The sequence below is a fragment of the Nyctereutes procyonoides genome, unplaced genomic scaffold (assembly GCF_905146905.1).
Source record: "Nyctereutes procyonoides isolate TBG_1078 unplaced genomic scaffold, NYPRO_anot_genome, whole genome shotgun sequence".
Lineage (NCBI taxonomy): Eukaryota > Metazoa > Chordata > Mammalia > Carnivora > Canidae > Nyctereutes > Nyctereutes procyonoides.
The window spans coordinates 44,700,148-44,809,929 of record NW_026575133.1 but is presented as its reverse complement, the minus strand read 5'-3'; the positions used below and the strand labels follow the sequence as shown (position 1 = coordinate 44,809,929).

General features: G+C 41.0%; 3 protein-coding genes across 14 annotated transcripts; all 3 read right to left on the bottom strand.

Annotated features, from left to right (window-relative positions):
- Positions 1-27,718: 27,718 nt before the first annotated feature.
- LOC129523379 (small cysteine and glycine repeat-containing protein 7-like) lies at positions 27,719-28,507 on the bottom strand. The gene has a single exon (XM_055346240.1). The coding sequence runs from the start codon at positions 28,428-28,430 to the stop codon at positions 28,098-28,100; it is 333 nt and encodes a 110-aa protein (XP_055202215.1). The 5' UTR covers positions 28,431-28,507; the 3' UTR covers positions 27,719-28,097.
- A 3,590-nt stretch (positions 28,508-32,097) lies between these two features.
- Positions 32,098-79,722, bottom strand: LOC129523378 (thiamine transporter 2-like). 8 transcript variants are annotated; one of them, XM_055346232.1, is made up of 9 exons: positions 79,360-79,722; positions 77,169-78,937; positions 62,340-62,551; positions 61,962-62,009; positions 61,354-61,517; positions 58,151-58,964; positions 53,831-54,023; positions 47,717-47,858; positions 32,098-37,917 (listed from the first exon to the last, which is right to left on the bottom strand). In XM_055346232.1, the coding sequence occupies exons 5-9, from the start codon at positions 61,501-61,503 to the stop codon at positions 37,741-37,743; spliced, it is 1,476 nt and encodes a 491-aa protein (XP_055202207.1). In that variant the 5' UTR covers positions 61,504-61,517; positions 61,962-62,009; positions 62,340-62,551; positions 77,169-78,937; positions 79,360-79,722; the 3' UTR covers positions 32,098-37,740. The 8 variants fall into 8 exon arrangements, with proteins under 8 accessions (XP_055202207.1, XP_055202206.1, XP_055202209.1 ...); XM_055346231.1 differs by lacking the exons at positions 61,962-62,009; positions 62,340-62,551 and having other exon boundaries at positions 77,169-78,280; positions 78,800-78,937; XM_055346234.1 differs by lacking the exons at positions 61,962-62,009; positions 62,340-62,551 and having other exon boundaries at positions 77,169-77,330; positions 78,800-78,937.
- A 6,116-nt stretch (positions 79,723-85,838) lies between these two features.
- Positions 85,839-106,842, bottom strand: SLC19A3 (solute carrier family 19 member 3). Of its 5 annotated transcripts, XM_055346227.1 has the most exons (8): positions 106,411-106,842; positions 106,017-106,146; positions 104,984-105,050; positions 94,418-94,569; positions 91,415-92,240; positions 89,422-89,614; positions 87,837-87,978; positions 85,839-87,055 (listed from the first exon to the last, which is right to left on the bottom strand). In XM_055346227.1, the coding sequence occupies exons 4-8, from the start codon at positions 94,565-94,567 to the stop codon at positions 86,879-86,881; spliced, it is 1,488 nt and encodes a 495-aa protein (XP_055202202.1). In that variant the 5' UTR covers positions 94,568-94,569; positions 104,984-105,050; positions 106,017-106,146; positions 106,411-106,842; the 3' UTR covers positions 85,839-86,878. The 5 variants fall into 5 exon arrangements, with proteins under 5 accessions (XP_055202202.1, XP_055202203.1, XP_055202200.1 ...); XM_055346228.1 differs by lacking the exon at positions 106,017-106,146; XM_055346225.1 differs by lacking the exon at positions 106,411-106,842 and having other exon boundaries at positions 106,017-106,250.
- Positions 106,843-109,782: the final 2,940 nt, after the last annotated feature.

Here is a 109,782-nt window from a genome sequence, read left to right as displayed (position 1 = left end):
CCCCACCCCATACATCTGCCCACGAGTGCAATTCTTTTGATTGATATTAGATGATCGAAACTGTGGAGATCGAGCTTTCCCTCTTCTCCTGCAGACCTTCGCCTCCCAGAGGAGAGAGCCTGACTGGCATTTTATCTTATCTTTCATCTGACTCTAATTCTATGCACTTTATGGACATTATCTCATCTAATTGTTCTTAAAAAGGCAATGAATTCGATATATAGTCTCCATTCAAATGGAATTTATAATTGAATAAGCCCAGGAAGTGCTGTATAGTATGTCTCCATTTGGGAAGTTGGCACTAACATAGCAGAGGAAATAAAAAAACCTGGAGGGGAAAATAAAAAAGGGAAAAAAAGATCAATTTTCAGCAATAAAGAAATTTCTTACACATCAAATTGAAAAATGCCATTAGAAAACATTCAAAACAGCAACAAAATTATAATAGTGCATACATTTAATAATATGCAAGATCTTTAGAAAGAAAATTATTGAATTTTGTTGAAAGACCTAAAAGAGGAAATACATGGAAAAATGTACTGGGTTTATAGATGGGAATTCTCAATACTGAAACGATGTTGTGATGGTCAGTTTCATGCATCCCCTTGCCTGGGCTGAGGCACACCCAGATATCTGGTAAGACAGTTTTTTCCATGTGTGTCTGTCTGGGAGAGATTAGCAATTGAATCGGAAGACTGGGTAAAGAAGACGGCCCTCATGAGTGTGTGTAGGCATCATCTAGTGTCTATGGGTCTGAATAGAACAAAAAGGTGGAGGAAGTGCCAATTTGCTCTCTTTGCTTGAGCTGGAACATCCAACTTCTCTTGCCTGCAGATATCAGAGCTCCTGGTTCTCAGGTCTTCAGATTTGGACTAAAGTACATCACTGGCTCTCCTGATTCTCCAGCTTGCAGATGGTAGGTCATAACACTTCTCCGCCTCCCTATCAGGTGGGCCAATTCCTGTAGTAAATCTATATGTCTGTATCTATATCTATATATCCTCTTGATTCTGTTTCTCTGGAGAACACTGATTAATGAAAATGTCCATCTTTCCCAAAGTAATGAATAAATTCAGTGCAGTTCTATTAAAAACCCTTAGAGATTTTTAATATTGGTCTCTTTTCATTGTTGCATTGTTCACTTTTGAAAGAAACTGGACAGCTTCCCCTAAAATATGTTTGACAAAACAAAAGGCCAAGAATGTCAATGACATTTTGCTTTATTTATTTATTTTTAAAGATTTTATTTATTCATTCATGAGAGACACAGAGCGAGAGAGAGAGAGAGAGGCAGAGACGCAGGCAGAGGGAGAAGCAGGCCCCATGCAGGGAGCCTGACGCGGGACCCGATCCGGGCCCCCAGGATCACAACTCAGCACTAAACCACTGAGCTACACGGGCTGTCCGTCAATGACATTAAAAAAAAAGATTTATTTATTTATTTATTTATGAGTTTGAGAGAGAGCACTCACAAGCACATGTGAACCAGGAGAGGGGCAGAGGGAGAGGGAAAGAGAATCCTTGAGCAGACTCCCTGATGAGCACAAAGCTTGAGGCAGCTCCATCCCAGGATCCTGAGATCATGACCTGAGCCAAAATCAAAAACCATCCACTTAACCGACTGAGCCACCCAAGCACCCAAAGACATTTTAAGAGAAGAATGAGGAGAAAAGTTCACCTGTCATATGTTGGAACTTATTCTAAAGCTATGATCATTTAAATAGTGTGCTATTCTGTTGCTGAGAGAGACAAGAACTAGTGGATGGGAATTGAGAGCACGGAGAGGAAGTCATACAAACTTTGGAATTTGGTATCGGATAGGGCAGGAACATTACAAATCAGGAGAAGATCCTGGCCCTTCAGTATTGGTACTGAAATAACAGGCTATCTATATCGATACAAACAATATGAGGGTCTTTCTTCATACTGTGCATTAAAATAAGTTCCAGATAATTTCTAAGATCAAAAAGTGAAAAGCAAAATATGACATTTTAGGGAGATGTGGAAAATGAGCTCTATGACTTCAAATTAGTAAAGTATTTCCTAAAATATAAAAGGAATACATTAACTAAAGACAAAACACGTGAAAGAGAAGAAAACATCTTTACTCATATGGTTAAAAGTATATTTTCTACGAAATGTGGCACCCTACCTTGAAAAATATGTGAAGTGTGTTTATGGAAGTGGGTCTGAGAAGGATTACAGCCTGATTAAAGTATAAATGACAAATCAAAATTACATATATATTTAAGGTATACAACGTGATGATTTGATATATGTACACATTGTAAAATGATTATCATAAAACAAGTTAATTAACACATCCATTGCCTCACTTAGGTACTATTTTTATTTTCTTTTTGTGATGAGAACATTTAAGACTAACTCCTTTAGGGTTCCTGGGTGGTTCAGTGGGTTAAGCGTCTGCCTTTGGCTCAGGTCACGATCTCAGAGTCCTGGGATCCAGCTCCTCATTGAGCTCCCTGCTCAGTGGGGAGTCTGCTTCTCCTTACTTTCTCTACCGCTCCCTCCTGCTTTCAAATAAATAAAATATTTTAAAAATTGAAAAAAAGGACTAACTCTTTTAAGCAAATTTTAGGATAAAATACAGTATATGAACTATAGTCACCATGTTGACATTAGATTCCCCAAACTTACTCATCTAACTGAAAATTTATACCTTTGACCAACATCTTCCCAAAGCCCCCCTGCCCCGTGCCCACCAGCCCCTTCCACCTTTATATTCCCTGCTTCTATGAGTTTGACTTTTTTAGTTTCTGTACATAAGTAAGAACATGCAGTATTTGTCTTTCTATGTCTGGCTTGTTTCACTTAGCATAATGTCCTCCTTGGAACAAATTTGCATTTTCGAAACAAGTGTTATAGCAGAGCTGGCTGTATTATATATCAGGAATTATGCTAGGTGTTGGGAATTTAATTAACTGATCTTCTGCATGTTTTTCACTTGGCCTTCTGTTATAGAACTTTCCATATTACATTATTATGGTTTACTTCTGTCTCTTTTTGACGGACTATATATGTTCTTTTAGGGCCGGTTTCATCTCTCACTCACCTTACTCCTCTAATTGTTACACAGTGTCTGGAATCTAGGAGACAATTACTGAGCTTCTGGTGAACTGATTCAAAGGAGGATGAGGTCCTTTCTTTTGAGGTGTCATCAGTCTAGAGCTGTGTTCTCCAATATAGTAGCTGCTCACCATGTATAGCTGTTGAAATTTAGATTAATCAAAATTAAATGAGTAAAGAATTTTTTGTTCTTTAGCCTCATTAGTCCTTTTTTAAATACTCAGTAGCCCCATGTGGTAAGTGGCTACCATATTGGTCAGCTCAGAGTAGAATATTTCCTTCATTGCCAAAAGTTCTATTGGTCAGTATTGGTCTAGACTTCAGTGGATGAAGAGTTATGGCTCTCTAATTATCCAGATCATTCTCAGAAGACCTGGTGATATGCCCCCTGCCTTCCCATGAAAATGAGAAAAAGATGATCCCATATTTGTGCAAATATTATTGAAAATATTGCAGATTGAAAGTCATCTTCAGAAAAATCAGATTTTGAAAGAAGGTTGATCTACATAATAAAATCTAGAGTATTCAACAAAGGAGTCAATAAGCTATAAAGGAAGTGAACTTTTCTTAAAGAGGCCACACAAAGCAAGAATATACGCCAAATCTTGAGCCTCCCAAATGGTCTTTTTTTTTTTTTTGCAAAGTAGACTGAGGAAGAATGGCAAAATCAGTAGGAAAGAAACAGGATCTTGTCTCATCAAAGCCAAGAGATAAGAGTGTGTCAAGAGATAGAGATTTGCTAGTGCTGAGAAATGATTTTGTAAATTGCCTGAAGAGCATACTTTGGATTTAACCACATGGAGGCCATCTAAGACTTGAACTAGAGCAGATCCAGTGAAGTGTTTGTTTAGGGAGGAGTGGCAAAGTTCTGGAGCTCTTGAAGATTTTTTATTTATTATAGTAAACAAAAAAATAATACCAGGATACACACTATCATCCCCAATTATGTTTTTGAATAATGTATATATATATATACACAGAATTCTGGGAGAAAATTATAGTGAACAGTAATTATTTCAGTAATGTGTGATTGTAGGTAATATTTATTTTCTTTGTATTTCTGTGCATCTTTCAAATTTTCTACGATGAACATATATATAGCTTTCTTGATCAAGAAAAGCAAAAATTGTATTAAATATACATTTGTGTGCTATTAGGTTATCAGTAATTATGTTTAAATAGTGAAATTATGTGTAATATTTTGTTTCTACATATTTAACGATATGTTAAAAGATTGCCAATGCATTTTATTATATATAATTATGCATATTTTGCTGGCTATCCTTTCTCACATTCTTGATCCTGGCTGAATCCTTATTTTATTTTTTCCCATGTTTACGGAGGAAAAATTGACAAATAAAAGTGTAAGATACCTAAGTTTACCACATGACGATTTCATTTAGGTATATGATGTGAAAGGTCAATACCTGTTTTCATTTTTTAAAAAATATTTTGTTTTTATTTATTCATGAGAGACTCAGAGAGGGAGAGAGGCAGAGACACAGGCAGAGGGAGAAGCGGGCTCCATGCAGGGATCCTGATGCGGGACTCGATCCCGGGACTCCAGGATCATGCCCTGGGCAGAAGGCAGACGCTCAACCACTGAGCCACCCAGGCATCCCCAATACCTGTTTTCAAATGTCACTCCTGCCTGTCATCTAGAGGGAGCTAGTTTGGGGACATTGCTTTCTGCAAGCATGGCTGTCAAGGGCAGGAGAAACAAGAGACAGTAGCAGGAGGCAGACTGGGTCTAATAGATGTGCTTTCTTGTTTGAAGGTTGGAGAAATGCTATCCTGAGGTCTTGATGCTGCTGAGAAGGGTCCAGAAAGCAGAGGGAGGTCATTGCTGTGTGTGGTGCCTCTCATAGGGTGGGCACTTAGTAAGTGCTCAATGAATGCCTGTGGAGGTGGAAAGTGCATGAGAAAGGAGACTTAAAAGGCCAGAGAGGTGGTCTTCAGAGCACAGATGGAAGGGGCTGGCCTGTGATTGGAGGAGTGGGGGTGCACCTCCTTGGTTGTAACTCAAGGCAAGAAAGTGAGAGAGAGCACACAGATTAGGATGGGTATGGATTCTGCGGTAGGAAGTATCTTCTCAGAGTGAAGGGACTCGTGGAGCACCTGAAGAAAAGGGGTGAGATTGGAAGTGGTCATTCCCGGAGGAAGGGGAGCCAAGCTGATGAGAGAAGAGAGGTGAGTGTGGAGGAGGACAGGGCAGAGGTCCAGCTAGTTTCCTGGGCACTAGTGAGGATGGGGCTACTCACCATTGTCCTCCTACTCAACACTATTTCTGCCTGTTTTCCTTGCCCTGTGTCATCACCTTCATCCCACAGGACCTTTTGCTCTGTGGACACCGGTGCCTTCTGTGCTGGGCATTCTCTGCTCAATCTTGCCTGTTTCACTGTTAATGTCTCTTATTTCTAAGTGCTTCATACACTGTGCAGCACAGAGTACCTGTACCATGAAGATTAACTATGAGTAGTACTGGTGTGAATTACCAAGCTCTCCCTTCTCATGCAGCCTTGGGTTACCCTAGAGCCCCAGACAGAAGATTCGACTGCAAGGCAAATTGAAGCCAGATTGTTACTGGTGAGTCTGGACTCTCAGTTTAGAGACAAAGGCAACCAGCTGAGGATTGTTGAGTAGGAACAAAAGGTGCAGTACTGGAAAAAATAGCAGCGTAAAGTAGGGTTTTTGTTTTTGTTTTTGTTTAACATAGAAGCACTAAAATTTCATTAAATAGCATTGAGCCATCATTATACCATACACCAACCCTGTGGAGAGATTTATTATACCTGATAGGCTGAAGTCAATAGTTGGGTACCTTTTTAAATAGTTTCTCTCCTTTGGGACTCAAATTTTCCAAATCTCTCTTCTGATAGTCCTCAGTGTGTGGTTCAAAGACCCACGGGGGCCCTGAGAGTGGTAGGACCATCTTTTTTCCAACTGTGTGTCAGTGTGAGACTGGGTTTTCTTTGTGCACGTCAACCAAAACAACACAAAACAACAGTTAAAACATGGAAGATGGATAATGAGAATCCAGTCGTCTTTGATTAAGTCAGACATCAAAGAGATTTGCAAGGGTATAAAACAGTGTCACCGTGTTCACTAAGTTTTTTGGGGAAATGTAGCTCTTCCCCCCCCAAAATGCTATTTATATGAGCAAATAATGGGTTTATAGTGTTATTTATAAATTAATGCTAAGGCTGGGCAGGCAGCCAGCAGATGAGGGAGGGTCTGGGGACAGTGTAGCTTCCCAGAGCCTCTGAAAACTCACCTCTGGCCACCTTGTTGCTTCCTCTGTGACTAAGACTGAAGCTACGCGTGTGACTCACGCGAGGAGAACTAATGACAAGGCCAACATTCGAGAGTGTGAAGGTCCTGGAGGTGGATCTGGAGACAGTGGGCTTCTCCAGTGAGGATGATTTTTATAATTTGCTGAGTGAGTTCACCATTTGCAAGGAGGGCATGGAGCCCCGGAAGGAGAAATACACGTGTCTGCTGGTCCAGAGGTGGTGGCCTCCTTGATCTGTGATGTGCCCACCAGTGGTAGAAACCCTGGTACCTGTTACAACGCATCTCCTATAGTTAAGGTTCTATGTTATCCTTCCCCTACTGGAAGGATCTCTAAAAAATTTTCCTAAAAGAGGTTGCAAGGAAATAATAATTCCCCTGGGAAAATGCTGGTGAGCAGGGGAAGTATCAGTGGGCAGATGAGTCTCCCCGGCTCAGGATTCCAAGACCCGCTGTATTTGAAAGCGGGGGGGGGGGGGGGGGGGGGGGGGTTCTTTTGCTAAATAGTCCCACTGGGTGAAACAGAGATCAATTTGGCTAAGCTGGAAATAGGCCGCTTAGTGAGGCTGAGGGTGCCAGGAAATAAACAAGAAGAGCCTGAAGTTTTCCTGTAGGAGCTGAAATCCACAACAGGGAAGTGGTCATGTGTCTTCCCGCTGCAACCCCCGGAGCTGGTATATAAGGGGGTCCCCCAGCAGAAGGCGGCATCAGACCCCCCTCAACCTCTCCTGATCGCCCTCCTCACCTGTCCTGAGTCCTCTCTACTGACACCATGGGGTGCTGTGGCTGTGGAGGCTGCGGAGGCTGCAGCAGTGGCTGCGGAGGCTGCAGTAGCTGCGGAGGCTGCGGTGGCTGCGGAGGCTGCGGAGGCTGCGGGGGCTGCGGGGGCTGCGGGGGCAGCTGTACCACCTGCAGGTGCTACCGGGTGGGCTGCTGCTCGTCCTGCTGCCCCTGCTGCTGCGGCTGCTGTGGGGGCTGCTGCAGTGTCCCCGTGGTCTGCTGCTGCCGCCGCTCCTGCGGGTGCAGCTCGTGCGGGTGCAGCTCGTGCGGGTGCAGCTCGTGCGGGTGCGGCTGCGGGAAGGGCTGCTGCCAGCAGAAGTGCTGCCAGCAGAAGTGCTGCTGCAAGAAGCAGTGCTGCTGCTAGGCGGCCGGCCGGCTTCGCCCCTCCCCAGGATCCAGCCCGGGGAGGTCACTCTGTCCTGCCGGTAAGACTGCTTCACCGCACCCACCTACTCCTTTCCCGTGGCCTCTCTGTCACCAGCTCCCCCCTCCACCCCCCCACGTTTCCTGGGCCTCAGGCTGTGTCCTCTTTGATCTCCCTCTGCCCACACTTGGCACACATTTGCCCCAGTCGACAGCGTGAAACAAAGCTGCCACCAAAGAGCAACTGGGCAGACAGCTGGGCAAAGCCAAGGTTTACGGGGAAGCCTAGGAGTTTATTTGTTTGGGATGTTCTATCTTTTCTAAATATTCAGGCCTGCTTTTAGGCCATTTGGGAATTTTCTGTCTGTGTGCAGTCTTTTGTTTCTCTGTCTACACCTGCTGTTTTAAATTTCCGAATAAACTGACCTAAGGGGCATCTGGGTGGCTCAGCAGCTGAGTGTCTACCTCTGCTCAGGCTGTGATCCCAGGGTCCTGGGATCAAGTCCCACATCGGGCTCCCTGCATGGAGCCTGCTTCTCCCTCTACTTGTCTCTCCCTCTCTCTCTCTCTCTCTCTCTCTCTCTCTCTCTCTCTCTGTCTCTCTCCCTCTCTCTGTCTCTCATGAATAAATAAATAAAATCTTAAAAAAAACAACCTGACTTGATGGGATTTCATTTCTTGAAACTTATTTAAGAAATCAAAAATGGGGCCCCAATGGGAGGAAGAAGGCAGGTGGCCCCTGCGGTGCTGGGCAGTCTCTGGGGAGACTGAGAAGCATGGGCCCCAGCTCGGAGCGTGAGCTCCATGGAAGGTTCTCTGAGGCTCTGGTTCCTGCTGGCATCCTGGGCCGTGCCTCTGACAACGATGTATTTTCTCTCCGCTTCTGCCGATTTTGTGCAGCAAACTCACAGGGCAGGTCCCTGGGGGAGGGAAGACCTCTTGCTGCCCAGCTGCCGAGTGCATGGGATGACTCCGCTCAGCAGCAGGAGGGGAGCCGCTCTAGGACGTCAGGGCCAACCCTGGCTGCCAGCCCATCCAGCGGCAGGCAGAGGAGGGGTCCTCTTCTTCCACCTGCTTGCTGCTCCCATGTCCATTCAGAAACGAAAGGATGGGTGGTCCCCCCTCTACACACTTGGCTACTTCTATATCTCATGATGACCTTTCTAGGTGAGCTGTATTAGACCCATTTCATTGATCGAATGACTGAGGTTGAGGCAGTTAAGAAATTCACTGAAAGAAATGCAGCTAACAAAGCCTGATTTAATCCCAGGTTTTTCGGACACCAAACCCAACAATCCTTTTCCTGTACTAAGTTGATTCTCAGACTTTAGACCGGTTTCCTTGTTCATTTACTTCCCCCTTTTTGGTCTTCCCAAGCTCATGCACAAGTGTGCTGTCGTCTGTATGCTCCTCACACTGCCAGGCGGTCCTCAAACCCTGCTTCTTGGGTGAGAACTACATTCCAGCAAGTTCCTTCTCAGCACCCAGAGGACTTTCTGGGCCGTACAAGGGCATATTCTCTGCTTATCCAGGTGACAGCTACTTAATTCATTCCTGGTGGGAGGTAACTGTCTGCCAACACTAAACACTGGAAGGAAAGAGGGGTCTTCTAGTCTCTAGAAGCAGTCTTGAAGTTGCTGTGTTTGTTCTGCTGCTGTCGGAGGTATACGTTTAGCATCCATACCTAGGAGATAAGGGTCTGGGCCTGGAGGACTTTAGCTATTTTTTTAGGTCCTATTTCCTTTGCCTCTTGAACCCACCTAAGATCATTTGGAGGTGGCATGGGTTCAGCTTCAATCCCATCTTCCCCACTAAACCTCCCTCACCTCTAGGCTAGGAACTTATTTCTCTCTGAGAAACAATGCTTCTTCTATAATGCTTCTTTGTTTCTTTAGTATCAGATAATATAATATAATATTCTGTATCTTGCTATTGTTACTTATAAACAAGAGATGATGCTAGATAGATAGGGGCTCTTTTCTTCATAAAATTATATATAATTTTTATAATTATATATGTAATTTTTAATGAATCCGTCTCTAGGTATTTTTTTCCTGTTCTGTCTCACTGGTACATCTATCCGTCTATTCAGGCTCCAGGATGACACTCACTCACTGTGCCTCGCACAGTGCTGGATGCCGGCGCTGAAAGCTGCTCAGCAATGGCTCCTGGCCCTGGAGTCTGATGAGGGAGAAAAGTAAATGAGAAATACTATGTAACGTGCTAAGTGCTGTGGCTGAGAGCAACCTGAGGTATTATGGAAATGCAGGAAGACCCAACCCCAGGTTTTGCTTAGGGGGGGCTGGTGTCTGTGCCAGGGTCATAGAAAGCTCATGGAGGAAGTAACACTTAGACCAAGTCAAGAAGAGGCAACCGCTAGGAAGAGGGTGTGTCAGGGGACATGGCAGCGAAGGGATCGATTTCAGGCAGACGCAATTATGTGTGCAAAGGTCAGAGGTGAGAGGCAGCCATGAGGAGTGGGGACAGCCTGACTTGGGTGAGTTGGGTGTGGCTGCAGAGTTTCGGGTGAGGGTGTCATGCGAGCAGATGGAGTCAGAAAGGTGAGCAGAGTCCAGACCAGGAAAGACCTCACGCAAGCCTGTGGACATCGTGTTCTACCTTGTGAAAGATTCTTTGAAGGATTTTAGTCAGGAGGGACATACTTTGGGGAAAGTACCAGTCTGGCAGCATAGGGAGAATGGGTGGAGGGAGATGAGTGCAGAGGCAGAAAAGTAGACTGGTGTACTGGTCTGGGCACTGATGATGGGGCCTCGAACTGCTGTGCAATCGGGACGTTTGAGAAACATTTAAATATCAAGGGAAGAAGGAAATGGTCTCCAGGAGAATTTAAGACTGAGGGGTCCAGCTTGGACAAGCACGTGGATGATAGATGGTGGGTAAACTAACTGGGTCAGGTGGGAGAGCCGGGGGAATGGATCGTGAGGTCACCCACTGAGTCAAGATATTGGTGGTGGCAGCCGATGGTACAAGTCACCCCCTGTTTAGACCTCACAATAGTCAAAGAGGAAGGTATGAAAATCAACCCTGCTGTTTACTTTAGGAAATTGAGGTTGTGAGGGGAAGTCTCTCAGTCTCTGCATGGTGGAGCCCAGATCAAATCCATCCTGCTGGACACCAAGCTAGCTTTCTCAGCTCCCAGATGGTGCTATAGAGAAGTGGAAGTGGGAGTGAGCTTTGCTCATCTTTGTGGCCTTTCAGAAACTGTCACATGATTCATGGTGGAGGCCTCCCTCTTGCCATGACTATAATTGCAAATCTGCTCCCTGGGAAAGGGGATCTTAGGTACTCTGCATTCATGCTAACTACATGTGTCCTCCCTCCTGCCACAGTCTTTAACAGGCGAAGGGCAGAGCCATGTTTGTGTTTGTAGACTTGTGGACCATTTAAATACCTAGGCAATACTAAACTGTGTCAAATGCTTATAAAGTAAGAAACAGGGTTGGGACTAGGGGAGGCTGAGTCGGGCAAGTATAACATCCGGCTCTGTCTTTTGGTAAAATTTTGATGTTGTTTTCATTGTGGACTTTTTTTTTTTTTACATTTTAAAAATTTATTTATTTATTTATTTATTTATTATTATTTATTGCATTTTTAAGATTTATTATTTATTTATTTTTTAATAAATTTATTTTTTATTGGTGTTCAATTTGCCAACATACAGAATAACACCCAGTGCTCATCCCATCAAGTGCCCCCCTCAGTGTCCACCACCCAGTCACCCCCACACCCTGCCCACCTCCCCTTCCACCACCCCTAGTTTGTTTCCCAGAGTTAAGAGTCTTTCATGTTCTGTCTCCCTTTCTGATATTTCCCATTCATTATTTCTCCTTTCCCCTTTATTCCCTTCACTATTTTTTATATTCCCCAAATGAATGAGACCATATAATGTTTGTCCTTCTCCGATTGACTTATTTCACTCAGCATAATACCCTCCAGTTCCATCCACGTTGAAGCAAATGGTGGGTATTTGGCGTTTCTAATGGCTGAGTAATATCAATTTGCCATTGTGGACTTTTTGCACCAATTTGGTTTTTAAAAATATTGGATTAAAATTCTGTTGATGACTTGAGGTTTTTGGAGCCGCTTTAAATTTTCACCCCAGGTGAGTGCTCCATTTACCCTATATTAGGTCCAACCCTGAGAAGAAGCATTGTGTGGATCCAAATATTCCCCACCCATCCCACCCCTGTTACCTCTATGCAGATATAAACGTAGTTTTCTACCTGGAATAATAATATTCAAATACAAATTGTTACTCTCAGACTGTGACTAGGCATCAGTGATCCTGAGGACTTGTAAATAGGAAAGCCATCCTAATACTGGTTATGGGAACAGAACAGATTCCACTTATGAGGAAAGTCAACTGCAAAAGCTCAGAGAAGCATATGGCTTATTTGAAGTGGAGAGAGCAAGAAGCCACGTTCGCATCCCATTGCAGCTCATCACAGAATATCAGGTCAGAGACAGTTTGCCGGCACTCAAGATTCCTTTTTGACTAAACGCTCTGCATTATTCAGGCCAATGTTCGGCAAATTTTTCTGTAAAGGACCAGATAAATGTCACATGATTGCTCTTGCAATTACTCAATTCAACCATTGTAACTTGACACAACCACAGACAACACTTAACTGTGTGAGTGGCCTTGTTCCAATAAAACCTTATTTACAAAAATAGGTAGCAGGCCAAACATAGGCCTTCCCCTGATCTAGCCGTTGGACTTTGAAGACAGGATGCACAACGTTGCCTAGTGGTTAAGAGGGCTGACTCTGAGATCAGCCTGCCTATGCCTGTTTTCAGACTCCGATTTTTTTGTGACCTTAGACAATTAATGCTCCGGTATCTTACTTTTTTCTTCATCTGTAAAATGAGAGCACGAACGTATATCCTTGGAAGGCTATTGCAAGAATTAAGTCAAATAATGCATGTGAAATACTCTGAATTATTCCTGGAACATTAGAGAGAAAAAATATTGATGCAGAGAACCAGAAAGGACTTAAGCGTTATGGAGGAAGTACTTGTAACACAGATTTGACTTTCCCAATCAGGAAAGACACATTCTTGTGCTTGAATGTGATGGTAGACTCTGATCTTGGTGGGACTCAGGGACGCCGAACCTCTTCAGGGAGTGGACTCTCTCCTCATTCCTCAGGGTTTGAGTCAGATCTCCCCTCCCTCCAGAGAGGGCATCCTGTGACTGCTCTTTCCTGGAACCCACGACCCCTTCTCAGATCTTTAATAGCCTCCCCTTAGATTCTGAGATGATCAAAGCACAGGACAGGAATGCTGTCTCACTCACCTTGGAGGATGACCCTGTCACTCCCACCCGAGCCCAGTGTCCAGCACAATGTATGGCAAAGAGGATGCAACCCAGTTTGGTTGTCTGTCAGCTGGGAATAACAGGATACATTCTGCTTTTATTTCTGCTGAACTCTAGTGGCTTCTAAGAAATACCTCCATTGTATTCATTAGTGAATGTGTTATGGTGAACACGAATTTTAATAAGAGGTTTGCATTTGAAAACCTCAAATTTTTAACAGGGATGGAGTTTCCTACCTCTAGTTATCTAACAGGGAATGAATTTCCTACCTGTTGTCCTCTCACTGGTCTCTCTCTAGGTTTTCATCTTTAACTCACCCTACAAGCTGCTGCCAGGTATGTGCTCCTAAAATATTTCCATTTCTATGTGCTGTTTAATTCACTTGCAAAAGAAACGTCAAAGTCTCCATGACCTAAGGTTCAGAATTAATCCCAACTTTTATTTCTGGTCTCAATACCTACTAATTCCCTTGAAAAAACTTTCTACTATATGCACATGTGCTTTCTTTCCTGTCTTAAGTCCTGTATTTTCCCTCACAACATGTAGCCTCCCTTGAAATACTAACAATAGCTTTTACTGAGTAGGTCCCAAACTCTATTTTAGGTGTCTATAGGTGTCATCACACTTACATTCCACAATAACCCTCTGCTATAGGTATTATTATTTTCATCACAAAATGGAGGTGAAGACGGATCAGATCACACCCCTGGGGGAGGAGGAAGGAAGCAGCTCATGCAGGATGATCCCAGACTGCACCCACCCCTGCTCCTTCCTCCTCTTTACCTGTTTCCATCTGGTTTCCCATTCAAGACCCAGCTTGAGCTCTGCCTGCTTCATAAAACATTCCTATCACTATGTAATCGGAATTAATTATCCCCTCCTTGGAACTCTTGCAAATCTTAATATTCACTTGGAACTTAAGCAGCCCATACTTGGAGTCAACTCTTATTTAATTTGACTAAATCTAAATCTTTTTTTCTCCTCAATTTACCCAATTATTTCTTCTCATATCTCTGTTCAGTTGGAGTTACTTAGAAGTACATTTCTTTGCATCATCCACGTAGTCTGGCACGTGAAATGGGTTCAACAAATATTGATTAATTTGGTTTGCCTTTGCTCAAGTGTTTATCATTCCAAGTAGAACGATAAGCAGGAAGTTAATTGGTAGGTGCCCTGAATAGTATCCTCTATTTAGAACAGCCACACCCGGTTATTTTTAACTGGCATGCTTATGCATTTGACCCGTGCTTTAGGTAGGAATTTGTGCTACTGACTAATGGGCCACATATTTGAATGCTCTATGACCTCCGATGACCTAGTTGTACAGGTTGGGAGTTGGGATTGTTGTCTATCCCAACAGGATGGAACAGAGCTGACAGTCCCATATGTGGCATAATCTGAATGGAGTCACTCTTTGAATGAGATCTGATCATTGTCCAATGTTACTTTTTCAGGTTTTGGTAAAATTTCAAGAGAAGTGAAGAACTCATTAGATGGTATGTGTGTAGGAGTCTAGTTTCATCTTTGGGCAATTGTAGGGATTTCTGCATTGTTTTCAATGGAAGGTGTTACTGTTAAGATTAAATATTATGGTTTAGGATCTATAGATGATCTTGGTGTGCTCTGAGTCCTTATTTCTTCAGTCCCTGACTCTCTTTTCTCAGTTTAACCCATTGATTCCATCATCTCTTTGGCTCTGTGAAGTATTTCTAAAAGACATCCTTTTGCTACATCCATTGACATCTATTCTTCCCTCTATGGTAGTGTGCAGAACCTTTCTGTCCTTTAAGAAGGAAAGAGGTTCAGACTATTTTTTAAAAAACGTAAGTGTTCTTGGGGTGCCTGGGTGGCTCAGTCAGGTAAATGTTTGACTCTTGATTTTGGCTCAGATCATGACCTCAGGGTGGTAAGATCAAGCCCCGAGTCAGACTCCACCCTGGGCGTGGAGCCTGCTTGGGATTCTCTCTCTCCCTCTCTCTCTCTCTGTCCCTCCTCCCAAATCCCCTCTAAAAAAAACAAAAAGAAAGAAAAATATGTAATGGTCCTCCCATCCTTTCACTAACAAAAAATAAGGGAAACACAGTTAAATATTCAAGATCAAAACAAATAATTCCATTTCCTTTATAGACAATAAGTACTTTATCTGTTGCTAATCCATTCCATATCAGTTCAATTCAGCAGAACCTCTGAATGACGATTTCAACTCTACCATGATCCTGTTACTCTCTTACACATTGTTTGAAGATCTGGTTTGGAGGATAGCTTGAAGAACAGGAGGCACCAATGAAGAATTTCTCTATACTTTTTCACCTTGACATTCCACAAATACACTTTGAACACATGTACTATATGCAGGAATTTACATTTTAACCTAAATGTAAGGAAGATTGGTTCAAAAACAGGGGGCAATAGCAAGTAGGTAAAGAGAAGGGATAAAGTTGACTGGCGTATGCAGCTGGAAAAAAGTAGTTGGGAAGCCATATGGATAACCACAGATATTTATCAGTTCTGCTTCTGAGATGTCACATACACTTAGGCTGTGACTGGCCCATCTGAATCTCAACTCTACTGGTCTTGGGATTCTGATGTGTCTGGTTAGGGCTCCAGAAATGGTGACATGGGCTTGCCAGGGGTCTCTTGGGCTGAAGGCTGAGGGGCCTCTTAACAAATCCGAAAGCAAGTGGAGTCATTGTAAGGGAAAAGAGTCATGCAATGGTGTTCAGTTCTACGACAGATGAGTGACTAGAGTCTTTTGAGTGGTCCATGTCGCGGACCTAGAGCAACTGAATCTCACTATGGACTTGGGCCTGAGGCATGTGGAAAGAAGGCAATGAGAAACATTCCCTGGGAGACATGGAGAGTCCAGGGCGTGGTACCAGGTAGGGGAGGACGTTCTTTCCATTGCAACAGAGCAGCATCCGGGCAGGGGGATGTTTGTAGGCCGGGGAGTTGAGGCCAGGAAGGTTAGGAGGATGAGGCCAGGAAGGTTAGCACTGATAGCAGCTACAGCACAGGGTGGTGGCTGGTGACAGTGTAGGTTCCATTACGGTATGGCTTTGGCTTAGGACATTCACCCTTAGGCAGTACCTGTAGTGGTGGGGCATCCACTATGTGCCTTCCTGGTTCTTCATGCTTATAAGTCCTCAGAGTTGTGCCACTCCTGGCCCTGGGGGGCTGGCCAGGGGAGAAAGGAGCACTCCACAGGGCTACTGAGTGTGCTACAACCCTGAGCACACTGACATGTCATGGTGAACCACAGGATTGTGGTGTTGGGGCAGGAGGACACTGAAGAAGGTGAAAGGACCTACACGGTACACAATGATGAGCGAAATTCAGTCAATCAGTTAATTGATTGAAACATTCAACAATATTTATTGACCACTTGCTAAGGGATCAAGTAGCCGATCTAGTAAAACGCAATTTGTTACTCTTAGTGTGATGCTGTTTTCTCTACTGTGACAGTGGTCCCCTGGGGAATATTCTATGCTGTTCGTACTGGTTGTTCCTTGCCTCTCTGTCCCTCTCTCTAGCCCACCGAGGCTATCTGTCCAAGACTGTTGCAAAAGCCTTTTAACTGGTCTCTACTTGTGGTCTCAGCTTCCCAAGTCTTGGTTCTGTGGTCAGTCACCTTCGAGAAAAGTGAATCCCAGGTCCCGCTGACTGACTCCACACCTCCAGGGCTTCTGTACCAGGTTTCCCTTGCTATCTGGCTGGAAGCAGAGCGTTCCTATGAACGCTTTCAAAAACCAAAGTGGCACAAATCTCAAGGAGCTATTACCATTAATTTACACGGAAAATTTTTTGAGGGTTCCTAGACCCCCAAAGCACCTTTCTTAGGTTTTTCTGCAACCTGAGGACACATCTTGCTAACAGGTGCACAAAGTCAGTGGAGATAAGGCACAGATGCCCACGGACGCAGCTCAAAGCTCTGGCGGCCTGATGCTGGGATGCTGAGGGTGGCTCCCAGGGAAGGAGAGGGCAGGGTGGCTCCCCATGCTCAGGAAGTGAAAACCCTCTTCAGATTTCCTTCCATTAGCAAAACCAGGTACTAACACAGGTCTTTGTAAAAACAAAGCTTAACATGAACATACAAAAAGCTGGGATACCTGTGCCCAAGGATTTCTGCCCTCAACTCTGCTCCCAGGCTGGGCACTCAGTTCTCAGCTGTCCCTGCTTCCCCTGGGTCCCCCAGCTGTGGGCCTAGAGGGGGTGCTGCCTGGATTAGCCCTCACATGTTCCCATCTCCAGTCCTTACCTTTTTTTTTTTTTTATTTACTTATGATAGTCGAGAGAGAGAGAGAGAGAGAGAGGCAGAGACATAGGCAGAGGGAGAAGCAGGCTCCATGCACCGGGAGCCCGACGTGGGATTCGATCCCGGGTCTCCAGGATCGCGCCCCGGGCCAAAGACAGGCGCCAAACCGCTGCGCCACCCAGGGATCCCTACCCAAGCCCTTAGATGGGAGAGAAGCCTTTCCTGTGATAGATGGTCCCTCTCAGTTTTCCTAATTCTCCTTCTCCCACATTAACTCCGAATCACCTTTTTTTATTCTCATACCTCTAAGGAAATCGACTGATAAAAGTTACTCTGGTTCTTACACTGCGTCTTCAAATCTTTGCATGCATTTCTCACCAGACTGACAGCCTGTGGATTGGTCTTGTGATGTCCTCAGAGTTACTGCCTCATAACACAAGGATCATTCAACCACCATTTGTTAAATTGCATATGCTGCTCCCCCCAAGTTTATTGGATGGAAAATATTAATGTGCTTTAAAGCAGGAGTTCATGAACCCTTTTAAACAACAACAGGTGAATTTTGGAGGTTAGAGAATTGGGGAGAAATGTGTATGAGCTGAAGGCACGGAGGAAATGCTTGCTCTTATATATTTCCCAGGATAGTTATTTAAGCACTTTTATTGTTCTATCTTCACTCTGGCACAAGAAAGAAAAGCTACCAAAAATTTACAGGACATGAATATGTTCCAAAATAAAGTATCAACCGGAAATGAATAGGCTATTTTATTTATTTTTTTAAAAAAGATTTTTATTTATTCATGAGAGGCACACAGAGAGAGGCAGAGACATAGGCAGAGAGAAGCAGGCTTCTTGTGGGGAGCCCGAGGCAGGACTCAATCCCAGGATCCCAGGGTCACGCTCTGAGCCAAAGACAGACGCTCAACCGCTGAGCCACCCAGGTGCCCCTGAATAGGCTATTTTATACAGAGTTTTTCCTAGAACTGGAGTGATAGATGCAGGCATGATTGAGAAGTTTGTACAACTGAGGCACGGTACCACACCACTCCATTTTCTCTTTCTTTCTTTCTTCTTCTTTCTTTCTTTCTTTCTTTCTTTCTTTCTTTTGATTTTATTTGAGAGTAAGTGAGCAAGAGAGAAAGAGAGAGAGAGAGAGAATGATCAGGGGAGGAGCAGAAGGAGAAGGAGAAGCAGACACCCCACTAAGCAGGTAGCCCGATGCGGGACTCGATCCTGGGACTCTGGGATCATGACCTGAGCTGAAGGCAGGTACCTAACTGAGCCACACAGATCCCCCTCCATTATCTTTCTGCTCTGAAAAGTAGGACATAGTTGCATTCATAAAGAACTCATCTTTAAGACTTTTTAAAATCCAACTATAATTAATGTACAGTGTTATGTTAATTTCAGGTGTATAATATAGTGATTCATTACTCAGTGCTCATCATAATAAATGTCCTCTTGATCCTCTTCACCTATTTCCCCCACCTCCCTACTCCCTTCCCCCCAGTAACCACCAGTTTGTTCTATAAAGTTGGGAGTAGGTTTTTATGCTTGTCTCTTTTTTGATTTGTTTGTTTGCTTTGTTTCTTAAATTCCACATATGAGTGAAATCATATGGTATTTGTTTTCTTCTGACTTATTTCACTTAGCGCTATACACTCTAGATCCAACCATGTTGTTGCAAATGGCAAGAGTTCATTTTTTATGGCTGAGTAATATTCCATTGCGTGTATATACCACATCTTCCTTATCCATTCTGTCGATGGACACTTGGGTTGCTTTCATATCTTGGCTATTATAAAAAAAATGCTGCAATAAGCATAGGGGTGCACATATCTTTTTAAATTAGTGTTTTTGTAACTACTTGGGTAAATACCCAGTAGTAGAATTACTGTCAGGTACTTCTATTTTTAATTTTTTAAGGAATATTCATACTGTTGTCCCCAGTGGCTGCATCAGTGCATCCCCACCAACAGTGTGCGAGGGTTCCTTTTTCTCCACATCCTTGTCAACACTTATTATTTCTTGTGTTCTTGACTTTAGCCATTCTGACAGGTGGTATCTCACTGTAGTTTTGATTTGCACCATCATCAGGATGGGTGATGTTGAGCATCTTTGCTTGTGTCTGTAAGTCTTCTTTGGAAAATTGTCTATTCATATTATCTGCCCATTTTTTTTAAAACTGGATTATTTGCTTTTTGGGGGATTGAGTTGTATAAGTTCTTAATATATTTTGAATATTAACCTCATATTGGATACATCATTTGCAAATATCTTCTTCCATTCAGCAGGTTGTCCTTTTGTTTTATGGAGAGTTTCTTTCTCTGTGCAGAAGCTTTTTATCTTACTGTAGTCCTGATAGCTTAAATTTGTTTTTGTTTCCTTTGTGAAAAGAGACATACCTGGAAAAATACTCCTATGGCTGACATCAAAGAGATTTCAGCCTATGTTTTTTTTTTTTCTAGGACTTTTATGATTTCATGTCTCACATTTAGGTCTTTAATGCATTTTGGATTTGCTGTTGTATATGGTGTAGGAAGTGGTCCAATTCCATTCTTTTGCATGTAAATGTCCAGTTTTCCCAACACTATTTGTTGAAGAGACTGTTTTTTTCAATTGTATATTCTTGTCTCTTTTGTTATAGACTAATTGGTCATAAAAGTGTTCATTTTTTCCTGGAGTCTATTCTGTTCTATTGATCTATAGGTTTGTTTTGTGCCAGGACCATACTGTTTTGATTACTATAGCTTTGTAGTATATCTTGAAATCTAGGATTGTGATACATCAAGTTTTGCTCCCTTTTTTTTTTTCAAGATTGGTTTGTCCATTTGGTGTCTTTTTTGGTTCTTTAGAAATTTTAAGATTTTTTCTTCTAGTTCTGTAAAAAATACTGTTGGTATTTTGATAGGGATTGCATCGAATCTGTTGACTGCTTTGGGTAGGATGGACATCTTAACAGTGTTGGCCCTTCCAACTCACGAACATGAAATATCTCTTCCATTTGCTTGTATCATCTTTAGTTTCTTTCATCAATTTTATAGTGTTCAGAGTACAGGTCTTTACTTCTTTGGTTAAATTTTAAGACTTCTTTAACAATAACTGAAAAGTAACCAGAAGAGAGCCCTGTGTTAAAGACCTGAGCCATAACATTATTCCAAAATCCTTCAACTCAGGGTCATGCAAGGGTCTGAGAGGACACCCAAGCTTGACTCATTTGTATGCCACTTGAACTGTCCTAGGATGGCTGATAAAAGCACTTTCATATTCCACAACAGCCAACAGAACCTGACCAGCGGCCTGCACCGATTGCCTTTACTATTTACCCTTAACAGGAAAGAGTGATCTGAACAGGAATGGCCAATTAGAAGCAACCATTTCAAATCAGCATTCCATGGCAGACTGATCCATGATCACTAGGGGCCGAGCAACTGTTGAAAATATGCCTTTAGGTTTGTCTTTCTTTGTTTTTTAAAAATATTTTATTTATTTATTTGGGAGAGAGAGCAAGAGCAAGAGCACAAATGCAGGGGAGGAGTGAAGGGAGAGGGAGAAGCAGACTCCCTGCTGAGCAGGGAGCCCGATGGCGGGGCTCCATCTCAGGACTCTGGGATCATGACCTGAGCTGAAGGCAGATGCTTAACTTGCTAAGCCACCCAGGCACCCTAGGTTTGTCTTTCTTTTTAAATGGGCTGATGAGAGCAGAAGCCTCCTTGAGTTTGGCACATGGCTTGGGAATGTTGTGCTCAGGATATGCTTCTATCATCTTGTAATAACCCCTGATAACACTAGATCCCTTCTCCTCTGAATCAGAGTCTCCTCCTAACTGATGTTACAGGATGAAGAAACACCCAAGGAACTCTGCCTTGGGATGATAAAACAGTATGACCTGAGATCACCTTTCCCATTAATTCTCCAAATATTCCCTTCTGTCTAAAAGGATGCTTCACCACTTAGTAAATGGATATAAATGGAGTAGGAATGAAAAAATATTGTCCTGGGATGATATGACCAAGAATGTAAAAGTATCCAAGTGGAATTTTGACCCATTCAGACATCTACTGAAAAAAAGTTATCAAAAAACTCTCCAAAAAAACCCGCCACAGAAAACAAACAAAAAATTGGGATTTCATAGTTACTTCCTGTCCTATTTTTAAAATGGCCTTAAAAAGACAAGTAAAAGATAAATTTAGCAAAGTTTACAAGTCAGAAGGACCCATTAAGGAAGTGCACAAAAGGCCATGTGAGATTCAACTGTGGATATTTGCATCAACAACAACAGGGAAGTGGCCTTGAGTCCTGGGTTAATACTCTTCCCTAGAGTTGGTATATAAGGGGGTCCCCCAGCAGAAGGTGGCATCAGACCCCCCTCGACCTCTCCTGATCACCCTCCTCTCCTGTCCTGAATCCTCTCTACTGACACCATGGGGTGCTGTGGCTGTGGAGGCTGCGGTGGCTGCAGCAGTGGCTGCGGAGGCTGCGGAGGCTGCGGTGGCTGCGGGGGCTGCGGGGGCTGCGGGGGCAGCTGTACCACCTGCAGGTGCTACCGGGTGGGCTGCTGCTCGTCCTGCTGCCCCTGCTGCTGCGGCTGCTGTGGGGGCTGCTGCAGTGTCCCCGTGGTCTGCTGCTGCCGCCGCTCCTGCGGGTGCAGCTCGTGTGGGTGCAGCTCGTGTGGGTGCGGCTGCGGGAAGGGCTGCTGCCAGCAGAAGTGCTGTCAGCAGACGTGCTGCTGCAAGAAGCAGTGCTGCTGCTAGGTGGGCCACCTGTCCTCTGTTCCTGCACAGGAGATACTGGGAATTTCCTCTACTCCACTCACCTGCCCTACCTGTCATCCTCTGGTATTCTGAGACTTAGCCTCTTGGGCCGACTTGGCTCCTGGTTTAGGTTCCTCTTTTTTTCTGTTTTGGGTGTTCTCAATTTTCCTATCTGAAAATTTCCAATCAAATAAGAAACAGCAAAAATAAAGCCATGAAAACCACCTCGTTCTCAAAGAAGACCTGACATCACAAAGCTCTATCAGATAGGATCACAATTATTATTCTTTTGATGTGTGTGATTATATCCTTCCCATGTACGTGCTTTTATGTCTGCTCCTTTTTCATCTTGTATTCCTATTTGTCCATAGCTCTTTTCTAAAATTTCTACTAAAATAAAAACATTTATCATTAAAAGTCTCTCTTTGCCTTTATTTTGATTTTTATCATATCCCACCTCCTGGAACATCTTAATCTCACTTAAACATCCCTTGGAAGATGGGCAGTGAGAGCAGAACAAGGCAAGGACCATGAGAATAGAGCTTTCCTGCCACTGCTGTCCATGTGCTCCAGCTCCCAACACCACTGGGACACTTGAAAGAATGCTTTATCTACAACTTGAATTCTATTTTGAAATGACAGTTTCAGTTACAGAGAAACAAGTGTCCTTAATTCATTAAAAATTCTGTCTTATTCACAAAGAGCCAATTCAAACAAATTTTCAGAAATACATCTGCTACCAAAATATGGATGGCTAACGTTTGCTTTAGATTCCCATCTATCGAGGCCAATTACTCTTTGCATCGGGGGCAGAGTTCCACCCCTGCAGTGCAAGCTCTTTCATTTTTTTCCCCTATAAGCTCAGCCAGAAGTGTACATTTAGACTTTTGGTATTATTAGTTTAGCTTTCTATCTCCCTAACTACAAAAAGCAATGCAATCAGGTTGTGCTAAGTGGGTCGGCATGGGGTCCATCTTCATTCTCTTCTCTCGATATTAATTTGACCTCAGTGGAGGTATTGTTGAAGCTCAAGCTTTCTTTTGATTTCACTTCAGATCTTTTTTTTTTTTAAGGCAGGGAGGGTCAGGGCGAGAGAAAGAGAGAGAGAATCTCAAGCAGAGTCCACATGGGGCTCCATCTCACAACCCTGGGATCATGACCTGAGCCCAATCAACAGTCGGATGCTTAACCAACTGAACCACCCAGATGCCCCTCAAATCTTCCTTAATAACTTGAACTGTGATGTATGTTTTTCAATTTTATTTCCAGTGTTTTATACTCGTGAGCTTAGAGGGGGCCCTGAGTGGTCATCTAATCTGTGTCCCTTTGCCAGACAGCGGTAGTCTGTTCTTGATAGGAAAACAGTTTTGTGAGCAAGATCTGTTTCTTTGGCATCTAGAGGAAACTAGAATTCAGTTAATCCTTGATAGCCATCATTCACTTGGAAGATACAAATGGAAATACAAATGATATTTTATGATTCAGATCATGCATAGTATTTAGAAAGATTTTAATATTCCAGAAGAGTCCATTTTCTGTTGACAAATGTTCCCTGAGAAACCTCTAGATATAAAGACAGGTCTAAAGTGCTGAAGCCAGTTCAAAGATGGAATAGATTTTGCCTTGGAGAGTCTTTGGGTGGGGCGGGTCATGGACAAAGAATTATAATCCAAGGCCAAGTGTGACACTTGCTGCAGGGGTCTCCATCAGAGGTGGGGAGGTAGTTCTTGAAAACATCCATAATAGCCACTGAATCTTATGGCTTCTTGTTCCCTGTGGACTCCTCAGTGTACATTGTCACGTTTAGTCTATTCTGAACCAGAGCCAGAGGGTGGCAGAGGTTATTGTCACTGCAATGGGAAGGTCGGCAATTATTGTCTTTGTATTAACTTCCCTCATCTTTTGCCACAAGGCACATGTTTCTCAGATGGACGAAGTACTGAAAACAACAAGATGGGTCACACTTTAAGGAAAAGATTTCCGTAGTTCAGTTGAGCTCAGGAAATATTTTCATTTCTCAATCTGATATTTTTCTGTTTTCAAATCCTGATAGGCCCCGCCTATATATTTCCCAATTATCCAGATAACCTAGATGAAGACCCATATTGACACTCAGATTACAGAGGGGAACATTCAAGAACTGAGATAAGATGCAGAATGTGTGCATGCAGAGTGCTCTTCCCATGCTTTCCAGTCCCTGGTACCAAGGCCTCATGCGTGGATCCTGTCCTCTTTCCTTGTGAACTTTGTGATAGCTTCATGCAGTGGATATTAGTGTGGGCCATGCTCAGGAGGAAGAGAGAGCTGAGTGTGTCAAGGAAAACAAGGAACCACATTGCATGCATGTGCCACATCGTGGATACAACAGCAGCACGTTTCTTTCATTTAAGCATCAGGGATGACTTGTCACACAGATTCACCTAAGACACAACATCCCTTTAGGCTTGTGGCTCAGGATCCTCATAAACACGTGTATTGTTGATGCTCATCGGGTATGCCCCAAAGAGTGTATTCATTTGCCAGGGCTGCCATAACGAAGTACCATAGACTGGGTGGATTAACCAACGGGAACTTATTTTCTCACAATTCTGGAGGCTGCCAAGTCCAAGATTAGGTCCAAGTTCCTTGGCTTAAAGTCCAAGATGAAAGTGGCAACAGGTTTGGTTTGCAGCCTTTCTCTTTGGCTTGCAGATGACTGACCGCCGTCTTGCTCTGTCTTCACCTGGTCTTCCCTCTCTATACGTCTGTGTCCTAATTTTCTCTTTTTATACGAAGACCAGTCCTATTTGTTTAGGACCCAACTTAAGGACCTTTAACTTAATTACCTCTTTAAAGATCCTATCTCCAAATACAGTCACATTCTGAGGTACTGGGAGTTAAGACTTGAACATCTGAATTTTGGGGAGATGCAATTCAGTCCATAATAAAAGGGTAACAAAACATAGAGAAGTCTTATGCTTTATCTTTCATTTATGTGGTTTGCTAGTGACCTATGTTTAATATAATATAGTCTTTGCTTTTTTTTTGACAGTAGCCATAACTGATTTATACTTACCTTCTTTTCTTTTTTTTTCAAGTATTTAATCAGTTTATTTTAAAAAAATTTTTATTGAAGTTCAATTTGCCAACATATAGCATAACATCCAGTGCTCATCCCACCAATTGCCCTCCTCATTGCCCATTACCCAGTCACCCCAACCCCCCGCCCACTTCCCCTTCCACTACCCCTTGTTCATTTCCCAGAGTTAGGTGTCTCTCATGTTTTGTCACTTTCACTGATATTTTCACTCATTTTCTCTCCTTTCCCTTTATTCCCTTTCACTAATTTTTATATTCCCCAAATGAATGAGACCATATAATGTCTGTCCTTCTCCGATTGACTTACTTCACTCAGCATAATACCCTCCAGTTCCATCCACGTTGAAGCAAATGGTGGGTATTTGTCGTTTCTAATGGCTGAGTAATATTCCATTGTATACATAGACCACAGCTTCTTTATCCATTCATCTGTCGATGGACACCGAGGCTCCTTCCACAGTTTGGCTACTGTGGACATTGCTGCTAGAAACATCGGGGTGCAGGTGTCCCGGCGTTTCATTGCATCTGAATCTTTGGGGTAAATCCCCAGCAGTGCAATTGCTGGGTCGTAGGGCAGGTCTATTTTTAACTCTTTGAGGAACCTCCACACAGTTTTCCAGAGTGGCTGCACCAGTTCACATTCCCACCAACAGTGCAGGAGGGTTCCCCTTTCTCCACATCCTCTCCAACATTTGTCTTACCGTCTTTTCTATATCAAATTGTCACCTAACAAAGGAATCGTGTCTCACTGTCCCTCATAGGACCCAGCACAATGTTTAGCAAATAAACATTCAGTAACTGTCACTGTTTCACCCTGTTGCCTGGGTCCTTCTTTCACAAATTGATGTCAATACTGAGTAACAACAACTAAGCCAATACTGACAGCCTCCATCTTCCACCTACACTGCCTGAAAACACACTCACATTTCTACTGAGTGGGATGGAGAGATCAGGAGCCTAGGAAGTGTTACATTTTTGATGTTAGGAAGGCCAGGCATCCCAGAATTCTACCTGTCAACCTTGTCTTGTGGAAAACCTGCCTCAGGGAGTCCTCAGTGAGGAAAAGTTGGGTAAGATAGATGGATGGGACTCTCCCCTGCTGAGAATAGCTATGTAATAGGAAGTGGTTCTAAATGTGAAGCCTGGCAGGAGAAGTGTGAGTCAGAGATTGGAGACCATCCTAGAAGCTGAGAATAATTAAGGGGTTCTGGGTAGCCAGAGGACACTAGAGACTCAGCACTTTTGGATGTGGAAAAGGAAACAGAAAGAGAGATGTGTGTGTATCAACTTAGAGTTTGAGGATGCTCATCTCAGACCCCCTCCGCAAACTCTATTTTCTGAGTCCCAAGGGGGAAAGAAGATTATCCTTGCAGGGGCTCCCTTTGGGGGTCTTAATTGACATGGCTACTCAACTCATGTTTCCTTTGGTGATTTTATTGCATTTGGTCACTTAAATCTATGGAAGCATCTATGTTTGTCAGAGTGACAAGGAAGTACCCTATGTGGACTTGTGTTGGAGCAAGAATATCCTTCTCCTGGGAGACAGATCCCAGGGGTTTCACTTCCATCAGGCTCAGCTTCCACCAGACTTATCTGGGAGCCCCTGTTTCCCTTCTCTCTCAGCTCACTGCTAAACCAACTATGATGGATCAAGAATCTGGAAGTTACACAGAAAAAGACCAGGGAGCACTAGGGAAATTAACAGAAGAGGTGTTCAGGGACACATTTTATCCTGTGTGTGGAGTGAACTCCTTTGGACAATGCTGAGGGAGTGGTATGAAAGTTGCCCAGGAAAAAAAAAAGGTTGCCCAGTTTGATTATTTTAAATCTAATGCTCATTTTCTGACATCTGAAAGCCTATTATGTAGTTTGTAGTGGCTGACAGACAGACTTCCATGGTGTCTACCATGACTCCAGTAACACTTCTGGAAGAGCTGCAGAGGAGAGTATGGATGCTTCGTGAAGTGAGGGTTGAATGGAAAACACTCACGGACTACAGAGCTAATGGGAAAAGAGATGTGAGAGACCAGGGCTTCCATTGCCTTTTGGAGTAATTCTCAGAATGAGGCCATGACAGTCAAGCTCAACATGCAGTAGAAAAAGACCCTAGGAGTAGACAAAAAAGTGACCATCATAAATGATAAGCCTCAAAAGTGACCATGACCTTAAGTGGTCAAGTGCCTATGCAGGATCTGTATGAATATTTGCACACTCAGATTTCTGTTGCTAAGAGTCCATCAGGGAGAGATTTGGGAAGAGTTTAGTTTATGACATTTAGCTGCTAGGATTGAGGATGTGCCCCTGAATTCTTTGCTTCTTGATAGACCCACAGTGGATTAACCACTTGCTAATCCATCTATATCTATCGTAAACAATGTATCTAGCTTTCAATTCATTGCTGTCATCACATATATACTATCTGCTTCATCTGTTGAGATTGAAATGTATTGTTCCCCAGGGATAGACAGTTTAGAGACTGGCAAGAAAAAAAGAAATGGGTCTTAAAACTTCTGCTTTATGAAAGGGAAATCCGTTTCTCAAGCTGCTTTGAAGTGTGGCAGAACGCATACAGGACACTGTGTAATTTATGATAATGCTAAGTGAAATGTCTTACCAACTTCTGTAGAAAGTGACTGCAATGGAAAAATCTCCATTTAGTTCTAAACTAGGTAAAATGGTTTCAACAGTACCACCAGGGGCACTGATGAGGCCTATAAATTAGAAACTAATAAAAGAATTGCACAACTTAAAAAAAAAAAGAAATGGGTCTTTGAGGCTGATTTAGCATAATTTATTATGCTTTGCATTTACAGAGATGACAATACAGTCGTAACAATGGGACATAAATAAACACAAAGTTAAAGGCATTTCAGGAAGGTAAGAAGACATTAGCTGCCTCGATACACTTTTATCAAGGACAAGGTTTGAATGGTAATTGACAGAGGAGACTGAACATTTATTACTTTGGTTGGTATTTATTCAATGCAGGCAGGATGATGGAAACCACAGAAATGTGAGATTGCTATGGGTTGGTGACAAGGCTCAGGTCATGCTTGAGACTTTAAAGTCAGAAAGGAACAGATAGAAAGGAAGGAGGAAGTATTCACCTACAGCATGGTTACCTGCAGCACCTCCCCAGAGGCCAAGCACTTGCTTAGGAGCAGCACTGCTTCTTGCAGCAGCACTTCTGCTGGCAGCAGCCCTTCCCGCAGCCGCACCCACACGAGCTGCACCCACACGAGCTGCACCCACAGGAGCGGTGGCAGCAGCAGACCACGGGGACACTGCAGCAGCCCCCACAGCAGCCGCAGCAGCAGGGGCAGCAGGACGAGCAGCAGCCCACCCGGTAGCACCTGCAGGTGGTACAGCTGCCCCCGCAGCCACCGCAGCCCCCGCAGCCCCCGCAGCCTCCGCAGCCACCGCAGCCTCCGCAGCCACCGCAGCCACTGCTGCAGCCACCGCAGCCTCCACAGCCACAGCACCCCATGGTGTCAGTAGAGAGGACTCAGGAAGGAGTAGAGAGAAGGGAGACTCAGGGAGTGAGAGAGGTCTGATGCCACCTTCTGCTGGGGGCCCCTTATATACCAGCTCTGGGGGTAGCAGCAGGAAGACACATGACCACTTCCTTGTTGCTATTCGGCTCTATTTATGGGGGAGAATCACATCGTCTCTTATTTGCCTCCCTTTTAGATATCTTTGTCTTCATCACATGTTTATTTTTTGAATAAAGCCTATATTCTAGTTTAACTTTGAAAAAACTGAAAATTCTAGGGAATCATTCTGGGAACCGGGAGCATGGTGAGGCTTTGGACAGGAATGGGCAGACAATCCATCTTTCCAGGATGCCTGTGTCTGTGGGGCTTGCAGACTATACCCTGAGCCAGGTGATCTGTGAGCTTTCAGGGAGTTGGCACAGTGAAGGCTGAGGTATAGTCCCTGACCTCAAAGAGATGCAAAAGGAAGTAACACTGGGAGCTGGGGATGTGAAATTGGCAACAGGTTCAAAGGTCACCTTGAAGGCCAGATGCCATCATTGCAATTGTTGACCAAGCTGGAAAGTTCTACTCCCTACCTCTTCATGTGAAGCATACCATTGTTCTTTCCCACCTCCAGGTCGTAATGACTATTTTAAAAACAGAAATAAATCCTCATAAGAGTCTTCGTTTTCATGATGTAATTCTTGCTATATTTTGCTTTGGATGAGGAATTAATTTTGTCTTTGAGTAAATAATACTGGTTGATGTCTGAGAGATACCCTCTTGCTAAGTAGCCTGACCTAGGCAATCTTGAGAGCAGGGTGGGATTCTCGAGGAGTGCAGGTGCTGAGGCCAGAGATGCAAGGAGAGGCCCCACGTCAGGAGAAAACCAGTGTGAAATGTGGTGAGGTGTGCAGCTGTGGTCCTGGTGGGATTTGAGGGCTAGTGACCGACCAACAAGGAGGCTATGTAAACATAAGACAAGCAAAACAAGAGCACAGGTGGGCTCTTCATCACGTGGAGCTGTGGGAGGAGCACTCTGGCCTCTCAGGGAGCTCTGATCTTCCTGGAGATCATTGGTGGCCAACAGATTCCCAGAACTACAACTTGTAACTTGCTTGCTGCCCAGAGCCTATTTTCCCAATCTGGCGAGGTTGTTCTTCAGGAATCTGAGTGAGGGGAAATGCTCTAAGGTCCCTGAAGGCATGTTGGCATTGTTATTCATGATCCCAAACTATTTTTGTGGTGTTTGGACCAAAGCATACGTTTCAACCAGCCGGGGGTGCTTGGACTGGGGTTGGGGGTGCAGTGGAGCGAGAGATAGAGAATAGGTTTGAGAGGTTTCAAAGAGGCACAGTCAACAGAATTCAGTGGACATCAGCTATGCGGCTGAGAGAAACAGGATTCAAAGCTGACATCTTAATGGGTTGTCAACTGGATGGAGAAGGCACAGTGGAGGAATGTGGGGTTGGTGATTGGGCTGGAGAGATTATGCGCTGAGCCTGGAACATGGAGGACATGGCAGGTGCCTTGGGACGGCTGTGGGAAGAGGATGGAGGGTGAGTTGGCTGTCTTGGATTTGGAGTGTAGAGGAGGGTCTAAACTGGAGGAAGGGGGATCCCTGGGTGGCGCAGCGGTTTGGCGCCTGCCTTTGGCCCAGGGCGCCATCCTGGAGACCCGGGATCCAGTCCCACGTTGGGCTCCCGGTGCATGGAGCCTGCTTCTCCCTCTGCCTGTCTCTCTCTCTCTCTCTCTCTCTCTCTATCATAAATAAATTTTAAAAAAATTAAAAAAATAAAATAAATAAACTGGAGGAAGGAATCCAGGAAACGCAGATGAGGACTGAGGCCCTGGGTGCGGATGTGAGCTACGAAGGGAGAGGGAGTGGCGGGCGAGAGCGGAGAATCAGGTCAAGATTTTCAACAGACAACTTTCAGGGTTGAGGAAAAGAGGGTCATTTGGTTTAAAAATAGTCCACATCTCTTTGGAAGTACAGCTGTGAACATGCAACCTCGCAAGAACGAAAATGGCCCATTTAAGAGGTGGAAGCTACGCGACAGTAATAGATGCGAAAACAATTGGAAAGAAATGGTTTGTTCAATTCGATTATTCATATGGACTCTACCTCTCAGAAGTTTCTGTTAGAAGCAAGGTGCTTGGGGATCCCTGGGTGGCGCAGTGGTTTGGCGCCTGCCTTTGGCCCAGGGCGCGATCCTGGAGACCCGGGATCGAATCCCACGTCGGGCTCCCTGCATGGAGCCTGCTTCTCCCTCTGCCTGTGTCTCTGCCTCTCTCTCTCTCTCTCTGTGACTATCATAAATAAATAAAGAAAAAAATATTAAAAAAAAAAGAAGCAAGGTGCTTTCAGCTGAATCTATGGACAGAAACCCATCGAGGAGAAGCAGAAAAGTTGCCGGCGGTCATCGAGTGCTTTCTTAGCTCTGACTCTCAAAGGTCATCTACGCTTCTGGGGGAAATGAAGACCCCTCCAAAATGTTAGCATCTCTTGGTTTGCCTCCAAAATGACTTTAAGAAGGGAAGCTAAAATTAGCAAATGTATTGGGTTAAATATCACCCATGAGACTGTAAACAAGGAATAGCCCTGGCTGAGCTAATTGTGGAAAGTGCACTGTGGCAGCAATGAGGAAGAGCTCAGGTCATGTGTCCTGGGTCCCTCGCTCCATCACCATCCTCCTCATGATGGTATATAAGGGGTCCCCCAGTGGAAGGCGGCATCAGACCCCCCCTCGACCTCTCCTGATCGCCCTCCTCACCTGTCCTGAGTCCTCTCTACTGACACCATGGGGTGCTGTGGCTGTGGAGGCTGCGGTGGCTGCAGCAGCGGCTGCGGAGGCTGCGGAGGCTGCGGTGGCTGCGGAGGCTGTGGTAGCTGCGGAGGCTGCGGAGGCTGCGGTGGCTGTGGCAGCTGTACCACCTGCAGGTGCTACCGTGTCAACTGCTGCCCCTGCTGTTCTGGCTGCTGTGGCTGCTGCTGCAGTGTCCCCGTGGTCTGCTGCTGCCACCGCTCCTGTGGGTGCAGCTCGTGTGGGTGCAGCTCGTGTGGGTGCGGCTGCGGGAAGGGCTGCTGCCAGCAGAAGTGCTGCCAGCAGACGTGCTGCTGCAAGAAGCAGTGCTGCTCCTAGGCGGCCGGTGTGCAGGTGTGCTGATGCCCATTCAGGTGGTAAGACTTCCTCCTTCCCATTGCTCTTCCTCCACCTGATGGTCCGGAAAACACCCTTTTCCTGTCTTTATCTCCTGCCCAAAGTCCTTCCATCAGGAGACTCCCTGAACTAATAGAAACCATCTAATGGAAAAAATACTTATGCAGCCGAGCACCAGGGTAATTGTGCCAATTGCTGATGAAATCATGATTCTGAATACTTTGATGGAAATATCCCCTGCCTTTCTTTCACTTCTGCCTTTTCCCACCTTTCCTTGTCATCATGCATAGTTTTTCCCCCTTTTCCTTCCTCGTCATTACATAATACTGCCTAGATTTCCTAATAAAATAAAAACTACAAGTCTATGAAAAGTGTTCTTTTTGTCTTTGTTGTGTTTGGGTGCGTGGAATCCTGGTTTGTTCTGAAACTTGAGAGTGAATTTTTCTTTGTACGAAGTTTTTAAAAAAATCCTTGCAGCAGCAGCAGGTTCAAGGTGGTATAATAGGCCTGGCCAGGACTCTGGGGATCACCGTCCCCACATACAGTGAAATGTCACTCTCCTCCCAGCCCCCTCCCCCCTTTCAGCCCAGTGTGCCCACCCCCGGGAGGTACAGTCCCTGTGTATTGATGAAAGGACAGGGCTCTTCAGCGGCAGCCCCTCAAGCTCTCCACGGACATTCCCATCGGGACCCAAAATACAAAATTTAATGGTGGGTCTGAGACCCTTTAGGCTTTCCATGGGGTCTCCTTTGCTGACATATTCATTCTCTTTCTTCTCCTCTTTCTGTTTTTTGGTGTATGCAGTTTTCTTCTTACAACTGTTTCAGTACAGCGTGACGTTCAATAACAGGCATTTGAAATGTTTCTACATAAAATGCATTAGGTTGCCATAAATTTTGCCAGTGCCTCTGTCTTCTCAACTACCTTCAGCAGAAGTAATAAATACGAAGAAGCCCAGGGGAAAGGGAGTTTTCAATGCTTATTTAAGGGAGGATGTCGCTTCTTCCACTGCTTCAATTTTGTTCACAAAAGGGATAATCTCTTCTTTTCTTCTTCCTTCCCTATTCCTTCTTTTCCAGTTTCTTTTTTTTCTTTCCCTTCCTCTCCCCTCCTTGTCCTTTCTTTTCCTTTTTTCTTTTTCTAATTATTTTCTACAGCTTTCTCCCACTGTGGAGATTCTGCTGTTTTATTAGCGGTAGAGACCTTAGGCCGAGGAGATTTGGGATCACGATGGTTCAGTATTTTTACACATGGATGCATTTGTGCAAAAAGTGGAGGGAGGAAGGTATGGCACATAACATGTTCCAATAAAATAAATTAACCACATAGCTGGGCTCAAAAACAAGATAAATATCTCTGTGGACCAAAACACAGAACAGAAATGCAGAACGCAAGGCAGTAGCAGTGGCCTTGCTGGGGTCTGGGTCCAGAAGTGGGCTATAGGCATGTGGAGAGTGGGAATATGATCCCGGAGATCAGAGATTCCATGCAGAGAGGGGATGATATAGCCAGGCTTGCTTTTGAGATTTGGTATCAAGGTGAGGCCTCCTTTGTCTTGAAAAATTCTATGACTCTCTCTTGCCTGGAGCTCTGGCCTATAGATTGGAGCCTACCAGAGACATATGCACATAGTCTCAAGATCACAAATTGACTTAAACCATCTATAGGCATGAGAATGATCTATGACATCTAATTACACTATGGGCTGGGGCATGAGTGTGGGGCAGGAATACATAACTGCAAAACTTCTAGACAGGTAGAAGCCAAGGTGAGGGCTGAGGTAAGAAGAGGGAGTGAGAGAAATGAATATGAAAATAAAACACCTCTCACTTAAAGCAAGTTAGCAAAGTTTCAAAAACTCTTTGTAGTAGGAAGCCTCTAACATGGCTCCCCAAATCCCTGCCTTCTGGTGCTCACGCTCTGGTGAAATCACCTTCTCTGGAGTATGCGCTAGATCTAGTGACTAATGAAGAGAATACCACAAAGGTGACAGGATGCCACATTCTTGATTAGGTTACAAAAATCTGTGACTTCCATTTTCAAGCCAGTTTTTGTTTTCTTGGCTTGTGCACTTTGATGAAGCAAGCTGACACGTTGGAGGGGCCCACATGGCCAGGAACTGAGAGCAGTCTCCAATCAACAGCTAGCAAGGACTTGAAGCCTTCTGCTCAGTAGCCATGAGGAACTGAATCCTTCCAACAATTACATGAAATTGGGAATGCATCATGCCCCAGTCAATGCCCTGCCTCCTTGAGATGGTAACAGTCCAGTCAACACCTTGAATGCCTGTAAGAGCTAAGGTGTGTCCAGATTTCTGACTCAGAAACTGTGGGATAATAAATGTGTGGCGTTTTAAGGAACAAGGGTTGGGGTAATTTGTTATACAACACTAAATAACTAACACATATTTGAAAACATCGAATGTTACGAAAGGGCAGCAAAATAAACTTGGAACATAAATTCACTTCAGATGAAATTGACTTTATAGAACTAACTGTATCTTTCAAGTAATATTTTTTGCATCCTTAAAACAACAAATAAGAGAATGACTTCCATTAAAAAAAAGAAGGATTTATAGTGAAACTGCAGGTAAAAACAAAATAAGAATAGGTTGATATAAAAATCCTGGGAATAAAAAAATATATAAATTGAAATAAAAACTCAAGCAACAAAATAAAACACCATCAAAGAGAGAATATGTGAATTGCAAGATAGATATCAGGTGTTCACTTAGCACACAACAGAGAGAGACAGAGTCCCAGAATAGAAGCTGAAGTAGTTTGTCTTAACATGATATCTAATCTGAAAAATTTCTTTTTGAAGATTTCCCAATGGGGCTGCCTCATATGCCCAAGGATTTCTTTCTACTACCATCAAAGTTATTATTCACTTTGGACTTAAATTCCAGATATCTCTAGATGGATTAAACTTCAGGCAACCTTTACTCTACAGAAAACACTGGACTCCAAATTACCATGAAACAATGGTAGCGTGTTCCACTACGACTGTTCCTGAATATCGAGTTGCTTCAATTAATTAGAACGTGTTTGCTCATACAGATCAAGTAAGAGTTTAGTAAACAGTTCATTTATTTCTTTTCTAGGGATACCAAGTAGCCAACACCACATGTCTCTGTGAGTTAGACTATTCTGACGGCTGCTTTAGCTCCATTGTCCATTATGGTAACCATATCCATCTTGTCTTTAGCAACTAAGTGCCTCCTGGTGGCCCATGCCACACTAGGATCCCAAGATCTCCATTGTGTTTAAGTATCTCAGTTCATTGGTAACTATTCGCACTTAAATTATTGACCTACAGAGCAAAGCAACCACAGCGTTCTTCTAGAACGCTGGGCTGCTCTCACAAATGTATTCTCACAGTTATGTTAAAAGATGCATCTTCTGGATCCTCTCAAGCTGAGTGAACAAATCCACATGATGAATCTACTCTAACATTGTAATTTCCCTTTTTTTTTAAAATTTTTTTTCTTTTTTTTTTTTTTTTAATTTCCCTTTTTGAATACTTTCCTCTGTAGCATACCAAGGCAGTTCTGGCATTTCAAGTTATTTAGTGTAGACCAACTGTGGCCTGGTGTTTCAGCTAACCAACCAAACTGGCAGCCCATATCAACAAATTTTGCTTGATCCAACTTTATGTTCCTTCTATCATGATCCCAACAATCTTAAGATCCACTCCCACACATATTATCTAGATTTCTGTCTATAAAAACTGGGAGAATCATGTAGCTCATTTGGAGTTTAATGCATCTCCACACATTTTGTAGTTTATCTTTTGGTCTAGTTCTAGGTTTAGAAGCAAAGATGGGTGGTAGGAGTGGGTCTGATGAGACTGAGCAATGCCTTGCTACCTCAGTGGATGCCATTACAGGACTTACATATTAGGCTAGGGTGGAAGGGCTGCTTCTAATGGCAAAGACTTGGCAGATCTAGGGCTTAGATGTTCCCAGCTTTATTGAAATCGGACCATATGTCTCCTCCATTCCAGTTTTCAGGATTCCATTCATTTCCAGTGAATGTCCTTACTTTATCAGAAGACACCTCGCAAGGTTAGGAGTTCATTTTGCTTTGTAAATCAGCCAATCGAAGAGTGAGACATTGGGTTTGGTTATCAGAAATCTCAGCTCTGTGGCTGTAGGAGATAAGGGTTTATTTCAGGGAAGATATTAGAGCTTTCAGGTCATGAATGCAGCGCTTGAGCTGGGAATTTGAAATCCTGAGCTCATTCTCTTTTCTCCCTTATTGTCTTCAGTTCTGTCAGGAGCAACCAGCCAATTCCATTATTCTCTTTAGTTTAACTAAAATAGTCTAAGTTGACAAATACACAGCAATTTTGAACCTTACTTTCTATAGGTATTTGTCCTAGGTTGAATATTATATCTCCCCACTCCCTAAATTAATATTAATCTAGAACTTATAAATATGACTTTATTAGGGTTGACCCTAAATCCAATATGATTGATCTCCTTATGCTAAGAGGGGGACTTTGGACATAGAGACACAGACACATAAGGAGAATATCATGTGACAACAAAGGAACAGATTGGAGTGATGTGTCTACAAGCCAAATGGTAAGAATTGCCAGCAACTGCTAAAAGCTAGGAAGAGGCAAGGAAGGATCTTCTCTAGACCAAGTATTCAGAGAGAAAGTATGGCCCTAACAACACCTTGATCTCTAGCCTCCAGAACTGTGAAAAAAGAAGTTGTTTAAAGTGACTCAGTTTGTGGTAATTTGTTATAAGAACATTAAGAAACTAATATAGTATTTGATTAAGAGTGTCCAATCGTGATACTTGTGTGTCTAAAACCACATCATGCCATGATTACTAGTGCCTTCTTTATGACTGGAAACAGATTCATAGTGGCTTTAAATCTAACTAGATCAGATAACCAGTTCCAGAAACTTCAGAAAAGTTTCATTGCTCTTATAAATCTGTCCTCTACAACCACTAACTTGGTACTGAAATCTGTATCAATCAAGATTCAACCTGAGAAACAGAACCAGTGGAGAGATATATTTAAAAAAACAAAAACACTTCAAGGAGTTGGCTTACTTGATTGTGGGGACTGGGGTGGCCAAATGCAAAATTCATAGGGCAGGCTATCAGAATGGGTAGACTAGAACCATTAGGCATGTCCTCATCCAGATTATCTCGGGTAGTCTCTCTCTCTCTCCCTGTCTTTTTTTTTTTTTTTAAATTCATGAGAGACACACACACACAGAGAGGCAGAGACATAGGCAGAGGGAGAAGCAGGCTCCATGCAGGGAGCCTGATGTGGGACTCGATCCCGGGACTCTGGAATCACGCCCTGAGCCAAAGGCAGATGCTCAACCGCCGAGGCACGCAGGCATCCCAAGGGTAATCTCCCTTAAAGTCAACCGTGAACTTTGATCATATCTGCAAAATACATCACAGCAATACCTCGATTAGTACTTGTTTGAATAAATAAGGGACTTGGCTTAGTCACATTGACACAGAAGACTCACAAATTGCAACAAACTTATAAACTAGTTTGAAAAGAATTGAAATCTTGACATTATCCAGTCTTTTCGTGTAGGATCATGGAAAAGTTTAATAAATTTTTTTTCCTTAATTTTTTGGCCCATTTTGTAGGAATTAAAAGATTTCCCCCATTCTAACTTTTTTTTTTTTGGTAGTATACGAGTTTAATAATAATGGTCATCACATGTTGATCATTTACTATGTATGCATCAGGCCTGCACTAGAAATTTCTTTATCTACTCCCCAAGTCAAAACAAATCACACTTTTATGAGGTTGGGGACAGACAGCCAATATATATATCATTCACTCTATGATATTTCATGTTTTTGTTCTTGGATGGTCCCATTTGTTGATTTCCATGTCGTTTTGCAGTGGACTTGAAAGTGTTAAAACAGTATTTAGGATCCCAGTTGCTCACTGAGGCCATAAAGATGGCTGGTCTCAACTTGTTGACTTCGGTTTTTGGTTGTTCTCAGTTTACCAGCCCGTAGCTGAGGTTTTGATGTGGTGTCGATGATAATCCTTCTCTTTTATGGTATCTTAATCTAGGACAAACAATTAAAATGCTGTGAAGTGTAGCACCATATATTTTTAGAATCATCCATCCTTTGAGTCCATGGTAAGTAGGAGAGATCAGGCTAAAACTGTGTTGTTACTGTGTTTGCATTAGAAATTGAGTCTTCTCGTTCGCTTGGATTCTGACCAGTAGTAGACCTACAGTGTTCCTTTCTGCATTTGGCTGAACAGATTATGTAAATGCTTCTCATTAGGAAAATTCCAGCAATAACAGAAAAATAACTCCCATAAATTAAAAACTGAAAAAGAAAAAGAAAAAGAAAAAGAAATCAATGAATGACATTAAAATGGACATTTAACAATAAAGGTCGGTAGGGACGCTTTACTGCTAGCTGGGAGATCTTAAAGAGGTCACGGATTCTCTTTCAGCCTCATTTTCTCAATTGTAAAATGAGGATAATAACAATATTTACACATTTGTTGTGAGGATTAAATGTGTTATTACACATAAGGTATATAGAACAGTACCTACATAGTAGAATTCAATCAATGTTAACTGTGTTTGTAGTTTTGAAACTCTCCATTAATATAGACTATATATAGACTTCCTTCTTGCTTTCCTTCTTTTTTCATATTCGCATTTAGTATATGAAATTGAGAGTTTTTTTTCTTAGAATCTGACATGCTTGATGGAATTTCTATCCAAAAATAACAGTAATAAAAAGAAAGAATACAGTATTTCTATCCAAAATATTGAAATGATATTAATACTGGAAATTAGAACTCATATATGTTCTTAATGAGTAAGTTGAACATTCAACCATTTTTAATGATTTTCCTTAGACATACATATCAAGAGGTCTTGATAATGCTTTATCTTTAAAAAATTTGTAGTAACTTTTAAATTTTTCATTTGCTTGGTATGAATTTTCCCTCCCCCCTCCAAACTTCACATGTCTTTATAATTTTAAATGTGTCTTCTGTAAATAGACTATGGTTGCAACCCTTTAAGAATCTAGCCTGAAAATACTTTTTTGTTATTTTTATCTTTGTCCTGGTTTATTTAGCTTTGAATTGCTTAATTTTTATTTTTGGAAAATTATAAACATTCACAAAAGTGGATAGGACAGTATCCAAACGCCCACTAATCCCATGACCTGGTTTCATCAATCACCAGCAGCAGCCACTCTTGGTTCCCTAAGGCCCCAATCGCTTTCCCTTCCCCCTCACAGATTAATTTGAATCCAGTATCACAGGATTGTAATAAAAATTTCAGTTTGTATCTTAAAAAAAGAAGGATGTGCAAAAGCGTAACCACAAATCATGAAGACACCTAAAAAATTAACAATTGCTTAGTATCGTCTAGTCAGTACTCAAGTTTCTCTGCTTGTCTCTTAATATTTTTAGCTTCTAGGTATGAATCAGGATTCAAATAAGATCCACACATTGTGATTGATTGCTGAATTTCTCAGGACACTATCGATCTTTTAAAAAATGATCTTTGTTGAAAAACTGTAATTTCCCAGATGCAGGTGTTTTTTGGTGGTAATCCTGGATGTCATGTAATGAGTTCTGCTTCCCCTATTTCCTGTAAATTGGCAGTTCAACCTATGAGCTAATTTGTTATTTTAGTGACAACTCACATATTTGTATTTTTTGCCACCATACTTTCCTTATTTTTTATGTTCCTTAATTTTCTCCTCCTTTCTTGAGCTCCTTCATGTAACTATTTTTCCATATACCATGTTTTATTCCTCTCTTCTGCATAAAAATTGCATAATCTAGTTCTAATTTTTTTCATGGTTCCACTTGAAATATTGACTCTTAAACAAGCAAAGCATTGGTGTATAAAGGTGATGGTGGTGGGAATTGTCTGCCTTGGACACAGGCAGTAAGTAGAGAGACCTATATGTAGAGAGTTTTAAGACTATAATAAAACTGATTAAAAGCCTGTGGCATCTCATTATTGTTATGCTGCAGCAATTTAAACAATGCTGTGATGAAATCCGCCTCCCTGCCAGGTGGACTGCCACCCTCCTTGGTGTGCCACCTTAGGAGTCTAATCAATAATCAGCAGCATGAAGATCCTTAGTTTTGAACATCTTCTATTGATATATACTATTGTTGCCTGGTACTTGAGGCATCTTTTTTTTTAAATTTTTATTTATTTATGATAGTCACAGAGAGAAAGAGAGAGGCAGAGACACAGGCAGAGGGAGAAGCAGGCTCCATGCACCGGGAGCCCGACGTGGGATTCGATCCTGGGTCTCCAGGATGGCGCCCTGAGCCAAAGGCAGGCGCCAAACCGCTGTGCCACCCAGGGATCCCTTGAGGCATCTTTTTAAAGACTCCTCAAGATATAGAATATAAGTGTTATTTTTATTTATTTATTTTTTAAAGATTCTATTCATTTATTCATGAGAGACATGGAGAGAGAGGCAGAGACACAGGTAGAAGGAGAAGCAGGCTCCTCTCAAGGAGCCCAATGTGGGACTCGATCCCTGGTCTCCAGATCATGACCTGAGCCAAAGGCAGACGCTCAACCACTGAGCCACCCAGGTGCCCCTATTTTTTATTTTTAAAGATTTTATTTATTGATTTTAGAGGTGGGGGAGGGGCAGAGGGAAGAAGGAGAGAGAGAATCTCAAGCAGACTCCCCCAACAGGGGACTTGATCCCAGGACCCGGAGGTGAAATCAAGAGTTGGATGCTTAACCGAATGAGCCACCCAGGCGCCCCTATTATTCTTTTATTTATTTATATTTTTTTCTGTTGTAGAAAAACATATAAGACCTTTATTAAATAAGTTTAGCTTTAAACACATGATTATTTGTATTTCAATAAATAGCAGATCTTTATTTTTATTATATCCTGTTTCAGGAGTTAAACAGCGTACCAGACTTCCTTTTAAAGTTTTCCTGAACTGATAAATTCTGCATGCATTGTGGCTGAACTAAGAATGGTTTTTCAATTTTCCACCAATTACCTCAGTGGTATTCTTGACTGGAAAAAACATACTATTACTATTTTAAATGATTAGTGTTTGTTCAGATTTACTCACACATTTACTTCTTTTTTTCACATTCCTTCTTTTGGGAATACCTTCCTTTTGGGATAATTTTCCTTCTTCCTCAAGTGCATCCTTTAGAAATGGCTTTTGTAAAGATTTTTGTTGATAATGCACTCATTCTATTTGTCTGAAAATGTTTTGGTCTCATTTTTAAAACGTAGCTTCTCTTTGTCTATAGCGCTAGGCTGGCCAGTATTCTCGGCAACACTTAAAGCCATTGCTCTGCTGGCTTCCACTGGGAGCTACCAACAAGTCAATTGTCTATTATCATTTCTCTGTAGCTGAAGTTCTGTTTCTCTATTTTTAAGATTTATTTTTCTTTGGTTTTCTGCATTTGCCGCAGTGTGTTTAGATATGAATTTCTTTTTTTTTCTTACAATTAAGAAAATTTTTATTGGAGTTCAATTTGCCAACATATAGCATAACATCCAGTGCTCATCCTGCCAAGTGCCCCCCTCAGTGCCCATCACGCAGTCACCCCAAACCCCCATCCACCTCCCCTTCCACTACCCCTTGTTCATTTCCCAGAGTTAGGTGTCTCCCTCACTGTTTTGTCACCTCACTGTTTTGTCACCCTCACTGATATTTTCACTCATTTTCTCTCCTTTCCCTTTATTCCCTTTCATTTTTTAATAATAAATTTATTTTTTATTGGTGTTCAATTTGCCAAGATACAGAATAACACCCAGTGCTCATCCCATCAAGTGTCCCCCTCAGTGCCCGTCACACATTCACCCCCACCCCCCGCCCTCCTCCCCCTCCACCACCCCTAGTTCGTTTCCCAGAGTTAGGAGTCTTCATGTTCTGTCTCTCTTTCTGATATTTCCCACACATTTCTTCTCCCTTCCCTTATATTCCCTTTCACTATTATTTATATTCCCCAAATGAATGAGAACATATAATGTTACTTACTTTTTTTTTTTGAGATTTTGGGGGCTTCTTTCTTAATTTTGAGAATACATGCTATTGATTACTTTTGGAAAATTCTCAGAGAATATTTATCAGCTTCTCTCTACTACCTTTATTATCTCCTCAAAGAACTCCAAATAGATATTTGTTTAATTTCCTCACTTTCATTTCCACATGTCTTAATTTTTCCACTTCTCTTTCTCTGTGCTGCATTCTTGGTGATTTCTTCACATTCAATAATTTTTCCTACATATTTAAGGTCCTAATTCTCATGAATTCTATTTTTCCCAAATATTCACAATCATTCAAGATATATCTTGTCCCATTCTTATGTTATTATTTTCCTTTGTGTACAAACATCTTACTTTATATTCTAATGCTGATAATTCCTCCATCTCCAATCCTTGCTGTTTGATTCTGTTATTTATTATTTCAGTTGGCTTGCTCATAGTACTTTATATCCATTCATGATTTTGGATGTTTTTAAAAATCGTAATCTTATATTTGGTGGAATTTTATATAAGGCTTTTTTTTTTTTTTGGTTTCTATATTGAGGAACAGTCTTCCAGAGACCATTTGTTTTGATACATACAGGTGCCTGGGGCCATTACCAACCAGAACCTCTTTTAACTACATACTCAGCTTTAGAAAAAAATATTTAGGGCACCTGAGTGGCTCAGTGGTTGAGCATCTGGCTTTGGCTCTGGTTTGATCCTGGGGTCCTGGGATCAAGTTCCGCATTGGGCTCCCAGTAGGGAGCCTGCTTCTCCCTCTGTCTGTGTCTCTGCCTCTCTCTGCATGTCTGTCATGAATAAATAAATCAAATCTTTAAAAAAATAGAAAAAAAATGTTTAGCCTATAGACATTGGAACCCAGAATTATGTAAGTGCTGCTTATGAAAGCAAATTTCCAGGGTAAATTCCCTGATACCATCCAGATTCATCTTCTTTGTTGGAGTTTCCCCCATAACTTCATGTTTTGTTCTGTTTTTCTGCTCACTAAGGATGTAGCCCTTGGGGTTGCCACTAAAACCAAAATTCGAGGTCACTGGGAGAATTAGCAGATGCTCGAGCACATGATAGATTTAGTGCTTCCTTGTCTATCTGGTTTCCTGTTCCTGCTTTGACCTCTGAGGAGTGTTCTTATTTCTTACCAATTCAGCCACTTATTAAAAAAATCTTAAATTTATATCCAGGAGTTTTAAGTGCTTTGTAGTGTTAAGGATTTTTCTCTGATACCTAGTTTATTTATGCTATAATGGAAATAAGCCTTTCTTATTTTAATATTGTTAAAAGTCTATAACGTTTAATGCAAATAAGTCTTCCTTAATTTAATATTTTTAAAAACCCTTGTTGACTTCAAACTTGGAGTTTCTTTTATATATTTTTTTATTAGAGTTCGATTTGCCAACATAGAGTATAACACCCAGTGTTCATCCTGTCAAGTGCTCCCCTCAGTGCAAAACTTGGGTTTGAATGTGGACACCTGCCCTTCTTCTCCTTCTTCAAATGTAATCCCTCAACCACATTCTTCTGAAGGTACTTGCCTCCGGACCATTTCCACTAGAATAGGCAAGTGAGAAAACAAGACAATATCTGAGGGTCAGGACCCAAACTCACTGAAAATCCTAATAAGTAGTTATTTTGTTTGATAATGAAAATCTGGCCCCCCGTTAAGCTATTCTTTAAGATTCCAAAATAGTTGATGAAATCGTAGGACCAAAATCCAACAGATCACACATCTCCCATGTTTGAGTTAATGAATGTGAACTGAAAACACTCATCTAAGCTATCTGGACTGGCAAATAGTCCACGCTTTAAACACACCTGAGAAATTTCAGATTTGATGTATGGGAGGCTGCCTGAAATCTGAACAAATCCCCATTTCATGCACTTAAAATAATAGCATCACTGTTCTACTTTTTGTGAAGTAATCTTTCTGTTTAGAGTGCCCCTTCTCTTATGAAGCCCTTTGGGGTTAAAACTAAAAATCCATTTTCATGATTCTAATTTTTATTTAATTTAAGGCAAACGAAAGTACCAGTTATCCTAGCTAGATAATCTAATGGAGTGTGTAATCAGGGGTCCATCTGGTCCCAAAGTGGCTGAGTGCAGTGGCTTCCTGCCAAGAGAGCTGGGGAGGATCATTTTGCATTTCTCAATGAGGACATGAAAGACAAAGCAGGGCAGCAGCTGTGGTTTTCATGACATCGAGGGGTCACCTTACACCAATGGCCTTTCTTTTTTCTTTTTCATGTGTCCTTGTTTGACTTGCTGGTGATGGCATTCAGGACAATCTACCCCCAAATATGACACTTTGGCATGGTGAATATTTTTTAACTAAAGGAATTTGAGACATGGCAGGTGCAGGAAGGACTTCCAGACCTTCCCTTGGAGCAAGTCATAAGACCCTAGTGTCTCTACCCGGAGGAAAGAACAACCTTATCTCCAAAGATAAAGGGACGCAGAGAGGAATCTGAATGAACAGACCATGTGAAGTTTCCCCAATTTACTATTCTTAGCTCATTTCCTTTTTGTTCTATCATATTTTTTTCCTACAACTTTCCACTCTTTATCAAATCTAGCATAAAAACACTCAGGTTTGACTATTTCTTCAGGTCTTCATTTCCTTATGAAGGTTCCTGTGCTACATAAAACTTGTATCAAATACATTTGTGTGCTATTGTTAATTTGTCTTTGTTACAGAGACTCAGCTCAGAGCCAAATAGGGTGAGAGGAAACAGTATTTTTCCTCCCTGACGGTATCAACAGTTGCTTTTCCTATCTTAAGCTTCAAGACCCTCCAGGGAGGAGGTGGGTGAAAGTAATGAGATTCACGAATGGTAGTTGAATGAATGTCAACTCCCTCAATCAATAAGAAATCTATGGTTACCAAGGTGTTCCTTCTTCCAAGGGGTATCTCTGCAAATTGAGGGGTGGAACCAGGCAGACAGTGAGAGGGGTGGAGGGCTATAACAGGTAACCAACTTGTGAATAGTTGGGCATTTTAGTGTGAAACTTGTTATTACATTTTTATTTATCTAATAAAGGGATTATTTTTAAAGATTTAATTAATTAATTAATTAATTAATTAATGAGAGAGAGAGAGAGAGCCCAAGTGAATGCAGGGAGAAGAGCAGCGGGAGAGGTAGAGAGATATAATTTCCAGCAGACTCCCCAGTGAGCACAGAGTCCAATGTGGGGGTCGACCTCAAGACCCTGAGATTGTGGCCTGAGCTAAAACCAGGAGTCAGACATTTAACCAACTGAGCCACCCAGGCACCCCACAAAAGGATTATTTTTAAAAAAATAACCTTTTTTGAATTGTATGATTATTCACCCACTCCCTCTAAAAGTCCCTCATATTTACAACTATGAATTTCACCTATTTTTTAAAAAACAAAATTCCTCCAGAGAATTATTTTATATCATCAGTATACAACAGTATGTTCATCTGCTTTCACTAAAGATACACTTTCAAGTTATTGCTTCTTATAAGACTAGCTAAATTACTCCTTAGCTTTTTTCTAGATGAGGTAAAAAGATTTTTTTTAGCTTTTCTCATGGGTCTTTTCCCCCTAGACTTTCAGTAATATTCAAAGATGTATATGGAACCTCTTTTTAAAATCTCTATGGTCTTTTAAATTGAAAAATATATAAAAACCTGTGTTGTGACAACAGGTTGAGAAGTAATGAGAAAATGGACAAATTAGTTCAGATTTCTTTCCACTTAATCTCGATGTCCTACGAAAATGCTGACTTAGGTTGTAGTTTATGTTTCTTTGATTCCAATATTTTAAAATGGCCCTTGAAATTATATTGAAAAGCTCATGAACAAGTGCATAATCAATGATAAATGAATATTTATGGTTGAGATTTGGGAATTATTAATCAATATACCTCTATACTCTTGGATCTCTTGAAGTTTAATTCATGTGTATTTAATTAGATTCCTACTCCAAATCAACTTTAAGAAGGCTGCTTTTCTTCTTCTTTTTTTTTAATATTTTATTTATTTATTTATTCATGAGAGACACACAGAGAGAGAGGCAGAGTCACAGGCAGAGGGAGAAGCAGGCTTCCTGCAAGGAGCCGATGAAGGACTTGATTCCGGATCCCGGGATCATGCCCTGAGCTGAAGGCAGATGCTCAACCTCTGAGCCACCCAGGCATCCCAAGAAGCCTGCTTTTCAAAACTAGAAATCTACAGTAATACTTTTTTATCTGGGAAATATTTTATAGAAATAGGATTTGTCTTCTGTTATGCCTTTGGACTGTATATTTTGTGCTTACGCTGCTCTGGACCTTGGGTAAACTAGTCCTTTATTTAGGAGTTGAATTTTACATTAAATAACATACATAGAAGAATCTCAATGAAAATTGTTCTAGCATTAAGGATATTGGCAGAGACAGTAAGAGAAGGTAGGTAGAAAGACAAAGAGAGATTTTAGAGGAATGCCCTGAATCTAGATATGCCTTGGTTGAGAAGATAAAACAATTTGAAAATCTTGAATTATCAGGGGAAACAAAGGTGAAGCTTGACTTTTTCTGCCAAATTCAATTTTCACCTTCTGCTTTGGATGTTTGTGTGAACTGCCCAGAAAGGTCAAAGTGTATTGATTTTCCCACTAAAGAAAAATGCACCATGTATTGAGTACACTACAGGCCAGGAATGGTGCATTTTACAGGCAAGCATCTAATCTGTATAAAACCTCAGGAAATAGGTATTATATTCTCCATGTTACTGAAGAGAAAACTGAGACATTAAAAAAAAAAAAAAACTACATCTCTCGGGGAAGGATGAGCAAGTGGGTGGCAGGTACAAGTGAAATAAGATTGGCCATAAATTTGAGTGATGGATGCCGGGGACATCATGCGACTATTCTTTCTATTTTTAAGATATATTTGAAATGTTCCCAAATAAAAAAAATTCTTAAGAAATCACTAATAAAAAATCAAGATTCAAATACATACTTTGTTGATTTCAAGCTTGTGCTCTCTTGATCACATCACATCATACACCTAGTGATTTCTAAAAAGCTGGAGAGCAAATTTCAAGCTAGATAATAAACCAGGAATTTAAATTTTATTTCAGAAAGTAAAAATTGATTCCTTTATGTTCTCAAAAAGAATTGAGTCTATAGTAATCTTAATTTTAATATTTACTCAATGAAGATCTCTTTCCTTCTACTGAACTACTGTGAGATTTAAATAGATTTCTTAAATATCCTGGTGTTACTCATTCAATTGTGTTTCCTGAAATAATTTCTTTTTTCTCTTTTTGTTTTTAAAGAAGGCATTTCAATATTCTAAACATTTGCATTACATATGTGTAGGGACTTGTAAGATTGAACATTTTGTCCATGAGATTGAGTAGGCTTATGAAATTTGTGAGCTAAGCATTAAGAAGGTTGAATTTAGCTATGGCAAGAAAAACCTGTGGAGCTGTGGGTAACGAGAGCCACTTCAGCGGGAATGACTTTTTGGGTCTATTTTAGGTAGTGCTTTCACTCTTTCACCTGCTTAATGAAAAGGTCACCTGTTTAATGAAAAAGTTTCCTAAGAAATAGAATGTATCTGAACTACATCATATTTATATAAAATTATAAAATTTTATAAAAAATTATAAATTATATAAATATATAAATTATATAAATTTATATATTATTTATAAAAATAAATTTATAAAAATTATAAAATTATTCCATTGAAGACACCATGCTAAATGAAAACAAGGCAGAAACAAAAGGCTATCGGTTCTATAATTTCATTTATATGACTTTTGAAAATGAAAAAGCTTTAGGGATAGAAAACCAATCTGTGGGTTGCTGGGGGATACTGTGGAGAAAGGCAGCTGATGGCAAAGGGGCACTGTCTGGGTGAAGGCGCTGTATTTGATTTTCATGTGGTGGTAGCTACACAGCTTTTTTTCCCCCAGATTAATAGAACTTTATGTAAATTTATTTATATGTCAATTTATTGTATGAAAATTATATCTCAGCAAGTCCAATTACTATGTCTAATAATATGTGTGTGTGTGTGTGTGTGTGTGTGTGTGTGTGTGTGTGTAGTTTTCAAAATATGCCTCTGTGTCAATGAAGGCACAGAGGTATGCACTTACCTGTATGCTGACCGGAAGCCCCAGTCCCTGGTTGTCAACCACAGCTACAGTAATGACAGTCTGGATCACCAGGGCAATGAAGGTGTTGATTCCGAACACCAGGGCATAGCGTTCCATGCTGAGATTAACAGCAATCTGAAATCTAACAGTGTACAAATGGAAAGAGTTTTGAAAGCACACATGTGTGGGTTTTTATTTTATTTTTTTTAAAGATTCTTTACTCATTTGAGAGAGAGAGAGAGAGAGAGAGAGAGAGAGAGAGAGAGAGAGAGAAAGCAGAGAGAGAACATATGAGCAAGGGAGGGGGTGGCAGAGGGAAAGGGAGACACATATCCTTGCTCACCAGGGAACCCTACACAGGACTTGATTCCAGGATCCAGGACCCTGGGATCATGACTCCAGCTGAAGGCAGATGCTTAACCCACTGAACCACCCAGGCACCCTCATAGGTAAGCTTTTAAATACAGAGAAGGGAATTGTGTTGTTCCCAAGATTTGGCTCCCCTCAGGAAGCCCAGGCCTCTGTTGGCAGTCTCCTGCTAAAAAGCTCTTCCAGCAGAGAAAAAGGAACAAGGGTAAGTGGCATAATGAAGTGTTATATTTTAACATTCTATGAGATGTGATATATTATGAGAATTTAAAACTAATTAACCTTTTCTAAAATTAAACCAAATATTCCAAATGTTCTGCTATAAGGGAACACTGAACATTATTGGACATGGATATGGTGTAGGAGTCACTTTTTAACCTAGACATATGAATGAATAAATCAAAAGTCAATCTGATGAGTTTTTACTTATTTGTAGGCTGTTCACCAGATCGTTGACTGTCTACATTAGCAGTTTCAGAGTCTAATAGGTAAATTTTTTTTTCTAGAAAACTCACAAATTATTTTCTTTCACAGTCAAGTCAAACTGGCAATTAGTTTATTTTAAATTGGTTGGTTTTTAAAATTTAGTCAGGCAAGACTGAAATATATACATTTGAATTCTTCCATCTAATTCAGCTAAAATACTTATAACTCGAGTTTATTAAAAAATAAGAAAACAGAGGCACCTGGGTGGCTCAGTCAGTGAAGCATCTGCCTTCGGCCCAGGGTCCTTGGATCCAGTCCTGTGTGGGGTCCCCAGCTCAGTGGGGAGTCTACTTCTCCCTCTCCCCCTGCTTCCCCACACTACTCATGCTCTCTCTCCCTATTCTCTCAAGTAAATAAATAACTAAATAGATAAGTAACTAAATAAATAAATAAAATCTTAAAAAATATGGAAGCAAATGGAAAGTTTTAACTATGGGTTTTAACATCCCTTCCCCAAATCATCATATTAAAAGACAAATATAAGCATTTAAAAATCATGTGATTCAATGAAAATGTTTATTTCAGTGCAAAAAATTATCAACTAAACATAACAAAACCTATAAATAACCCTAGATTCCACAAAGTGAATATAACATGTGGCCCAAATGGGCCTTATAATTTCAGGGGTTCCTTGCTCAGCTAACAATTTTTTCCTCTGGAAAAAAAATATTACACTACATAGATGCTCTTGAAACCTAGATTACATCAAATGGCAGATTCCCTTTCAGTATGCAAATTATTTCAGATTGGAATCTTGATTTAATCAGTACAGATGCTTAAACAATGCATCAGCAATTACTTGGTTTTGGATAAGACTTTTATATGTGGGGGGTTCAGATGGAGTCATAATACTGACATCAGGCTGAGGGTGGCATTGAATCCTAAGATTTTTCAGTTTAAGCCCAAAAAGTATTTCTCCAGGTAACTGAAATGACAAGGAATCACACTGTCTAAAATTTTATTTCAAAGCTCTTACTGAGTCGTAAAACTATGATGCAGAGTACACTGCTCAGGGCTAATACACTTTTGGAAAGAGAACTATATTCATGTTCTTCTGTTAGGCATTTTTTTAGCACTCAATACACATGAGCCTCTGGGATAGTCTGTAATTTAAAGATTGAACCACTTTGAAATTTTATTTGATCATTTACATTTCATATATCATGACATTAAGGGATTGGTGTTTATCAATTTACCCATAACTCAAAGGAAAGTAATAGGAACAATTTATAAAGCATTAAAAAGCACATTATTTTGTGCCAATATAAAAACAGAATGGTTAAATTAAAAAAAATCAATAGCTCAAAGTTACTATTCTTTATGTTGTATTATTGTATTTGTTCATCGCTTTTTTTTTTTTCAAGAAATGCTAACCAAATGTTTATCATGAAGCAAGGATAAGTATTGGGGCATACCAATGAATAAGCATGATTTTTCCCCTCACAGAGCTTACACTTCAACAGGGAATACGTAACTGAACCCAGACAACTGCTTTGACTAATATTTAATTAAATTTATCAGTTTTTATCATGAAAAAGAAGTAGAAAAAATATCTTCTTTTATAGACTAATCATATTTTTTTAATATGAACTTCTTGTATCACATGATGGTTGAAACCATGGATGGTCGATCATAGAATTTCTTCCAAATCTGAACACTAATGCTTTGCATTAGAAATACATTTATCCTACATGTACTAAATTTATTTTAAAATTTTCTTAGAAGTTAGAATAGTAAAAAGATGTGAATGAAGTTATAGAGACCGGATTCACCTACAGATGATATTCTATCAGTATTCTGAAGCTGGACATGAGAGTGATAATTTCATTTAGCGCCAAATTTGAGAGATCTATGAGGTCAAGTTCTTTTCTTTGCCCCACTATGAGTGTATATCCTGACACTAAGATCAATCATGTGACTGAATTGATAAACTAGATGAAAGACGATCACTGAGCTTTATGTAGAATGTTCTGTACATATTGTCTGGGAAAAGCTTGACCATCAGCATATGAATTCCATCTTCACGGCCTCCCAGAATCTCAGCATTCTTATTATTCATGTGGCTTAACCCTCTACTTCCTCATGTCTGTGATAAATCATTCTGGGAATTTCTTAACACACCAAAACATTTTGGTTGATTGAGTTTTCCTGAACTATCTATATTCTGACAGTTAATCTTACTATTTTTTCCCCAGATTTTCCTATTTGGTTCTTTAGAAGAACAATATTGACTTGCTTCATGGTATGCAATAGAAATGCAGATGGCTGTGAGCCAATATGTTCTGAAATATTCAAGAATAGTATACTTTTACTTTTTCACTGTGTGGAAGCTGTGGTCAGTACAAATAACTCTGAAAATTATTTTTACTAATTTTCAAGTTCTCCATCTTCCTAAATGTAGCCATGGAGCAGTAAACCAAACTAATTTAGGTTTGGCTTGAGTTCTTTTTCCTAATCGAGAGTTAGATTGCTAAGAGAAAACAAAACATTTTGAATAATTTTAAACATAAAAGTGGGGGAAGGTAGAGATCTCCTTGTTAGTATGCTGAAGATCAGAAAAGACTGAAATAACAATAAGAAAATAACAGGATAAACCAAAAATCATACTATTCCATAAAGAAAACATAAGTATAGTTAAATTGCCAAAAATCAAATAAACCAGAAAATCTTAGAAGTAGCCAAAAGTAAAATTATCATCACATTTAGTGGAACAACAATGAGAATGACAATGAACTCCTTAATGCAAGCTGGAAGACAATGGAATAATAAATCTTTAAAATGCTGAATGGAAAAAAAAACCCACCACTATTAACTTAGAATTCCAATCAGCAAAAATATACTTAAATGACAATAAAATGTATTTTCAAATAAAATTTGAGAGAAATTATTCACCAGGAGGTTCACACTACAAGAAATGTTAAAGGAAGTTTTCAGGCTGAAGGGAATCAACAGTAAAAGGAAACATGGACGTATAAAAAAAAAAAAAAGAAAGAAAAGTATTGGGAATGGTAAATCTATGAGCAAATTATTTTTTTCTTGTCTTAATTTTTTAAAATATAATTTTCTGTTTAAAGCAAATAGAATAATAATGTACTGTAGCATTTATAACAGAAACTGAAGTGAAATCTATGAAACAGTACAAGGGACAGGGAGTAAATGGAATTATGTAAAGTATTTATACACAAAGTAGTATAATATTAATTTAAGAAAAACTGATGGGTTAAAAACCTAATCCTACTAAAAACATAAAGACTTAGCCAAGGAAAACAAATAGAAGAAATAAAAATGGAATTAAAAAGAAAGCTCAAAAAAAAAAAAAACCCAAACAAACAAAAAGAAAGCTCAATTAGCTTCAAAAGAGGGATAAAGACAAATGAACAGTTGGGACAAATAGTAAAGAAATAACAAACTCGTAGACTTAACCCCAATTGTAAGTTACATGGGGTTCACAGGCGAGTTTCTTTAATGTGTAAATTAATGTTTTAAATGAATGTTTGAGTTTCTTGGATATATAAATTAAATTAATGCTTTTGATCAAATTTGGGAACTTTTTGGCCATTGCTTCTTTACAGGTGTTTTTTCTTCCTCTTTATGTTCTCTTCTTCTGGGACTTCATAATGCATATATTGATATATTTTATGGTGTTCCATAGGCCTCTAAGAAAAGTTTAAGTCCAAAGAGCATGCCAAAATTATGCAGCTGATAATGTTAAGTCGCAGAAAAATATTTTCAGATGTTTGCTTTATCCATGATCCACTTTCTAATTAAAATTAAACATATTACCACACAGGAAATGATAAGTAACACCTACCTAATCCTTTTAGATATTCTCTAGGCAGCATTCATCACTTCTCTTAGCTCATTTTCTTTCTTTTTTAATTAATTGAAATAAAATATTCTCTATGTTTAAACTGCTGTATGATTTAACATTTATTATCTTTATATGTAATTTTATAGAACAGCTTCACTTCTACAACTGCCCTGAAACTATTTGAAGAAACAGATGTGCTGTGATTTTTCAAGCAGGTAGGGAAAATTGGGAGTGAAAACTAAACTGAATCACTATTAGATCCAATCACATCTTATTTTGTTATTAAATAAAATAAAATCAAAGCAGAGAAATTGGAACAATGGTACGCTGTTGGTGGGAATATAAAATGATGCACCACTATGGAAAACAGTATGGATGTTCCTGAAAAAATTAAAAATAGGACGACCAGGGCACCTGGGTAGCTCAGTGGTTGAGCATCTGTCTTTGGCTCAGGTCATGAACCCAGGATCCAGGATCGAGTCCCACATCGGTCTCCCTGCGAGGAGCCTGCTTCTCCCTCTGCCTGTGTCTCTGCCTCTCTCTCTCTCCCTTTGTTGTGTCTCTCATGAATAAATAAATAAAATCTTAAAAAAAATAAAAAAATAAAAATAGGATGACCATACAATCCAGAAATTCACACTTCTGAGTATTTATCCAAAATAGTTGAAACCAGAACTTAGAAGAAATATGAGCACCCCCATGTTTGTTATACTGCTATTCACAATAGCCAAGATGTGACAACAACCTAAATGTCTATAGATGGATTAATTAATAAAGAAAATGTAGTACATACATGCAATTGACTATTAGCCTTTAAAAAGAAGGAAATCTTGCCATATGCAACAACATGGATGAATCTTGGGAACACTAAATAGGAGGACAAATGTTGCATGATTCCATTTATATGATGTATCTAAAATAATCAAATTCATAGAAGCGTAATAGAGTGGTGGTTTCTAGGGGCTGAGTAGAGGGGAAATTAAGTTGCTACTTAATGTATATAAATATGTATCTTTCAGTCATGCAACACAAATAAGTCTGAAGCAGTCTGAAGTACAACATCATGCCTAGAGATAAGAATCTGGTAATACCCACTTAAAAATCTGCTAAGAGGGATACATCTCATGCTAAGTGTTTTAAAAAAGACTACAAAAGAAAAAATTAATAAAATGACTCCATTAAATAAGTACAGTATAAAAACATTAAAAATCAAAACCTCAGAGTATATCATTGTTTATTAGTTGTGAGAACTTTGAATTTTTTTACTGGGTTAATAACCCTAATCGAGTCCCAAGAGAAAGTCAGTTAAAATAAGAATATAGTTCTGTTGTGTCTTATTTTAAACATTAAATGTAACATTGCAAATGCTATTCAGAAGAACTGGAAGAATAAATAAATAAATCTGTCTCGTTGCTTCAGATTTAGATCAAGAAATCATAAATACTTACGCTGCTATTGTTATGAGAAGCATGTAACTTGACTTGAAGATCAAAAAACCAGCATAGCACACCCAAATATTAGTCGTGTAATGCATGAGAAATAGAGAACCTGCATCTGCAGCTGAGAATATCGCCAGGGCCAGCTCTCCCAGGAGATCCCAGTTGACTTTCACACAGCCTGCTGTGAAGGCAGCCAGAGCCCCTGGAAAGAAAGGAACCCACGTATAGTACAACCTGTCATCCACACGTAACAAAATAGGGCACCATTTTGTTAAAATTCACATTGGATAGGCATTGAAGCATTTTCAGGCTATGGTAAAACATGTTGACTTATTGTGAACTTCGATTGAATGAAAATCATTTGATCTAGTTCTGTGAAGTGTACATATCTTTTTCTCCTAAAGTTTGAAATAGACCAGCTGAATTTGGGTTTCCATAAACCACAGACTGGAACGACCCCATAGAGGCCATTTCTTTTTCTTTCTTCTTCCCTTTGAGGAGATAAAACTCGGGTTCAGAAATCTGATGTCAAACAAAAACCAAACCAGACTTTGATAGGAAGAGGCTTTATTCAGAAGAAAGACTTGCAATAGGGAGAACGCTCTGATTGCCAAAATCTGCAAGCATCTTGAAATCAAATAGAAAAAGGTTTTCTTTTGTGAGGGTACTTCTCTGTAGGGCAAGTAGACATAAGCAAGATCTTTGGAGAGGAAGCTGGACAAGCAAGGGGAAATGATCAGTGGAAATGGACAGGAAAGTGTCCTGCTGTGGTCAGTCAATTTTCAGGAGAAGCTGATGGGGGGCTGGGGCACATTCCATACTATGTTGTGTTTACTCAGAGTTGGGGCAAGCAAAATGTGAGGCGTCTGTAATAAGGAGAGGAGCCTGACTCAAGTTCAGTCAAGACAAAGCACAGTGTAAGGAATGGTCATTTGTGAATACTTGGTGACCAAGTGAGGCATCAAGTTCTTCAAATTGAATGCCAGTCCTTGCTACCATGTCCTTCTCTGTGCCATGCAATGAATGCTCTAGCAAGGAGGGATTCTCTCTTTCTGTCCTTACCTCTGTTTTCTCTATCTTCTCTATAACATCAATTTGAAAATGTCCTCAAATCCCTGAAAGATACCAAAACTTTTTTTAAATTTTTTTTGATATCAAACCTTTTTTCAAGAATTCTCTCCTTACAATTTCCCCTCATTTGTTAGTTTAATCATTCCCCTCTTTATTTGCTGACTCATTCCTTCACCTACCCACCCATCAAACATTTTTAAGCTTCTCTGTGGGAAAATATGGTGGTCAACTTTGGATCCTTGCTCTTGAAAATAATATAGCCTACTGGAGAAATTGGATATATCAATTTATAGTTTTAATAGTGTGATAAGGATTGGAAAAGTGCTGACCCCAACTCAAATTTAAACTAACCATAACCTAGTGGTTCTCCCAAGGGAATTTTTGCCCTTCAGGGGACAGATGGCACTATTTGAAGACAACTTTGGCTGCCATGACTTGGCAGGGGTAGTGTTGGTGTTGGTGGTAGTATGCTAAGGGGATCTAGTGGGATGAGACCAATGATGCTGTGGGACATCTTACAATGCATAGGACAGGCCCCAGGACAAAGAGTTTCCCTGCCCAAAATGTCAATAATGCTAAGTATGAGAAAATTGACCCAAGCCCTTTATGTAGTCACAAGACATACCCCAGGACAAATTCATTTAATAATGTTCATTATGTAGACATGCTTTATAATGTATACATTGTGCTGTGAATAAAGCAATCAATTGTCAGGTTTCTTGCTACCCTTAGCTTTCTTTCTTAAAGAAAGAAGGCTTAGGCCAGCAGACCAGTCCTTATTCACCTGGTTCTGCCTAAAAATTTGACACTAATTAGGGTCCTCCCTATCACAAAGAGACTAAAGAAATATTATATTTAGAAGGCTTTTAAAGAATTAATTTTATGAACATTTTACCTTTTCTACAGATGCCCTCAGTAAGGGCACATTATCTGAAGAGAGGATTTTTTTCCTCCCCTCTCCTGAGGAGCAAGTCCTTAGGGAGGAAGTGGATTTAAGGTAAATAAATCCTAGAACAGGTTTCTAGGAGTCAAAATGGAATTTTTAGAAAGGGAAGTCAGAAGAATATTACCTCAACAATGGACCCTGAAATGTTCAACAAATATGTGGGTGTGGAACACCCCAACTTCAAAAATATTATCTTCAAAGTCCTATTTGATGTGAAGGCTTTGTTATGTCAGGAAAATCCATGTGCATTGTTGGGCTCACTTCAAAGCTAGCTCTGGGCTCTACCCTTTGGACTTTAGAGCATTAACTCTGTGTCAGCCCACCGTCCCTCCTTCTCTTCACCTCAATCTCTTTGGAAAAGGATTTCAAACTTCACAAACTATGTTCTGGGGGAAACGAAGCATGCAGGGACAAGAATCTAGGAAGCCCCAAATCACTATAGCTTCTCAGCCAGGAGGGAAGTTTTTGGAAAGTAGAAAGCCCAGGACAAGGTTGAAGGGTGAAGCCTGTAGCAGAAGCTAGAAAACCTCCTTCCCCCAGAGACCTACTGAAGGTCACTCAGTCTCGCTGCCTCATCCTCTTGGTCAAAATGCAATATCAGAAATCCGCCTATAGGTAAATAAGGTTGAAGCAGACGCTTACCAGTCAGCTCAAGAGGAAGCAGTAAATGCTCAGGAACATACATATCCTCTTGGAGGGCCTGTCTCACCCACCATGTCACCCCCCGCCCCCCCACCTGCCTTTCTCCTTTTCTATTACACTTTGTCTTTTACAGCCATTTTCTCCACAGTCAAGGATTACTATTTGTTAATGGCTACCGTGGAGGGTCACAGTTCTTACTGGTTCATACTAATGACAGATGAATGAAAGTATATAATGTAGGAAAGGGCAGAGAAAAAATTATACAAGATAATACAATAACCTGGCTGTATAGAAGAGATGGAAGATTGTAAGAATCCAGTCTGGAGTCACTATTATTCTAACAAATATCTGGATATGGTAAGGAATGAGGAAGCTGAGTCTGGGAAATAATCTTAATCAGAAGACAGCAAGCTTTGCCAAATCCCTACATGTAGAGTTAAGGAGAGATATAAATATATTATTTAAGTTGTCTCAATGGGAACTTTGAAATGATAAAGTATCTCCTAGAATAATAGATTTCAAATATCTTTGGCCACAGCCTGAAAAAGGAATATATTTTATATGTCCACTAGTACATACATATGTGTATGTAAACAGAATTTTCACAAAATAGAACTTATCCTTATAAGCTGCAATGTATTCTATTCTATTCTATTCTAAATTTTCTATTCTGTTCTTTTTTTTTAAAGCCACATTTTAAAAAAGATTTTATTTATTTATGACACAGAAAGAGAGAGAGGCAGAGACACAGGCAGAGGGAGAGGCAGGCTCCATGAGGGAGCCTGATATGGGACTTGATCCCAGGATTCCAGGATCACACCTTGGGCAGAAGGCTGGTGCTAAACCACTGAACCACCCAGGTGTCCCTATTCTGTTCTTTGATTAAAAAATGCTGGTTAGGGATCCCTGGGTGGCGCAGCGGTTTGGCGCCTGCCTTTGGCCCAGGGCGCGATCCTGGAGACCCGGGATCGAATCCCACGTCAGGCTCCTGGTGCATGGAGCCTGCTTCTCCCTCTGCCTGTGTCTCTGCCTCTCTCTCTCTCTCTCTGTATGACTATCGTAAATAAATAAAAAAAAAATTAAAAAAAAATGCTGGTTAGAAATCCACTACATTGATTTCAAGATCTTTACTCTATAAAGGGCTGGGTAGTAAATATTTTAGGCATGTGGATCACATAGCCTCCTTTGTTTTTATTTGGTTGCTTGCCTGGATTTGTTATTTTTACAACCCTTGTCATATATTATTTTTTTCTCTTACAACCTCTTAAAAATGTAAAAACTTTTAGCTCTGGGAGGCATGAGCCATCGTTTGCCCACTTCTATTAATGGTTTGCAAACTGTAGTTTCTAAAGACCAGAGTTACAGAGCAGTTAGAGAGGAAAGTGATGAGATAGCTTAACCTTAAACCATTCAACTCTTTATGGCCAAACCAGGTTCAGCCAATGGGACACAAATTTGCAGTCCCTGTTTTTATGGATTGGTAAAACTTTATCTTCCATGGATAGCTATGTCAATCTTCCCTTATGTTCATTCCCTCTTTTAAATTTTGTGGCAAAAACTCTTTTCTTTTTTGGTATTCAGTGTTGAAATCACTACAACCAGTCGACCTAAGACTATGATTTGGAAGACTATCTCTCCTGCACATCGAAAAGATAGTCTGGTATACCGACCTCCAAAGGTTGCCAGGGCTTCTACTGCTCCATTATAGATTGTAGAACTTTGGGATGGTGCCTTGTAATCCCACAGGATTTGGACATAGTTCAAAACCTGGTTAAAACCTGCTGTGGAGAAGGCCCACCACAGGGACCAGTAAAAAAGATGCTTTGAGGAGTAACAACCCTTCAGATCTTGGAACCACTGCACAAAAACTCTCAAAGTTACATTTCCTGGCTTTGGAGTATTCAATGGACCATCATCTTGGTTCCTTGAAAAGGTGAATAGTTCTTGGTAGACTGGTTTGTGATCCGTTTGCGGTTCCTCTAAGAAAGCATCTTTTCCTGGTGGCTTTGGAGGAGCTTCTTTGCTGGATTTTGCATGAAAAAACATGCTCTTCTTAGGCATTGGTAGGAAAAGTGAGAAAAGAAAGGCCACACAGACAGAGGCCAAGGATATGACATTGAGGTAAAAGTACGATACGTTGGCCAGGGACACCAGGAGCTGGGCCAGCACCGAGGCCGCTGTGTAGGCCACAAGTGTGATGCTCCTGCAGTAGCCACTCACTTTCTGGTAGTGCTCTGGGCTGACCACGCTATAAATGTAGGCATAGTAGGCCACCTCGGTGGCAGAGACCATCCCATAGAAGAACTCTAGCACCTGCATGGCTCTTAATCCTTGACCAAATACAAGCAACAACCAGGTGATGATGAAGCTGATCCCTTGCAGGATAATGACTGGTTTGTAGCGGACGTAGTCGGTGAGGATGAACACGGGGAGCAGCAGCACCAGATAAGAGTATGTCCAAATTGGAAAGATCTCATTTGTGATCTGTAAGTGTAAATGGGGAGGGTGTGAGGACAAAAGCACCAGAAGTGAAACACACCATAGATCTCACAGATATATATTATCCAGATGACATGTATCCGTCCTAGGACATATTGTTTGGCCCCACATCAATTTGATACTTCACATGAGTTTCTGACAATATGGTGGAAAGCTATGGGAGCTGAAATTCAAGGAAACAAAGTGTAAAAATCATAGATCTTCATAACATGTGGGTTCCTTCCTCCAGATATAAAGAAAGAGCAGTTATTATTCTTAGTTATCTGGTTCTTTCATTTTTTTTTTAAATTTTTATTTTTATTTTAATTTATGATAGTCACAGAGACAGAGAGGCAGAGACACAGGCAGAGGGAGAAGCAGGCTCCATGCATCGGGAGCCCGACGTGGGATTCGATCCTGGGTCTCCAGGATCCCGCCCTGGGCCAAAGGCAGGCGCCAAGCCGCTGCGCCACCCAGGGATCCCTGGTTCTTTCATTTTTATTTAAATATTTTTAAAATTTATTTATTCATGAGAGAGAGAGAGAGAGGCAGAGACATAGGCAGAGGGAGAAGCAGGCTCCCGGCAGGGAACCTGACACAGGACTCGATCCCAGGACTCTAGGATGACATCCTGAGCCAAAGGCAGATGCTCAACCACTGAACCACCCAGGCATCCCTGCTTCTTTCATTTTTTAAAATGGAATGTGATCTACATAAGCCCCTGAGGCTGGGAAAGAGGCCATAATGCATATGTTAGCCTTACCAGCTTTCCCAGGGCTGTGTAGGGCTGCTCGCTTGCTGTTGCCTGTCCTTTTAAAATAGTTTACCCTTCTTCAATAAGGTTAAAAAGAATGTTTCAGTACTGGCGGAACCTGACCATATTTACCTTTGATTCACATCAGTATGTAAAACGTGCAGACTATCTAGAGATCATCTGGGTGACCAGAAACACATAGGCCAAATGACCAGTTCCAGACTGAATATCAGAAGAAGGAACACTAGTCTGTCTTCTGTTTTTCTACATTCATGGCCTTTATTTCTTGGGCTGCTTTGGAGGAGCCATGAGAAACCCCTTAGTATGTCTCTGGTTTAAGTTAACTTTGGTCATGGTTTTCCAGGAAACACTGGTGGTATCAGCAAATCATCTGAGCCCACCAATAATACATAATTATTTTCGCTTCTGTAAGCGGGATCTATAGTGGATGGAAGATCATGTAAAGAAGGCTGGGGTGGGCCCTCTTAAATCTCTGTTCTTTCAGGGTCTTGCTGACCCTCTCAAATCCCAGGGTCTCAGATCACTGACATAAACCCACCAGTTTACTAAGCCTGAGAGTGTCCTTCATTTTGACCTACTCTGTGCCCTTACTCCTTGAGTTTTCAGGTCACCTTTTACCTAAATGTTCTTAGAGTTTGGTAGAACTTTATTCTGGATCTTCCTGACATTTAGGTGTAGTCACTAACCCAGCAAAAGCTACCTTCCAGATCTGTTTTTTGTGACTGGCTCTGGAGTATAAATCCAGCCCTGAGCTATCTCCCAGCCAAACCTCTTTGCACCTACTGGCATTCAAGATTGGCATGTGCTTTTTTTTTTTTTTTTTTAATTGGGAGAGAAAGTGCTAGATTGGTTTAGAGGTCAGAATTTCCTTAGTTTGGGTGGAGCATGAGGATGGTTTCTGGGAGAGGAAGGCCATGGGAGATACAACTGTGATGCCGCTTTTGCTGAATAACCAGCCTGTAAAATGGGTGTGACATTTTTTCCCCTAAATAAATCAAATTGTGTGATCTTATTATTGTTCAGTGACTAAAGTGATGGTTCTCAGATGTTAGTATGTGTCAGATTCACCTGGAGGGTGTGTTAAAACAACCAGATTTTCAGACTCAGTAGTTCCAGGGCAGGGCCTATATATGAACATTTCTAACAAGTTCTGAAATGATGCTCTTGCACTGGTCTGAGGACCCCACTTTGAGAACCACTGACTCATAGACTCCTTAGGATTAGATCCTACGACCTAACTGAAAGCTAACAACAGCCTTAATATCAGTACATAAAGAGAAAAAAAAAAAAGCTTCAGAGGATTTTTTGCATATACTTTTTCCTAACTTTTTCCACCCAAATCTTATACTATCCTCTAAGTAAGCATGGCTTTATTTTAGGTTCATGATAATAAGCAATGACATCCTGGAGTATTGCTTTTGTACAGCTGACAGATTGTTTTGAAGCCACCACATTTTTGTGGTGGCGAAGTTTTATATTTTTACATGACAAATAGAAATCATTAAGGCCTATTTTTCACATTTGAGACTGTAAGGAGTGCTGATACTTTGCTCTTACCCAAGGCTTTAGACGTTGTTCTAACAAGATATAAATCTAAGATAAGCATGTTACTAAACTTACTGTGCTGAGGCTTATATTTTTATCTGGTCCTGCTAAATAAGGTATGACAAATGGCTCTGATGGTTTCATCATTGAGAAGAATCCAAAGCAGCAGAGGTTTACTGTGGGAAAAACCCAGGAATGGCTTGGTGATGTCCGGCAACAATTCATGGATGGTTAACCTGCTGGAGGAAAAAGAAAAAAGCAAGTCAGAAGATTGATGGTTTCTTTTCATCAAATGTCCCCATGCTCCATTTGTCCTTTGGTCTTAAAAATGAAAACAGGAAAATCGTGGTGACAGTAAATATATATCACAGGTCAAAACACAGGGACTTGAGTCTTGTCTTTGGGTTTCTTGGTTTAAAGAGAATGGTAATGGTTACTTAAAAACACTGAAGCAAGGAGGTTAAGTTTCATGTCAGCTGGAATGGCGGGGTCACTGAGGAAAAAGTACTCCCCAGTATGGCAAGCCTGTCGGTCATGCTCTCCCGTAATCTTTTACAGTAGAAAGAAGTCAGAGAATTTCTCCTCAGGCAGAAATCTTGGGCATTAGATAAGATTGGTGGAATTTTGATAAACATAGTTGCTAAGCAAACATCTGCTTCATGCCCCCATCATGAGCCTATTACCTTGTTGCGGTTGATGAACTGGAAATCCATTTTAATGAGTGCTTTTAACTGGTGAATAAAATAGCCTTTGGTTAGTGAAGATTTATAAAGCAGATAGACCCCTTGTTCTTTCTGAGAACCAAACTCAGAGTGAACCTTGGTTTAACATGAGAATCTTCTAGTAATTTGAATTGTCATCTTCCCAAGTGGTTTCATTTAATACCTCTCTTCAGAGGAATTACATGACATCTTGACAATATGGTGTCATGGATGAAATTTAACAGTACTCAGAAGTACTTTTCTGAGTTGATATTTAGCTCTTGCTCTGTTCCTATTTTTCCCCACCCCTGTTGCTAATACTGAAACCTGAGAACTTTTTTTCGGGAGGATAAGCCTTACCTTCAGCTGACTGAGGGAAGACATGGGCAGCCTTTAGAAAGGCAATCCACTGCTCTGAGAGGACCACAATCGCTCACTCAGTCACTCAGTCATTGACCATTTCTTCCCTGAAGCTTCCAGACCCTCTCCATCTTCTCTCCCGCCTTAATCTCTGCTTCCTTTCAGTTACAGCCCAGGTGAGGCAGTATGGCGTGACAGTCAGAGGCAGGGCTCTGGAGACAATAGGGTCCAAATTCTTCTCTGCTACTTACAAGCATGTCAACTTTGGCCAGTTACTGGACCTTTTTGATACCTCAGACTTCTCATCTGTAAAATGGGAATGATAATACCTACCTCATGTTGTTTTGAAGATTACATGCATTAACACATGTTAGAAGGATGCCAGTCAGTAAGCATACACTATGCATTCTGTAGAATGGATGGCTCTGGAAAGCACTAAGGTATGGACATGCACATCTGCTCATTAGCTTGGCAGCTCCGTGGGGGCAGGGATTGATTGTCATCATGGAGTCTGGCATACAACCTTACACATCAAAGATCTCCTGGAAACGTTTGTTGAAAGTATAGCCATTGGATTGTACCCCAGTGGGGTTTTCTAATTGACCAGAACAATTCAAACAATAGTGAGGAGATATTTTCTAAGCGTTCTAGTTACGTAAATTTGTTCTGTGGAGTGGGAACAGCAAGCCACTGTTTGATTCTCAAGAATATGGAGGTCACTCTTTTTTTCCCCCTAAAGATTTATTTATTTGAGAGAGACAGAGAGAGAGAGAGAGAGAGAGAGAGAGAGAGAAGGGGAGGGGGGAAGGGATAGGGAGACAATCCCAAGGAGGACTTCCACCCCAACCCTGCTGAACGCGGAGCCTGATGTGGGTCTCGATCCCAGGACCCTGAGACCATGACCTGAGCTGAAACCAAGAGTCAGCCATTTAACCAAGTGAGCCCTATCCAGGTGCCCCTGGAGGTTGCTCTGAAAATAGTTTTGGAATAATGAAATGAGGATTCCCTGGTGAAAAGAACGAGGCCTTTGTAGTTGAGCAAATTCAAATCTTGAATCCACCTTTTGAGTTGTGTGAGCCCTGGACAAGTTTCTCAATGGGCCAAGGGCTCAGTTGTCTTCACCTGTGCAGGTGGGTAACTTCTCATGCCCCACCAGATGTTGGCAGCCAGTTTGTTCAAGGAGGTTGAATTCAAAATGGGTGGACTGGTTGGTCTGGAAGCCATTACCACCACAACGGGAAGATTCACGTAACAAGGGATCATGTGGAGAAATAGCTACAAGGAATCCTCTTTTTTTTTTTTAATAATAAATTTATTTTTTATTGGTGTTCAATTTACCAACATACAGAATCCTCTTGATTGTGAAATCAGGACTATGGCTGCCAGGATGGGCTCCAAGTTTGCCCCCTGCGGATATCCTCACTTATTGCAAAAGGACAGTGTGTTTATTTTCTCAGTGGTGCTCTGACTGCATAGCCCCTCTGAAGCCATTGGCATTCCTTTTGGCCTGTGGACAACTTATGGCTCCCTAGGAAGAACTTCGAAGACCCCGGGTGTACACTGTTCCCTGATATGTGCTCTCCGCTGAGATTGAAGGGAGTGAAGAACCCAGTGTGAAAGATGCAAACTTTCCTTCCTTAGACCCCTTTTTCTAATTCCAAGCCATCTTTTCCCTTTTTGGAATGAATGGTGGAGTGATAGCATTAAAAAGAGACAAATACCGAATTTACAATCTCAGTTACCCTAGTGGTATGATTGCTAATAGTTCAAGCAGGTGATAATTCTTTTTTTTTTTTTTTAGGTGATAATTCTTAGTTGATTTTTAACCTGTTGCTTCAAAGGTCATTGCAAAGCAGTTAAAATGTTACCAAACAAACGATCCGATTTGCAATTAGTTATGTCAAAATGCAAACTTCTGGTCTTCCTGAGGCTGTTGGGTGCACTGACACAGTGGTCTTCTGTTTCAGGACACAGATCTATCCCAGCTGCTTCAGGTGGGGGGTGTCTGTAGTGTCAGGGCTCTCGCTGCTTGAGGGGCTGGTGCACTGCCACTAGTGGGTGGGCATTTAATAAGTATCCCAGCAATTGCTGTGATGTGGACCTTTTGATGGATTTTTTTTTTCTGTTGTACTTAACATAGGTGACTGAACTTACTCAAATTCCTTTGCCTCTCTGAGTCTCACTAATTAAGAGAAGGTAACAGTGATCTACTTTAGTATTTGTGAGGAGTAAATGAGGTCAACAGGAGCGGACTCAGGGCACTGCCCAGCATAGTTAAACACCAGTGTCTTTCCCTGGCCTTTCTTTGAGAATCTGGTTTAGTTCCAGAGACCCAGCAAATCACACCACCAATAAACCACTGATAGAGGAACAGCTCATAATAGACCCAGCTAAGTAGAATCACTGATCATCAGTACACAAAGTAGAAATAACTTCAAAATGAATTTAAGAGAATAAGAAGACACTGAAAGAGTCAATCCACAGTTTAAGATTGCAAGGAAAACTGTTTCTTTAAGGAATTAAATTGTCTGAAAGCCCTTTATAAATACTAACTTACATAGGAGAGATCATGAGTCATACTCACTTGCCTTTTAATCAGACCTTTATGGTCTGCCATAAAGGGAACTCTTAATCAGTTTAGTTATGTTCTGCTCGTAATACATGCTGTCCACACCTATACTTCTCCATCTAGATGTTTTACTAAATTCATTTGGAGTCTTCTCTAAATTAGTGAACACTTACTGTATGTAAAGATTTTATGTACACTTACTATAATTTTTAAAGAATTAAGAGAAAATGATCTCTATATTCCAGCTCACCATTACTCTGTATCAAAAGTATTGTTTTTTAAAAAATCTAGATGATTTAAATCAGCTTTCCAGGTCAACATTTTCCATCCAGACCTAGCTCTGCCCTTCCTTCCTTCCTTCCTTCCTTCCTTCCTTCCTTCCTTCCTTCCTTCCTTCCTTCCTTTTTTTCTTTTTCTTTTCTTTCTTTTTTTTTAAATATTCTGTTTATTTATTCATGAGAGACACACACACAAAGAGGCAGAGACATAGGCAGAGAGAGAAGCAGACTCCATGCAGGGAGCCCGATGTGGGACTTAATCCTAGGACTCCAGGATCATGCCCTGAGCAGAAAGCAGACGCTTAACTGCGGAGCCACCCAAGCATCCATAGCTCTTCCCATTCTAACGAGCTGTGTTGGCTAATACACACACAGACCACATGGCCCCATCATTTTTAATGGCGATTAGATAGCTTTCTTTCTGTTGACTTTCAGTGGTCACATCACTCATCTTGCTATTTGGATGCTATCAGGTATGACTGGGGACTCATTTCAATGGCGTGTTTCTCTTGCACCCAGGAAATCACAAGATTAATGAATTGTTGATACCAATGTTGGTACTGGGAAGTGATGTGGTGCTGCAACAAACATGCAAAAATATGGAAGTGGCTTTGGAACTGAATAATGGGTAGAGGCTGGAAGAATTTTGAGGTACTTGATAGAAAAAATTTAGAATGCCGTGAAGAGATTGTTGGTAGAAATATTGCCGTTAAAGGCAATTCTGTTGAGGGCTCAGAAAGAAGAGAGAAGTGCTATAGAGAAGGTGTCTATGGTCTTAGAGAAGACATATATCACCAGAAATAGAATGTTGCTAGAAATATGAATGCTGAAGGTGCTTTTGGTGATGTCCTAGAGGGGAAGGAAAAACATGTTATTCAACCCCGGAAGAAAGGTGCTTTTTGTTATAAAATCACAGAGAACATGGTTGAATTATGTTCTATTGTTGGAAGGAGACTAGAACTTGTAAGCAATGAATCTGGACATTTTGAGGGGAGAATTCCAAGCAGTGTTAGAAGATGCAGCCTGGCTTCTCCTTGCTGCTTATAAAAAATGTGAGAGAAAAGAAAGAAATCAAAGAAGGAATGCCAAAGCAAAAAGGAGCCAGCACCCAATGACTGGGAAGATTCTCAGCCCATCTAGACAGCATACTTCATCCACAGTGCCAACAGTGTGGCTGGACAATCATTTGCTCAAGAACTCAGGTGTGTGGCTGATGGATCCAATCAACCATCTTAGTGGAAGCCAGAAATGGAGATGGGGTTATCTTGGAAAGCTATGTGGAAGACCCACTTGTCTGATGATTTGGACCTCTGTGAATTGCATGGGAATCTGACAGGTCTTTGAGAATTTTATTTCAGCATAATCACTACCACCCTGGACTAACGGGGTAGAGGCAGCATGAAAAGAAAAAAAAAAAAAAGATGATTCTGAGGGCAGAGGCACAGATGCAGAAGTTTGGGCTGATGAGGCCCCCTCAGGCCAACAGGGTGAGGCTGCCATCCTGCAGTACCAGAGGACAGAGCATCGAGCCACAGGGGATTATTCTCAGGTCTTGACATCTAATGGAACTTGCCCTGCTAGTTTTTAAGACTTCTTTGGGACTCATTACTCCCCCCCCCACACTTTTTTTAAAAGATTTTATTTATTTATAGAGACACACAGAGAGAGAGGCAGAGACACAGGTAGAAGGAGAAGCAGGCTACATGCAGGGAGCCCAATGTGGGACTCGATCCCAGGTCTCCAGGATCACGCCCTGGACCGAAGGTGGCACTAAACTACTGAGCCACCCAGACTGCCCCTCATTACTCCCTTTTTGACTTCCAATGTCTCCTATTTGGAATGAGACTTTTCTACCCTATGCTGTGATATTGTATTTTGTAAACAGATACCTTCTTTTCTGGTTCCACGGATGGAGGTGAATTTTACCAAAGGATGAATCATACCCTAGGTCTCACCCATTAGTGATTTATACAGTTCAGAAGATGAAATTTCTGGACTGTGAACTGATGATATTTCGATGAGAGTCTGGATTTAGAGTGGACACTGGGATGGTTAAGACATTTCAGAATGTTGGGAATGGGGTGAATATAATTTTGCATGTGGGAAGGATGTGAATTTTGGGAGGCCAGAAGGTGGACTCTTATGGGTTGAATTGTGTCCCTGCCCAAAAATATATTGAAGTCCTAACCCCTTATACCTCAAAATGGAATTTACTTGGAAACAAGGTTGTTGCAGATGTAATTAGCTAAGATGAGGTCATTCTAAAGTAGAGTGGGCCTTTATTTTATTATTTTATTTTATTTTCTAAATATTTATTTATTTATTTATGATAGACATAGAGAGAGAGGCAGAGACACAGGAGGAGGGAGAAGCAGGCTCCATGCCAGGTGCCCAACACGGGACTCGATCCCAGGACTCCAGGATCGCACCCTGGGCCAAAGGCAGGTGCCAAACCACTGAGCCACCCAGGGATTCCCGGGCCTTTATTTTAATATGACTGAGACGTTTATAAGGAGAGACACAGATACAAAGACCCACAGGGAGAAGGTGGCCATGTGACCACAAAGAAAGATTGGAATGATGCATCTACAAACCAAGTAACAGTAAGAATTACCAGTAAACACCATAGGTTGGCAGAAGCAAAGAAAGCTCTTCCCCCCCCGCCTACCCCCCCCCCCAAAAAAAGAAAGAAAGCTCTTCCCCTACAGCTTTCAGGGGGAGAGATAATCCTTTTAGGAATATTGACACCTTAGTTCTAGACTTTTAATCTCCAGAACTATGAGAGAGGCAATACATTTCTGATGTCTTAAACCTACCTCGTTTTGTTGTACTTTGTTATAGCCACCCGAGGAAGCTGATATCAATTCTGAAACACCTAATTTGAATTTTTGATTATTTGGACACAACGTACAATGTATTACACATGAAAACCCTTTCATTAAATATATTCTATCCTGGATTTCCTTATATCCGTACTTTCATTATGGTTGACTATAAATAGGACAAATGAGTCTTTATTTATATATTGGGTAAAATTTGCCAGTTTGTTTTGGTAGCTACCTATAAATATCTACAGCTAAGCAATAAACATTGGTTATACCCCATATGGTGGTGGTTCAAAAAAACTGAAGTGTTCTCATTACATGAATTGCAGAAATGGTGGAGGAGTGCCCCACCCTTTTAGGTCACCTGCCTAAGCAAACTGCAATCTTTAAATAAAAATTTATAAATTTCCTTAGAGCTTAGTCAATTACTCATAAATTTATTTTATATTGACTTTCCCACCGAGATACTGATGTTTCTAATGATTGCACTCCTTTTTACTGGGTCTCTCTTCTTTATCAAGTTATCAAATTTTAGTACAAGTGTGCCACGATAGCAATAAAGGTGTCTTTTGTACAGGAGGCTGATGTTCTCAGGGCATCTTTGGTAGAGTTTGTGCTTTCAGCTAAGAGAGCCCTCATCCGCCTCAAGTACTCAGGAAGCCTATGGGGAAGGAAGGAAAGAAAAGAAGGAAGAAAGCCAGTTTTCTTGTAGTTGTAGTAAAATCGCTGTGATTCATTTGTACACCCGTATTTGTTATGCCTGGTCTGAAAAGAACATAAATTAAGCATGGCTGGCCAGAAAAAAGACTTATGATAGAATATCATCCTGTGTATCTATTAAACACAGGCTAGAGTTACAAGGTTTTCAGCCCTACTTCACAATGCAAACCCTATTTTTTGTAAAGATTTTATTTATTTATTCACGAGACGCACACACACAGTGAGAGAGAGAGAGGCAGAGACATTGGCAGAGGGAGAAGCAGGCTCCACGCAGGAAGCCCAATGTGGGACTCGATCCCAAGACCCCAGGATCACACTCTGATCCAAAGGCAGATGCTCAACCACTCAGCTACCCAGTTGTCCCCAAACCCTATGTTTTATGATGGGCATTATCACTACAGAAATTTTCTTTTAAAGAAAGGATGGCCAGGTCCATTCTAGAACTTTCTTTGGTTATTCATGACAGTGCTACAGATAAATTGGGCCCACTGGTACCGTTGGAATGGATGTAATACATATTGAGTGTGAAAGAATAGCATAGAGTGGAAATTGCTGAACAAATCCTAGGTATAGAAACTCCTCTGTGAATTTTTGGCTTTCAGTAGGCTGTTCCGAGTTCAACTTTGTTTTCTTAATTGAAAGAAACGGGTTACAAAAAAAAGTGCTACTCCCACCTGTGGGTGATGGGCTGAGTGGTTTTGTTCCTCATTCGGAGAAAGTGTTTAAACACCGACCCTTGAGTCTCTTCCCCACTTACTGATTCAGCAGGTCTTTGCAGGGAAGGGTTGAAACTGAATATTCATTTCTAACAAATTCCTGTGCTGACGCTGTCTATTGGCTGGGGACCTCACTCTGAGAGTCACAGCTTAGCAAACAGCAATTTGGAGCAACTCTGAGGCTCGAAGTTTGAAAGATTTCTGTAGCTGTCTTTGAAGATGAGACACTAGAGGGCGGTGTGATCCCAGCACACGACAGAGAGCAGATGATGTCACCTCAAATCCAGACCTTTGCTTCAGCCTAGGAATCTCTGATTTTTATTTGCTTTGTTTATTGACAGTTCACATAGGAACTTATTTATTTTTATTATTTTTTTCACATAGGAATTTATATGTAAGAAAGTTTCCAAAAATAAATTTAAAAGCTGCTCTCTCTCCAGTCGCTTTTTTAAAAAAATCCTAGGGCCTGCTAGCTGGACAGCAGGAGCGATGGAGGGGAGAGGGTATATATGATTTTATATCCCATTATTCAGACAGCTTTTAGTACATAGATAAATTGGCTCCTTAGAGTCTGGTGTTTCTTAAAATCTTTTCAAGGAACTCAAATTCTATTAGTAACAGAACTAGAGTTTGAGACCAAATAAATTCAAAAGCATTCAATTAAATAGTTCTATGAGTTCCTTACTGGACTGTTCCTTAGAGTGTTTACTTGTACATTGGAAACCCTTGTGAGGAGGATGTCCAATGCAGGGCCTCTGTGAATATTTTGGAAAGGAACGTCAATCTGGTCCTAATGCTTCATTTTTCTAGAAGGAAGTAGAGACTGGAAGATAACATGGCTGCTGGGTAGTGACAAGGCCTGCCTCCTGAGTGCAGCTCAATGTAATTTCCATGGGAAGTATGTGTGGGCCTGCGTGCAGTGACAATGCCCACGTGAGTCAAACGTGCTTCCTGTTTGGGGCCTGGAGTCTTCATAGTCTACCTGTTGGGCTCCTCTTCCTCCAGGTGCCTGCAGGCTGCACCCCATACCTTTATACAGATGGTGCTCCAATGCTGCTGTCCAGACAGGACTTCTCAGGACACCTTGTCCAAAAAGTTTTTTTTTTTCTGTCCTTATTGCTTTGTCACTACTTGCTGTATATTAATATGCTTAATGGCTTTTGTGTGTTTGTTCCCTTTGAAATAGAAGAGCCAGAGCCATCTTGGTGTCTACTATATTCTTAATATTTAGTAGGTGCTCAATGAACATTTTTTTTGGATACATTACCTAGTGCCGGGAAAGTATATAAGCTAAGATTGATTATTGTATCAGAGTTCTCCAGAGAAATAGGACCAACAGGAGTTACATATGTTATGTGCTAAAATGGCAAAAACTAGTGTGTTTTCTAAAGTGGTTCTAATAAGACTCAGATAATGTAAGCACTATATGGATGTGCAGACAAATTTCTGCTTGCATTTCTGGGGTTAAAAGTACAATATCTGATAATTTCCAATAATCGTTTAAATTTAGCGGTAATTTATTTGTATATATCCCGGTATGTTAGAGAACATTTTTACAGGCTTTGGGAAGTTTGGATTTAAATGTCATTAAGGTAATAGGGATTTTTATTTATTCAAAGGCCTCTCTGAGAAGGACATCTACACTGGGTTTTACTGCAATTAAGGTTACTGCCTTGGAAAATACTGGCCACTTCTTTATTTTCCATCTTCTGATTCTCACAGGAGTGCTTCTCATGTGCAGACTGAGGTGCAACCATACATGGAGGCAGAGTCAGGTAGATATGGTTCCAGGCTTCTTTTTTTTTTTTAAATTTTATTTTATTTACGATAGTCATACAGAGAGAGAGAGAGAGGCAGAGACACAGGCAGAGGGAGAAGCAGGCTCCATTCACCGGGAGCCCGACGTGGGATTCGATTCCGGGTCTCCAGGATCACGCCCTGGGCCAAAGGCAGGCGCCAAACCGCTGCACCACCCAGGGATCCCTGGTTCCAGGCTTCTTTGATGCACAAAGAAAGAGACCCTTAAAGGTGGTGGTGGGGTGCTGGTGGTGATATGCAGTTGCCAACAGACAGAGGAGCACAGATATTTGGGAGATTAACTAACTTAAGATAAAATCCACCCTTTGAGAAGACCTCTCCTGCTGAGCCACACAGAGCTTACCTTCTCTCCTCTAATCACATGGTCCGTCCTGCCCTGTGGACCATTGAGGAAAAAGGAGAAGGCAGTGGGGAGTGCATGCGTGCTTATGTGTGTGTGTGTGCGTGTGTGCGTGTGTGCTCATGTGTGTGCATGCATGCACAGTCTTAGATATAAAAGAAAGCCTGAGTTTATCTTTGTGTATGGTACACACTTGTGTATGGCACAAGAGAGTGCACTCTTGCACCATACACAAAGATAAACTCAAAATGGATGAAAGATCTAAATGTGAGACAAGATTCCATCAAAATCCTAGAGGAGAACACAGGCAACACCCTTTTTGAACTTGGCCACAGTAACTTCTTGCAAGATACATCCACGAAAGCAAAAGAAACAAAAGCAAAAATGAACTATTGGGACTTCATCAAGATAAGAAGCTTTTGCACAGCAAAGGATACAGTCAACAAAACTCAAAGACAACCTACAGAATGGGAGAAGATATTTGCAAATGACGTATCAGATAAAGGGCTAGTTTCCAAGATCTATAAAGAACTTATTAAACTCAACACCAAAGAAACAAACAATCCAATCATGAAATGGGCAAAAGACATGAAGAGAAATCTCACAGAGGAAGACATAGACATGGCCAACAAGCACATGAGGAAATGCTCCGCATCCCTGGTCATCAGCGAAATACAAATCAAAACCACAATGAGATACCACCTCACACCAGTGAGAATGGGGAAAATTAACAAGGCAGGAAACCACAAATGTTGGAGAGGATGTGCAGAAAAGGGAACCCTCTTACACTGTTGGTGGGAATGTGAACTGGTGCAGCCACTCTGGAAAACTGTGTGGAGGTTCCTCAAAGAGTTAAAAATAGACCTGCCCTACGATCCAGCAATTGCACTGCTGGGGATTTACCCCAAAGATGCAGATGCAATGAAACGCCGGGACACCTGCACCCCGATGTTTCTAGCAGCAATGTCCACAGTAGCCAAACTGTGGAAGGAGCCTCGGTGTCCATCGAAAGATGAATGGATAAAGAAGCTGTGGTCTATGTATACAATGGAATATTCCTCAGCCATTAGAAACGACAAATACCCACCATTTGCTTCTATGTGGATAGAACTGGAGGGTATTACGCTGAGTGAAATAAGTCAATCGAAGAAGGACAAACATTATATGGTCTCATTCATTTGGGGGAATATAAAAGATAGTGAAAGGGAATAAAGGGGAAAGGAAAAAAAATAAGTGGGAAATATCAGAAAGGGAGACAGAACATGAGAGACTCCTAACTCTGAGAAACGAATTAGGGGCAGTGGAAGGGGAGGTGGACGGGGGGGGGGGTGACTGGGTGGTGGGCACTGAGGTGGGCACTTGCCGGGATGAGAGCACTGGCTGTTATTCTGTATGTTGGCAAATTGAACACCAATAAAAAATAAATTTATTAAAAAAAAAAGAAAGCCTGACACTAGATATGATGTGTTAAGGAATTCGTGTGTTAAACACCTGGCTTAGCTGGAGTGGTGCTGTCTACAGTAAGAGATACAAATTTCCACAAGTACATTCACATTTACTATTAGTGACAATCAATGAGTCCTCTGGTAATTTCACTTTGAAAGGAGGTTAGAGATAATGTTCACCATGGAAGCCTGGAAAAGAGTAAGCAACCTTGGATAGAATCTCAGATTTCCCTGGTGGAAGAACTTTGGGAGGGTTGACCTTCCAGATGATGTCATATTATTTACCACTCTGTCCCTTCACAAGATGGGTCCCCATGAAGACTGACTTATTTGGAGACCTATTAGATTGATTGTCCTCTTCCTCGAGGTAAAGTAAATACGTATCAAGTTTCTATCAATAAAGCTCTTACATAAACAGAGTAGGTGGCAATAAAAACCAGAAGCTGAATTACATCAATAAGCAGGAATGATGACAATGAAAAATATTTGCCAGTAGTTAACTGCTTTCCATTTACTTTACAGAAAGTAGGGATTTGCTCTTCCATATGGAATGCTTCTGGGGTTTTCTAGGTCTTTCTTGCGTAAGCAGCTGATGAAATGACTATGTGCGGAGCCCTCAATGAGCCTGACTGGGAGTCATCTGTTTTCTGTGCTCCAAGAAGCCCACTCTCTTCTTTCATTCATTATGCTTCTGTCTAGCCTGACCATGGGTTGTTTGCACAACTCCATAATTGAACTTGGACCTAAAATTCTGGTCTTTTTTCTTCATGACCTTTACAGCCTTACAGCTATTTCTACTGTCCTGGAGAGGTTGAAATTCCTCTGCTGTCCGAATTTTGGGTTGAGAAAATCAGAGATCAACCTAATAGAAGAAACGCAATCTTCCACTTGATGGGGGTGGGAGAAGACCAGTGCCTCCTTGGACAGAGGAGGAGTAGATGAGGCAAAAGTGCCAGGATTGGGCAAGAATATATAGACATGGAGGGGGTGATATTGAGGGAGAAGGAGATGGAAGTTATACCCCGCAACTAAGCAGAGCAAGGCTGCTGCTAGTATTTTCCAGGTTCTTGAGTTCAAATATCAACCCCATCATTTTCTAGCTGTGATTTTGGGTATTTACATGTGGTAGTTGATGCTGTCCTTGATCCTCCATGCTGCCTCCAGACAATTATTTTCAATCTTGTGGAAGAAAATAAAAATGTCCATTTCTTTGGAATTCACTTAACTTGGCCACTTTGTCATGGTCTAGTTGCCAACACGGATTGCCCCTTCTCTCTTCCTCCATCTTCCAAATCCTTGGCATCAATTCTTCATCCCAAGTCCCGATATTATCTTACAGTTCTTCAATATCCACCTGAAATGTATCTCATCTTCACAGTTCCTCAGTCTTCTCATATCCAGGGATCCCTTTTTCCATTCTACCTCAGTTCCTCATTCTCATGGCCGCATCCTATTCTCCCTCTAAAAAAGGGATCCAGTCAAGGGCTCTGTCTACAATGACCTCTTCTTGCTTATGTCATCAACTTTGATTGTGCCATTGGGATATCTCTGTTTTGCTTCCAATATCCCAGCCTTCTCTCCTTTATAATTTCTATAGTAATCATGTCAATGCCCTAAACTCTATTGCTTTTCCATGTTTTGATCACTTCTATGTGGAAAAAGCCTCATCCTAAGGTCTCTTCAGAGTACATTTCTTAGTTGGTGATTTTGCATTCCTGATCTTGTCTGTTGGACTAAAAGCTGAGTTCTCCAGTAAGGCTTTCCCCATCTTCCATGGAGTTCCTTGAACGCCCTTCAAAGAAGGGGTACTGAAATCTCCTGTATGCAATTTTCAGCGGTTACTCAGGGATCCTCTGGATTCTGATACACCCCACTTCCAAGCTGAGGACTACTCTGATACCTCTGCTCAGACTGCTGTCCCCAAAAGGGACCACTTGAGTATCAGGTGTGCACCCTGCCTGGTTTAGCGTTGCACAAGGGGGTGTGTGGCAGGGCTACTCTGTTTAAAAGACATATGCACATAGATATCTGAAATTCTTCAGCCCACCAAAGACTCTCATCCCCTTCATACCCTCTGGAAGCACTTGGACTTGGGTAGTGAAATACAACCTGTCTTCTTGTGATACCTCCTTAGGTTGGATAACCACCTATAAATATTACTTCTAGTGACCTACTTGAATCCGGCGATGCCTATCTATCCACATTTCCTGAGATTCTGAGTGCTCAGCATGTACTCCAAGCATGCAATTCTCTATCAAGACCAAATCAATTCTTCCTAACCTGTACTGTCAACAAGCATGTAAAAATAATACCTCTGGTAGGTGCCATTTACCCTGACACCTGCTTGGGCAGGCTTTTATATGACATGCTTTCTATGTCTTGTTTTTAATCCTCTGAAAAGTTCACAAATTAGATATTATCTCCACTTGGAGATGAGAAAGCAGACATTCTGGGAGAGAGAATGCGGCTGGCCCACGGTCATGCTGTTTAGAATCCAATTCTGTAAGGATGCGAGGCTTGAACTCTTCTTGTACCCGTTGGGTGGGGCATGCTAGTCTTAAGTTTCCATCTCTCATTCCTTTCGAGTTGTTCCCAGGTCTTGTTTACTTTCTCCTCTTTCTTTGCTGGCTACTTCCCAAATCAGAATTGTGTGGTGTAGAACTTATGGTTGCCATCTAAAATGATGAACACTGGGGAGCATGGGTGGTACAGTTGGCTTGGCTACATGTCTTGACTCTTGATTTTGGCTCAAATCATGGTCTCAGGGTTGTGAGACTGAGCTCCGTGTTGAGCTCCCCACTTAGTGGGGAGTCTGCTTGAGATTCTCTCTCTCCCTCTACCCCCTGTGCCCGCACACTCTCTCACACAAATAAATAAATCTTAAAAAATGATGAGCATATTAAATACCATGTATTACTCCAGCTGATAATAAATGTAGCATGCATTCCCTTTTTCTTATTGAAAGATAATTGACATCCAATATCCTATTAGTTTCAGATGTCCATCATAACAATTTAATATTTTTAGACATTATGAAATGATCCTCAAAATAAGAGTACTTACCATCTGTCACCATACAAATTTATTGCAGTATTATTAATTATATTTCCTATGCTGTATAATATATTTCCATGGCTTATTTATTTTAAAACTGGAAGTTTGTGCCTCTTCATCCCTTTGCCTATTTTGCTCATCCCCCTCCCCTCCTCCTCTATTTCTCTTAGGTATCAGTGATCTGTTTCTGTTTTGTTTTATTTACTTTGGTTTTTAGATTCCACATATATAAGTGAAATCATACAGTATTTGTTTTTCTGTCTTTGCTTTATTTCCCTCAGTATAATACCCTCAAGGTCATCCATATTGTCACAAATGGCAAGATTTCATTCTTTTTATGGCTGAATAATGCAGCATGCACTCTTGAAATCAGTTCAGTGGACTTTTACAGAAGTTTTCTTTGGACAGTTTAAGCCCCTACAAGCTGTTCCTTGGGCGAAAGGGATCCTGTGCTATTTGGTGCTAGTGACATCTCCAGTGTCAGGCTTTCAGTGACATGGTGCTTAATTCCCATCTGTAAAGGTTTCCTGAATTGAAAGTTCGGGGGAACTGAAGAAGAGGGAAAGAGCATTCACATTGAAAGCCACGTTTATCCCATGAATGTGAGGAGGTGTAGACCCCTTCTTGTCCTTGCTTCCAGAACTCCCTGTTCCAGCTGCTGGCACCACTAGCAGAGCTTTGGAGGTTGCTTCAAGGATGCCTTGCCTTTATTATTACACCTAAGATTATATGATCTGGATTAAATGTTGCAGCCCCCCTCCAGCCTTGGGCAAATTATAAGAAGCAGTGACATTGTAATTATTATTTGACTTATGTATCTTCTCCATAGCAAGGAATGCAAGTAAGAATGCTGTACAAATTACTATTTTGCTCTTGCCCTCTCTGTTCTGATACAACCTCCCCCCCTCCAGGAATGAGTCATTTTCTATACTTTGTTTTGCCCTATAAGATGAAATGAGAGTGGTCTTGTATTTGGTGAAACCAGTGTCTGAAGCAAAAAAGTAGAAAGGTGTCTTTGATCAGCTGCTTCCTCCAGCAGATAAATAAAGCTGGTCTGGGCTTACCTTTATGGTCTGAAAAGTGAGAGGAGAGGAGGCTCTTTACACAGGAGGAAACGGGATTCACAAGGTGAGCGGGTGCTCTGTCCTCTGCTCCACGGGGACACAAGGCCAGCCACCATCAGCTGCGAACTCAAAGTTCTGGTTTGTAGGGCAGATCTGTAACAGCTGCAGAAAGTCTTGATTGAACAATGAAGCATGCCGTGGCACGCCGTGGCATACTGCAATCCTCAGCAGACAGGAAGGACCAGAGTTCATTAGCACAGAGTGAGGACACCTCCACCTTTGCATCGGCAGAGCATTGATCGTTCCCTGTGTTAAAAATAAATCACTGCTATCATATTAACAACTACTTGGAGAAGCTCAGTCTTTGGATTTTCTCAGCATTGCATTTTGTGAGTGGCCAGGAGCCCGGTCAGACACATTCCTGCTATTACTTTGCTAGCTTCCTATTTTAATCTCACTCCCTGGGGTTTATCAAAGTCACATTTTTCCCCCCTCTGGAACATCTAGTCGGGTTGAATTTTTGAGTGCACACACTTGCCTTTTATTTCCATGACATTTTAGTTTAATTCCTTTCTCCAAAGCTGGATGCGTTTTGCTCCCCCTCTTCCATTTCCTTTGCGAAATTCTCCCATTGTAGGATCCCCAAAGCAACTTGGTCTCTCGGGTTGAAGATTGAGGCATCTTGCATCCCTTTGTGGCCATTGTTAAGGTGATGCCTCCTTTTCCCTGTCATATCACTTACCCCTGGTTTTGAGCTACCTCCTTCCAGACGTTTGCAGCTGGCTTCCGGACAGCATTTTTCTCCCTCTGTGTGGGTGTAGCTCACAGGGCTGACATTCATTAGCCCTACAGCACTGTGGATTTTATATAATAACCTTGAAGCTCGTGTACATTCTTAGACTAGGTCAATTGTCCTTATAATCATTTCAAAAGATAGGAAAGAAAATAAAAAGAAATGACAAGGTTTTCAATTTGTGTTTATTAATTTGTTAAAGATTTTATATATTTATGAGAAACACACAGAGAGAGGCAGAGACACAGGCAGAGGGAGAAGCAGACTCCATACAGGGACCCCGATGTGGGACTTGATCCGCGGACTCCAGGATCATACCCTGGGACAAAGGCAGGCGCTAAACCGCTGAGCCACCCAGGGAGCCCCACATTTTGTGTTTACTAGAAGGGAACAGAGTGTGGGACCTGAATAGCAATTTGCTGTGGGTACTGTAGATCCCTCTACCCTCTAAGATACCCTCAGCTTTCTGAGTCACTTTGCCTGTGGAGGAGAAACTCAAATGTGGTATCTCTACTAGTGGTCGGTGGAGTGGACACAGCTAAGTTCCATAATATTGCTCTGCCCCTAATTCCAGACTTTTTTTTTTTTAATTTTGAAGGCCTGGAAGAGCTAAACTGGTGAAAATAAATTTGCAAAATTTGCTTCCCATTACCCAAGATGCCTAAATTATTTTAGCAACTATGTTTTATACTCTTCTTGATAACCCACCAGTTCCTACAGTGACCCCAGTATAAACTCTGACTAGAAAGTTACAGACTATCAAAATTGGATACCTGAAAATGGAAATATGAGCACTTAAATTTCACATATCTTCAAATACAATAACGTTGTAACTTACTCTTTAATGTTAAAGCAGGAAAACTGTGGTAAATTTAGATAAAGCCAGCATATGTTGTTCTAATCTGGGCCAGGATCGGATGGAGCAGAAGCTGACGCTAGAGGAAGTCAGAAGTGTTGTTTAATTTCTATTTCTCCACTGCAAATAGAAAATGAAGTAGTGTGGTTTTTTTTTTTTTTTGAAGACTTTTGATTAAAAATAAGCAAACTGCAGGAACTAGAACAATGCCTGGTTCATATCAAGCACTGAATTAATTATTAATAAGAGGTGTTACTACTTTAGATGGAATTTCCACTAGGGCAATTCAAAGTTTTCAGCCTCATGCAGACAGTCTGTTCTCTTTTTCCCATTAGAGCAATGGTTGTAGTTTCCAAAACTTATACGTCTGCTCTGCATTATAATTAGGCAGTTCCATAAGATATTTGAATTGCGAGTGTCCTAGAAAGATGCTACTAATATGGTCTCTCAATCAAAACTCAGGCATCCCAAGAAACTGTGTATGCCTGGACATCTCACATTTAGAAAAATGATTATTAATAGTAATATCATCCAAGACTTACCAAGCCTTTACTGTGTGCTGAGTACTCCTGGGTACTTGACGTGCATGTCCTAGATCATTTAATCCTCAAAAAATTCCTATGAAGTAAGACTGTTCTTGTCCCCATTTTATAGATGAGAAAACAGGTACAAAAACATGAAGAAACTTCTTCAAGTCATGCAGCATGCAGGAATATTTTCAGCGGGACAAGTTGACAGCACCAACAAAGCAGAAGAAAACAAATCCCCTGGAAGCTTCATCAAATACCACATCAGACAGTCTCATTCCTTCTTCCGTTGTTGGGGTGATAGGAGGTTGGCAAATTCAACAATCTATTTTTTTCTCAGTTTGGTTTGTTTTTAGTCTTTTCTGGATGACAGTCCTGCTCTCTGCCTCTCCTGCTGCCAGTATCTGAGATTGCCCAGCTCGGAGTCCTCTAACCCACCTCCCTCCTGGCCAAACTGTCAGGGCAGAGTCCAGACACTGAGGTCTACATGCTGCCAAAGCCAAATTCCTCTGTAAAGTCAAACAGAGACTTGATTTTTGGATCTTGATCTCTTGGGGATTATAGGTTCCTGAAAAGGGGGGGAAATGCAAGCCAATATCTTCCCCAGATGGCTATGATTAAAGGAATTTTAAAAATATTTATTTATTCATGAGAGACACACAGAGAGAGGCAGAGACATAGGCAGAGAGAGAAGCAGGCTTCTTGTGGGGAGCCTGACATAGGGCTCGATCCCAGCTCCCCAGGATCACACTCTGAGTCGAAGGCAGATGCTCAACTGCTGAGCCACCCAGGTGTCCCTGATTGAAAGAACTTAATTCAGAATTTCTTTAGAATGTTGTGCTCAGTGGCTTGAAGTCCTAGATTCACAGGTTTTCAGAAGACTCCCAGGGCAGCCTCTCACCACCTGAAGCCCCTTTCCCCCCTCAGCCTCCACAAGTGATGTTTTTTTAGCCTCTGAAAGAGTAAAGAGACATCCAAGGGTCAGGTCAGAATGCTGTTGTTTTCATCTTGCTTTTTTTACTTTTCAACTCCATATGAGAAGTTTTGGTACGTAAGGAAGAATCTATGCATCAGGAAAGGACTAGATGCTGTCTAGACTCTAGAGCACCTTTTCCCTGGTTACCTGGTTCTGGCTTTTCATTGCCAGGTGAGCTATTTTCCAGATTTGTACATTGTAGATCTCTAAAAGCAATATGAGATAGTTCTTTTTTTTTTAAAAGATTTTATTTACTTTTTCATGAGAGACACACACACACACAGAGAGAGGCACAGACACAGGCAGAGGGAGAGGCAGGCTCCATGCAGCGAGCCTGACGTGGGACTCGATCCTGGGTCTCCAAGATCACACCCTGGGCTGAAGGCAGCGCTAAACCGCTGAGCCACCCAGGCTGCCTGACATGAGATAATTCTTATGGAAAGCCATGCAAGTGAATTCTGTCCAGTAGAGGGACCATCTTTCTTCCATGTGGTAAAAACTCTGAATGTTTCCCAGTAAGGATATAAATGAGAAAGAATTTTAGATCCTTTTCTGGATGTTGGAATAAATAATAAGGAAGGAACCATTTGTCACGTGTCCTGGGTTGTTCTATCACCATCCATTTCAAGATGGCACATAAGGAGCTCCCCCAGCAGAAGGTGTCATCAGACCTCCCTCACCCCTTGAGTCTCCCTGCTCACCTGTCCTGAGTCCTCTCTACTGACACCGTGGGGTGCTGTGGTTGTGGAAGTTGTGTTGGCTGCAGCAGTGGCTGTGGCAGCTGCGGCAGCTGTAACACCTGCAGGTGCTACCGGGTGGGCTGCTGCTCGTCCTGCTGCCCCTGCTGCTGTGGCTCTGTGGGGGCTGCTGCAGTGTCCCCGTGGTCTGCTGCTGCCACTTGTCCTGTGACTGCAGCTCGTGCAACTGCTCCCAGATCTCTCCACTTGCTATCACCTGGGTGCACCAGGATTTACTTTCTTGAACAATATTACTGGTTTATGAACTCAATCCCCTTCTCTTTCAACCCAATGGTGTCAAGCCTTTTTATTTGAAAAAACTCTTAAACAGGAAATGGACATGACAAAGATGTAAACCCAACCCACACCTGAAGATCACTGAGCCCAGTCAATGTGATCACCGTTCTGAGTATTCTATTTGAAAAGTATTCATGTGGTCTCCCAACTTGGTACTTCTCCTGCTCTGCACCAGTATGCAAACTATTTTTATTACTATTACCCTGTTCTTTTAATATCACTATTGTTTCCATTCACCATGTAACTATTGCCCAAATTTCTTAATAAAACACAGAAAACATCTGTTGATGGATGAATAGATCAAGAAATTGTGGTGTGTGTGTGTGTGTGTGTGTTTATGTGTGTATGTGTATAATTCAGCCATAAAAAAAGGGAGGGCAGTCTGGGTGGCTCAGCGGTTTAGTGCTACTTTCAGCCCAGGGTGTGGTCCTGGAGACCTGGGGTTGAGTCCCACGTCAGGCTCCCTGCATGAAATGGAGCCTGCTTCTCCCTCTGCTGTGTCTGCCTCTCTCTCTCTCTCTCTCTCTCTCTCTCTCTCATAAATAAATTAAATTTTAAAAAAATAAGGAAATCTTGCCATTTGTGACAACATGTATAAACCAAAAGGGCATTATGCTAAATGAAATAAGTCAGAGAAAGATAAATACCATGTGATCTCTCTTATACATGGGATTAAAAAAAGGAAAACAACATCATAGATACAGGGAACTGGTAGGTAGTGGTGGGTGGGAGAAATAAGTGAACAGGGTAAAAGGTTAAAAAAATAAATAAAAGTGTGGAAAACAACCCTAAGTGATTCTGCTTAAATTGTGCTATGGCAACAGGGTGCACCCGGGGTTTTTTCTCACCTTGGCCAACCTGAATGGTAAGTGTGCATGGCAGCAATGCAAAGTCAGGGTTGCAGGGCAGACCATGGGCCACCCCTCCTAGCCACCTGTCACTTTTCCATGGCAGGCACTTCCCTCCATCACTTCAACACCTACCACTGTGTGTGCCTCTTCCCTAAAGATATAGTGATCCTGCTTATTTGTCAAATGTGCATCACATGCCTCTTCACGTGACAACTTCCTAAACCCAGATATTTCACCTAAGTATAGGCAAAGGGCAAGTGCAAACAAGCTAGAAACATAACCTTTTTTTTCTTCTCAGAAGTGGTTACTCTCTTGCTATTTCTATCCCCTTATTTTGATTATTTGTTTATGAATTTTTTTCTGGTGTTCCCACCAGTCATTCTACATACAAAAGAAAGCATTTATCTATCCATAAGGTGTCTTAACCAGTCAAGAAACTCCACACCTAATATGAATAATAGTGAAAGGGAATATAAGGGAAGGGAGAAGAAATGTGTGGGAAATATCAGAAAGGGAGACAGAACATAAAGACCTCTGAGAAATGAACTAGGGGTGGTGGAAGGGGAGGAGGGCGGGGGGTGGGGTGAATGGGTGACAGGCACTGAGGGGGACACTTGATGGGATGAGCACTGGGTGTTATTCTGTATGTTGGTAAATTGAACACCAATAAAAAATTAATTTTTTTTAAAAAAAGAAACTCCACACCTTACAAAGCAAATCTGTGTTTTAATATATTAAAAAACCCCTTTCTCTTTAATGAGATACCAAATAAGAAAATTTCTTTTCAGAATACTCTGTCTTTTGTGCTTGTTCCTTTTAATTATAGATGTGCATTTAGATTATCCATGCATATTACAAAAATGTAAAAAACAGAATGGTTACATGTAAAAAATAAAAATCTCCAGCTCCTTTTTCTGTGATGCTAATTTACATCCCAAGAGGCTAAATACTTTTTAAAAGTTAGCTTTTCAGTTTTGTTATGAGTAATTTATGTGGTACAAACATCAAAAGCCATGGAAAGATGCCATCTTCCCCCGCCCTCCATTCTTCATTACTCCATAGCAGGTCATTGTTATTTGTTTTGTTTGTCCTTTCAGAAAAGTCGCATGTGTATTAAGTTGATACACGTATTTTTTCAGTTTACTTTTGCACAGATGATGAGCTACTGCTTTCATTATTTTGGCACTTGACTTCTCTCCACTTAATAATTTATTTTAGAACCCTTTATCACTATATAAGGATTTTTCTCATTTTTTATCCAATTAATATTAATACAAGTGAACATACTGGGGCACCATTATATATTTTCCCCACTCATGTGACAACATTTAAATAGTTTCCAATCCTTTGTCCTCAGAAACACTGCTGAAATGAAAAACATCTGTGAGTCATTTCCAAGGCAGGTGGTACACAGTAGTGTATATTTCAACCACAGAAATCTATAGGTGGAAAGATATTCACATTTTTAATTGTGAGAGTTCAGAGTTTTTCTTCACAGCTATGAAGCTAATATATACTCCCACCAACCATCTTTGAGACAGTCTGTTGAACCATTCCCGAAGAACCAAGCATATTATTACACTTTTGGATTAGTTTCTAGTCTGCCAGGTGAAAAATGGTATCTCATTGTACTTTGACAAACATTTCCCAGATGAGTTCATTTAAACATCATGTACATGTCTGAGCCATTTGTATTTCACTTTCTCTGGATTTCCTGTTCACATTCTTTGCCCATTTTTCTATCAGGTAACTGATCTTTTTCTTATCAGTTGGTAATGGTTCTTTATAAACTAGGGAAAGCAGATTTGGAATTTTTTTAAAGATTTTATTTATTTATTCATGAGAGAGAGAGAGAGAGAGAGAGGCAGAGACACAGGCAGAGGGAGAAGCTAAACCACTGAGCCATCCGGGCTGCCCAGAAGATTTGAAATGTTGCAATATTTATTCCAGTTTATTGTGTCTTTTGCATTTGTTTGCAGTGGTTTTTCTTCCACACGTGTTTAGTTTTATGCTATTTTTTATTTTTATTTTATTTTATTTTTAAATTTTTTTTATTTTACTTATGATAGTCACACACACACACAGAGAGAGAGAGAGAGAGAGAGAGAGAGAGTCAGAGACACAGGCAGAGGGAGAAGCAGGCTTCATGCACCGGGAGCCCGACGTGGGACTCGATCCCGGGTCTGCAGGATCGCGCCCTGGGCCAAAGGCAGGCGCTAAACCGCTGCGCCACCCAGGGATCCCAGTTTTATGCTATTTTTTAAATGATTTCAAGGTTTTATACTACTTTAGAAAGGTTTAAGATTATAAAATAATGTTTACATTTTTCTTAGTGTTTTTGTGGTTTCACTTTTTTGTATCTGTGCATTGATACATCTGTATTACATATAGATGAAGTTATTCTATCACTTGTGGGTGCAACTTTGTTTCCCTTTGAAAAAAAATGTTCTAATTTATTAAATGTTCTTTTTCTTCCTTTTGTATGAGATGCTATCTTTATCATAGTCTAAAATCCCATTAGGAACTAAGGATTAATTCAGAACTTTCTACTCTGTTCCAGTGGACTGTCTCTTCGTGTTGCTGTTTCTGTAGTTGAGAGTTTATTTATTTAAAGATTTATTTATTTGCATATGAGATTGACACACACACACACACAGAGAAAGAGAGAGGGGGAGAGAGAGAGAGAGAGAGAGAGAGAGAGAGAGAGAGAGAGGCAGAGACACAGGCAGAGGGAGAAGCAGGTTCTATGATGGGAGCCTGATATGGGACTTGATCCCAGGACTCCAGGATCATGCCCTGGGCCAAAGGCAGGTGCTAAACCACTGAGCCACCCAGGGATCCCATGTAGTTGAGAGTTCAAATAGGATTTTTTTCTCTGCAAATTATTTAATTTCATTTTCCAACTGGACAAAGCATTTTCTTGGTTCTTCTTTGTTTACTTTCCAAATTAAATTTAGAATCACCCTTACTAATTCTGAATAAAAATGCATTTTTTTTTCTTCTAGGATGGGATTTAACTTATAAATTTATTTAGAAAACATGATGTCTTTATGTATTTTTTTTCTTCCTGAGAACAAGATAGGCTTTTCCATATGTTTAGGTGTTATTTTGCAATCTACAGAAGTGTTTGCAGGTATAGTCATAGATGCCTTACACATTTATTAAATAGATTACATGTAATTATTTTGTATTCTTTTTGTCCTATCATAAATTGGATCTTTTACTCCTATGCATCTTCTAAATGGTTGTTGTATCATGAGTAAAGCTGATTTCTATATACTTTCTGCACTGCAATCTTAGTTTTTAGTTGAGTCTCCAGGGTGAATACTTGTGGTCTCTAGAATAATGATAGTTTTGCCTCCTCTTTTACAATTTTTAATTTCTCTCTCTCTCTCTCTCTCTCTCTCTCTCTCTCTCTCTCTCTCTCCTTGTCTAATTGTGTTGGCTTATACCTCTAGTACAATAAATTAAATAAGGAGAATAATAGTGATTATCTTTTCCTTGGTTTTGATATAAGTAGTAATGTCACTAGTTTTCCCTACTTAGTAGGTGTTGGCTTTGGAGCTGAGTTTTATTTTCAGTCCAGCGATCGAATTTTAGAATTTGGAGAAAAGTATATGTGAAACACAAATCTTGAACCGGCATTCTTTATTTCCATGGCAGTGTCTTCTACTGAAGTTTCAAAGGACATACAAGCACAGATGATTCTTAGCACAATTCATCAAGAATTTAGAAAGACAATTTAATATTTTTGCACACAGTATTTTATGTAGGACAATCTCTGCCACTTAAAAATTAAATGTCCCCCTCGCTGCTGGCCCCATCATTATTTTTTTCTTTATTTACAAATATTTTCAGAAATTCCTGGAAATTTCTACTTACATTTTTCTGTTTTAGACAGAGATCAAACTGACATATCATGACCTATCTGGAGTCATGGTAGGGAGAAAGCTCACTTCCTCTCCTAGGCCACCAGGAATTGACTTGAATGTCATTCTGTGGACACACAGGAATGTCTGGGGCTATTCCTGAGATAGAATTTCAACAACACTCAGAATAACACAAAGCAAAAAGTAATCATGACAAAATCAAATGGTGATATTATCAAATAGTAGTTTGTGAACAATGCCATGTTATCAGGATTGAAGAGGGGTCCTTAGACCTCTCTTAGAAACTGGACCAGACCTGGAGATTCTCTCAGAGAACTGAAAGTATATAGAAATATACTTAATAAAAGAAGGAAAATAACTATGTGACAAAAAATGTCCCATCTTGTCTGTTTTGGTAAAATAAAACAAATATTTAAACCTAGCAAAGGGGTTGGTCCAGTTAGTATTTCTGTTTATGAATGGAGAACTTCAACTCCAGGATGACTGGTGTTTTCTCATAGTTTATTTCCATGCCATTTGTAAGTCCTAGTGAGTAATCAAAACCAGAATTTCTCAGTTCTTGCTACTCACTGGGGTCCCCAACACAAGCTATTTGATCGAGATGATGGGCCTTGTTGACTGCATACAGATGGACACATAGTAGCCGGTCTAAAACTGAGGTTTTGTTGTGGTTTTGAAAAGGTTCGTTGAAAACCAGACTTAGGAAGTGTACCAATTTGTGGAACTCAGTAACTTTGTGACCAGGAGGATCCTTGCCCAGCGGATGCAGTGGCTGCCATAAGGTTAGAGCTTTGTTCCTGTAATGACATTCCTTAGCCCCTCTGGGTGGGGCTCATCTGGATTCTGACTTGTAGCTGGTCTCTGTGCTTGCTTTTGGCATTTGGTTGAATAGATGATGTACATGCTTCTCGTTAGAAAAATGCCAGCAATAACTGCAAAATAACTCCCATAAACTAAAAACTAGAGAAAAACACATAGAGGTAATTAGACACACATAAAATATGACTATGTCACTGATAATACACAGTGATGATAATGATTTGCTTGGATTATGGGATAACTAAGACCCAGGATATGCACAATACTTTCTTCTTCTATCTTAGAAGAATCAGCTATAAAAATGTAAGAAATTCAGTAACTAAGAATGTGGGCTCTGGAGCCAAGGTTGCTTGGGTTCACACCCCAGCTAACACCAACAATAGTGAAAAAACACTAAATTCCACTGATCCATGTGTTTATGTCTACAGGATAGTGAATGAATTTAGTGAATGCTAGGAATGAATTTTAGATAATGAGGTTACTTCTTACATAACTATCCCCTGCTTTCCCAGATCCATATGTAAAATGTGAAATGGGGCTATTTCAAGGTCCTCAGTAGAGTAGGGAAAAGGAGTTGAGCTCTGCAGTCATGTACCACTTCTAGTCAAATCTCCTAAACCTTGGAACGAATATGATGGCAGGAGGAAGAGCAGACATAGAGGGGACACAATGGCCAGAGTGGCATCTGATGACATGTTAGTAGCCACCGGCAAATGTTACCGAGTATGGTTATTGCTGAAAACCTACTTGGTGTGTTACAATATGATAAGGAAGGAATTGGTTATTTAAAATTTTTGCTAAACTAAGCAATTCAAGAAATTAAATACTGCTTGTGGTGAGGTTGAAAAAATCTTTCAGATTACCTAGTTATTCCACATTCCCCCAACTACCTGAGTAGGAAAACAACAAGATTACATCTTACCTGAATGCTGATTGGCAGGTTGAGTCCTTTCTGATCTACTACGATCACTGTCATAATGGTCTGGATCACCAGGGCCATGAAGGTGTTCATTCCAAACACCAAGGCATAGCGTTCCACACTCAGATTAACCGCGATCTGAAATCTATCATTAAATGTTGAATTACATTCTTTAACAAAATACACATGGGATCCTTACCCTTAAAAGACAGAAAATAAAGAAATGGAGATCAAAGCAGTGTCTTGCTATCAGCCCTTTTTGTCTAAATCTCTTCCAGTTTAGACAAACAGGCAGAACAAAGAAAGGGAATTAAAAAAATACAATACAGTTGAAGGCTGAATTAAAACACCAGTTAAAGGAAATATGGCACAATTTCTCCTCTTCAATTTAATGCTTCCAAAAATTGAACCTAAATGTTCTGAGTCTTCATAACCGAATATTTGATGGTTTCTGATTATAGATACTCTTTCACAGTGAATTTTTATTAAAATGCAAGCAATGTCCAATTCGTGGAATCATTTGGAGAGTTATTCTTTTTACTGTCAATTGTATCAACAGTTTCAAATTTTGGTGGGCGAGTTATTTATTTTTAGGAAGATCCAGATCATGATTGGTTGTATAACTGAGTGAATCTATAAATAATTTATTCTAATAATTATATAGGTTTTGACACCTTATAACTAATGAATGACTGGCAAATGTATGTTATCTAGAGCTGTTCTGTGGAACAAGGGTAAAAGGCTTTTGGTTCTGAAGATTCTTAAAACGAGAAGAAGTAATGTAATCCTACCTTAAAAATGTCCTTGAATTAAAAAGAAGAAACTTAAGAGACATGAGTTTGATTTGTTAAACTGACATATTTCCACTAAAAAAAAAGTAAACAACCTTATTCTCTTTCATGATCTTTTCCCAAGCTGCTCATATTTCTGTGGTTTGTCGATTCCTTATCAAACATTTTTCACACATTAAGCCTGAGAACTTAATAAAGCTTCTGGCTCTACTTCTTTCATGTGATTTGAAATTCAAATATTTCTTATCTCTTTTGATTAATATCAAAGCACATTTCCTGTAGTCAGCCTTCTCTGCACTTCTATATGAAACAAAACATTTTTCATTGTTAAAAACTGATTTCTGAGCTAGTTTCTTGTAATCGTTGCATCCACTTTTCTCAATATCCAAGTTTTTATAACCTGCTGAGTATGTTTTGCTTCACACAAATGTATATGTCTGGAATTACACAAACAACTAAATGAAATTAGTGATGAAACCTAAACTTAATCATTCAGAAGCAGATTGCACCCTGCCTTGTTAAGGCAAAAAACTTGAAATAAAAATCACAACCTGACAGTGTATCTTTGCTTTTGGTTCATGAACCCATAGAACTTTTTTTTTCTTTGATGACTTATCTCAGCAACATTCAGAGGGCAAATAGTTAAAAGAAAACATGGCTTCATTGTGCCCAATTTGATATGTGGCCAACATTTAATATTGCTATTGATTAAAATACTTCTGAAGTTCTGCAAATGCTACAGAAGAGAGAACATGGTGTGGGTTTAGGAGTGGAGAGAAATGATTGGTAATACTTACACTGCTATGGTTATAAGAAGCATATAGCTGGACTTGAATATCAAGTAGCCAGCATAGCATGCCCAGATGTCAGTTGTGTAATGCATGAGAAACAGAGAGCCTGCATTGATGATGGAGAAGATCGCTAGAGCCAGCTCTCCCAGAAGATCCCAGTTGACTTTCACATAGCCCACTGCAAAGGCAGTCACGGCCCCTGAGAAAGAAACATTAAGGGAGATCCAACACATTGACTGTGCACATGGGATATGCCACCGTACTCTATTTACTCTTATTTATTTATTTATATTTATTTATTTATTACCGTGCTCTCTTTAAAAAGTCAAGTCTTAGGCAAATGTACATGATGAATGTATGGATCTCACAAAAATAGCATGTGGATTTATCTTTTTCTCAACCATGTCTTCTGTTGGCTTCTCTCTTTACCTCCTCCTCTTTCAATCAGGTAGTTGCCACGCTTTTAATTAATATCCATTACATACCATGCACTGTACCATGTGGAGAGGCCCGAAAGTTCTTTACCACAGCAGCGTGGGGAGAAACGATCCATAAACCCAGTCACTTGCTACAACATGTGAGGAGCAGGAATAGAGAAGAGTGAAAGGGCTGCTCTGATAGTATACCTGGCCTGTCCATACTTGCCTTTCTCATTGGTTGTTTATCGTAGTTTTTTTTCAATGGGTAACAGATATGTTGCCCTGGATAGAAAATTTTAGTCTTTATTAGTAATCTTAAACTTCTGGTGTCCATCTCATTGTCTTTGAGATCTAACCCATTTACTTGAGGTTTTCAGTGAACTCAATATTGACTTACAGAGTTTAAGAGACTGAATAATTGGCAGTCATTAGGGTTAGCATTTATAGTTCTTTTTAGCAAAATAAAAGGTACTTATGTTTCAAGTTACTGATGTTTGATGAACTTTTCCATGTGTGATCCAGGAAAGAACCAATGCTACAAAGGAAATACCATTCTTTCACCCCACCCTCCCAGAATTTGGAATGTAGAAGAAATAATTTCAGTGAACCAAGTCCAGAGCAGTCCTGGTGTGCAGGAGTAAAGGTGAAGCCTCCAAAAGAGAGACAATAAGAGAATGGACACCACTTGAGTTTTCTGAATTTTTTTTTTTTTTGTAAACGAGGGTGTGGAAATCTCCTACTTCCTAGAAAATATCTTTAAAGTCTCAGTTGAATTTAAGTTTCCACTTACCAGGATATAAATATTTATTGTAGAATAAACTTCAAAGGCAGATTTCCTTCTGGTATTAGAATCCTGACTCTTGCATACATTCCACATCTCACTTAAATCTCTTAAGAAAGCTATATTTAGAACTTTTTAAAAAGATTTTATTTATTTATTCATGAGAGAGAGAGAGGAGAGAGAGAGAGAGAGAGGTAGAGACACAGGCAGGGGGAGAAGCAGGCTCCAAGCAGGGAGCGTGATGTGGGACTCGATCCCAGGACTCCAGGATCATGCCCTGGGCTGAAAGCAGGGGCTAAACCACTGAGCCACCCAGGGATCCCCCCATTTTTAGAACTTTTTGGTGTGGAACCTAAGATTGCTAATGGTCGGCACTAGTTAAATCAAATCTTCTAGTGGTAATCTGGAAGGCTTGAGGGTTCAATCTATTTTACTAAAATAATGAAACTCCTTACTTATATATAAGGTGAGTATTTTTCTTTGTATATAAAAAAAAACAACCTGAAAGAAGAAGGGGTATTATTAACCCCTTTCTTAATGATGAATTGGAATCTTAGGAGTTTACCTAAAATTTAATCATTTGGTGCTTAATCCAGAGCTCTTGAGTTACTTGCCATAACTCTACCACATTACATACAAATGTCATGGTCCTCTTTTTCTTTCTTTCAGTGCCTTCCATTAAAAACAAAGGTTAATATGCCTTCTGACAGAATTAGCTTACCACCATGGAGTTTAGCAACAAAGACAAAAACGTAATGGGGGTAGCCCATCAAGGGAAGATAAATCAATGTTTGCTTACCTCCAAAGGTTGCAATAGCTTCTACTGCCCCATTATAGATGAAAGAACTCTGGGATGGTGCCTTGTAATCCCACAGGATTTGAACATAGTTCAAAATTTGGTTAAAACCTGCTGTAGAGAAGGCCCACCAGAGGGACCAGTAAAAAAGACGCTTTGAGGAGTAGCATTCCTTCAAATCTTGGAACCACTGCACAAAAACACTTAAAACCAAATTTTTAGGCATTGGGCTATTCACCGGAGCACCATCCAGTTTCCCTGAAATGGTAGGTATTTCTGAAGTGGGTATCTCTTCGCCATCTTGTGTGGTAACTTTGGAAGGTTCATCTGACACTGTATTTTTGTTTGATGGCTTCTGTACCTCTTTGTTGGATTTTGCATGAAAAAACATGCTCTTCTTAGGCATTGGTAGGAAAAGTGAAAAAAGAAAGGCCACACAGACAGAGGCCAAGGATATGACATTGAGATAAAAGTACGATACGTTGGCCAAGGACACCAGGAGCTGGGCCAGCACGGAGGCCACTGTGTAGGCCACCAGTGTGATGCTCCTGCAGTAGCCACTCACTTTCTGGTAGTGCTCTGGGCTGACCACGCTGTAAATGTAGGCATAGTAGGCCACCTCGGTGGCAGTCACCATCCCATAGAAGAACTCTACAACCTGCATGGTCTTCACTCCCTGGCCAAACAAGAGCAGCAGCCAGGTGATGATGAAGCTGATCCCTTGCAGGATGATGACTGGCTTGTAGCGGACATAGTCAGTGAGGATGAACACGGGGAGCAGCAGCACCAGATAAGAGTATGTCCAAATTGGTAAGATCTCGTTTGTGATCTGTGAGGTTGAAAAATGGATCATGTGACCATGAAGCACCAGGAGGTGAAAGAGATACCTTTTTATGTAGTACATTACTAAGGTGTAGGTGGCTTGCCCAATATCAAACTCTGCATCCAATTGGATAGGATATTCTTCATATTATGGAAAAGCACAAGTGAAAACTGATTTTCTTTCTTTCTTTCTTTCTTTCTTTCTTTCTTTCTTTCTTTCTTTCTTTCTTTCTTTCTTTCTTTCTTTCTTTCTTCTTTCTTTCTTTTGGTTATTTATTTATTTATTTGAGACAGCACACAGAGGGAGAGGGAGAGGAAGAAGCATACTCCCTGCTGAGCAGAGAGCCCAACACGGCACTCGATCCCAGGACCCCGAGATCATGACCTGGGTTGAAGGCAGACACTCAACTGACTGAGCCATCCAGGGGCCCCCAAAAAATGGATTTTCAAGGAAAAAAGAGGTCCTCCCCCTTCTTCAAAATAAAACCAATTTATAAATTTATGTGCATCCCAATAGAAGAATATATTTGCTTAATGTGCAATCTGAACTCTCTTAAAGTTAAATAGTATGTACATTTGAGTTAAAGTAGTTAAAAATTATTCAACAGACACTCCTGGGGTTTTTAGTCTCTTAAAAAAATACCATTCCTCTTTTGTTCAAAGATTTTAACATTAGACAAAGGGGCTACAATGTTAGAAGACTCCAGCAAACTTTATGTTTATTTGATCCATCACCATGTCAGAAATGTCCACAGTCTAATGAACACATGTGAGGACAGAAAAGAATAAATAACCTTGCAAAATTGCAAAGTGGGAACAAGTCATGCATTGCATTATCTTCCTGGCCAAATCTCCCAAAGCTTTTCCCCTCCCAATTCTACTGGTTAACCTCTGCTTACTCAATTCTGTCCTCATTTGATGTGGGTATCTCATGGCTATCATCAGAAATGCAAGGAACCGCAGTGATCATTCCTAGGAAGGAAGGACCGAAGGGGTTGATCTCTGGGGCAGGATGGGTGTGGCGGCAGCACTGTCACACCACACCTGCATTTGTTCTGTTCTGTGCCACTGCTGTAGACAGCAGAGTGATTGCAAAGGCTAGTGGGACTGAGTGGCGCCTCTGGGCATAGGTATGCAAACTGGTCTATAGTGGTCACAGAAGCAGACCCCAGTCGGTTCACTGGCTGATTTAGGACCTGTATTTGTCCTTTGTTTTGTCTCGATTGTGATAGGCTTCCATCTGGAAAAAAATTGGAAACAGAGTTGTCGCAAAGTGATTTTACATCACCACACAACCCGCTTGCTTTTCTGTCCGTAGCACCTCATCACCAAATTAACTAGCATCGGTTAGCCTTCTAGGTGAAGGCACACACTCTGTAGTGTCTTCGTGGCTATGGCTGGAGATTATAAAACCAGAGCAGGGTAATTCTTCAGGTGGGCGAGTGCCTTTTCTCGTTGCACTTATTATTAAAAAAGGAGGTGAATCTTTTAAGACAATTTGGCCTTCAGGGGAAGATAGAGCTGAGAGATAAAGCTGTTAAGTCTCACTGGCTGGTAAACAGTTTTTCACAACTGAATAAGTGTTCTAAAAAAATGATATGGTTCTTTATAGATCCCGCTTATACCTCAGCCATCTAAAAGTTTATTAGGACTAGATCCTGTGCCTGGCAGAGATTTTACATTAGGATAACGTTAGTATAACAGCATCGATGGAGCCCTGAAAATTACCTTGTGTTAGACTAATGGTAGAGCTCCATAAAAGTTAAAATATGTATTGGACTTCAATATGCTGAGGTTTCCCATTTTTAATTTTTTTAAATTTTTATTTATTTATGATAGTCACAGAGAGAGAGAGAGGCAGAGACACAGGCAGAGGGAGAAGCAGGCTCCATGCACCGGGAGCCCGATGTGGGATTCGATCCCGGGTCTCCAGGATCGCGCCCTGGGCCAAAGGCAGGCGCCAAACCGCTGCGCCACCCAGGGATCCCGAGGTTTCCCATTTTTACAAGTGTGAGGAGGGAAGACTAGTTTGAATCATTGTATTAAATGACAAATACTATGAAAATGGATCACCAAGGTTAGTGCGTTAATATCTCAAGTTTGATGAAGCCCTAACCCCACATCTTGTTCAAATCCTGTAAAGTTAAACCATGTTAAGATATGTATGTATGTATATTAATTTACCTCTGAGCTGGTCAGGTTTTTATCTGGTCCAGATAAATACGGGATAAGGAAGGGTTCTGAGGGTCTCATCATGGAGAAAAATCCAAATAAGCACAGGATCACAGTAGGATAAATCCAGGAATGACTTGACGAAGTTTTGAAACAATCCATGGCTGATCAAATGGAAACAGAGTCAAAATTAGCTGACATTTAATTACTTTTGGCATCTTGGATATAACGAGAAACATGTTTCTAAATGTTTTGTGGAAGGATAAAGTTTCCTCTGTCTGCAGCTGAAATGGGAAGGTGAATGATTCATAAGTGTTTTCACATATTCCTTAGGTGCGCCGGTCAAACCCTCCTTAGTCAACAGGCTTCTTACTCATTATTGCTGGGACAGGTTACGCCCCCTTAGTGCTCTCCAGCATAAACATGGTAATGAGTAGTTCCTGATAAATGGTAAACATGGGTTAATTAATGCTTGAAAGGAAGTACAACACTGGCTGGTGCATTACTGGTGTACATGTGGTAGGTGACATACTTCTAGGAGGTCAAATCCAACTTCACAAGATTTAGTGGCTCAAGTTACTATTTTTTTAAATATTTTATTTATTCATGACAGACACAGAGAGAGAGGCAGAGACACAGGCAGAGGGAGAAGTAGGCTCCATGCAGAGAGCCTGATGTGGGACTCGATCCCAGGACTCCAGGATCACGCCCTGAGCTGAAGGCAGACATTCAACCGCTGAGCCACCCATGCATCCCTCAAATTACTATTAATTCATCTGCCATAGTATTTTGTATTGTGACCCTGAAATCTTTAACACACTGAATGGCCTGTTTATTTACACATTTATCTCCCCATTAGACCATCCCTTACTTTTGTGGTTGCTTGACACATAGTACACATCCAACATACTTTTGTTAGGTGCCTCCAATCTGAGAATTTATAATTTCTCAGTTAAAAAAAATTAAGCCAGATGAAGAATCGACTGGCCATTTTTTCCTATTTCCCCTCTGTTCGAGACTGATGCTTAGTCTGTGTTGGGAACGAAAGGCACCAGTTTGTAGGTTGCTACCCTGCTCTTCATTAAGATTGGGCCCATTTCTTCCATTGGTCTGCAACTTCACACCACTCAGTGGGGGCAGGGAGCTGATGAATAATAGTTCATGCTTTGTTTCGAAGCCACAAGTGTAATTGCTTGAAATTCAAACTTCAGACAAGAAGTCCAATGGTGAATCTGCCACAGGAAAATCCCCTCCGATTCCTTCATATTGGGGATCCAGTCTACTTACAAAGTGTCCACATTTTTGGAAGCCTTGGATGGGGAAACTAACTTGCTGTATGATGCTTTTCTGTATATTATCTAGTTTATTAACTCCTAATAATAACTGTAAAAATATATACCACTTTCCCAAATTCCCAGGTGAGCAAATGGGACATCCAAGGTGTCCTACAACTGGCTTCAAACCACCTGGTCAAGATCTGAATCCACATATCTCTGACATCCATCTGGATCCCTTTCCCTGCTCCACTCTGCCTCATTCTGGTAGCCCTAATGACAACCTTTCCTCGTAGTGAGGGAAGAAAGTATTTTCATGAACACATTCATCCTAAAGATTATGACTAACTACATAGAGCCAATTATAGTTTGAAAGTGGACCCAAGAGAGGGAAAGTGATGCTCACTCCAGCAGAGCAAGTCACTGGGTGCAATTCCAGGTATCCAGGCAGACGAACTTTGCTAGGGGCTAGGGAGGTGGGTAGGTCTTGCAGAAGGAAGAGGATGAAGGTCAAACTTCACCGCTGAGAGCTAGTAAAGATTTGTTTGCATTTCCAGAGTGTACTGCTGGCTGCATCAGAAGGCCAGGGAGGCCCTTAACTCTACAAATGCCTTGCAGTTCAGTTGTGCATCTGTAAAAGGGGGTAATGATGTTAACTGTGTAGGCTTTCTGTGAGTACCGAGTGCCTTGACTGATACCTGGAAAGGACCTGGTGCCATTTTGGGCATAGCACCACTGCTCAAACACATGGCACTTCTCTTCCCTTTCCTCTCTTCATGTTGGAGGATCCACAGTGATTCTGGCTTAATGAGGAGAAAATGAAAGAATGTGTCTGGCCTTAGCTGCAAACAACCGGGAAATTGATCTGGGGGGCTCACACCTGTATCCTAGGATATACTGGGCTTCCTTTCCTCACTCCTTTTCTAGCCTCCTCCCCACAGAAACAAACACATGCTCCAAAGCTAGGTTTTCTGCTAGAGGAAATAAGAGAAGACATCTAACCCAACATTAGCAGGAATCCTTTAGTCCAGACAACAGCAGGAGCAACCAGACCCTTTCTGAGGCCATGTCTTGCTTGGTGTCTCTTCTTCCTCCTGCAGGGCTCCAGCCCTTGTCACTGCCTGCTGGGAGACTTCTACACTGGCAAATATTTGGCTGTTCTTTCACCTGCCCCGACCCGAGGTCTCCTAGGCATCTAGCACTTGCCTCATCTCCTAATCCTTCCTTACTCCGGCCCCTTAACAAAGACTGTGTGGACTTGACTTATGTATCAGATCCCCTGGGAACTTGGAGAAATATGGGCTCCCCGACTCCATCCCTAACGTGTGGTTCAGTAGGTATGGGGGCCAGGGAATCTGCATTCATGCAGAGTGTGATTCTGATACATGATGCCCAAGGACCACTTGTCCCTCTCTGACCCTCTGGCAAACTGGCTCCATGCCATGGCCTTGGATCTTAACAGGGTGGAGAGGGAAGTGGATGGAAATTGTCCAGGGAGCTTTTGCAAAATTACACGTAGACATGTGACCTTGAAATTCTTTTCTGGTTCTCTAGGCCCTGAAGAGTCCAGGCCAGGTGATGGAAAGATCCTCAGGTGACTCTGATGTTTTGGGTAGACGTCTCACACCATCAGCCCCAACCCACTAACCTCTTCATGTGCACACATCACTCCCTGTCTGTGACCCATTCTGGCCCAGTTAGCTGAAAACCTTTTCCTGTAGGTGTCCTGGAGTGTCTGTGTCTAGCACTGAATAAATACCACGGGTCTGGCTTTAGTTACATGGCACACAGGTATCTGAAATTCTCCAGCTCAGCGTGGCCTTTCACCCACTCTCTGAAGGCAGTGATTTTTTTTCTTACTTGTGAAAGATCCTGCCAACTCACACAGATAAAATGAGAGCAACCTATCAGCTATTGTCGGCTTGGCTCCTGCCTTACACCAAGTACTGCATTAGTTACTGTATAACATTATTGTCTCTGATCCTTAGAACAATCCTAATTATATATATTTACCTATAATTATATATCTTATAGAATATATACAGATACTATTATTCAAATAATTAAAATTATTAAATATGGTTCTATTAAATAAATATGAATAGAATTATATGATATAATAATATATTTATCATATTTAATATTACATATACTTGACCTTTGACCAACAGGTGTGAATTGCATGGGTCCACTTATAGGTGAATTTTTTCTGGATAAATACAGTACAGTACTATAAATCTGTTTTCTCTTCCTTATGATTTTCTTCTCTAGCTTACTTTATTGGAAGAATACAATATATAATGCATGTAACATATGAAATATGTGTTAATTGTTATCAGTAGGCTTCTGGTCAACAGTAGGCTATTAGTAGTTAAGTTTTGGGGGAGCCAAAAGACAAATGTGGATTTTCAACCATGCAGGAGTTGTCATCACTAATCTCTATGTTGTTCAAGGATCGATGGTAATTACATATTTTTTATATGTATCTAAAATGTCCCCAATTTCTCAGACATGGGAACGGAGCCTCCTCAAAGCTCATGGACACTCAGCTAAGCAAGGTTAAGATTGAGGTCAGGGTCAGGTCTGTTGGCGCCAGGTTTATGCCTTCCCTCTTCGCGGATGAATAGATGGGTCCGACTTCTCTGGCACCATTCCCACCTCCTGGACATTTTCCTCACCAGCCATCCCCATAGGCACCGTCAGCATGGCCTCTAGGTTTCCAACCCAACAATCCCTGCCCAAATAATTCTCTCCCTACTAAAGAAACCTCTGGCTAATGGGGTCATAAAGCTTGGAAGCATTGATCAACACTTTTTATTTTTATCTTATTGAGGAGATGCTACTCTTATCTGTCACATGACAATAATGATGATAATCAAGTTACACAATCCATAATTTCTACATTTGAAAAATTATTTTTTTCCTTGACAGTTTTGTGAGGTAGGTAGATAGAGAAGATGGTATTTCCTCATTTTTTGGATGAGGAAATTGAGGGCCACAGGCAGTATTATGTGTGCAGGCTTTCACCCGGATTTGAACTCAGTTTTTCCAATTCCAAGTTCAGTGATTTTTCCTCTGTGTTGAGAGTGCCTGGTCAGACCCTCAAGCATCCAATTCCCCTTTATTTTAGAATAATGTTTTTCAGATTGTGAGTGTCAAAAAAATTTAGTGGGTTGCAAACAGGATTTTTTTTAAATGTCCTGTTTGCAGATAAAATATATTAAGAATCAAAATGCACTGCAGAATCAGGCTATGTTTTTTTCTGAGCTTTGTTTTGGATTATCAATATAGAAATATACAAAAATGGTCACATCATAAATTATGTCTTTCTCTGGGACACAGTCATGGAGTTAGAAATTGCAGAGGAAAGTGGTGCCTGGATGGCTTAGTCGGTTAAGTGTCCAAATCCTGATTTCAGCTTAGGTCATGATCTCAGGGTTGTGAGATTGAGCCCTGCATCTGCATCTGCACTGGCTGTGGAGCCTGCTTAAGACTCTTTCTCTCCCTCTCCCCCCATTGACACACACTCTCTTTCTAGCTCTCTAAGAAAAAAAAAAAGAAAAAAGAAGTTGCAGAGGAAAATATAGGATTGAATATTTACTCATGTCTCTCCTAAGCACACCTGTTAGGGTCATCATAGGATACCCGTTCCGTCTGGGAGGGCCTCCAGCCTTCATGGCAAAGCACCATTCTAGAAAAGACTGTCCTTTTGCTACTTTTCCATTTATTATTATTTTTGACCTTGTAATATTATCCTCATCCTAGAAAGTACTCTAAACCTTCCCTCACTTCATTGACTCTAACTCAAGGACCTGAATTGGATGGATTTTCTGACTTGACACTTCTGAAAGTTAGATATTGATCTTTCCCCCCTTTCTGTGCTTTCCAAAGAAGACAATCCTCTTAAAAAGTTGCTCCTGTAGTAGTAATTCTCACCTATTACTCGTATGCTCCATTACATGGAGCACATGTTCTTGTGCACCATTTTTAAAAAGGCACAAGAACATTATATGGGCATTTGGTCAAAAGAAAATACAATAAAAGAATGTTCTCCGAACAAAAGTCAGCTTATTGTGCTATCATGACTTGAACTCTACAGTGAAAATGCCAGAAACAACCAGAAAGCTGAATGAATCAGCTGCTCCTTCTGGAGGAGACTTGGAGCAGTAACTAGATTTACCACAGAGCTTACCTCAGTGGGTCGGCTGGGTGGTGTAGGAGAGCTCTTAGAGGGGAGAGCTGTAGCCAACAAGAGCAGGTGGAGGAAAAGAACGCTGAGCATTAGCTTTTGCTTTACTCTCAAGCAACAGTGGCCCCAGGCAGGGTGTAGTCTCCCTGCTTGGCTTGCCCAGTGTACTAGAGAGCACCTACTTCTGACCCAGTTACACCACCTGCACACATGCAGCGCATATGGCCCCAGTAATAAATGGCCACGTGCACTGCTGGCCTCCCCATATGACCTTGCATAAGCTCTGGGGAACACAAACACCTTTGCACTGGGAAGTGACCCATCTAAATTACTTGGGAAATGATGTGTTCCGTTCTCTTTTTGATGGCTAAGAAAATAATGGTGATTTTTCATTAAAATTCATCAGGGACCCTTTAGCAAGTCTCTGGTCGCTTCTCTCAATCCCTACCTGCAGTCTATTTCTGGAAGGCCACTTATTTTTAGTGCCGCTTCCCTTTCTCTGGTTAGTGTATCTAAACCAACTTTGTTTTAAGACACTCATAGACTCATCTCCATCTCCTAAAAAATGTAAGGTTTACTTGTGTTTCAGCTATGACTGGGGTGGGCTGGGGTGGCTTCTCATTGTTTTTGTTTTTATCTTCCTTGGAACAAATTCTTATCATGCATTTCTAGTCTCTTGCTATCAGAGTTCAAGTTTTCATCTCCTCTTTCACTCCAATTCTTAGCATATTATTGACTTTTTCCCATTTTTATCATTCTTTAACTACATCTTTAAATCTTTCCAACTGGCTTCAGGTCAATGTCTTTTCCATATGATTCTGCATAGCTTTAATAATCATCACAAGTATTCTTTGATTTATAATAGTGTCCCTGAAATGCCTAGTTTTCTTATATTGGCTGCAGGAGAAATTCATTTATCATCATAATTATTGATGGTATAGGGAAAAGGAAACTTTATTTTTATTGTTACCAGGATCCCCATTTGGACTGAGTTGCAAGGTAAACCTAGAACCTACATTTCCTGGTTGCTGAAGTCTACAGCCATCCCCTTGGCTGTATTTCCTTCAGTTAACTAACTTAGAGACTCATTGTGTGAACTAAACCTTTTCCATATTTGTGCACATAAATATTTTCTCATGCATTGCTCATCTATGCCCTGAAGAACCAGACTGGGCACGTGCCAATGTGGACCTTATCTAACTCACAAGCACTGACAGTGTCCTATTTCCTAAACAATAGGTTATACATATGCACTGGTAAGTTGTGGTCACATATATTTCTAAGTATATATTTACATTGGCAAATTGTAAATATAATTGTAAATGTAATAGGCAATGATAATAAATAATAAACAATAATACAAAGCAAGAACTGTAGAAACTGGTATAAGTTGGTGGGCCTTCTCTCTCCTTGAGGCCTGAGTAGACTTCTCTAGCTAGGGGGACCTTTGGGGACCAAATTCTTCCACACACTCTGAGAAGATGGGATTCTCCTCCAACAGTGGAAGCCTTTAGAGCTGTGGGTTCCCTGATGCAGGGGACAAGATGACGTAGTCAAAGCAAAGACCTTTCCCAAACCTGGTTTTCCAAAGGTTCCAGTGAGCCTAAAGTATCAGGACCTAGTCAGTGGAAAGGAATCATTTTATCAACTCCTTTTCCATGTTTGTTTAGAAGACACTGCCAGAAGTAATTGAGGTGCTAATAAATCTGGAGAAAATTATCCGGAATCTCCAGTCTCCACCCAATTCCTGTCCAATCCTCCCTCCTAAACATTCCAGTCATCTCAGAGAGGGTGCCTGACCAGGCAAACCACATCTGAGAATGGGCTGGTCTCATTTTCACATTATTCTCCAGAATCTTTACTTCAGTCAGAACATCAATTTCAAATAACAGAGCATCAGGTTGGTAAATTAAAATAATCATGAATCTCAAAATGCCAAAGGACTTGGACAGCTGGTCAAAAGATACAACATTTGCAATGGGTTTTCTCCCCAAGGTCCAAGGCCCCTTTAAAAACAGAGTGATGGCCAGCATTTGTTCCATTTTCCCAAAACTCACCTTTCAGGTTTTTCAACACTGCTGGAGCCAAGCCCCTCACCAGACAGAAGCAAACCCAAAGTCTGATGACTGAAAACTGAAATATATGCTTGTCACGGACAGCAAAGTATAACAGCTAGTTATGCCTTTCAAACTACTTACTGCTCACGTAGAAGAGACTAGAACTTTGAGTGAAACATCCAAATAAAGCGAGGAGCTGCAGTATGCGTAAGTCAAGCTACGCTGATGCTGGAGGGAGGCACATTCCAGGGAATTGCTTACTTATCAATCCTCTATTGCAAAATCAGGATCAGAGGATGGTTTCACCAATTTCTAGAGAGCTATTGTATTTTAGCCCTCATCTTATTTAAAGGGCATTTCCCTGACCTCTACTTCACTCTATACACAAAAACTACTTTGACATAATCAACTCTACGAACCATAAAAGTATCGTCTAGAAGAAAACAGGTCACTATGAACATAGGCATTGAAAACTCTGTCACTGAACTGATAAAAAGGACTCAAAAGAAAATAAATCAATAAATTGGATTTTATCAAAAAACTGTTATCTGCTTATCAAGAGATACCATTAGGAAAATGGAAAGGAAAACCACAAGAACACTCTACAACCCCTAGAATGCCTAAGCACAAAAAAACCTAGCAAACCAAATGTTGGGAACGATTTAGAATTTGTACGCACTGCTTGTGGGAAAGTAAAATGATACCAACAACACTTTGGAAAACCATTTGGCACTCTGGTCAAGAAAATTCATAAACTCACCATGGTGAAAAAAAAACAGGAAGCAACTGAAATGTCCATTAAGAAGTGAATGAATAAACAATATCATATATTTAAGTAATGAATACTGATTTTTATCAGCAATAAAAAGGAATGCACTATTGCAAAACTTGGGTGAATATTTAAAGAGTGATGCTCTGCCAAAGACTCCAGACGCAAAACTGTGATTCCATTAATGTATGTAAAGTCCTAAAACCAGCAGAACTACTCTGCTGTGATGGAAACTGGATAAGAGTTTGCCCAGGTAGGAGACAGGGGAGGAACCGACTGTAGTAGGGCACGAGAGAACTTTCTGGAATGATGGAATATCCTATATCTTGATGAGACATAGATACATGGGTGTGCACCTTTATAAATGCTCAAACGTAAAATCCATACTTCATATTCTATGTAAATTCTACTTCAAGCAAAACAAAAACAAAAACAAACCCCATTCTATTCCACCTCCCCATCCCCTACTGCTTAAAAGCATTTCACTGTGTGGGACTCTATGCAGCCCTGGACTTTTCTTACTGTTGGAAGCACTAAGGGTTTTCCAAATTCTACATGGCACGATGTGAAATCAGAACAGCATCTCTCTAACTGGGTCTGTCCTAGAAGATTTAGAACAGAAACTGTGCCCACAAATCAAAGCTAGGACAAACTAACAAACTTGGGAAGTCTGGCCACATGTAACATTCTTCGCAATAATACAGAGAGAATCAGAGTTACCTGCGCCTTTCGTGTTCTGAGTTTATTTCTCTCTAGAACTGAGTCCAGTTTCCTGCCTTCAGATCCAACTCCTGCTCCTTCCTGATGTCCCCTGCTGGGAGTCCCTGTCACAATACCCCTCCCTCTCCTTGGAGTCTGGAGTCCTTCAGAACTGAGCTGTCAAGAGCAATGGCTTTATACACTAAAGCCCACCCCCTTCTGAGGGCTTGCAACACCTCTTCCGCAGCCTCCCTCTTCTGGAATCTCATTAGAAAAAAAAAAATAGAGAAACAGATCTTTGTGAAAGAAACACAGACGGAGGTAAACATACCAAAAACATTTTTTTCCTGAATGTTAGAATTAAAATAATCTAGTTTTTTCTCAAAGTTTGTATTAAGGGACTTAGAATCTCAGAAAACTGGAAAGTAGTCCTATTACCTACCAACCACTCATAAGCCCCCTCTCCACAAAACAAAACAAAACAAAACAAAAACAAAACACAAACAACAACAATAACAACAAACCATGACAAAAGCAAACACTAGAGAACCTTTGCTGAAACTTCAAAAAGTTTGAATTAGGTCTACATATTCAACACGCTGGCCAGAATAGTTCTCCTTTTGGTCAAAACCACCACAAGAGTAGATACAAGATCTTTAAAACACTTCAGATTCCATTTTGTCATCTATGGCATCATTCTTTTTGGCTGGTGTGAAACATTTGCTGATCAATTAATCACCTTTTCTAGGCTGTTTCTTCTCTGTATGTCTTTGATTAGATCGATCTAGCCTCAGGTGTGGCTCAAGGAATAAAACCAGTAGACAGCTTATAGGGAAAGTCAACTGACCAAGTCTAGCCACTGAAATGTCATTCATGTAGGTAACTAGTCCAATGCAAGGGGTGTGTGGACTAAGGCAGGAAAACATTTGTGCTTCAGGGAAAAAAAACCTGCATTCTTTGAGCTATTTTACAACTATATAAATTGTAGTGACCAATGGCAATGTGAAAGAATTCTTGTCTACAGACATGCAAAGGAATTCTATCCAATGAGGGGGCATCCCTGTGCCCCCACCCCCACAGAAGACCAGTTTTACCTCTATTTCAATATTCCTGATCTATAAATATACCCATTCTTTGGGTTCTCCTTTGACCAGGTTGTAATGGCCTTACCAGTTTCCTCATTGATGAGTTAACAAGCCCTCTAACACATGATCATATTTATATCTGTGTGTCCATCATCACTTTATCTTTTCCCCAAAATCATCCTTTAATACTTGTTATCATTTGTCATGTCTCTAGCCTAGCCAAATGGCTTCCAATTTATTCCTCTGAACTTAAATGACTTGTCAATAGTTGTTAATGACTGAATATGCTATTTAAAATTTTGACATCTTACTGCAGACTCTCCCAGCTTTAGGCTCCCCCCACCCCCGCCTCTCTTCAGGTTTGAGTGTGTGGTGTCCAGTGTGGCTTGGTGGAAAGAATGAAACTTTGGAGTTGGAAGCTTCAATTCCTTCTAGTCCTACCCCGATTGCAGCAAGTAGCTAACCTCCTGAATTTGGCTCATAAAATGTGGATAACCGTACCCACCTCACAAAGTTGTCTCAGGAACTGCTCAATAGTAGTTGCTCAATAAAGCTTCTTTCCCATCCGTGTCCTGCAAGCACATGTAGTAAATTCAACCAGAATGAATACAGCTGGGCACTCATAGTTCAGAGAGGGTCACTTCAGAAAAAGCACACGGTAAATAATTTCATCTAAATTCATGTGACTATTTATCTTTGAATTACAATTACCATTACCCAACTTTGAGAAACCACTGATGATCTCTGACCAATAATGACTGAGCAAACCTCGTATTTTTGACCATTTCTGCCCCTTCTAAGGTAGTATGAAGAAAAGCATATTCGAAAGTTAGTTATGTTTGGGTCTATTTAGAATATGTACCTTCATAAAAACACAGCTTTTTGCCTTAGGAGATACAAATGTGTTCCATCCAGTCTTGGTAGTGGCAAAACAGCTCAGTACGAGTATTTGTAGAAAATATTTTCTTCGCCCTTTACAAAGTTTAAGCACTCCACATCCTCACATGTTTTGCACATTGACAGCAGCAGCAGTGATTTGCCAAATAACTGTTCTACGTGTTATTTGATGAATTAGGTTTCCTCTCCAGAAATATCACTGTAAGGTACGGCTGTGTTTTCCTTTATTTTTATTTATTTTTATTTTTTTGTGTTTTCCTTTAATCCCAATTAAGGGAGGCCTCAGTCTCCCAGGCCTTTTCACTTCAAAGTCCCTTCTCTTTTTCCCCACGGGGGCCCTTCTTCCTTCCATTCTTGTTTTTGTTTGTTTGTTTTTATTGAAGTTCGATTTGCCAACATATAACACCCAGTGCTCATCCCACCCAGTGCCCTCCTCAGTGCTGTCACCAAGTTACACCCCCCCACCTCCCCTTCCACAACCCTTTGTGTTTCCCAGAGTTAGGAGTCTCTCACGGTTTGTCTCCTTCTCTAATTTCCCCCCACTCAGTTCCTCTCCCTTCCCTTATAATCCTTTTCACTATTTCTTATATTCCCGGTATGAGTGTAACCGTATGATGATTGTCCTTCTCCCATGGACTTACTTCTTGGATTGGGATTTAGAACCCGGGCCCAAGCTTCTTTTCAGTTGTGATCTGTACACTTGGGCGTCACCAAGGGGGATGCTGGCCCTTTACCAGAGTCGTGGTCTCATTTACTCGGCTTTGCAGATGGCTGAGAGCAAGAGTCTCCCCAGTTTAGGGGGGCGAGCCTCACCCCGGCAGGCGGGAGAGCGCAGGGGCCGCAGCGCCAGGCCGCCCGCCCCGGGGCGCGCGATGGAATCCAGGCGGGTCCCGACCCGCCCGCTGCCGCGCAGAGCGCGCCCCGCCCGCGCAGCCCAACCGGGAGACGGGGGAGGGCGGGGAGGAGGGGTGGGGTGGGGGTGGGGTGGGGGTCGGGGTGTTCCTGTCGGACCTCGCCCCCCGCAGCTAGTCTTACCTAGAGGAGGGGGTATCTGCTCGCCGGGTCGCTCACCGGGGAGAACAGGTGCAGCCCGCCACTGAAGGTAGCCGCGCGCACCTGGCCCCGAGGCCCCGCCCCACCGATTTGCATATGCTAATCACCGGCCTCCCGAACCTTTAGCACCTTTAACACAACCAGGTCCGTGGGCCGACCGGGTAAGGTACCCTGTGTACCGCACCCGAAAGGAGCAACCAAAAGTAATAACCTGATATCTCAATGTGATGAAGCAGGATGGACCGAATATAGTGTGCATCTATCTATGAATATGTCCTTGCCCATAAGTCCATTTCCTTTTCCCAAAAACTTGCGAGAGAGGTACAGTCAAAAAGCCCATTTTGCACTGAAGAAGGTGGGTCAGAAGTAAACGAAGTATGGTTTTTGTTGGGGCATCCTGGCTCCAGAGTTAATGTGCACAGTCACTGTGATTTTATTTTATTTTATTTTATTTTATTTTATTTTATTTTATTTTATTTTATTTTATTTTATTTTATTTTATTTATTTATTTTATTTATTTTATTTTATTTTGTTTTACTTTATTTTATTTTATTTCATTTCATTTCATTTTTTTATAAATTTATTTTTTATTGGTGTTCAATTTGCCAACATATAGAATAACATTTTCATTTCATTTCATTTCATTTCATTCTATTTTATTTTTAAGGTTGTGAGGTGGCGTGGTTTTCTTGCGCTTTGAGAATTTTCCAACACAAATAGTTCCAATATTAAATAGTTTTTGTTAAGCGGAGGTTGTTAAACAAAAAAGCGTTATTAAGTTCTCGTGGATTAAAATGGAAAAAAAAAAACCCACCAAAATCCAATCTTTTTTTGGTTATCTGTTGGTAGAAATGGAAAACCCTCCCCAAAGATAAATACTGTTTGGTTTCTAAGGACTATGACTGGAACTGAGACTGATTCAAAGCTCCCCCACTGTGTTTTGGATTACTGTCCCGTTGGCTTGGGTTTTCTATTTTCACCTTCCTGTGATTTGCAGAAAATCAATTTAGAAATTACTAAGCTACTCACTGGGTGGGAGGACCCTGCTCATTGTGCAAGAGTGCCTTTGTACATTGACTGTCGGGTCCTCCCAGAGAACACCAGAATTTCTTAAAGGCCCAGGGTGTCACAATTTCCTGCATAACCTCTTGCCAAGAGAGGACCTCATTTTGGACCTTGAGTTTACGTCTGCGTTTCTTTGATAGCCCTTGGCCATAGTCTAAGTCAGAGAGAGATGATGAGGAATTCATTCATTGGAAGGAATGTAAATACATTGCTGATTAGGTGGTGAGGTCTGGATTTAGTTGTGTATTATTAGCCAGTGGTGGGAGGGGTATGGATGAGGTTATAGATGATAAGAGATTGGCCATGTTGATTATTGTTGGCTTGGGTGATGGTTCTTAGGAATTTATTGTACTATATTATCCACTTCCGTTTATATTTGGCATGTTCCATAATAAAAAAAAGTTTGCAAAATTATTTATTTATTAAGAAGCTATTCAGGGGTGCCTCAGTCAGTTAAACATCTGGCTTCAGCTGAGATCATGATCTCAGGGTCCTGGGATTGAGCTCCATGTCAAGCTCCCTGCTCAGAGGAGAGTCTGCTTGTCCCTCTCCCTCTGCTTCCCTCCCCTGCTCATAGTCTCTCCCTTTTCTTAAATAAATAAATAAATAAATAAATAAATAAATAAATAAATAAATCCTTCTTAAAAAAGGAAGCTATTTATTGAGTGTGTGTGTATATATATATATATATATATATATATATATATATATATATATTTGAGTGTATATTATGTTCTAGGCACTTGAGATACTGCCAGCAAACAAGAGAGTGAATGAGAAATCTTTGCTTTGTGGAATGCACATTTCAGTTTTGTGTGGGGTGAGGCAGAGGGGCACACCATGCAGTAAACATGATAAATTCCTGAATTTTATGGTATGTTAGAAAGTGTTAGGTGTTGGAAAATTAAAAAAAAATAGAGGAGAGATTAGATGAGGACACAGGATGATGGAGGAGAGGGCTAAGGTCTGAGCACTGGGGTGTCCATGTCAGGCAAGGCCACATACAGGATGTGAGGGGGTCCCCAGGAGGAGGATGAAAAGCTGAGCGATGAAAGTTTACTACGGAGGGAGGGTGCTCAGTTGTGTCAAATGCCACTTGGAGCCAGGGAAAAACCCCATGGAAAGTGTCAACCATTCACTTGGTTTTTTTACCCCGCGAATGAATTAAGAGACTCTTATGTTGGTGTTCACCCAAAGTGGCTGCAGGGATATACACACAGATCTACTTGAATCGGTGACACAGGAGGTGGAGAAAGTGTGACCACAGAAACCTGATATAGGGTCCTATTTTGTAATGGACTTTCTCTCTAGACATCAATTCCTTGAAGGCAAAGACTTGTTTTTCTTCAGACCTGTGGCAAGATACCTGGCCTAACGGCAGCACTTACACATGTGCTGAATGAATGAATGAGTAAAATGTACGCAGAGCAGTGGGGTGAAGCACGCCCTGCCATGTGGGGCTGTCCAACACGTACACCCAGAACTCGGTTGCAGACAGATAGCAGGAAGCAGCTGCAGGAGAGCACAGGAATTTCCCTCAATGACACTGATGGCCAAAATTTCAGGTTCTACCCCCCCCCCCCTAGATTTCTCTCTTTATTGTAAAACCCATTATAGGACAGTGTAGGACCAGTCATCCACTAATTGAAACCTATCCCAAGTCTTTAAATATTACCCTTTGTCTTCTGCTCCATTGGCCTCAGTCATGGGACCGTACGCATCTTATGGAAAGAGACACATTAGAATAATGCGAATAATTTTTTTTTATTAAGGAAGAGTTGCTTTTTTGTTTGTTTGTTTGTTTGTTTGTTTGTTTGTTTTTACAGAGTCATAGAAATGGGAAGAAGTTAGGGAGTGTACAATAGAAGATTTCATCATAAGTAATTTTTTAAAAATATTTTATTTATTCATTCTTGAGAGACAGAGAGAGAGAGAGAAAGAGAGAGAGGCAGAGACACAGGCAAAGGGAGAAGCATCTCCTGGGACTCCATCCCAGGACCCCAGGATCACACCCTGGGCTAAAGGTGGCACTAAACCACTGAGCCACCCGGGCTACCCCATAAGTAATTTTTTTTAAGAAAATGAAATATTAACCCTCATGATTGTACTTTATCAAGCTTATAATGTAAAAAGATGTGAGACCAGGGTGACCGCCTTCCCACTCTCTAAGGCTGATGCTGTACCGTGGTGGTTTATCTTTCCTCCAAACGGAGACAAGATTTCAAAGATGACCGAGAAGAGTTACCTGCTTGACCTTACCTTCTGGAAAATATAGAGAGAGGAAACTG

What these genes read in the sequence shown, in the direction of transcription:
- LOC129523379 (XM_055346240.1), bottom strand. Translation starts at nt 28,430, where the DNA reads ATGGGGTGCTGTGGCTGTGGAGGCTGCGGTGGCTGCAGCAGTGGCTGC.
- LOC129523378 (XM_055346232.1), bottom strand. Translation starts at nt 61,503, where the DNA reads ATGAATTGTTGCCGGACATCACCAAGCCATTCCTGGGTTTTTCCCACA. An exon ending in AGCCCTGGCAACCTTTGGAG is followed by an intron (nt 54,024 to 58,150) that starts GTCGGTATACCA and finishes CTTTCTTTCCAG; the next exon opens with GGGCTCTGGCTGCCTTCACA. An exon ending in CTTCTCATAACAATAGCAGC is followed by an intron (nt 47,859 to 53,830) that starts GTAAGTATTTAT and finishes GTACACTGTTAG; the next exon opens with ATTTCAGATTGCTGTTAATC.
- SLC19A3 (XM_055346227.1), bottom strand. Translation starts at nt 94,567, where the DNA reads ATGGATTGTTTCAAAACTTCGTCAAGTCATTCCTGGATTTATCCTACT. An exon ending in AAAACCTGACCAGCTCAGAG is followed by an intron (nt 92,241 to 94,417) that starts GTAAATTAATAT and finishes TCAACCTCACAG; the next exon opens with ATCACAAACGAGATCTTACC. An exon ending in AGCTATTGCAACCTTTGGAG is followed by an intron (nt 89,615 to 91,414) that starts GTAAGCAAACAT and finishes TTTCTTTCTCAG; the next exon opens with GGGCCGTGACTGCCTTTGCA.